Source organism: Lycium ferocissimum, chromosome 1 (genome assembly GCF_029784015.1).
Source record: "Lycium ferocissimum isolate CSIRO_LF1 chromosome 1, AGI_CSIRO_Lferr_CH_V1, whole genome shotgun sequence".
NCBI classification, from domain to species: Eukaryota; Viridiplantae; Streptophyta; class Magnoliopsida; order Solanales; family Solanaceae; genus Lycium; species Lycium ferocissimum.
In genome coordinates, this window is record NC_081342.1 from 47,440,018 (window position 1) to 47,582,845 (window position 142,828).

Here is a 142,828-nt window from a genome sequence, read left to right on the forward strand (position 1 = left end):
TAGATATATGTGTGTATATATATATATATATATATATATATATATATATAGATATATGTGTATATATATATATACAATGAGAAGCCGTAAGACCATACTACCCACACATACGTATCTACGAGCCTCTACTAGAGTACCAGACATATGGACGGGACAGGACCCCGTCATACCCAAAACATATATATACAAAAGAATAATCAATGGCACCTCCGGGACAATGGAGTGCTCTCAAATCAGCTAATAGCTTCTACGAGTCTGGATCACCTCCCTGTCTACCTGTGGGTATGAACACAGCGTCCAAAAAAAACAGACGTTAGTACGAACATTGTACTGAGTATGTAAGGAATTAACAATAATACTAAATCAATGAAATAAGGAAGCATTAAATGAGGAGCAATCTGTAACTGACTATCAATTATAAAAGAAATAATGCATGCTGACTTACTTCATAATCATCATCATATCATGTATGCATATATGTATAAGCTGCCCGACCATATAGGTACGGTGTGATAATCATTAGCCTACATCCAGGCCTCTCGCGTCCGGGGTACCATCTCATGCCGCCACGCGATTAATGGTGTACGCCCATGCCATCTAGACATGGTGTATACGCTGCCCGCCTTAGCGGTGTCTGACCGGCCATATAGGCGCGGTGTAACATCATCATCATATACTCATCATAATGCATGCATAGAAACTCAATGACAACTATATTTTAACGGGGTGACATAAGGTCGGGAACCCCTGATTCCATTATGGAGCATTCATAAACATTCTGCCTCACCTTGAAGGAATTAGCATGTAAGGTGAGTGTATATAATAAACAACATCAATGGATTATAGATAGCATCATTAGCATTACAGGAACATCATATCATGGACTCTAGAATCTTTAGACTTAAGCTCATCATCATTACTATCGTGCTCATAATGTATCTCTTATCTTTGTCTCATATGGCTATTCATTAACATAGACTCTTAGTTTTTCGGAATATAGGAAATTCTTGAAGAAGGAGGAAAATTATGCCATAAGATTCATGCCTTCGAAAGAAAGGACTAGCCTCACATACCTTTTTTGTTTAACTACTCTATCGCTTTCCCGTTCTCTTCAATGCCCGCGTTTCTACCTTCAAGAGAATTCGCATTAACATTAGCTAATCGATTATAAAAACGTGCTTACTAAAGCTAGGGAAAATTGGGCAGCATTTTCTTTGTTTATAAAACTTTTCCCATATTCCATATCAACTCCCAAACATCCATAATAACATTCATAATATTATAAGCAACAATCATCATTTATCTACATTATCCTCATTTCAAAATTTCACTTCAATTTCCCATAATCATGGTCATAATTCACTATTACGTTCTCACACGTATAATGCTCATTCCATGTTCTAAATGTCATTCATAACCTATTTACAATCACAACATATCAATATTCATAACTCAATCCAAGCTATTACTCAACAATGACACTATTCCCTCATTCATGACTCATTTTCTACATTCTTCTACAATCCAAGTGTTTCAACTTTTCAATACCTCAAACATCATGAAAATACCATAAAACTTACCTTAGATAGTGTAGGAACAAGCCTTGAGTGGCAATACTCTTCTTGCACCAAAACCCTAGTTCACTTCTCTTGGAATTTCTTGGCTTGGATGAACTTTAATGTGTTTCACACTCTTGATTTGTTGGTTTGATGAAGTTGATCATCAATTTCCTTTGGGTTCTTGTGGATGAAGAGTAGAGAGAATTCTAGAGGGTTCTTGAAGTGTGGAGTGAAAATGAAATGAATTAAATGAACTTGGGGTCCTTATATCAACGTTAAAATCTGTCCCGACCAGATTCTACGGACCAACATACGGTCCAGTATAATTTATACGGCCAGTATGTTGGGCCGTATAATGCCCAGTTCTTGCAAAATCATTCTCATTGACTCGTTTGATCTCCAATCCTTATGGAATCTTCTTGGAAATTGTTTAACACCTCAATACCAATCTAAGGGTCGTTATCATTCTTCTCCAAAACATCATTAAGCCATCATTAACTTGGCACTCGTAAATCTTGCCCGACACACAACATATACCTTACTTTCCTTAACCACTTTCGTCTCCTACCTTAAATGTCTTTGAAATCTCATTTAGAATCATCAAATGTTATTTCTCACTAATCAAAACATCGTATACGTCGTACCCTTCGTTAGTCTATTCACTGTACGTTAACGAAAAAAATTTCGAGGTGTAACATCGGGTCAGGAAAGGCCACCCGTGCCATGATGTTCCCAGTGTGGGAAGTTACATTGGGGCCATTGTTGACTAGGTTCAGAGGTTTGCTATGCATGTGGTCGGCCGCTGTGCCATATTATGCGTGATTGCCCCTCGGTTGGTGGTAGGGGTAGGACCCAGCCTTCAGGGTCGGTATCCGGATCTTCGTCATCTATATGCCCTATGGGGCCAGGTTCACATGCGCCAGTCAGTCATGGTAGAGACAGAGGAAGAGACCCCAGTTCTAGCGATCCTCAGCACCGAATTTATGCTTTGGTTGGACACCAAGATCTTGAGTCTTCTCCTGATGTTGTCACAGGTATATTATCGGTATTTTCTCATGATGTATATGCTTTGATAGATCCGGGATCCACATTGTCATATGTTACTCCATATATTGCGGGTCGGTTTGGAGTCAAATAGGAGTCAATCAAACCTTTTGAGGTGTCTACACCCGTTGGTGAATCGGTAATAGCTTGCCGAGTGTATAGAAATTGTGTAGTTGTGATTTATGACCATCGTACTATGGTTGACTTACATGAGTTAAAAATGGTGGATTTTGATGTTATTATGGGCATGGATTGGTTGAATTCTTGCTATGCCAATGTTGATTGTAGAATGAAAATGGTTCGCTTCCAATTTCCGGGGGAACCAGTTTTAGAATGGAAAGGAAATACTGCGTCACCAAAAGGTAGGTTTATTTCCTATCTAAAGGCAAGGAAAATGATCACAAAGGGTTGTATTTACCATCTAGTTCGGGTTCAAGATGTAGAAGCTGAACCGCCAACTCTTCATTCTGTTCCCATGGTGAATGAATTTCCGGATGTATTTCCAGATGAACTTCCAGGCCTTCCTCCGGAAGAGAGATTGATTTTCTATTGATGTGTTGCCGGACACCAAGCTTATATCTATCCCTCCTTATAGAATGGCTCTCGCAGAGTTAAAAGAGTTGAAGGAGCAATTGAAGGACTTGCTTGAGAAAGGCTTTATTAGGCCTAGTTCTTCCCCGTGGGGAGCACCCGTGTTGTTTGTCCAAAAGAAAGATGGCTCCTTGCGAATGTGCATTGACTATCGGCAACTGAATAAGGTGACGATTAAGAATAAATATCCTCTTCCGAGGATTGATGACTTATTTGATCAATTACAAGGCGCCAAATGGTTTTCAAAGATAGATTTGAGATCCGGGTATCATCAAGTGAGAGTTAGGGAGAAAGATATCCCTAAGACAGCCTTCAGAACAAGATATGGCCATTTTGAGTTCCGGGTAATGTCATTTGGGCTAACTAATGCACCGGCAGTATTTATGGATTTGATGAACAATGTGTTCAGGCCCTTCCTAGATTTATTTGTGATTGTATTCATCGACGATATCTTGGTGTATTCTAGGTCCGAGGCAGAACATGCGGATCATTTGCGTACTGTCCTTAGAGTTCTTCAAACTCGAGAGTTATTTGCCAAATTTTCTAAGTGTGAGTTTTGGTTGAACTCAGTGACATTTTTGGGGCACATTGTTTCAGCCGATGGTATTCGGGTAGATAGCCAAAAGATTGAGGCCGTGAAGACTTGGCCAAGGCCCACGACTCCTATGGAGGTTTGTAGTTTTCTGGGCTTAGCAGGTTATTACAGGAGATTTGTAGAAGGCTTTTCTTCTATTTCTGCACCACTCACAAAGCTGACCCAGAAATCAGCAAAGTTTCAATGGACGGATGCTTGTGAACGTGGTTTCCAAGAGCTAAAGGACAGATTAACTTCTACCCCGGTCCGACACTTCCGGAGGGATTGGAAGGTTATGTTGTTTATTGCGATGACTTCGGGCATTGGGCTAGAATTTGTGTGTTGATGCAACATGGTAAGGTGATTGCGTATGCTTCAAGGCAATTATGGAAACATGAGAAAAATTATCCAACCCATGACCTTGAATTGGCTGCGGTGATTCATGCATTGAAGATGTGGAGACATTATTTATATGGTGTCCACGTTGATATTTATACCGATCATAAGAGCCTTCAGTATATCTTCAAGCAGAAAGAGTTGAATTTACGGCAACGACGATGGTTGGAATTGCTAAAAGACTATGATGTTGATATCCTGTATCATCCCGGAAAGGCGAATGTTGTGGTTGATGCTCTTAGCCGTAGATCTATGAGAAGTTTGTGTGATGTTCGGCTAGAGAAAAGAGAAATAGCTCGTGAGCTCCAACAGTTAGCTAGCCTAGGAGCTCGAGTAGTGGACTCAGGTAGCACGGGAGCTACCATTCAGAATTTAGCAGTCTCGTCGCTAGTAGTGGAAGTGAAGAAGCGACAATACGAAGATCCCATGCTAATTCATTACAGAGATACACTCCCTCAAAAGGAGAAGTCATCATTTGAGATCTCAGGAGATGGAGTTCTCCGATGCCGAGGCAGATTATGTGTTCCTGATGTGGCAGGATTACGCCACCAAATATTGAGAGAAACCCATTGCTCCCGTTATTCTGTCCACCCCGGAGCAACGAAAATGTATCATGATCTTAAATCTATATATTGGTGGAATGGGATGAAGAAGGATATAGCGGAATTTGTAGCTCAATGTCCCAACTATCAACAAGTGAAAATCGAGCACCAAAAGCCGGGCGGATTGTTGCAAGCTATAGAAATTCCAACTTGGAAGTGGGAAGTAATTAACATGGACTTCATTACGGCTTACCCCGTTCTCGACGTAAGTATGATTCCATATGGGTGATTGTGGATAGACTCACGAAGTGAGCTCATTTCTTACCAGTCAGAACTACATATGTGGCAGAAGATTATGCAAAGCTTTATGTTAAAGAGATAGTGCGACTTCACGGTGTTCCAGTATCTATTATCTCCGATAGAGGGACTCAATTTACAGCCAATTTTTGGAAATCTTTCCAAGAAGGTTTGGGGACTCAGGTGAGTCTTAGCACGACATTTCACCCACAGACAGATGGACAAGCTGAGCGTACCATTCAGACTCTTGAGGATATGCTACGGGCATGTATCTTTGGATTTTGGAGGTAGTTGGGATGATCACTTACCACTTATTGAATTTGCTTATAACAATAGTTATCATTCTAGCATCCAAATGGCACCGTATGAGGCTTTATATGGGCGAAAGTATAGATCCCCAATTGGGTGGTTTGAAGTAGGAGAGACTAAATTGATAGGGCCAGACTTGGTCCAACAAGCTATAGAGAAAGTTAAGCTTATACAGGATCGATTATTAACAGCTCAAAGTCGTCAAAAGTCCTATGCGGATAATCGTCGAAGGGACTTAGAGTTCCAAGTGAAAGATTGGGTATTCTTAAAGGTGTCGCCAATGAAGGGCGTTATGAGATTTGGCAAAAAGGGGAAGCTTAGTCCCCGGTACATTGGGCCTTATGAGATTATACGCAAGGTAGGCGAAGTGGCTTACAAATTAGATCTACCTCCTGATTTGGAGTCAGTCCATCCGGTTTTCCATGTCTCAATGCTCTGTAAGTGTGTCGGAGATCCTACTAGGATCGTGCCAGTAGATGATGTTCAAGTGACAGAAAAGTTGACTTATGAAGAGGTACCCATTGCCATATTAGATAGGCAAGTACGGAGGCTTAGAAACAAAGAAGTGGCCTCAGTTAAGGTTTTGTGGAGAAACAACAACCGAGAAGAAATGACTTGGGAAGCGGAAGAAAATATGAAGTCCAAGTACCCGCACTTATTTCAACCCCCGGAAGAGATCCAAGATGAGACATCAAGATCATGAGGTATGTATGTTTTCCTTTTTATGCATTTGGGTCGTGTGTGGCCAAACTTTATTGCTATGATGTTGTGGCCCTATGAGGCATTGTTATTATGGGCTGTTGTGACAGGATGGTAGTGCCATATTACAGGGGAAACTCTGGCGAAATTTTCATAGAATTCCCGAGCACTTAACATTGGAGGACGAATGTTCTTAAGGGGGGAAGAATGTTACACCTCGGAAAAAATTTTCGTTGATGTACAGTGAATAGACTAATGAAGGTAACAAAGTATACAATATTTCAATAAGTAAGAAACAGCATTTGATGACCCTAATTGAGATTTCAAAGACATTCGAGGTAAGAGAAGAAAGTTTGCCAAGAAAGGCAAGGTATACGTTATGTATCGGATAAGATTTACGAGTAACAAGTTAATGATGACTTAATGATGTCTTGGAGAAGAGTTATAACGTCCCTTAGATTGTTAATGAGGTGTTAAACAAGTGTTAAGAAGGTTCCATAAGGATTGGAGATCAAACGAGTCGACGAGAACGAGTTCGGAAAAGCTGGGCATTATACGGTCCAACATACTGGCCGTATAAAATATACTGGCCGTATGTTAGGCCGTATATTCTGCCCAGAATGGCAGCCTCTCTGGACCAAATCTACGGCCATACATACGGTCCATATAAATTATACGGACCGTATGTTGGTCCGTGAAACCAAAGTCGGGACAGATTGTGACTTATTAAAAAGGGGACCCAAGTTCATTTCATTTCACTTCATCTTCACTCCCCTTCTCTCAAGAACTCTCTAGAATATTTCTCCACACCTTTTTCCACAAGAATTGTGGAGAAATTGATGATCAACTTCATCAAACCAAGAGAATCAAGTGCAAGAAACTCATTAAGGTTCATCCAAGACAAGAAATCCAAGTGGAAGTGGAACTAGGGTTTTGCTCAAGTGAAGTGTTTCCACCCAAAGTCCATTCCTACACCATCTAAGGTAAGTTTTATGGTCATTCCATGTTGTTTAAGGTATTGAGAGGTTGAAAGACTTGGATTGTAGAAGGAGATAGAAAATGGGTCATGAATGTGAGAATAGTGGCATTTTTGAGTAGTAGTTTGGAATGAGTCATGATTCTTGATATGTTGTGATTATAATTATGTTATAAATGACATTAAGAACATGGGATAGACATTGTATATGAGTGAATGTAATAGTGTGCTATGACCATGGATATGGATGATTTGAAGTGAATTGGGAAATATGGATAATGTAGGTGAATAAAGACTATTGCTTATGATGTTGTGAGTGTTATTATAGACGTTTGGGAGTTGATATATGATATGGAGAAAGTTGTATAAACAAAGGAGATGCTGCCCAATTTTCTCTAGCTTTAGTCAAGTATGCTAAGCTATCGATTATCTAATGTTAGTATAAACTCTAATGAAGGTAGAAACGTGAGCATTGAAGGAGAACGTTCAAGTGATAGAATAGCTAAATGAAAAGGTATGTAAGGCTAACCCTTCTTTCAATAAGGCATGGTTCTTCCTTGGCTATATATCTATCCTTTCATGAGTCGATAATGTCCTCCAAATGATTCTATCTTTAAAGCTACTAAAGCTCATGATTTTCGTTATGTTTACGATTCTACTAAATTCCTTATATGATGGGTGATCCTCTAAGGATAGATGTAATGAAACGACGATAGTAATGATGTCAAAGATGCTTATGAGCTCTTATGTATATGTGTCTATGTATGACTATTATGTAACACCGAGCTTATATGGCCGGGTATGATATGTATTGCGCGCACGCCATTGTTGTTGGGTACGGATAACCCTGAGCCTTGGTAGGGCCAGGTATGTATAATCACCGAGCCTTGCCATGGCCGGGTATGTGAAACACCGAACCTTCATGGTCGGGTATGCTATGAATATGAATATGAATACGATTATGAATATGAATATGGATATGAAAATATATATAAATACGGATATGAATACGGATACGGATATGGATGTATGGATATGTACATGTGTATGTACACAAACACGCATTAGAAATGGAAGGTCCCTATGAAAGACAAGTAAGTGTTTATGACGATGGTTCTACTACCTCCCATCTTATGCTATTTCTTATGTTGTCTCTTATGCTTCTATAATGATGTTGATTATGCTTTACATACTCAGTACATTCTTCTATCGACGTCCTTTTGTTTGTGGACGCTGCGTCATGCCCGCAGGTGGCCAGGGAGACGAGCTTGATCCATAGCTTTATTACTCAGGGACTACGTAGTGGAGCTCCATTTCATTCGGAGCTATAGCTTTTGGTATCTATTCTTTTGTGTACATACTTATGGGCATGGCGGGGTCCTGTCCCGCCTATATGATGTGACATACTCTTCTTAGAGGCTCGTAAACATGTGTATATGGTTAGATGTCTTTAGCCTTGTCGGCTTATATTTTGTATATCATTTTGATAGCCTCGTCGGCTTATGTACATTGATATGGGCATAGTTGTTGATGGTGATATAAATGTATTGTTGCCCAATGAGATTAGAATGAATGATGGATAGAAAGTATGATTAAGCTATGTGGCTCACCTAGATGAAAATGTGAATGTACAATAAGAGGTGCCCGGGTGGGTTAGCACCGGGTACCCGTCATGGCCCTCCGGTTGAGTCGTGACAGGTTAATTATAACTTTATGATATTCTCTCGAACTATTCACAAGCCTGTAGTTGTTACTATAACGCCTATATCTCTATGGTCATCAGAGGTAACAAGAACGCATTTAATTCTCCGTATTCAACGAAGTAGGGCTAAAGGATATATCTCTATCCTCAGTAGCGAAACAATTAAATGGAACAAGCCGTATTTATTCTTATTACGTACGTAAATTCTCTTTCTTAAGTCCAATTCACGCACCACAGATTGTGTCTAACTATTGGCCAGATAATCAAACAATTAAGCCCAAGAATAAATAAGCAACCCAAAATATGGAAAATCAATAGATAATAATTGTCGTCAAACCAACTATCATGTATTTCGCCACAATCATAGAATTAAGGTGTTTAGCTACTCATGATTCTCAATGAACAATAAGAATTCATGAAGACACTAGGGTTGAAAAAGATGAAAAAAATCTATAGAGAAAGTAATATGACGGCTTACAAGTCTTGGAATAATCCTAGCACTTCATTAATAACGAACAAAACATCTATTTATAGTTTAGGGTTGTTAACCAAATAAAAGGGTCCTAATCCTAGGTAAAATCGGACAAAATAGGGCATTCCCGCATTGGCCACGCGTCGCAGGTCCCATGCGGGGTCTTCAGTTATTTTGGAACCTCAATTGTATGCGAGCCCGCGACGCGGGCGTAATACCTGAGTGTCACCTCGAGTACATTTGCTCTCAATTCTTCTAGAAATTCTCCTAAGTGTCACAAGCTCCTCTCGTTCACTCGTGCACCTAAGATCACCTCCAGAATCAACTAAAACTGCTCGGTTTCCCATCGCTTATCTTCATCGTACCTAGACACATGAAATATAGCGACATAAGCTCAAATACAATGATTTCATCATAGATTGAGTGATAAAAGTCATAAGAATGGGATGTAAAATGACACGAAACATGATATTTGTGCCAAATATCAACGAGGCACACCATAAAACACCTCTCATCAATGCCCTTCAAGCAATTACTTGGATTTGCTTGGTTACCCTCACTTCACCATAATCATTCAACCACTGGAGCTTGTAGGGACTAGGATATTTCCTTGTAGGGAACTTCATATGCTCAACTAACAATTGACTTACTGCATTTGTGCAACTCCAACTATCAATGATCAAGGAACACACCTAGTCCACTATCTTGCATCAAGCATGAAATAAGTTTTCTCTTGATTCAGCAAGTCATGTGGTTCACTCAGTCAATTACAGTCGGCACCGAGTGTCGTGTTAGGCCTAGGCCATGATTCGGGACGTGACAAAGCATAGTATTAGAGCCTAAGTTTAAGTATCTTAGGGAGTCTATGAAACCGTGTCCAGTAGGGTCACTATTATGTGTGTACGCACGCCACACATGTAATTAGTTGACCACCAAGACATTCAGGATTGTCTCATTTCTTTCATACTCTAGATCGTGTAGTTAGTGCCATGCCTCCATGAATTCTTCTAACTCGTGTGTATTACATATTTCAGAAAAATGCCTGCCAAAAGAAAGTCAGCTACAAGTAAGAGGGTTGTTGCCAATGCTGCTCTAGAGGTGGACTCTCAAGCTCAGAGAGTTGCATCGGGATCAACACCCACGACTACACCCCCACCTACTTAAGGATTGCGGATGTCCGTCCTACAGTTACTCCGCTGCCCAGTGCTTCATATATAGATGGTAGGAGAGCTATCCAGTTACTCACCCAGATTGTGGCTACTCAAGCTCAGCATCAGGGAACGGCTCTAAATGTAGGTGCTAATAGGGGGTCATCCATTTTCAGGACCTAGAAATTCCAGCATATGAAAACTCCAGTGTTCATAGGGTCTAATAAGGTGGAGGATCCGCAAAATTCCATCAATGGGGTTCAGAAGATTTTTCGTGTTATGCATGCTACTGAGATAGAGGCAACAGAGTTGGCAGCTTATCAGTTGAAGGCTGTTGCTAATATTTGGCGTGAGTCGTCGGAACAGTCCCTAGGGGCAGATGCATCTCCTGTGACATGGGATAAATTTGCAGATGCTTTTATTGACCACTTTCTACGGCTAGAGGTCAGGGAGGCAAAGGCCTTCAAATTTGAGAGGCTCGGGAAGAATAAATTGAGTGTGAATGAGTACTACCTCAAATTTGTTTCTTTGGCCAAGTATGATCCGCATATGGTGTCACGACCCAATTCTGCTAATTCGCACGGTCACCTACCTTTTCCACCTCGATAAGTGAACCCTCATCCCAACAATCTTAAAAACATGAAATAATGAATAAATAAGTGGAAGAGATAGAAATACGTAAGTCTTACAATAACGATATAAGGAAATGCGGAAATGAGGAAATACACCCCAGAATATGGTCTAGTCATACAAGAGCATCTAAGTAGAATCCACAAGTCTGGAAGTAATAATAATACATCAATAGTCTCAATATGTCTCAGAATATCAAGTAAGTAAATAAAAGAAGAATCTTCAAGGCGGTGAACATCCTCGTGCTCACTCTGTAAGACTCTAAACAGCAATACTTGAACTACTATCAGCCACGAGGAGTAGAGGTCGATCCTACCTAGAACTCAGCATTCATAAAAGAATGAAACAAGTGCAGGTCAGTAAAAATAACAAGTATTGGTAGGTATCATAGGCCGACTAAGATTAGCTAATATATACCAAGGCAATAAAGTAAGATAAACAGGTAAATCAACATGGTATAAGTCAATCACGAGCCAGTAACCAAGTACACATCAGCACCTATGTTATAGCATCTAAGCCCAAATATGCCAAGTCTCAGTATATCCAATCCGAATCCGTATATCATAATGGTATCACAATAAATCACAGGAATATCACCAGAAGCCAAATGATACAATGTAATGCAATAATGTATGAAGTGTGAATGCAATGCATATGCACCGTACACATGTACTCCGATGATGGAACATCACATCTCGACAGCACAACCCATGGGGGACCCGCGAAGTCCATGTACCCTTGCGATTCCATCAACAACCTCGACAATCGCTACCAGCACTTATACATCGATTTTGGGATAAACATCGGACATCGATCCTCACGTCACTCTCATCCAACTGAGCCCACTTTCATAACAGTGTTTCCTTGTATATCATCAATGTATCAACAGTATATCATGAAGGATGAGAATGCATGCAATGTATGAGTTCAATGTTAATAATCAAATCAATATTGAAAGTACCACACATGGGCACACCAACAGTATTCATAAAACGCTACACAATATGCCATAATAGAATCACTATCCTCGTCTCAAAAGACAACAAGTAAGGTGCTACAATATTATCATCAATATATATCACTAGTCACCAATATCTACTATTTCCACGTGCCATTGAGCCAACAACAATAGAACAATATAAGTCACAACACAACAGGGTGGCTAACCCCAAATCACACAACAGGGCCCAACCTAAGGCAATATCCAACCTAACTTCACACCCAAAGGCTTACATGCATTCTCCGATAATATCGTCTAAATATATGTTTCGCTAATCGAAGTCTCACCATAGGGTAAACCGTAACCTACCTGAAAGGCCGAACAACAAAGTCTCCATAGTCACACCTTAGTCTTTCCTTTCCTTTGAGCCTCGAGATAAAGAAAGTCTAAACACATTCGAATCATGAAATTAGAATCAAGAAAAACATCAATCAAGCCCTACTTCTATTCAAGACCCAAATCCCCAACCTATGGAATGGGATTTATGAACTAGAAAGGGGAAATTAGGAATCTAAAGGTTTCAACATGAAATTAAGCTCTAGGTGATCAATTCCCATCACTTACAATCTAGAAGAACCATCAATTTACTTAAATCCGGATCCTAGGCAAAATCCCCAAATTTAGGTATAAACCCTAACCTCTAATCCTATAAATTAGCCACTAATTTGGAAGAATCATGCAATCATAGGTTCTAGTCATCAATTCCATGCTTAAATAAGCTAACCCAATTAATAAATGAAGGTTTAGAAGTCTAGAAAGAAGAACTCATAGAACCCTCTTTTAATCATCAAACCCTTAAGAAACTATCATGATAATGGAATCTTAAGATCATTAAGGACAATGAAATAGCAAAGGAAATAGAAGGACTTACCACCAAGAATTACCTTGAAAAGCTCTCAATAACTCTAAAGTCAGAATAATAAAGAATGAGGGACTTAGGGCTTTTAATACTCATTTAATTAAATAACCTGCCCGATATCGCTTCCGTGACAATACAGCGGTCCCGCCTCGACGGACACTCAGACCGCTGTGACGGTCAGCCACGAAATACATTTGGTCACTTCTGCGACCTAGCAACCGCTCATAGCAAAGGCTGCCGCTGCGGTTTTTTGCGGTGGCCGCCAAAGCGGGTAGCAGGCACCAGACACCAGAATTTCCAAAATCATAAGCGGCCTGGCAACCGCTATAGAGGTGTCGCTGCTGCGGTTCTGGTGCCGCCATAGCGGGCACCAAACACCAGAATTCCCAAAATCACACAACCCGAAATCCCTACTATCACCCGAAGCCATCTGCTCACATACCATATATGCAGACACACATAAAAATACGCTACGAACACACCTGTGGCCTTGAGATTTCCAACGGAGGTCTCGTTGACCGAGTCAACTCCAGATACCTCAATCCAACTTTCTAACTCAAGTCCTAAAATGCACCTGAGTGCATTGGAAACCGAACCAGATATGCACACAAGTTCTAAATGACCATCCGGACCTCTCAAAATTGATGGATTCTCGAAAAAGGTCCGTTTACCCAAAAGTCAACTTTGAGTCAACTTTTTTTTCGCTTAAAGCCCAAATTTCTCAAAAGTCACCCGAATCATATCTAAATATCTTGGGAGATGTGTGAATGGTCCTCTCGGGTCAAAAGTGAGCTAACAAACTCAGGAAAAGGTCAAAAAGTGTCGAAAGGACTATAACAACCAAGCGGGTCGTTACATATGGTCCCCGATATGAGGGTCAGAGTTAGGTGATTTTTGTTGGGTCTTTTACCTGACTTGTACGATGATGCTAATATCGCTGGTCAGAATAAATACATAACTATTACCAAGATGGTTGCTTTCGTACAAGGTAATGAGGACGGAATGAAGGAAAAAGAGGCATCGCAGAAAGAGAAGGATAGAGAGTTCAACAAGAGTGCTAAGTCTACAAGTAATTTTAGCCATGGGAGATCTCAGGGAGGTGGAGAAAGTCAACTTTTTAAAAATAGGTCATCAGGACCCGCTTCTTCTGAAGCTAGTGCACCAATCCCGAGGTCCGAGTATGATTAGAAGAGAAAGTATTTTAGGGTAGGAGGTTCTCAATATTAGGCCAGTGTGGATCAAAAGACCTATGATAATCCGATTTGCAACATGTGTAGGAAAAGACACGAAAAAGAGTTTCGTATGGGCATGGATGTATATTTGGGGTGTGACCAGGAGGGTCATTTTCAGAGAGATTTCCCATCAGCAAGGCAAGGTACCGGAGGTAATATGGCTCAGTCCACAAATTCAGTAGCTCATAATTTTCAGGCCCAATCAGGGTGTGGTGCAGTTAAGTCTAGTAACACAGGCGGAGGTCAGACTCACTTGTATGCACTAGCAGGTTGTCAAGATACATAGGCTCGTGCATATGTTGTTACAGGTATCTTTTGCAGTTCCCTCTATTGAAGCTTATGCTCTTATGGATCCTGGATCTACCCTATCATATGTAATCCCTTTTATTGCTAAGAAATTTGGAATAAAGCCAGAAAAGTTGCATGAACCCTTTGATATGTCCACTCTAGTTGGAGAGTCAATTAGCTAGACGTGTGTATAGGGGACATCCAGTTAAAATCTATCACCGCAATATTATAGCCGACCTAGTAGAATTAGAAATGGTAGACTTCGATGTAATTATGGGCATAGATTGGTTGGTGTCATGTTATGCCAACGTAGGCTGTAGAACCAAAATTGTCAGGTTAGTGTTTACTAATGAACCAGCCATAAAATGGAAGGGTAATGCAGTAGTACCCATGGGTAGGTTTATTTCCTATCTTAAAGCCAAAAAGATGATCTCTAAGAGGTATATTTATTACTTAGTCCTAGTCAGGAATACAGATACTTAGACCTCAACTCTTCAGTCTGTACCAGTTGTTAATGAGTTTCCAAAAGTTTATCCTGAAGATCTTCCCGGAATTCTTTCCGACAGGGAGATTGACTTTGGAATTGACCTAGTTCCCGGCACTAAGCCGATATCTATTCTGCCATATAGAATGGCTCCAGCAAAGTTGAAAGAGTTAAAAGCTAGTTGAAAGATCTTCTTGACAATGGATTTATTAGACCAAGTGTCTCACCTTGGGGCGCTACGGTCTTGTTTGTCCGATAGAAAGATGGATTCTTACGCATGTGCATTGACTACCATCAGTTAAACAAAGTTGCCATTAAAAACAAGTACCCACTTTCCAGAATTGATGACTTGTTCGACCAACTTCAGGGTGCCCAGTGTTATTCCAAGATCGACCTCAGGTCAGGGTACCATAAGTGGAAGGTTAAGAAAGTTGATATTCCAAAGACCGCTTTCAAAATCCGTTATGACCATTTTGAATTTTTGGATTGACAAATGCACCAGCAGCTTTCATGGATCTTATGAATAGGGTCTTCAAGCCTTATCTCAATTTGTTTATCATTGTTTTTATCGATGACATTTTAGTGTATTGCCGTAGTGAGGCTGACCATGCAGAACACCTCAGAATAGTATTGCAGCGCTTCACACTGCAAGCTTTATGCAAAAATTTTAAAGTGTGAATTCTGGCTGAAATTAGTAGCGATTCTAGGCCATGTTATTTCAGGCAAAGGCGTTAAGGTCTATTTTCAGAAAATAGACTCTCTGAAGAATTGGCCCAACCCCACTCCAGCAACAAAGATAATAAGTTTCTTGGGTCTGGCATGCTACTACAGGCATTTTGTAGAGGGCTTTTCCTCTATCTCACTCCGTTGACTAAGTTGACTCAGAAGAAAGTCAAGTTTCAATGGTCGGATGCATGTGAGCAAAGTTTCGAAGATCTGAAGAAGAGGTTTACTTCTGCCCTAGTCTTACACTGCTAGAGGCAACCGAAGGGTTTGTGGTGTATTGTGACACTTCAGGAGTTGGTCTAGGATGTGTTCTAATGCAGCATGCATGGTAAGGTTCTAGCCAATGCATCCAAACATATTAAGGGTCATAAAAAGAATTATCCAACTCATGACTTGGAGTTAGCAGCTGTGGTTTTTGCACTTAAGATATGCGTCACTATCTGTATGGAGTTCATGTCGATATTTTCATAGATCACAAGAGCCTTCAGTATATTTTCAAGCAACAAGATTATCTTAGACATAGAAGATGACTTGAATTGCTTAAGGATTATGATGGTAGATATCATCTATCATCCAGGAAAGGCGAATATCGTAGCCGATGCTCTTAGTCAGCATTCTATGGGAACTTTACCTCACGTTGAGGCAGACAAGAGGTTTATGGTGAACGAAGTCCACCACTTAGCTAATCTTGGAGTTCGACTTTTGGACTCTAAAGATGGTGGAGTTGTTGTTTAGAACAAGGCTAAATCCTCCTTAGTACCCGAAGTGAAGGAGAAGAAGTATAGTGATCCCTACTTATTGCAGCTAAATGAGGGGATTCACAAGCAGAAGACGACGGCTTTTGAATAAAGAGAGATGATGGTACCTTGAGGTACCAGGGCAGATTATGTGTTCTAGATGTAGATGGGCTCAAAAAGTGAATCATGTCAGAAGCACACAACTCCAGGTACTATATTCACCTAGTTTCCACAAAAATGTATCACGGCCTTAAGAGATTTATTGGTGGAATGACATGAAAAAGAACATAGAAGATTATGTGGCTAAGTTTCTGAACTATCAGCAAGTGAAAGTCGAGCATTAGAGACCTAGTGGCTTGGCTCAGTATATTGATATCCTTGTTTAGAAATAGGATATGATTAACATGGACTTCGTAACGGGTTTACCTCGCTCATCCCAAAGACATGATTCAATTTGGGTGATCGTAGACCGACTTACTAAATCAACACACTTCTTGCCAAGTAAGACCACCGATTCAGCATAAGATTATGCCAATTTGTATATTCAGGAAATTGTTAGGCTGCATGGGACCCAGTGTCTATTATTTCTTATTGTGGTGCTCAATTCACAATGAATTTTTGGAAATCCTTTCAGAAAGGATTGGTTACCAAGGTAAATCTTAGTACAACTTTTCACCCTCAGACAGATGGTCAGGCAGAACGCACTATTCAGACACTTGAGGATATGTTGAGAGCATATGTTCTAGATTTTAAAGGTAATTGGGATGATCATTTTTCTCTCATTGTGTTTGCTTATAATAATAGTTATCATGTCAGCATCAAGATGACACCGTTTGAAGCTTTATATGGGTGAAAGTGTGGATCACCCATTGGTTGGTTTGAAGTTGGTGAAATAGAGTTGTTAGGGCCAGACTTGGTCTATCAGGCTATGAAAAAAGCCAAGTTGATACAAGAGAATTTGAAAACGGCTCAAAGTCGCCAAAAGTCTTACCCATATGTGAGGCGAAGAGATTTAGAGTTTCTGGTTGACCATTGGATGTTCCTAAAAGTTTCACCTATGAAGGGTGTTATGAGATTTGGAAAGAAAGGGAAGCCTAGTCCCAGATATATCAGGCCCTACAAGATCCTATAAAGGATTGGCCAAGTGGCTTATGAGCTTGAGTTGCCGCAAGATTTAATTTTCGTGCACCTAGTGTTTCATGTATCCATGTTGAGGAAGTGTGCGGGAGACTCGTCGTTAGTTGTTCCTGCTAGAACTATAATGATTAAGGATGGCCTAACCTATAAAGATATCTTTGTGGTTATTCTTGATCGTCAGGTTCGCAAGTTGAGGACTAAGAAAGTTACCTCAGTAAAAGTATTATGGAGGAGTCAAAAAGTCGAAGAGGCTACATTGGAAACCGAAGAGGACATGAAATCCAGATACCTACATTTGTTTGAGGAGCAGGTAGAAAGTACCTAAGGTAAAATACCTTTCATATCCATGTCATGTCCCCATATGTATTCATGTCTCATGTCTCATGTTTCACGTTCATGTATCCACTACTCATGTATCATGGCCCAACATTTATGTTTCCCTGTAATCATGTCATTTTAGTCCCCTTGTTCCAAGTCATGTTTCTTCACGCTCATGTACTTAAGCCATGTCCAACCATGTACTTAACTATGACCCATCATTCGAGGATGAATGATCCCGAGAGGGAGATATTGTAACACCTCGTGCCTTTGCCTTCGGGATAAAATCTACTTGTAGGACAGAGATATAATGGAACCACGATGAGAAATATAGGATAGTGTTTTCAAAATACCTTTTCATTCATATAAGGACCAGGCCTATCAGATCAATATATAAGAAGTTATGATCGAGTGACTGAAAGGTCACAGTTAGTTCACAAGACTGATATGCGTCATATAAGGAGTTATGCGTCGCATATCTTGATATGCGCCGCATTTTTGGAAGTCAAATCCCCGTTCCGAATTTCCCAGCTTTTTGTTTTAGGATGCGTATACATATGCGTCCGCATAACGTATTATGCATCGCATATCGTGATATGCAACACACTTTATAGAAAAAATATCTGTCATGGAAGTTCCAGTGCACTATTTTGGAATGCTTTAGAATCTTCAGCCGCATAATGTGTTATGCGCTGCAGACTGCAACGCAGAACGACTTCCAGCTTTCTTTAAAGTCGCGGTTTTTCGACATTTTATTCCATTTTTCAATTCTTCAAGCCCTAGCACAAATTTTCTCTCGTCCCCTCATCCTCCCACATCAAGGTAAGTCTCTCTCATGTATTCCTAAGTAATTCTAATAATTATATATGGATTTTTAACAAGATTCTATGCTACAATCTTAGGGTTTTCAAGAAAACCCTCCCTAAGGCTTCAAGTTCAGATTGTTGGGTTTCTTCTTCAAAAGTTCAGAACTTTACTTCACGTTTTGGAGCGATTAAGGTATGTAGGACTTCTATACACGTGTGGGAACATCTTTATTCTTCCCCACACCACGGTTAATCCATGAAGAACACGTTTTGCCTTCAGGGTTTTACTCTAGTTCATGATAACCCTAGATACATGTTACTATATTTGGTTATGGTTTCGTTAGTTGAATTCATGATGCATCATTATGATTGTCATGAACCTTTCCGTAATCAATGAACACCCATGCTTTGAATTCCATGGGTTCTCAATTACAAGTCATGAACCAATGTTACTCTACTCCATGAAATCTTACATGTTTCTGTGTTTCATACAAGTTATATTATGTATCTATATTCATGTCATATTATACTTACAAATCATGTTATACAAGTCATGGGCTTTTCAGCCAACCATGTTCATACTCATGTTTTTGAGAGTTGCGCAGATTACCGAGAAGGTTTAATACCTTAGACTACGTATGGCAGCATAAGATAAGGATCGCTCTGCCCAGTTAGGACGATTCCTTCATGTTTCCCATTTCAGGATATTTTATAGATCCATTCGTGTCATGTTCATGTCTTGTACCCCAGTAAGGTATGAGATAGCTTAGCTGATCAGGCAGAGATCAGGCGCCACATAGTAGGAGAGCCTTAGTATAACCGACATGTAGCCGCCTGGGAGAGCCTTAGTATAACCGACATCTAACTACCACGTGCTCACGTGGTGGTTACATGTCGGTTATACTAAGGCTTTCCCACTTTAAAATGTTTTACTCATGTTACATTAAATTCATGTCAAGTGTGCTCATGTTCATGCTCAACTTACAGTTTTCAGTTTCAGTTTCCTATTATTTCATGTGCCAGATTTATTCATTCAGTTGCTTTACATACAAGTACAATTCAAATGTACTTACGACCCTTTTTGCTTGGGGCCGGCATTTCACTATGCAGGCGTTGATTTTCAGGAAGATGGATCTGCTCACTAGGATTTCTCGTATCAGCTATTGGTGAGCCCCACTTCATTAGGGATGTTATCTTTATTTTATGTTCATGTCGTGTTATGCAGTAGAGGTATGCCGGGGGCCTTGTCTCGGTAAATAGTTTAGTGATCAGACTCATGGTCAGAGGTTTCATAGACTGGTCTAGCATGTCATGTCAGATGTTCAGTGTCGTATGGCCAGTGATGGCTCAGTATTTATTATGTTTTCAGATTATTTCCGCACTTATGTTTTAAGCAGTGTTTTCAGTATTTTGATGATGTCACATGTTTTATATAGACTTTTCATGTTTTATATTATATTCTGAATCCGTACATATCCCATGTTGATTCAGCAAGCCATGTGGTTCGCTCGGTCACATCTTTGTCAGGCACCGAGTGTCATGTTACGCCCAGGTCATGGTTCGGGGCGTGACAAATGAATGATGCCGGGGTTGAGAATTAATACTAAAGTTCTTAAAAAAAAAAAATGGTTTATCAAATATTTTTTTGGGACTCTAGTTCATTTGTCAATGAGGATGTCAAAAATAGAGCAAATTTAAGCCTCAAACCACATTCCAACTATTTTTTAGCATTGTGCTTGGTTGGTTATATGGAAGTTGAACTAACCGAGCCTATGGAGGATTTTGAATATAAGGAACTAGGTGTCTTCGTTTTGAAGTTCGCCATGCCTAGAAGACAAAATGGCATCCCTCATTTAAAGGCCAAAAAAAGCAAAATATGACACTCTAGAATTGGCCTCTTTGCTTTCCTACTTCGGCCCCATGAACATCATTGAAATCTTGACTCAAAATTGGGTCAACAATTCATATCTTCCAAGTGGAGTGAAAGTAATATAACTGATCCACGTCGTTACTCTTTATGAGAGGCAACTCATATTTCCTTAATTGTGGTTTCAATTACGCAATTTCAATGTTTAGATAAGTTTATTTCATTATTTTTTTTACGAATACCACAAAGTCAAATGATTTTGAGTTGTTTTGGATAGGCTGAGAAGGTGTTGGCGTGCAAAATTGGGCAACTAAGCAATGAAATTGAAATAAGAAAATGAAATAAATTTCTTTAGGGGTCACTGTGACATTCGGCGGTCAACTATGACCTTCTACGGTCAACAGTGACCTTTTTGGGATCTAAAGTTGAGGCAAAGAATCGTGATCGTGAGGTTATCAGCGCTATCGTCATCACGTAACGTGTTGTGCGGTCGCGATTGGTGGATAGTTATTAATCGTATTGCGACCTATGTACTCAATGAATCAGGTTCTTTGAGCAACTACAAAAGAAGGTAAAGTGTCGAATAAGTAAAAAATTTACTTATTCGGCACTCCTTCCTTTGTAGTTCTTCAACCCGACCACTCATTGAGGTGTACATGGACCGAGTTGGTTCGGATTTTTTAAAGACCAAACCAAATTAATTGCATCGGATTTTTAAATCTATAAATCAAACCAAACCAACAAAAGTCGGATTTTTCAACCTCGATTTTTTCGGGTTTTTTCCGGTGTAGTCTTCATACTAAACATATAACTTGCACTTTAAATATTTTTTTAGTCCTAGTAAGATATGACTATCTAATTAAGGTATTTTTTAAAGAAATGACAAAAAATGTGAGATGAGAGATGACATTGTACCAAAATATACAACAACAAAAAAATTAATGAAATTGCATAAAATAAAATGATTATAATCTAAAAGTACTAAGTCATGCTATAATAAGTACGTCTTATCTATAAGGCATATAGAAAATGATCATAATCTAAAAGTACTAAGTCATGCTAAAATAAGTACGGCTAATAAGTATTAATTACATGACTAAATATTAAAGAAAAAAATAAAATTAAGTTATGTATTTTCACTTTCTAAACCAATAAAAAACTAAAGAATAGATATCCAACATTATTGTCATTCCTATTGTTAGAATTGAATTTCTTTTGTTAGCATTAGTATTGATCTGATTTTTGTTGAGTTTTATTTGGGTTACTAATATCTATGGGCTATAAAATTTATTGGACCATTTAAAATTCTAATTCCAAGTGAAATAATATGTTAAAAAACAAAAAACTATGGAAAAGTAAGAAGAAATATTTATTTAAATGTAATGTCGGGTTGGTTTCGGTTTGACTTTTTTTTTTTTTTAGTTAAAACCAAACCAAACCAAACCAATAGTAGTCGGGTTTTTCTTTTTAAAACCAAACCAAGTCAAACCAAATCACTAGTCGAGTTTTTTCCTCGGTTTGGTTCGGATTATCGGTTTGGCGCGGTTTGTCGGTTTCCTTTGTACACCCCTAAGTAAAATCAACAAAAGAATTATAGCGTGGAGAACTCTTTGCTCAAAGGAGAAAAAATCACAACCTACCTCTGTAGGAATTTTTCAAACTTTCCACTAAAACTCGAGTAAATTGTTTAAGGTTACAACGACTTGTAAACTTAAGGAACTATTCCAAACAATCCCTACTCCAACTCTCTCTTCCTCAACAGTTCCAAATTGTTGGCTCTCTCTATTCACTCTTCAATGAATCTACCCAGTCAAAGAAGTTCATTACAACTTGATAAACATGTATTACAACTACTAAGAAAAGTAAATAGATGGAGCCACACAAGAAACTAACTGTTATAACTCAAGAACTAAATGATAAATCTTGATAGGAATAGATTCATTGTTGCTGCTCTAGTTGGCTCCATTGAGACTCTGGTGTTGACTCTGCTCTCACTCTAAATGTCTCTCTTTTGTTGTGGTCAAGCTTCAAGGTGTTGACTCTGCTCTTACTCTGGCTCTCTTTGGTTGTGGTCAAATTACGAAGCTTTTTGACGTGTTGTATTTATAGGAGTGAATTGTTAGTCACCTTCAATTCTCCAAATCCATCCAAGAGTTGGTTTCATAAGTTGTATGACAACCAATCCTTATTTGATATGGATTTCCCTTTTTCCTTGTTCACTCTCATATAGTTTCTCGACTTTCTTCTCCTATTTCTAAGCTAATTTCATATGTTCAATTTATGGTAATATTTTCATCCAGCTCTATCTAATACGAATGTGTCAAATAAAATTTCAAATCTGCAGGGGACCACTTATTCTCGACTTGAGGATTTAAACCTCATCTAATAAGTTTAACCTAGAATAGAAATAAACCTATTATAGCCCAAATTGCAATGCAAATTCAAACGATTGCCCCTATTTTGGGGTGGTATTTAATTTTTACCCCTCAAATCGCTGGTCTTTAATTTTTATCCTTTGTCACTTTGCGTAATAAAAAAGTGACCGAAAATACCCTCGAGATTCTAGGTTCGAACGCCAACAGAGTAAAAAAATAGTAATTCGTGACGCAAGATTTCATACAAAATTATGTCTATTCGGACAAAAGTTATATCTTAAGACATAGTTTCTATGTAAAGTATGCCTTGTCCGGCATAGTTTGTAAAAATCAATCTAGTTTATAAAAATTAAGTTACCCTGAAATTATGCCTTGTCCGACATAGTTTTGTAGAAAGTAAGTTATACAACAAAACTATGCCGTAAAAATAAATTACACAGAAACTATGTATTAAAGGCATAGCTCTGTAGTACAACAGAACAATGCCTTAAGACATAACTTTTGCTCGAATTGACATAATTTGCTATGAAATCTTGTGTTGCGATGTTATATCTATCTATCTATCTATCTATCTATCTATATATATATATATATATATATATATATATATATATATATATATATATATATATATATATATATATATATATATATATTATTTGGGTCCGTACCCATACCTCATTTCATAGACCAATGAATAAGAGTACTTTAATCCACAAATTTTCATTAAACGAGAAATAAGGAGAAAAATGAAAGACCAGTCCATATAAAGGGTAATCCGCGCAATATTTTGATTAGTGCCTACTAGTTCGATTCGAAAAAACTAGCTCAAACCTAATTACTTAACCCGTGATTAACTAGTGGTCATAATTACATTCAGTGGGTTCTTCTTGATGTTAATTGGTTTCCTATTTTTCATATCCCTTGATTCTCCTTGCTTGTGAAGGTCATTGATCGCTTTACCGACCCCTCGAATTAATTTTTATCCATGTTACTAATTAAATAAAAAAATCAATTATTAAAGTGTTTAACTTGGCTTAATTAGTAAAAATTTCTAACTAGCTTAATTTCCCTAGATATAGTTCCCTGTGCCAATAGACCCCGACTCATAATTGGGTTAACTGTATTGTTATGACCGTGTACCCTTTCTCACTTAGAGGAGTGAATTTCGACGTCATCACATACAATGCTAAGTAGGCATTCATTCACTTCAATGTTGGTATCCTACAAAGTTACAACACGTCTACAATATTTCCTGCAGGATAGATGGCAAAATCGGTAAGGCCTTTTCTTTCCGATACATGGCGTGTATCCTGCAGAGAGCAGAACCAGCTACTTTCCAAGCAAAACCACATTTTTCGATGCTGTATGTGATCCTCGCATTATCATATGTTACATGATATATTGCAAGGGCCTCATTAAAAATGTCTTCAGTCTTTCTTTCACTTTGTTCAAACTCCACAGCACCATAGAGCAACTGCATTCCAAGAAATCAATAAAGCTCACTTCATTTGTCAAAGGACAATCTCTCTCTGACTGAAAGTTGACGTGAAGGAAAAACTAACCTTCTTGTACTTCTTTATAACTTCATTGCAAGAGGAGATTCTCAGTTCACAACCAGAGTTCATGGCCCTTGTCATATCCTTTTTGTACTCTTCATATCTTCCTCTCCACAGTGCCATGCATGTTTGAGGGATTTCAACCTCAAAGCAAGGCAGTTTAGAGATCTCTACACACAACAAACAATTAACACAATGATCACTGAACTGCTATAATTTTCAATTGAATCATCAAAGTGTGCTTCACTTGTTATTTCTTATCAAACATATAATAATAAACAAAAGATGTCTGCCTAAACAAGAAAGCACAAAAATCATATAACCTCATCCATCAATTTATAAGTTAGCTTGTGTTTCATGAAGCACAAAGACGAATAAACTATAAAGTTCCTGGAAAACATAAGCCCAAACATTATGCAACAATGGAGCTACTTAAGCTATAAAAAACAGTTGGAAACACAAGTCCAAATATTATGCATGCAGAGGAGCTTTAACCTGTTACACACAAATCTTCGTCTGGATATGAGTCGACATGATCATAAATCTGACCCAGAATAGAAGTTGAATGATAGCTGAAGGGGTTCCCTTTTTCCATATAGTGCGGGAACTTGTTTGCCTTCAGATCACGAGGGATGCTAACCTGTGTTGCCAGAATAACATGCAATGTGTTAGAAACTCTGCATTCAAGCTGAAAGGAAGATTGACGGCCAGTAAAACTTTTTGGTTCAAAAATAAACATTTTGAGTTATCATAATAGAAGAGTTAGAGACATAGATAAATAGATAGTTACCAAATTGAGGGCAGCATTTAAGTTAAGCTAACCTTCTTCCCACTTTTAGGTGCGTCTAATGCATCATAGTAGATGTCAATCAGGTGAAGCATCTTGCCTTTCAAGCTATGCATCTCGTCCACATCATCTCCTCGCAACATCAGAAGACGGTCCATAAATGCCAGCCAGCTATCAGCAGCCACAGACATATTGGCACTAAAACAGCAGAAAGAGACTACATCAGGAACAAGGACGAAGAAAGGCTATAAACAATTCTGAACAAGTAATAAATGAACGTGTTAGTTATGGTTAGAAGTATAACTAAAATTAGATTGTTAAAATATTCAACTTCAATCATGAATTTTGTGTTAAAGGATGAGGAATTCACAATCAGAGTTGCATATTCAGCAGACCATCTAGGAGGTAGTATTACTCGTCTTGTACTTCTTTCAGTTCCCGTTATCGACCACCTAGATTGTCTCTCCAATCCCAAGGAATATAACTAGAAAACATGTCAGCTTGCTGGATGTCAAAAACCATTCCCTTGCCTGTTAAAGCATCCCTCTGAAGCGGATGACATGTCAAAAGCTCTCTGGCAACAACTATGGTGTTTAGATTGCTAAACTTTTTGAATTAAACGCCAGAATAAATTATGTAGACTTGTAAGCATACCCTTTAGCCTTTGCTTCCAGAAATTGCCGAAAAAGCTCATATTCCAATTCATCGGCTGAAAATTCGGTTGGCTTTTTGCTGACTGCCTTAAGAGTTGAATGCATGCGAGTCCATGGTTTACTTGTTGTATAAGAATCTACTAGCTGAAATGTAAAAACCAAACTTTGTACAACCGTATTCCTCTAAGACAAGTAGTCAGAAATAGTTGAATACATGCGAGTTCATGGTTTACTTCTTGTATAAGAATCTACTAGCTGAAATGTAAAAACCAAACTTTGTACAACCGTTTTCCTCCAAGACAAGTAGTCAGAAATTCTACTAAACAACCAATTTACAGCCCAACATAAAATATTGCGCCACGTAGCCATATTTTCAGTTTATACAACATTTTACAAAAAGCATTATACATAATGTATCAACCTTGTATAGAAGTGTATAATAGCATATAAAAGGTGTTTATACACAAATATGAGCTAAACCGGGTAACAAATTGTATAATCTACATCTACATTATTATAAAAGCATGAATATAAATGTTGGTTGACCAAAATATCCTTTAAATATTGAACGACGTTTATGCCCTTAACTATTAACTTTAACTTCTACTAGAAAAGGACAAAATTGTCATTGAAAAGAGGTCATAACGTAGCCAGTTATCGATGTAAACACAAATTCTAAATAATCCAATCCTATTTAGGCCAAGTTATGCCCATTAGCTGACATACGGACTCTTTGAACCTTGAAACCTAATCAATTATGCAGCATATTTTTTAGCATTGATCTTCTTAGTACTGCCTAACGCTATAATCAATTAAATTGAGCACCATATATAGCTTAGAAGTAGAGCTTTGTGTTTAAGAAAACATTAATATAATTACCATCTTCAATAAATAATATAAATGTTGATAACATTCTAATTTCAAATGACCAAACAGTAACTTTTTGCCTGCATTAGTTATACTCCATAAGCTACGGACCATAAGTCCATAACTGTGTCCAACCAATTATGTACTGAGAATACTAAAACCATATCAATTCTACACAGAAAGTATATAAGATTCAAAATTTATATGCTTAACGGTTGAAGGTAATTAAAATTGTAATAATATTTAAGAACCCAATATTTAAGATTTTGAATTCAATTAAAATATTGCTATCATATTAGAATAGAGAGAGACATTGTCGTTACCCTTTCAAACATCAGTAATTCAATTTTTCGAATATTTTAGAATTCTAAAGAAAGCTAATAGGTTCTAATAGCAAGACTTAATACGACTTATGTTACTTCGATTTGGATAGAGCTTGAGTTTTGTTATATTTGAATTTGAGTAAAAAATGATTATATTATTTGCATCAAGATTTTGATAACTCCATCTTGAACTTGAGATATAGATCAACAATATTGGCAATACAGTAAAATTAATCTGCAAAAGGAACTCTTGGTCAATGTACGTAACTCTCAAAACAATTTTATGCGATACAGAAAGGTTTATTATTTATTGCATTCATGATTAACTAACATATTTTTTCCTTCTCTTCATTCTTAGACATTCTCAAATAATAATTTATTTGGCTGTTGGTAATTTCTCGACTTCTATGACAATATTCAACTTGCAAAATGTCAGTAAGATTGAAATGCTCTGATGCATAATGATTTTAAGGACCAAAACTTCTTATAATTGAGTTATTGGTTAATATGCAAATTCACTTTAGATTACTACTAGTATCTATTTATAATTCTGATATTTTACAGAGGGTCTTTTGATCCAAAGCACTTGCTAATAATTGGCATGATATTAACGTGCGAGGCACGTTCATAGAAACTAGTGTTGTATAAATATTGTATAAACTGAAAATATGGCTACGTGGCGTAAATATTTTCTCCCAGTAGACATAGAGCGTAATTTTCCCTTAAATCCCCAACCCATAAAATCTCACCCTCTGCCACATCTAGAGCATGGACATATAACATGGGGACCCAGCACCGGGTAAATCAAAAAAGTGAGATGAACCTTGGTTCTGAGGCCATGTAAGAAAATTGACCTGACGATTGCCTAAGATCATAAAAGGAGACTGAATTGCACCTCCCACACAATGCAGACTCAATCCCCCACCCCCCACCCCCCACCCACCCACCCACACACACAACCCCGTCCCAAACCTCCCATGACGGGACATCTGGAGCGTGACAATACAATATGGGCGCCCAACATCGGGTGAACCAGGAACTAAGATGGGCCTCACTTTGATACCATGATAAGGAATGAACATTGGACCTAACCTAACCCAAAAGCTAGCTCATGATTGTCCAAGACCATATTAGGAGACCGATTTTTAAATAATGTGGGATCTAACAATACATACTCCCTTCTTTACAAAAGTAACTCTTGAGAAAAGCGAACTGAAAACCAACCTTACGGTTTATGGAAACCCAATACATATCACCATCAAAGTCACCATTGGCAATCTCAGTAGCAGCTGACCTTGGACCTTTAGTGGAGAAAAATATACCATATTTGGCATCACCAACAATATCTACAAGCTCTTCCACATATCGAGCTTTCATCACATGTACATCTCCAAAGTGAAGACCAGGATTTCTATAGACCAAAACACGCCCAGATACTTGACCATTATCTCTGCATTTGCGGTGCACAATTGAAAAAGGGATTAGTAGCTGAGATATTCCTCATAAAATGAGAATACTAAAATAAACATATTAGATCAGAATCTAAACCAATTATCATGTTTCAAAGCTTAAATATCTCTTTGGAAGAAAACCTTAGCTCAATGTAAGTTCAACATAGTGGTAAATGTCATTCTCTCCTCAGTTACCACTTATCATAGTTAAACTTCACAAAAACAAAGAATTCAAGTTGCTAAACGTTATGGCTTTAAGATAGTATCTAAAAGATGGAGGCAGAGAGAAAAAAGTTGTGGATGGACGTAACAAAACAAAAAAACATCCGTGAAGTAGGTATTTATTTACTCATAATAATCATTATTTCCTTGGAGCTTAAGATAGTGTCTAAAAGATGGAGGCAGACAGAAAAAAGTTGTGGATGGAAGTAACAAAACAAAAAAACATCCGTGAAGTAGGTATTTATTTACCATAATAATCATAGTTTCCTTAAAGCTCTATTTATTGTCAAGGAAAAACATCCTTACATTGCCATTGGCAGGTATATTTCCTTATCTCTCAAACACAAAATATCAAAAACATATAAAAGCTCCAAAAGCTTGTACAGATAATGATGTTCAGTCTACTTACAGAATAACACAGACTTCATTGCTTTCCAGTACACCAGTGGGGTCAGCTGTTCCCATAAGATAAAAACTGTCATTTATAGGAAGCTTTCCTCCTCGAAGCTTAGTTCTTTCAATCTTTGCAAGCCTAGACAAGCGAGCATGGAGATGAGGTTCATTGGGAGGTATCCCAGACGATATCATCCTTGCTGATAAACAATCATCATCCATTTCTCTGTAGTTGATAGCAACTGTTTGAAGAGTTGAAGAAATGACTCAGCAAAAAAGTTCTGACAGGTTTCACATATTAAATAAGAGATAGTAACAGAAATAGTTGGACACTTATTCCTCCCCGCCTTTCTATGACTGAGAGAGTAACCATCATATGACAAATGAACACTGAAGAATATAAGTTTGCAGCACGGGTGATTCCATGGTTATGTTATACGACTTATCAAAACAAGAAGATAAATGCAATAGGAGTATCTGATTCTGCTATTACCTTTTAGAGCTGCCCGCTTCCTCAAGTACACTTGTTTCGTCTCTTCCAGAGCACTTCCCAAAATCTCCATAAAAAAATCTTTCTGGACTCCTCCATAGCTAAGCAAAGAGATTAAATGCTTGGACAGGTATGCCTTCTTTGGTCTATGACTAAAAAGAGAAAAAACCTAAGAATTAGGGAGTGCAATGCAAGTAGAAATGTCAGCGTTTAGTATTGAGTAAAATACCAAAAGTCCTCTAAGTTTGGCACACATCTCTCCCTGATGCATTAAAAAATAAGCACAAGAGTTTGTCATTTTCCAACTTTGTTCCCGTGAAAGCAATTTATTAAGATGTCTTGTAGCCTGTAGGAGTTAAGTACAGACGTCTCCGTACCGATCCACGAGACTATACTAGTGTTGGTTTTTTAAAAGATGGGGCAGCAATTCCGGCGATAATTTTGCGTCACTTTCTCTCTGGTGGGTTTTATGCAAAACCTGAAACCACCACAAGGTAGAGAACACAAGCAACCAAACCCCTAAAATTTCCAACCGCCGGAACCCTAATCTGGCGCCGTCAGTTTTTTTTTCTTCCGGCAGATTTGTGTTTTCCAGCCACCTTTTCATTTAAAAAAAAAAAAAATCCCAATAAAGTTGCACAACAATTCTAACCCCAACCATATAATTTTCTTTAAGATCCGGTCACTTTTTGTTTTTCAGGCGATTTCGAGCAGCCTCCGGCCACTTCTTTTGAGAACTTTTTTTTTTTTTTCAGTCAAGTCTCCCAGCAATTCCGCACAAACCCCAATATTTTTTTCCTGATTCTGATCACTTTCGTATTTTCCAATGACTATTTTTCTGGCATCTTCTAGATTTGTTTTATTAGCACAATCAGCTAAGTTTCGTCCTTTTTGAAGTTTTGAGCCATGTCTCTCGGATATGATATGTTTGGCTCCAAAAACACGGGAATCGTAACTTCAAGCCCTATGATTACTTCCGAACCGTTAATGGGAAGTTCAAACTATTTAGCTTGGGCTTATTCGGTTGACTTGTGGTGCAAAAGTCAAGGTGTTCAAGATCACTTAACTCAAAAGGCTATTGTGGTTGATGAAAGGGCAAAGGCTAGTGAGGTTGATGAAAAGGCCAAAGCACAGTGGGAGAAGATTGACGCTCAATTATGTAGTCTCTTGTGGCGATCTATTGATCCCAAGTTGATGCCCTTGTTTCGTTGCATCCAGACATGTTATTCAGTTTGGGAAAAGGCTCGCGCTTTATACACTAATGACATATCTCGATTTTATGATGTGGCAGCTTGGATGACCAACTTAAAGAAACAAGAATCAGATATGTCTACCAACTTGGGACAGGTACAGGCAGTCATGGAGGAATTTGAGCAGTTGATGTCAGTCACCACGAACGTTGAAAAACAACATGAGCAAAGACAGATGTTGTTTCTAGTTCTTACACTTACTGGACTTCCTACTGACCTTGATTCGGTGCATGATCAAATTTTGGCTAGTCCTACGGTTCCTACAATTGATGAACTATTCTCTCGTTTGCTTCGTCTTGCTGCGCCTCCTAATCACACAGTGGTTTCATCACCAACCGTTGACTCCTCTATTCTCGCATCTCAAACTGCAGAGAATCGAACATCTCAGTTTATGGATAATCGACGAGAAGGAGGTCGCTTTGAAAAATCTCGAACAAAGTGTAGTTATTGTCATAAGTTTGGACACACTCGTGACGTATGTCGTGCTCTGCATGGTCCACTACCCAATGATGTTCAGTGTAGTTATTGTCATAAGTTTGGACACACTCGTGACATCTGTCGTGCTTTGCATGGTCAACCAACCAACAATGCTCATGTTGCTCAGACTGACACTACAGGAAATCTGAGGCTTTTATTTGAAGTTGAATATAATGAGTACCTTCAGTATCGAGCAAGTAAGCAGATATCTCCACAAGTAGTCACAGATTCTCAGCCTAACACTTCTGTTGCTGGTAATTCCTTCGCTTGTGTTTCACAGTCTAGTATCCCTCTATCGGGGACCGTTGACTCAGGCGCTTCTAATCATATTTCTGGTAACAAGTCACTTTTGTCAAATATTATTTATTCACAGTCTCTTCCTCCGGTTACTCTAGCCAATGGGATCCAAACAAAACCAAAAGGGGTTGGACAAGCTAATTCCCTATCTTCTGTCACTCTAAACTCTGTTCTTTATGTCCCTGGTTGTCCTTTTATCTTGCATCCGGTCGTTTGACACGTGCCCTAAATTGTGCCATAATATTTTGATGATTCTTTTGTTATGTAGAGCCGCAAGAGGGATAGGTGATTGGTGCAGATATGAATCACAAGGCCTATCTTGTCTAACACTTACCTCTCCTAATTCCTCCACAGCATGCTCGTTACGGATTCTCCGTACTTGATCCATAAATGATTGGGACATCCGAGTCTGTTCAAGCTACAAAAGATGGTGCCTAGTTTGTCTAGTCTGTCCAAATTAGATTGAGTCATGTCAACTTGGGAAACACACTCACACTACATTTCCACGTAGTGTTGAGAGTCGTGCAGAGTCTATTTTTGTGGTCCTAGTAGAGTCGGTTCACCTTTAGGATTTCGTTATTTTGTTACTCACTGACGATTTTTTCAAATGTACTTGGCTATTCTTAATGAAAGATCGTTCTGAGTTATTCTCTATATTCAAGAGTTTTTTTGCTGAAATACAAAATCAATTTGGTGTTTCTATTCGTACTTTTGGTAGTGATAATGCCTTTGAATACAAATCCTCTCGATTTCGACGCTTTATGACTCACCAAGGAATTATTCATCAAACATCTTGTCCCTACACCCCTCAGCAGAATGGGGAAGCAGAAAGGAAGAATAGACATCTCATTGAGACTACTCGCACTCTTCTCACTGAATCTCATGTTTCGTTGCGCTTTTGGGGCGATGCAGTCCTCACGTCTTGCAATTTGATTAATCGAATGCCCTCATCTTGTATTCATAATCAGATTCCATATTCCATAGTATATCCTCAGTCATCTCTATACTCTTTTCCTCCTCGTGTTTTTGGGAGCACATATTTTGTGCATAACCTAGCTCCGGGGATAGATAAATTAGCTCCTCGCTCTCTTAAATGTGTCTTTCTTGGTTATTCTCTGGTTCAAAAGGGGTATCGTTGCTTCTCACTTGATATTCGTCGATATCTTATGTCTGCCGATGTCATATTTTTTGAGTCTCAACCTTACTTTAGATATCCTTCTGATCATCCTCATATCTCTGAGGTCTTACCTACACTGACCTTTGAGGAATCTACAATTACTTCTACATCTCCTGTCACAGTGCCACCACTTCTGACTTATCTTCGCCGACTGCGTCCAACATCAGGTCCAGATGATTCATGTCATCCCTCGGACCCTGCACCTCCTGCGGACTTATTTCCTCCTGATCAGCCGATTGCACTTCATAAAGGTAAACGGTCCACTCGTAATACTAATCCACATTATACCCTTTTAAGTTATAACCGTCTATCATCATCCCATTATGCCTTTGTATCATCATTGTCCTCTGTCCCCATTCCTAAGTCTACAAGTGAAGCCCTTTCTCATCCCGGATGGCGACAGGCTATGATCGACGAGATGTCTGCTTTACACAAGAGTGGCACTTGGGAGCTTGTTCCTCTTCCTTCAGGTAAATCTATTGTTGGTTGTCGTTGGGTTTATGCAGTCAAAGTTGGTCCGAACGGCCAAGTTGATCGGCTTAAGGCTCGCCTTGTTGCGAAGGGCGCAGATATTTGGGCTTGATTACAGTGATACTTTCTCTCCCGTGGCTAAAATAGCTTATGTCCGTCTTTTTCTATCCATGGCTGTTATCCGCCATTGGCCTCTTTATCTGTTGGACATTAAGAATGCTTTTCTCCATCGTGATCTTGAAGAGGAAGTTTATATGGAGTAACCACCTGGTTTTATTGCTCATGGGGAGTCTAATCTGGTGTGTCGATTGCGGAGGACACTTTATGGACTAAAGAACTTGGCAGACTGAAGTATTTTCTAGGTATTGAGGTTACCCAACCCACGTCAGGTATTTTTATTTCGCAACGCAAGTATGCCTTAGACATTATTGAAGAAACAGGAATGATGGGATGTAGACCCATTGACACTCCTATGGATCCGAATGCTAAACTCCTGCCAGGACAGGGGGAGCCACTCAGTGATCTGGAAGATATACGCTGGTTGGTAAGTTGAATTATCTCACGGTAACTAGACCGACATTCATTTCCTATGAGTTTGTAAGTCGGTTTATGGATTCTCCCCAGGATAGTCATTGGGATGCAATTGTCCGCATTCTCGCGATATAGTCGGCTCCGGGTAAAAGGATTTTCGAAGATTGAGGCTGCGAGCAGATCGTTGGATATATAGATGTTGATTATGCAAGATCACCTACTCGATAGACATTCTACATCCTGGGATATTTATTGTGTTAATAGGAGATAATTTGGTGTCCTGGAAGAGTAAGAAATAGAGTGTCGTTGCTCGATGCAAGTGCGAATCGAATATCGAGCAATGGCTGTAGCAACTTTTGAGCTAGTTTGGATTAAGCAGTTGCTCAAAAAATTTGGAGAAATCAATCAAATGGAACTTGTGTGTGATAGCAAAGCGACCCTTCATATCGCATCAAATCAAATATTTCATGAGGATTAAGCACATTGAGATTGACCGTCACTTTGTCAGGGAAAAGATACTCTCCGGAGATATTGTTACTAAATTTGTGAAGTCGAGTGATCAGCTTGCGGATATTTTCACCAAGTCACTCAGTCGTCTTCGTATTAGATACATCTGTAACAAGCTCGGTGCATATGACTTGTATGCACCAGCTTGAGGGGGAGTGTTAGAATAAGAATAGGAATAGGATTTATATATAGTATCCTACATGGAAAAGGATTAGGATGTAGTGTCTATAAATAGGGCTCAATGTAATAATGTAGATACACAATTCAATAATATAATTTTTCTCCCATAATTTCTGACAGCTTCAGTTGCTGCAATTTAAAGAAAATTGCTCCTCCTCAATTTCTGCTTCTGTTGTTTGTGCTTGAGGATTGTTTTGAGTATCTCTAGATCTGCACACTTTTGTAAAACGAAACTTTCTTTGGGTTTGTGCATAAAAAGAACCCTCAATAACCTTGTTTTGTTTAACAGCTCTTTTAAAAGTACAGCTTTAATTTGGACAATTGTAGAACATAGCTGTTGTGAGGTTTTTTCTTCCATCACAGCATCCCATAAATCATAGGTTTCAAAGTAACACTTGAATTTCACTGATCAAATTTGGTAGTTTTCGCCAGTGAAAGGTTTTGGGACATTCAAAGAGAGATTGCTACTTGCCATTTTTGAAAATAGGTTAAAACTAATATTGGTTAAAAATCGGTGCTTGTTGAAAATAAGCACGGGTTGAAAATAGTTTTTGAAAATAGTTCTTTAGATGAACTTGTTGAATGAGCTGGCAGATTTAATCACAATCTGCTCTGTGAATGAGCTGGCAGATTTGATTATAATCTGCTCCTATAAATATGTGATATGATGTATTTTAGGAAAAGATACTAGGAGTTATTCTAGGAAAATAGTTAAGAGGAAATCCCTTGATTTAAGGATCTCCTATGAATTAGGGATTCATTAGTTTTTTCTGATCTTTTTGTTCTAGTATAAATACTGCACAGTTCTGTGAATAAAGTAAGCTTTGCATTCTGTGAAAGCTTTCATGGTATCAGAGTGGGAGTTTTATTCTTAATACCATATGGCCAAAACAGATTCTTCTGGAACATCAACAGAATACATTCTTCTCCAACAGAAAATCTGATGGCACAAGGAGGCGATGCTTCTCACATGCCCTTCCAGTTAACTTCTCATCGATTAAACGGGAAGAACTATCTGGAATGGGCACAGTCCGTAAAGCTTGCAATCGATGGCCGTGGAAAGTTGGGACATCTGACCGGAGAGACGAAAAAGCCAGAATGGCCAAATCTAACCAAATAAATCTTTGGATCATAGATTCAGGAGCTAGTGATCACATGACAGGAAGTTCCCATTTTTTCTCTACTTACACTCCTTGTGCAGGGAATAATAAAGTCAAGATAGCTGATGGTTCCTTCTCTGCAATTGCTGGAAAAGGAACTGTTAAATTATCACCATCTCTCGCACTTCATGATATCCTTCATGTTCCAAAACTTTCTTGCAACCTGGTTTCTGTCAGTAAATTAACCCGTTCTCTTAATTGTCGTGCTATTTTTGACTCTGATTTGTGTGAATTTCAGGACAAGGTCTCAGGGAAGACGATTGGCAGTGCTAGAGAATCTGGAGGTCTTTATTTTCTTGAGAATGGGAACAACTCACTACAACTGAATCCAATTTGTTTGAACTCTACTTCTGTTTTGAATAAAGTCATGCTTTGGCACTATAGGCTTGGACATCCTAGTTTTTATTATTTAAGACATTTGTTACCTCAACTATTTAGAAATAAAAATCCGTCTTTGTTCCAATGTGAATTCTGTGAAATGGCTAAGCATCACCGATCCTTTTTTTCCCTCTCAAAAGTATCAGGCTTCAAAGCCTTTTACGATGATTCATAGTGATGTTTGGGGACCATCTAGGATTTCAACAATGTCTGGAAAGCGATGGTTTGTAACTTTTATTGACGATCATACTAGACTGAGTTGGGTTTATTTATTGAAGGACAAACGGAGGTAAAAAATGTGTTTGAAACTTTCTATGTCATGGTAGAAACACAATTTAATGAAAAATCAAGATTTTCCGAAGTGATAATGGTCGTGAATTTTTTAATGAACAATTAGGAAGTTTTTTCAGAAAAAATGGGGTAGTACACCAAAGCTCTTGTCCAGATACACCTCAACAAAATGGCATCGCGTAAAGGAAGAATAGGCACCTTTTAGAGGTAACGAGGGCTTTAATGTTTACTAGTAAAGCTCCACAGTACCTTTGGGGAGAGGCTCTCTTGACTGCTACTTACCTTATTAATAGGATGCCATCCCGGCCTCTCAAATTTAGAACACCTTTTAATGTATTCAGAGAGAGTTTTCCTAGTTCTAGACTAACTGCAGATCTGCCACTGAAGGTTTTTGGGTGTACAACGTTTGTTCATATTCATCCTCATAATCGTAGTAAACTTGAACCGCGAGCTAGGAAGTGTGTTTTTGTAGGATATGCTCCAAGTCAAAAGGGATATAAGTGTTATGATCCACATGCTAGAAGGATAATTGTCACAATGGATCTAACTTTTTTTGAGTCCCAACTCTATTTTACTACTCATCTTCAGGGGGAGTATCATGTAGGTGAAGATTCGTCTTTTTGGGATATTGAGGAAACTAGACATCAGACAAATAAGGAGCTAGACTTTACGATAAATGCTAATGTGAGGGATATAGGAGAAGATATGAATAAGTGTGATCCAAGAGATAATAGGGACCCAAGTGACTTAAATGATAAGAACTCTGATAATGAACCTGTAGAGCCTTCAGATGACAAAATTAAAATGGAAACAGAGAACAAACAAAAGAAATACAGGTGTATTCGAGAAGGAACCGAACTCAAGGCAAAAAGACCGAAAATTCTCAACACTATCAACAGTCAGTTCCGCGGGACCTTACTGGAATCCAAGGTAATCTTCCACCTGATTCTAATTCTAATTCCTTCTCAGATCTGGATCTTCCTATTGCAAAACGCAAAGGTGTTAGAAATCCCTCTAAATATCCTATTTCTATGTTTGTGTCCTATAAAAAGTTGTCTCCTAGTTATTCAGCCTTTACTTCACAACTTTCTAATGTGGAGATTCCAAAAAATGTGCAGGATGCTCTACGAGTTCCCGAGTGGAAGGAGGCTATTTTGGAGGAAATGCGAGCTCTTGAAAAAAATGACACATGGGAGTTGGTGGATCTACCAAAAGGAAAAAAACCAGTGGGCTGCAAATGGGTGTGCACCACCAAATTCAAATCAGACGGGTCCTTGGAGAGGTATAAGGCCCGCCTAGTAGCAAAGGGATTTACGCAAACATATGGCATTGACTATGTCGAGACGTTTGCTCCAGTAGCTAAGCTAAACTCAATTAGAGTTCTCTTGACAATCGCGGTAAATCTTGATTGGTCTCTTGAACAGTTAGATGTGAAGAATGCTTTCTTGAATGGGCAATTAGAGGAAGAAGTCTATATGGAACCCCCGCCAGGTTTTGAAGAGAAGTACAAGTCAAAGATATGTAGACTTAGAAAATCTCTTTATGGCCTCAAACAGTCTCCACGGGCTTGGTTCGAAAGATTTACTCAATTCGTGAAGAAGCAAGGGTATGTGCAAGGACAAGCAGATCACACATTGTTTACTCGACATTCACTAGAAGGAAAAACAACAGTTCTTATAGTGTACGTCGATGATATTATCCTCACAGGAGATGATGTGGTTGAAATAAAAAATTTGAAGGAACGTCTTGCCTCAGAATTTGAGATAAAGGACTTAGGCCCGCTGAAGTATTTTCTTGGAATGGAGGTTGCACGATCAAAGAAAGGAATTATAGTCTCACAAAGGAAGTATGTTCTTGATCTGTTAAAAGAAACAGGAATGAGTGGTTGTAGACCAGCTGAAACTCCAATTGACCCAAATGTAAAGTTTGCAAAGGAAGGAAAATTGATTGATAGGGGCCAATATCAGAGATTGGTAGGCAAGTTGATTTACTTGTCTCATACTAGACCTGATATCGCCTTTGCTGTGAGTCTAGTCAGTCAATTCATGCATTCTCCACGAGAAGAACACCGAGAAGCTGTTTATCGAATCCTAAGGTATCTAAAGAGTTCCCTGGGAAAGGGTTGTTCTTCAGAAAGAATGAGCAAAGAAGTGTTGAGGCTTATACGGATGCGGACTGGGCTGGTTCATCTACGGATAGAAGGTCTACATCTGGATATTGCACATTTGTATGGGGAAATTTAGTGACATGGAGAAGTAAGAAGCAAAACGTGGTGGCTCGAAGTAGCGCTGAGGCTGAGTATCGATCCATGGCACATGGAATTTGTGAAATGTTATGGCTCAAGAGATTATTGCAAGAACTAAGAAGACCAATGAGTCTACCAATGAAGTTGTATTGCGATAATAAGGCTGCCATAAGCATTGCTCATAATCCAGTTCAACATGACAGAACAAAACATGTTGAAGTGGACAGACACTTCATTAAAGAGAAGATTGAAGATGGAAGCGTGTGTATCCCTTTTGTACCAACAAAAGAACAAGTTGCAGATATTTTCACAAAAGGTCTTTTCAGAACTACCTTTGAGACCTTTGTCAGCAAGTTAGGCATGTTCGACATGTACATGACAACTTGAGGGGGAGTGTTGAATGAGCTGGCAAATTTGATTATAATCTGCTCCTATAAATATGTGATATGATGTATTTTAGGAAAAGATACTAGGAGTTATTCTAGGAAAATAGTTAAGAGGAAATCCCTTGATTTAAGGATCTCCTATGAATTAGGGATTCATTAGTTTTTTCTGATCTTTTTGTTCTAGTATAAATACTGTACAGTTCTGTGAATAAAGTAAGCTTTGCATTTTGTGAAAGCTTTCAGAACTCACAGATCCCGGAAGATCAATGAGGTTCTTGATACCACTGTTTGGTTTTTTAATAGATGGGGCAGCAAAAAGGTTAAAAGTATTGATTGAAAAATTTATCTCAATATTTTTATTAAGCATAGGTGGGCTTTAAATAGCCAATTGAACAACAAAATCTGCAGAACAATTTAAAAAGCCTAATAAAACTCAACAACCTAATCTTTTTCTAAAATTTAAATTCAAATAAAGTAGACTCATCCTAGAACTAATCTACTTATTATTCTAACAAGAAAAATAATGCAGTATCTGAAAGCAATTTTCAACAACTAGACGTTGCTGATGACTCATAAGACCGGTGAACTTAGGGCGGTTTCTGATACCACTTACCCTAAGTTGTGCAACCACAGGTAAATACTAACCTCTTATCAATAAGGTATGATGAGGGGACCTTATTAGGCTCCTGACCCCTCGATTCTCGAGAAACTCGATGATCTCGAAGTTTTCCAAAGCCTGGCCAGTATGATTGGTTAGGGGTGCATGAGTTTTGTAGATCTGGAATCAACACTTACGTCTTGGAGAAGAAACCACATATATGGTTCGTGAAAGCCCGTAGGTCCACCTCCCTATCCTAGAAAAGCACCACTAACATGATTAAGGGCTTCTGTTTTCTAGTGATATAATTGAAACTGGAATGTCCACTGTGTAGAGTAGGGGTGTCAACTTGGAGAGTTGGGATGATTGTCAAGATGGGCTAAGCTAATAAATGGGCAAGTAATTAACTCATCCAAAGGTTACTTGGGCTGAAATGGGTTAAACAATGAATCATAATCCAGCCCGTCCAACTCTTACCAAGTTTTTATTTCTTTGTTTGTTTTTTATAATTTGTTTAATTACTTACTAAAACTTTCTTTTACTATGGCTACCAGTGTCATTTGGCCCGGGCTAACTAAGATTAAAATTAAATTTGCAATTACCTTTTTTCCACTCTATATGATATTAAGTTCTTGAAAGATTAGTCGATATTTTCTAACAAATTCCTAAAAATTAAAGGCTCTCCAAAAATTTAAATTGCACAAAAGCATTGAAAAATTGAACAAAGACTTTTTTGTCCTTATTTTATACTTTTTTTAGCATTATTTATTTGTTGGATTTTATTTAGATTTAGACTTTGAAAATTTCTTGAGATCCAACTTAGCGGTAACATCTATGTCATTAGAAACATCCGCTATGAACTATAACATTTTCTTCCAAAAAGAAGAAAAAAAAAATTTGGTTCAAGAAAGAAGAGACATCAATTATATATACTACATTTATTCTTTTGCTGAGATGTTAGTAGATGTTATTTCATTTAAAATATACAAACTACACTGAAAATATGAAGAGAATTAATTACTTTTCTTAATATAATTAAAACCTTTTGCTTTCCCAAAATTCATGTGATGAGGAAATGATATTTCTTCCTTTTGTTAGTTTATAAGAGGAACATTATTTTATAAAATGTACATTCTAATCATTTTTTAAACAGAAATAAAGCTTCAACTCTTCATGTTTAATTTAATCATGTTTCCCTATGCTAAACACACTGCCTAATGGGCGGGTTGGGCTGGTCATGTTTTCCTGGGCTAATTTTGCCACCCCTAATAGAGAGTATTAGGATACCTATTTCATTCATTCGCTTTAATCATTGAAAATGATACACGATTCTTTATCAAGTTCGCAAGACACTATAAAGTTGTTATGACAAATTAGTAAACTTAGACCATCTTAACGGATGTAACGAAATGGATCTTGGGACTAACTCAACCCCAACAAATTATTTTGGGGGACTCTTAACACTCCTCGCATGCTCAGACCTCGTTAATTGGATCATGGACAATAATATGGAGGCCCAATATCAGTGGACTAAGAACTGGGATGGGCCTGGCTCTAATACCATGTAAAGAAATGGATCTTGGGCCTAACTCAATCTCAAAAGCTAGCTCATGAGGGGAGGATTGCCCATGTCCATGTAAGGAGACCACCCATCCCTTTTTCATCCTATGTCAGACTTTTTAACAAAGGACATTTGCGAGTTCAAGACCTCCGGCACGGGGGCAATTTTATCATATAATAAAACACTTGCTACTTTTTAGATATATATATATAATACTAGTATTAATGTGCGCGCTTTGCACGTTTACGTATATCAGTAAGTATAAAAAATTAAAATCACATAGAAACTGTGCCGTGTGATCAATAGTTCGTGAAGGGCTTTCATGCCTTTAGTGGTATGTGTGTTGCGCGTGTACTCCAAATTAATGTGAATTTTTCTAAAACAACATAAGTATTATAGTGGTGCTTGATTGAAAGGTGAGACGATTGTTTAACTTTATATGAGTACTTTTGTAAGGCCCCATAAATTCGAACCGTGAAATTCAGTCAGTAGCGGCTTAAACATGTCAAAAACTGAACTAAGCCTATTAACGTGGTTAAGGTTGCACAAGAGGGTTCAACACTCAAAAGTTGTGTCTGGGAAGTAATATGTGTGTTTAGAAGTGAGGAGGAGTGGATTGGAGCAAGTGAAAACAATTTGAAATTGGAAATAAATTGGATATTTTCGTGAAACAGCAGCGACCGTCGCAGTGGTCAAAAGTTGGCCGCCGCAACGCTCAAAAATATGTTCTAGGCAACCGTGACCGCTGCAGCGACCAAGAGTTGAGCGCTGCGACGGGCACACATGAAGCCTTTAAAACCCCACTTCGAGATTCAATTCCTCATTTCAGACTTTGAAGAGCTCTCAAGGATTTTTCTCCCAAGCCAATCTAGATTTTCCCCATAAATTCTTGGTCATTTCTTCACCTAATACGCGGATTAACTCATGAATTCTCATGTGGATTTTAGAACTCTCAAGTTTTCTTCTCAAGAACTCAAGTGAAAAGTATGGGTTGACACACGGTAACCACAAAAATGAAAATGTTGAGCTTGTAAAGATATTTTAAGTTAAAATTGGATGAAATGGGTTTGATTAATTTGAAGGTCTCCAATGGTTGAACAGGTGTTGTCGGAGGTTGCCAAAGACATGAGGACTTCGTAGTATGCTGCTTGAGGTATGGGTTGGTTTAGAAATCCTTCAAATGAGAGGCATGAATAGTGTCCGCTAAGTGTTCACCGAAATGCACTAGTGATCCAATTCTTTATTTTCTGATCCGATTGTGATGTACATGATTCATATCTTGTTGATTAATGTTCGTTGAGACATTTGGGACTCGTGGGACTATTGTCAGCCCGAAAAGCAATCGAGGTATTGGCTAAACTCTCTTCCATATAATCGTTTATCAAAATTCCATGTCTTCCGAATGTATTCACAAGTGTTCATAGCTTTCTAAATGCTAGGGTATAATACTGGGCGACAAGCGACTATACGCTAGCATTATTCCTATACATCAAAGAGTTGACATTTTTCCCTCTCACTATGATTATGAACATTGTTATGTATCAAATGTTAATGACTTATGCTATTGAGTTTCTCCAAAGGGTCTTCACATGGTTTTATGACCCTTCACATGGTTTTATGACTTTTTAACGACGATGACAAATGATTTCAAATTACAATGTATATTATGGGCTAATGAGCCAAATGACATGATTTAATTTAACTTTGTGAAAGAGGCCAAAGGTACCTAACTTTATGAAAGGCCAATGGTTCCAACTATATGATAAGTGTTTTGGGAGTACTCTTAGGAACTTGGAAAATATTAGTAAAAGGGCCCAATACCTGAAACTACGTGTGCTGATGTAGGTCAAGTATCTTTCTGTTGGTTGGGGTGATTTCTGATGTTTCCCTTAATTGGGATGAATGTATTGCTAGCGTACTAGTCAAAATCGTACGGATTATGGTGAAAGGACCTAGTCGATGCGGGAAAGGTGCTCGACTTTCCCGAAAGCACAAATAGTGACCCAACTCCCCCACCCCCCACCCCCCACCCCCCAAAATCAGAATTATATGCATGTTCAAAACTCAAGCTATGATGTTTTTGTAATAACTCTAATTAAATTACATGTTATTTAAGCAAAAATAAAAGAAAAGACGGATTAAGAATTTCATTTTAGGAAAAAAAAAAAAAAAAACAACAACAACAACAAAAGTGGGCCAAGCCCAAAAGGAATAAGAAAAGAGCTAAAATCTGATGGCTTGCCATCAAACAAGAGAGACGAGAAAGAAACGAGACAGCAATAGAGATGATACCTGATTGCAACTATCTCCAATGAGTTAAAAGTTGGTATGATTGAAATTGTTGGGTCTGTCTCAACCTTCACCATTGAGGGTCTAATTTGAATTTGTTGTGATCCAATCTAAGAGAATGATGAAAAAGTGAGTGAATTATTGAAGACTAAATAGCAACACAAAAACCAACCAATTAAAGGGGTGATAAAGTTTTCACATAACAGTCTGATTTTTTATTAATAGGAAAAACTATCAAAAACTGGGATTTTTAAATTAGCTGGCACGTTGAAGTTCAAACACAAAGAATACGATGAACATTGTAATAACTGGTCAAAGATGGAATTGCAATAGAAGATGTACAAGTCAAATGTGATTATTCATTAAAACAGGGTAAAGTACGTGAACTATTTTGATGAAAAAGCTTCTAGCTAGAGGACAACTGGGTAGCTTCGCTAGAAGTATTATTTCAAGTAGTGCTGTCAAAAGACTATCAAAAGCTTTATGCAAGTACTTTTAACAGTACTATTTTTGAAAGCATTACCTGAAAACTTCTAAATTACAATGCCAAACCTATTTTAAATTAGCCAGCAAAATGGGTTATCCAAAAAATAATAATTAGCCAGCAAAATGCTCCACAAAGGATCAAACTGCATGTATATGCTACAGTAACTTTATCAAAGCATTTCCATTTTACATAATGAACTTTAAACAGAGGTTCTATCAGTTTCTTTTCCTTTTTTTTGGATAACCGAGAAATCTCAAGGACCACTGGTGCATGATTCAAAACTCGAAGGACAATGAGCCCTCCCTCTTCCGGTTTAATTTGATAGTGAACAAATCATCTTTTGAAGTGGTGCCTAAATTTTAAGCCTTAAAGTAAACTTGAATAGCTTCTAATTTGATCGTGGCTCAGTTGGTTGAGCATGAGGCTTTCATAATGGAGTCTCGGGTTCGAACCCCCTGCCTACGACAGCAGGGGATTTGCCTTCTGGGTCGAGCTCGTCGCACGGGGCTTGCCTAGTGGGGGTTATCTCTCCTGTATGGTTTGCGAGCTATTACACAGGAGCTGGGTTTACCCTGTGCGTACCCGAAGGGTAGCGGCTGCGGGTTCCCATGTCATCAAAAAAAAAAAGTGTTTTTCTTAACACAAAGTTTACAACCTAAAATCAATTTAAAACTTTTTTCCCAAGCACTTGAAGAAATATGATTTGCTGCCAAAAGCACTTATATCTTTAGCATAATGCACTCCCAAGAGGGGCATTAGTAATGAAATTAAACGGTGAAAATTTTAAATCATCTATTCTGATAAACGCAGAAAGTGCTGGGATAAACACATGGTCAAAGTATTTGAAAGAAAATAGGGGCATCAAATAAAAAACCACGAACAACTTAATAGAAGTCAAAACATATCATCTAGTTCAACCAGTGATAGGACAGAACATAAGCAGATGCACAGGGCTAATTATCAACTTATCATTTCTTTTTTCAATAATATATTAGTATTCTTCCATAACAAAAAAACATCGAGTTTTTAATCGTTAACCAATGATAAAATACAGAGTTTCTATGCTACCTCTTCGATCAAATACTACTCTTAAGAGATGATGGAAAGTTTAAACCAAGGCAACCTCTCCATAAAACTTTCTTGGACAATTTTTCTTGTATAAAAAAGTCATTTCTTCTTTAAGATTGCTTTTTGGATGTTGGAATTAGTTTAAACTTGATGGGCTGAGGAAATAAGAGTAAAATAGAGAAGAGTTGGAATTAGTTTAAACTTGATGGGCTGAGGAAATAAGAGAAAAATAGAGAAGAGTTTGTTTATCTAACAAATGAAATGCTCAGAGGCATACATGGAACCTCATGTATCAAACATCTTTTTTCTTTAGGCTGCATGATCTAGGACTTATGTGATATGTCAAAGGTAAAAAGAAAAAATGATCAAATACAGGATTAAACATATAGCATATCTTAATTGACAGATGCAGAAATACCTTTCTATTAACCAGAAAAGTTCCCTTGACGGCACATCCGTTGTAGAACAAACGGCACTGCATCAACAAAGGCTTGGAGGAAGAACATTGAGATAATTAATGAAGCCTATTTTGGAAAATCAAGTATAATAAAGTATTCATAGATTAGATACCGGTTCCCTATTCCATGATCCAGCCGCTCTTCTTTCTGCAGTCATGCCATCAAGGTCCACAATATCAACAAAATTCTGGAAAAAGATTATTTGATTAATGGAGAGTTATACCAGTCCAAGAATAAACAAATATCAGCAGAGGCAAATGCCGATGCACAATCCCAAAGAGCTTCAACTAAAATGGTCCCTTAAGTTTAAGGATTGCTCCATTTTTGTCTTCCTCATCTAACACTGAACAAATCTAGCCCTTTAAGTTTACAAGATTGGAATACTTTTGCTCTAACCAACCTGAATTCTAACAGATTTCCTCAAACATCAACTGAATTACTCATGTATAATCCGTTAATTTTGGGTTTGGCCATTTTCATCCTTCTTATGTAAAACAGAACAGATGCAGTCCTTTAAATTTACAAATTAACAATATTTTGGGTCCAATCTAACAACATTCAAATGAATTCACTACAAGTTAACGGAATTGATCATGTGTAAAACCAATTCAAGAATCAACGAAAGTGAAAGGTGGGTTCTTTCAATACCATGATTACCAGGAGCGTGGTGAGGCCTTGTGATGGTAAGATTCCTTCAATATTTTTTTCTAATCTCCTTTTCATTGCAATCAAATAAGTATTGGTATGACCGATCTGCAATCGAGTAATATCTTAGTTTTGGGAAGTTCTTAGGGGTGTCCTTTGAAGGAATGTAGGAGAACTCTTGCAGATCATCGAGCAAGAGGCAAGGAGTGATGTTGATATAGTTAATAACGACAGGATCAATAAGGAAAGGCAACCGGTGGAAGCACAAAAAGAGGAAGGAAAAATGGTGGTGTATGGAAGAAGAAATAGGATTGTAGCTTATGAAAAATCTAGATTGCGCAAACATTTAAACCTCACATTTTGTAATCTTTAATCCTACTCTTGGTCCAAGTAAAAATTTCACTTTCCCTTTTCCTTAGAAGTTCCTCAGGTAAGTTCTTTATACGGCATTGAAACGATAAATCTGTACAAATTCCAATTTCAGGGTTTCTCTTCTATAAAAAATAAAAAAATAAAAAGATTATGCACACCTCATAATTTTCATCCGTTATATATTCTGCTTTGCAGAAATCTTTGGGACAATGCATAGCTAAATCTTCTGATATGAAACCAGTTCCATCAGTATGTATACGAGGTTCGCCATCTTCATCATGAATAGTACAACCATTTTCATCCTACAATTAATTACAATAAAAGGATAAACAAATTTACTCGACATAGTTACCCGAAAAACACAACAGGGAGTAGAAATATATGAAAACAGAAAATCGCTACCCGACAAAGTATATCTTCAATTCTTTCAATGGTGACAGAAGCAAGATTCACTTGAAGCTTAATTGTCTTTGAAAGAATTAATGAAAGCCTGCATGTATGCATGATTTACTACTCGGCTAAGAAAGTTTAATATTATTAAATATAATTATTGAGGAGACCAACCTGGCTGCATATTTTGCCATATTAGAAACCATATGCACATGCATGAAATGACACCTTGCTTGACTGATTCTTTTGGTAGAAAACACATAAGATCCTCCATCATTGCAAGTTTCAGTAGACTCAAACCTAACAAAGTAGCACTTCAAAGAAGCTGCTTTTGTTTTCATCATAGCTGGGTTTTTCTTCCTCTCTTTATCATCTTTATACACTGCACAAGAACCATACCGTCAACAAAGAGTTAGAATGGAGCCAAAGGTTAGGATTATCAGGTGTAACAGCAATTATTTCAATAATAACGGTAACAATAACAACAAGAATAATAATGAAAATGATTGTCATAGTGTGGCGTGATGGGGATTATTGAAAGTTGGGAGACGCATTAAGAGTTTCTTTAGAATCATTAATGATATTCTCTAAGCGTAGTTATTTTTTTTTTTATTTTTTTTTCAAAAAAGAATCAAGAGAACCATTATAATATAGTGTAGAATTTTTAATGATTATGCCACAACAATTTGGAATATAAAAAATTAGGCATCTTCCTTATTTCATAAACTCAAAGGAGTCCTCTTTTATGCCGCGAACAATCATTTTCAACAGCAGCTCTTTTTTCATCTTTTCAAGATTAAAAGCTCAAGTGAAAGTCAAGAGAATCATTTAGAGTATTGTGTAGAATATTCATTCCAACAATCAGAAAAATTTCCTTGTTTCATGTTGCTCCAAAGTCCTACATAAGCAGTCTTTCTTTGCGTTGCTAACAACAAATTTCAAGTTTACAGCTAGTTGTTTTTTTTCTCTTCTTTTGTCATTTTCAAAAGAACCAAAATGAAATTTCAAGAAAACATACCAATAACACGTTGATGTATAATTTACAAAAAGAAAGGGAATTTCATAAATCAAGGAAAAGAATGCAATGTCACCAAAAAACCGGTAGCGTCTCAAGCCAACAAGAATGCCTTCCTCAACAATTATATTGGCACAACATGTATCTTCAACAAATTTGACAATCAGTACATTGTCATCTCCCAGGGCTCTCTGTAAGTGAGTCCTTGTTGTGCTCAAGTATGGACCCTGGATAATTTAAAGCCCAATAATTTGATTAATGTCAAGCCAGGAACTAGGGTATATAAGCTTAACAATACAAGGATAGCACATGATTTAAATACTATCAAATTTTATGCTACGCAAAAATCCTAAAGCCAAAATTGATGGTCACTGAATAAGCTAAAATCTCTTAAAAATTGAAGACAAATAAGATAAAGTCCTTTTTTTCACAAGTAAAAATAAGAAAAATACTCTAACTAGAAAACGATATACAAAGAAACGAACTGGGATACTGCTAGAGATAACAATTTCTCCGTTTCATTTCTATGCTCAGTATGAAAAAGTTCTTCAAACGCTAGCAACACTCCCTCCAACACTTTGATGGAAAAGAGGATTTAGAAAAACCATTAACAAGAGGTAAGGATTGCAATGTAAATGATCTATGAAACGAGTGACCACAGATTGACAATACGAACCTTGAGGGTACAGTATCCATTCTGTTTAATGTGGCAATAGTAGAGATGTGTCTTCCCGCAATTCCAGTCCAAGTACTGCAATGACGAAGAAAATCGGTAAAACAAGTGCCAGCATCACGACATACCTAGGCTAAGGGGTACTCCACAAAATAGATGAAAGAATAAGCCGACACAATTGCATATCTTTCAGCACTACCTTCACCACAGGTACAACTTATGTGTGTTGTCTATGTCCAATTAGCGAGTGGGAAAGCTAAAAAAGAGGAAGACAGGAATCCATGTTTGACTAATTAAGTATTACTTGTGGGACATTTTTAGCTTATAAAGCAATTCAGATTTACAATTTAGATGTGCATCTTTGGCTCTAACTAGATTGGCTTTGAATCTAGGTCATTAAACAACAATCTCCTCCTCCCACTTTTTGACCTACCTTTTAATCTTTTGGGTTGTCCCACAAATTAAGACCTACCTAGAGTATCAAGAAGGTACTGCAAAAATTACATCAAGCGATTACAAATATGCATACACAATTACAATCCCAAAGAATTAAAAAACAAAGATATGTTTTATATCATTTTGTTCCTGCACCAAAACTATAAATTCTGAAAGCATCTGTTTTTCACAAATGATATTTGTAGTTTATGGTCTTCAAAGCATCCCTTATTGCTTTCAAGCCAAATAGTCCACATGATGCAAGAGGGATGGTTCTCCAAATCTGCTTGCTTTAAGCTTCTTTGTGCCTAGTTTCTGATTTCGCAACACTCTTTCGACAGTTTGAGGCATCACCCATTGCACACCACATTTGTTAAGAAAAAGATACCATAGTTGTCTTATTTGTCAGCAATGTAATAGGTACTTCTAACTATCCACAGCTATAATCAAATACGACTGAGGGAACCAAATCATTGCTCTGAAAGGGCCTATTCAAGCACTTATGAAGATTTTCTATTCTGCTTTTGAAAAAGCTCTTATCGATCTTAAACTGGTTCAACTCTATTTTTTCATCTTCCAGGATTTTAGTGTTGTCTTTAGGCCATGCTATAATTTGAGCTACCTGCGCATAACTCCTCAAATTAACAAATGTGACACTGATGATATAGACAACACTAAGACTCTTTGTCCCAAAATACTTCTCCTGTTATTTTTTTCAGTTTGTTCTAAAATATTATCCACTCTCATTAAACTTTAAGTTCTATTACACATTAAATACCACCAAAAGTTTAAAGCTATACTTTTACTCTTCTTTATATAATTATATTACTTATACTCTAAGATTCCTGGGGAATTCTGGAAGAATGCAGGGAGGGTAGGCTTGGAGTGGCTGACTGGGTTGTTAAATGTCATTTTCAAGACAGCAAAGATGCCGGAAGAATGGAGGTGGAGTACAATGATTCCCGTGTACAAGAACAAGGGAGACATTCAAAGCTGCAACAACTATAGAGGTATCAAGCTGCTAAGTCACACTATGAAAGTGTGGGGAAAGGGTGGTGGAAATGAGGGTGAGAGAGGTGTGTCTATTTCGCAGAGAACCGTTTGGATTCATGCCGGGCGCTCGACTACGTGCCATTCATATTGTAAGGAGATTGGTAGAGCAAAGATAGGGAGCGGAAGAGGGACTTGCACATGGTATTCATGACCCAGAAAAGGCCTCACGACAAAGTGCCAGAGAGGTCCCATGGAGATGCTCGGAGGCTACTGTGTGTACCGTGGTGTACATTAGAGCGATAAAGGACATGTATGATGGAGCTAAGACCGGGGTAAGGACGGTAGGAGGAGACTCGGAGCACTTCCCTCGTTACGATGGGGTTGCGTCGGGGATCGACTCTTTCTAGCCCGTTTCTATTCGCCTTGGTGATGGATGAATTGACGCGACAAATACAAGGTGAGGTGCCTTGGTGTATGTTGTTCGCGGATGACATAGTCCGATTGACGAGACTCGCAGTGAGGAGTTAACGATAAGGCGGAAGGTCGTGAGACAAAGGACATTGGAGTCTAAAGGATTTAAATTGAGTAGGACGAAGACGAATACTTGGAGTGCGGGTTCGGTGGCGTACCGCGTGAGGCTGACGAGGAAGTGAGACTAGGTACCCAGGCCATTCAAAAGAAAGGAAGTTTCAAGTATCTTGGGTCTATTATATAGGGAGATGGGGTTATCGACGATGATGTTTCACATCGTGTTGGTGCAGGGTGGATGAAATGGAGGCTAGCCTCCGGAGTGCTGTGTAATAAGAAAGTGCCACCAAAACTTAAAGGCAAGTTCTACAAAGTGGTGGTTAGACCGACTTTATTGTACGGAGCGGAGTGTTGGCCGATCGAAGATGTCACGTTCGGAAGATGAAAGTCGCGGAAATGCGAATGCTTTGCGGTGGATGTGTGCGGGCACGCTACGGGGATAGAATTAGGAATGAAGATATCGAGACAAGGTGGGAGTGGCATCGGTGGAGGACAAGATGCGAAGCGAGGCGAGATGGTTTGGCATGTGAAGAGGAGAGACACGGATGCTCGTGCGGAGGTGTGAGAGGTTGGCTATGGACGGTTTGAGGAGAGGTAAGGGAGGCCGAAGAAGTATTGGGAAGAGGTGATTAGACAGGATATGGCACGGTTTGAGCTCACGAGGACATGACCTTAGATAGGAGGCTGTGGAGGACTCGGTTAGGATAGAAGGCTAGGTGGCTTATCCTTTCACCATAGGAGTTGCGGTTGCTCATTTGTTTATTGCCATTTGATTTACGCATTTATTTCGTCGCTTATATTGGTTGGGCCGTGTACTTTGTTTATCCTATTTATCTATAGTAGTTAATGCTCCTTTCTTTCCGGACTGTTCTTTCATGACTTTCTCGCTTTTGTTATTCCTTGTTTTCATATTGTTTTCGGTATGCTTGGCCCTATCTGACCTTTTGTCTTGTTTTCCTTGTTTTCCTCTCTTGAGCCGAGGGTCTTTCGGAAACAGCCGCCCTACCTTTCAAGGTGGGGGTTAGGTCTACGTACACTCTACCCTCCCCAGACCCCACATGGTGGGATTATACTGGGCTTCTTGTTGTTGTTGTTGTATACTCTAAGAGTCTAAGTTACATGAACCGGTTTACAACTGTGTATCCAGTAAGGTGTTTGCAAGTATACGAGCAGGGGCGGATCTATTAAGACCCGAGGGGATGCCACGCCACCCGCTAGCTTCGGTGAAAACGCTAGGTATATATGTATACATTAGTATAAAATAATATGGAATAATTTGATTGCCACCCGGAGTAACAGATGATGACTCGGTGCCGGTGGCAAAGTGCAAAGGCTGCCTCCCTCGGTGGTGAGGGTTCGAGCTTCACCAGCAACATTTTTAACAAAATTTTTTGCTTGCTGCACTAAATAAACGCACAGCAGCACACATACACGGTAAATTCCCACAAATTTAGGAACCCATTATCAGTTAGTATCAGCTATACATTTTAAAAAATGAATTTATCTTAATGAATGAGATTACTCCACAAATTTACGAACCCCTTTATATCAGTTGCCTCTTTTTTTCTTTTTTCTTTTTTTTTTCCTTCTTTTCATTAATTCCTCGACTTGCTTTTATTTTTTCCTCTCTTATTAATTATTTGCTTAATATAAAAAGTTAAATTATCATAAGTTTTATAATTCAAATATCTTCTCTCTCAGGTCAGAACAAAAATGTCATGCGCCAAGTTGTTATAGTTATTATATTTTTCCGTTCGATCGATTTATCTAATCAAAATTGAAAAGACGAATAACCCGACCTAAAGCCCAACGTCATCAAACCGACCAAATATTTACTCTATTTGGATTTTTTTTTAAATATGGCACCCGGAACATACAAATCCTGGATCTGCCTCTGCATACGAGTACTCTAGTTTTTTGCCAAAGGATCTTCACAATCCCCACACCCATTGGCACGTATATGTCAAGGAAAGTGGTGCACGTATATGTCAAGGAAAGTGGTGAAGGATCCAAGTAACATAGCTTATTCTACACTTCTACAATTAAAGAAAACTAAGAACATGGCGCCACATGTTCCTCAACAAATATTAGTAACAATTTATATCAATTGCATATTAAGGTATGAAATTCAAATTTTTATCCTTTTTTTTTTAAAAAAAAGTTTTGTATTTATTCTTTATTGTAATCTTCAAAACACAAAGGCCGGAGTATGGCTCCCCATTTTCTTCAGCAAGTACTAGACAATTTTTATCTTTAAACTTTCTTTACATAATCATGCCAGATTATAAGAAGGCAACCAAATTAGGATAAAATAAGATGCTAATAGAGTAATTATCAAATATATAAAACCACAAAAAAATCCATACAAAAAAGAAAAGATTGAAGGTGAGAAACAGCATATGCTTGTATTAATTAAAAAAATGAATCACCTTCGACGAGAGGTTATGTACCTTTGATCTATCTGACTCAGCATAACATGCTTTTCCAAAAGTATTCCAAATTTCTGATTCAAAATCAGTCATGGGAAGATTTTTCTTTCTTACAATATCATCAGCAATTTTAGGGGATATAACATCTTCCAACTTTTTGCTGCCAACAGCAGAGATTCAAGTCACATACAGTTACTAAGTGTAAGATTAGGCTATTGGGACTAACCTTCCAATGTAGCTCAATATTAAAAACAATTTTCGGAATTCAAGTTCACTGAGGACCATCAACTGTTGGCTGATATTAGGTGAGGTTCTTCTACAATTAGATTTAGGCTCTTCGTGAAACGATAACCGGCGATTAACTTTCTGAGGGCTTGCACACGTTGAGGAGCCAATCTCAAGCTTTGAGTTAGAAGAACTTTCACCTTGTACACGTTTACCCTCTGAGCATAGAAAGTAGAAACATATAAGTTAGTTTATGACAAAGTATGTGTTCTGTATGGAGGAAATCATTTTTCATTTTTTCTCAACAAAATTTTCTTTAGGAAAACCAGTCCCACAAATGTGATTCCGTATTAATTGTCTCCTCCTCACCCTTGAACTCGACCCACACCCACCCCCCACCACCATCCCACCGTTTAACCCCACCCCCCAAGCAAACCCCACCTTACCACCACCCTTGAATACACCTAGTCTTCACCCACCCCTCAACCACTCCACCACTCGCCCATCCCCTCCACCACCCTCCACCTAAACCCACCCCTCCACCACCCAACCACCCCACCACTCACCTATCTCCCACCACCCCCAACCCACCCGCCACCACGCACCCCGACCCTCCACCACCCCCGACCCCCCACCCCCCAATAATTTTCTATTTTATATACTTATTTTACTTTTATACAAAATTATAAAAAATGGAAAAAAAATTCTTACCCCCTCCCCTCATCACTCCCCTGCTCCACTCCCAATTTTCTACTTCATATATATTTTATTTTACTTTTATAAAAATTCTTTACCCCCAGGTGGTGTAGTGGGGTGGGGTGGGGGCGGCGGTGCATTTTCCGAAAAATATTTTCCACTAACCACTCGTGACAAAACAGGTAGAAATTCACTTAATCTCAGAGAAAAACACAAGAAAACATTTTCCTCCATACCGAACACACCCAAAAGCAACTAAAATTTTAGCAGAAAATGAGTACCTGGGGTTGGAAAGAGAGAAGAAGGGGAAGTGCGCTTAAGTGGACTGTTAAAAGGGCTAGAGGAAAGACAATCCGGATAGCGATCCATCAAGTAAACAAGAAAACCAGAGAGAGTCTTCTTTATGGGACGAGATGATATGATTTTAAGCATTGCTAATGACCCTTGTTCACCTATACAACTCAACCTTCTCCTTATGCTAATGTCTGGTGGTTTTTGACACTGCTCACTGCATATTTTCATGATCATAGACTCTACAGAGCACGGCAAGGGTGCCTCAAGAATACATGCAGGAACATCAAGTTCTTCCTCAAATGGATCACCCATGATGGAAATCCTTCTCTATACAAGTACAAGTTCTGCGGTAGGCGTCTATTTTAGCTAAGAAACTTGGGTAATACAATTTTCCCGCTAAGGGCTTCGGCTACCCCTTGACTGTAAAGGAAAGGGGCTGCTTCTATGCGAAAAAGAAGACTCCTAACCTTTGGGTGATCACTGCTTACTCTTTTTTACACTTTGTCACTTGTTCAAACAAAAGATTATGTTTCCTGCTTTTTGGGTTCAGTTGGAAAGCAGACTACTTTCTTCTTGTTTTTTTCTACTATCTTGTAATTTCATCTTTCTTGAAGCACAAGTACTTTACTCATTGCGGCTTAATACGATCGTGGCCTAAAGCGGCCTTATTTTTTCTGTATAATAACAATAACTACATGTTCAGTGACATCCCACAATATTTTTTTTATATAATATTTTTTTAAAAAATTAACTTATAAATCAATTATAGGTAAAATTAGGCTTCATCCTCCCTTAATTAAAAATTTTAGGTTCGAGCCTCAGAATAAAAAATTAGGCAATTCGCAAGAATGCTCCTATTTTAGGGTGGTCTTTAATTTTTACCCATTAAATTGATGATCTTTAATTTTTGCCCTTCGCTAAAACTTCTTGGTCTCAGTCAAAAATTAAAAAAAATTCAAAGTAGAGTTTAGATTTGCAAGCAAAACTCTGCCTTCAGGCAAAATTTTGCTACTTTCAGATAGAGTTTTGCCTTCAGGCATGTCAAAACACATAAAGGCAAAACTCTGCCTTAAGGCCTAACTTTACTATAAAATTCTATCTTGCAAAATGGTCTTTTTTTTTACTACATCGGGATTCGATCCCAAAACCTTATGGTATTAGGTGAAAGGGGCAAAAATTAAAGACCACCAATTTGAGGGGCAAAAATTAAAGACCAGTGCATTTGAAGGGCACTCCGCATAAAAAATTGAAAAAAATTTGCTAGGAAATGCTTCCCCTCTTTAATGATCTTGCATATCTCGAAATCGAATTTATCAAGAAATTTAAACACCAAATAAAAAGAAATGGCGCCCTAAAATTTTGGGAGTCCGGAACCAAAATAACTCAATAAAAAACCAAGTGAACCAAAATACCCCAAACAAAAAAAAAGTTACAAAACTATCTTTAGCGCAGTAAAATCTTGTCTTTAAAAACGATTCACGGAGACGGAGACGGAGTCCGTTAACTGCTTTAGCATAGTATTTTACTGCGCTAAAGATTTTTTTTTTTTGTATAGTGCAGTATTTTACTGCGCTATAGCGAGCACTAAAAAAAAATTTGGTAAACTTTTTTTTTTTGCAACACTTAGTGTTTTTTTCATAATTTGACTAACGATTAGTCGTGTGTCAAGACTCTGAAATGTCAATATTTTATATAGAACCTCATATTTTTTTCTGCGTACAATAATGTAGGCTCAATACATCAAGGATACGTAGACGTTCGAATCGTCATTTAGGGGTTGAAAAGGTGTCCGAAGTAAGTTTTGCTTGAAAAAACTTAGTGTTTGACTGTAAGGTTATTTTAGTCAACTTTATATGTCGAGAAAATTAATCAGCTTTATTTTCAAAAATTGAAACCACAGAAGTGAAATTGACATTCACAGCTACATTACTCCGGAATTTTTACGTTGAAATCTATTACGTATCATCATATGATAAGTAAATAAAACTGAAAATTTCACGCCAATTTAGGGAAAAATTGAAACTGAATGGGATAAAAGGTGTTTTTTTAAAAATCGGCTAAGCCAAACAGCCTTGTGGCTGTTTGTCCGCATAGATCTCGAAAAAATACTCAAAGTTCAAAAAAAAAAAAAAACGCGTAAAACGGACGTCCGAGCGCAAAGTTATGACCATCTAAAGTTTGACCACTTTACAACTAGTTTTTCTCCCTATATTTTTTAGAATTAGATTTATATTCAAAATAAAGTTATGCCTTGATTAAAAATAACACGCTTAAATCAAAATCTTAAAAAATAAACACTTAAACCTAAAGTTTCCAAACAAAACTTACTTCGGGCACCTTTTCAACCACTAAAATGACGATCCAGACGCTTATGTATTCTTGATGTATTGAGCCTACATTATAATACACAGAAAAAAAATCAGGTTCTAAGTCCTGATACACGACTAATCGTTGGTCAAAGTATGGAAAAAAAAACTCTAAGTGTTGCAAAAAAAAGATTTATTAAAATAAGATGTTGCGATCTTTGTATGGAAAAAAACACTAAGTGTTTTTTAAGTATGTTATTTTTTAATGCGTAACTTTATTTCGAATATGTTGCAAAAAGAAATCGCGTAAATCGAACGTCCGAGCGCAAAAAATTGCGTACGTTCGAAATAAAGTTATGCATTAAAAAATAACACACTTAAATCTAAACCCTAAAAATAAAAAAATTTAAGCTAATGACAACAAGTCTTCAAATAAAAATGGACGTCTATGTATATAAAACATTCAAACCTAAAGTTTTCAAACAAAACTTACTTCGGGTACTTTTTTAACCTCTAAAATGACGATCTGAATGTTTACGTATCCTTGATGTATTGAGCCTATATTATTATACGCAGAAAAATATCAGGTTCTATATAAAATATTGACGTTTCGGAGTCTTGACACATGACTAATCATTGGTCAAAGTATGAAAAAAAAACACTAAATGTTACAAAAAAAAAAGTTGGCCAAAAAACACTAAGTTTTTTCAAACAAAACTTACTTCGAACACCTTTTCAACCCCTAAAATGACTATCTGAACGTCTACGTATCTTTGATGTATTGGGCCTACATTATTCAAAAAAAAAAAAATATCGGAGTTCTATATAAAATATTGACGTTTCGGAGTCTTGACACATGACTAATCATTGGTCAAAGTATGAAAAAAACACTAAGTGTTACAAAAAAAAAAAAAAGTTGGCCAAAAAACACTAAGTTTTTTCAAATAAAACTTACTTCGGGTACCTTTTCAACCCCTAAAATGACGATCCGAACGTCTATGTATCATTGATGTATTGAGCCTACATTATTGTACGTAGAAAAAAAACCAGGTTCTATATAAAATATTGACGTTTCGGAGTCTTGACACACGATTAATCGTTGGTCAAATTATGAAAAAAACACTAAGTGTTGCAAAAAAAAAGTTTACCAAATTTTTTTTTAGTGCTCGCTATAGCAAGCAAAAGATTTTTCTTGTATTTATACAAAAAAAAAATCTTTAGAGCGGTAAAATACTGCGCTAAAGCAGTTAACAGCTCCGTCTCCATAAGGTAGTTTTATAACTTTTTTTTATTGGGGTATTTTAGTTCATTTGATTTTTTATTGAGTCATTTTGATTCCGGACTCAAATTTTGGGACCTAAAGCCCGCTTTAATTGCTTGGCCCTCTTGCCGGCCCGACTTTAGTAGTTTCGGGAGTAAAACAAAAAAGACTACTGTAGCATCTACACTCTTGCAAGTTTAAGTGCCTGACAACACTGAAGTGATATTACTTGACAAAAAGTTACCCAGCTGGTCCCTAAACTCTGGGGCTAGGTTTAAGAGCCCGTTTGGATTGACTTATAAGTTGGGCAAATTAGCTCATAAGTCATTTTTTAATTTATTTGAGTATTTGATAAAATAGAAAACGGCTTAAATTAAGCTAAAAAGTATTTAAAATAAGCTAAAATCAAAAATTTACTCAACCCAACTTATTTTTTGGCTTAAAAGCTATTTTGATTTAACGATCAACTTTACCTTTTTATTCCTTATATTTTCTATTAATTCCAATACTATTCTTACCTCTAAAAATCCTTTAAACACTTCTATCCAAATACGTAACTATTTATTTATAAAATAACTTTCAACACTTATTCTGAAAAGTCACTTTTTTTTAGCTAATCCAAACGGGCTCTAAGTTCATCCCTATGCGTAAGTGTAAACATTAATAGTCCCTTAAGTTTGTCCAAATAAGTAAACTTGTGATGGGAAACCCAACTTCAGTGGAGCAGAGCCATGGGCTGCTGAAGCATAAAGCAATTCAAAGCAAGTGCTTGGGGGCCCCAATTCTTTTAATAAAAATATTTATTATTTCTTAAAGTATTATCAAATTTAAATTTAGAACATCGTGATACGACTATTTCTTGTGTCAATGTTAATTTTTTTAGAGGGGTGCAACGCATACATTAATTGTTTACTTCTTCTAATAAGCTGTGAAAGGTTTTAAAAAATAGTGTACCCAACATATAGCTTTTAAATTATGGTCACAAACACGTTAGGAAAGTCATATATTTCAAGCTACACATATTAGGAAATTAGTGATAATCCAAACTGAAGCTACTTATTTCACAACACACGCACACATATGAGTTTTGATAATTTTGAGTTTTTATTGGGTATGACTATTTGGCATGATATTTTCTTAACCTTGAATGTTCTGAAAAATTATAATGGTCACTCTAATATTGATTGTTTAGACTTATTTTTTGATGAAAAAGTGTTAAGAGAAATAGTACAAGTAGAGATGATACTCTACTCGATATGTTAATCAAATAAAAAACTTGATTCTTTTCCAAATTGATATTGCTTATAGAATAATGTTAACAATTTTTGTGACAGTTCTCTCGACAAAAAGAAACTTGATAAAATTTTACCTAAGATCAACAATGTCTCAAGAGACATTAAATGAATTAATTATGTTATCAATGAAATCGAATTATCAATCACTTTGCATATAAAAAGCTAGAAAAGTAAGACTTTAGATTATCAACAAATTATGAAGATCATTTTTATTTAAAAATAATAACCAGAGCCGCGCAATAACGAGATCCAATTGAAAAACATTTGCTTGCTTCGAAACCATTTTCAGTTATTTGTGACCGAAGTTGCAAAAATTTGAGTCTGAAGTTTGGCAACAAACTTCTAATATTTTTATCTGAAGTTGTAGGATTATTAGCAAGGGAAAGTTGGATGTCTATACTTCAGTCATTTTTGCATAAAGTTCATATTATGATTGAACTTCAGTCATTCTTACGCAAAGTTTAAGTCCTATATGACTGGATGTCAAGTATTTTTGCATGCAATTCAAGTCATGTATGGGTGAATTTCAGCCATTTATTATGTGTAAAAAATTGTTAATTTTAGAATGTGTTTGGAGTTCAATGTAATTAATGAGTTGTTAGTGCTAACTAAATGCAAGTTTAAGATATAAGTATTGTAATTTTATCATCATTATATTTTATCCAAATTATTACTTTCGCAAATGTATGGTTGATAACTTTTGTTTTTTTAAAAAAAAAAAATTAAAAATAAATCTACCAAGTAGGTGGGAATTTATTCAAAATAAAATTTGTACATAGTCTGCAAAATCTGCAGAAAAGAAATTAAAGAAAACTAACAAAAATATCTAAGGAACTATACAAGAGGAAATGAGAAATAGCCAACTACTAAGTCTTAACAACTTAACAAAATTCTAGCTACTAAAACTCCATGTGTCTTGATTTGTATCCATCTTTCACACCAGCAAGTCTCATAGGTGGAATGATTCAAATCTCTTGAAGATTTCTTCAGACTGTCATGGATGTAGTTGAATCATTCTGATGTTGATGTCAATATCAGTAGTAACTAGTTCTACCATTGTTCAGCATTAGCTTGTTTGTTGTTTGCATCAATTTCACCCTGCATGAATACTTATACCAACAAACTAAACTGTAATGAATTCCCAACTAAAAATAGAGAAATCTTCAGTAGAATGAATCCATAGATTACTACCACACACTGAAGATAAATCTATTCTCAGTATAAGCCCTTCCCTGTGTTGTTAATGATGATCTTATTCTGAGATTTGGAACCCCTGCTTTGTCCAGATAAATTATTCTTCTACCTTGAGTTGGAACTTCCTGAAAATGCCTATATTGTATTGAACCTGCACCTGCAAAATCAAAACCAAGTTAGCAAAATAATCTGCCAATCAGTTCCTGTTACATCTTGGAAATTTCATGTCGTTGCATGATGAGTAAACTAACGCAAGCCTAAAAGTGCATATGAAGCCCTTATAAGGTTAAAAATGCTATCCAACAATTCCAAGTATGTACCTTAAGGTTTCAGGGTCATATGAAGCAGCGGAAGTAAGTTTGTTGAAAGATTGGAATTTGAGTCATGGTTTGGGAAGATTTTGTATCATTTGAGTTATACATTGCTTGGCATTACCTTGAGGGGTGAGCTATAGGGCCCCTTATATGGTTAACGAAGTTTTATGCAAGTACCTAGAAGGTTCCATAAGGATTGGAGGTTAAACAAATCAAAAGGAACGCATTTCCGTGAAATCGGGAAAGATAGGGCAATGTCCGGTCGCACACTCAGTGTGCTGAGCCGCATACTGACCGCCAACTTGCCAAATTGGCTGGACTCATTGCCCATTATCCTCCCTTGGGTGTGGAGGGGAGGCGCGGTCGCACACTCCGTGTGCGGAGCCGCATCTCCACCTCACACTCAAGCGGGAGGGCATTTTAAAGCCTCTTTAAGTCCCAAAAGATCCCATTTCTTATATCCACCTCCCACACTCTTCTCTCCACATTATTAGAAGGTTCTTGAGAGTTTTTGAAGGTTCCATAACATTCAAACCTTTCCATATCATCAAGAGAGAAGATCAACATCAAAACCCAAAGAGAATCCATGAAAGGTGATTGTTCTTGCTTCTCTTCAAAGTTGTGATAAACTTGGTCTTGAAAGGAGTTGGGGAAGGTGAAGTTCTTCTATAATAAGGTATGATCTTCCTATTATTTACATGATTGAGTTGATATAAAGGTTTAGTAACTCTTGGAAAGGAAAAGAATTAAAGTGGAGAAGTCATAAATGTTGAAGTGAAGAAGATGACTATGAGATGAACTTTGAAAAAGGGATTTTGGATAAATTTGAGATTGAATTGAATGTAACTTCTTGAATATGGTATTGTGAATGTTATTATTGTTGTTTGGGAGTTGATTTGTAATTTGGTGGAAGTTGACAAAATAGGGAAAATGCTGCCCAAATTTCGTTAGTTCGTTAATTGCATTAGTTTGAACTTAGAAGTGTTTTCAAGACTTAACCTTAGTGTGAATCCTCTTGAATGTAGATTTTGCGGACTTTGGAGGAGAACATTAAATAGTTAAGAAGACATAAAGGTATGTAAGGCTAACCCTTCTTTTGAAAGGCATGACTTCCTCGTCATAATTGCATCTATAATGTTCATAATGTCCTACTTCCTAGAGAATGTTAGAAGCTCATGACTACCAAGAATCGTAAGATATTATTGATAAAAGCTCTTCATAGTGATGATGACTGTAGCAATTCCAAAATAGAAATTGGGGGCTTACCGACTCAATGTCACCCCGATAGAGTTATAATGCTCTTTTTGGATACTCATGTATGTCATATGTGTAATAGTTATTTTACGATACCGAACTTACATGGTCGGGTATGGTATCATTGTATGTATATGTATATGTATATGTATATGTATGGAAAGCATTCCATACATATACATATACATACAATGATACCATGCCCGACCATGTAAGTTCGGTGTCACCCATACCCGGCCATAACAAGGCTTGGTGTTGTCCGTACCCAATCGTGGTGCGCGCGCGATAGATATCATACCCGGCCATATGAGCTCGGTATCATAAGAAAGAAGTAAGAAAAGGTGTCGTATGTAACATGCGCATTAGTTACATTAGAGAATACTTGTATGCTATAATGGGCAATAAAAGTACTTCATCTATGTCATAAAATCCATTTCTAAAAAAGATTTACATATTCAAATGCTGCAATAGAAGTTTACAGGTTGTCACATTCATTATAGTTAAAAAAATTTAACATTTCTCAAATAGTAATGATGTCATAGAAATATGGAAAAAGGCATTATTATTCCTATAGGAAATGAAAATCAAAACTTCAGTTTGATGGAGGTTGTGGAATCCTGTATACACAACACTCAACTCTAGCCTATATGCGAGGGTGTTGGAACATCACAAGGATAAGGATGATAAGTGTGTGAGTTTTATTACTTCCCTCAGTTTTTGGCTACAATTGCACTGCTTCCCTCCTTACTTGACTTTTGTAGTTATTATAGTAATTTTACTTTCCAATTTCTTCTCTCAAATTTAGACAGAAGAATACGAGTGACTAGATATCTGATCATTTGGGCCATGGTGAGAATAATATGAAGCATCAGAAGAGTCTCCTGATGATACTATTTTTCTATTAGGCAGAGTAGAACAGTCAGCAAATATTCCATTTAAGACTGCTCGACGAGCATACAACTATATCATATTTCATAGTTGTACCAACTAACTAGGAGATTAAATCACCATAAAGGCTGCAACATAATATTTTAAAAACAAAAAAAAAAAACACAAACAAACACAGCACAAAATCAACAACAACAATAACCCAATGTAATCCCACAAGTGGGGTCTCGGGAGGATAGTGTATACACAAACCTTACCCCTACCTTCAGAAGGTCGAGAGGTTGTTTCCGATCAATCCTTGGCTCAAAGTAGGATGAAACAGATGCAGTAGTTATAGAATACAAAGTCACTGCCAAACATATGTACAATGGAAATTTTAAGAAAAAATGTCTGTATTGGAAGAAGTTTGCAACAGAATATAAGGAGATCTATCCTTATCAAATAAATAATGGAAATAAATAATGGATTCTACTCAAGAATCACTATGGTGGATGCAAAAAACCTGTTCAGATTGTTCAAGTTCAACTTCATTGATACAGTTTATTTCAACGGGGCATGATAATACTCAGCAGTCAGCTCTTCCTAGACCAGATTCAAAGTTCTGTACAAGACTTTTATCAGGAGATGTGAACCAAAAAGAAATAAATTTCATGAAGATAATCAACAACCCTAAATGAAACTGCATGAACCAATTGTCTCTCGCTAAAATTGGCTCTATATATCAGCTTCGAGGAACCATAGAGAGAGATCTACTTCATGAGAGCCCCTAGAGCAAAGATTTTAAAGTTTTGAAATAAGGAATCTACAAAAAAGGAAATCCTGGATATATAGCGTTACAGAGAAATTGATAATACTCAACTTCAAGGATAAGGAACTAGGGTCATCCAATTTCAGACTGATTCGAGATAAAGCCGACAAGATAGCATTAGGACATCAGCGGACATTACATCACTTTAAGAAAGTGTGTGAGTTATTGAACATAAGGCTTCTTAGAAACAAGACATGGTAAACAGTGAAAACTACCATATTCAGTGTGCAAGACTGATACAAAAAATCTATTTTAAAAATGAAAACTACATTCCTTGTCAATCAATTGTTGTAATACAATGCAAGCCAACTCTGGGTATACAAACAGTTTAGAATTCAAGTGTGAAACCATCAAATTCAACCATCCTCCATCACAAATATTGGTTAAAAGATCATCTTAAGCTGGTCCCAAATTCAACGCTCAACAACAGGACAGGATCTTTTCGTTCATGTTTATTCCTTGTATTATACAAGGGCTGGCAACAATTTATTAACCTCAATAGAGTTCACCTACAGAGTTCGCGATATTAAGGAGGTATCACTCGACATTATATATATTATGACAATACATAAATTGCCAAATGTTCTAGGTCCATTCTCTGCCCGAAACTAATCCCCGTAATAGCTTTTCAAACAGAGAAATCATTTAAGTTAAGAACAAAAATGGACACCCCTGAAACTTCACTTAGCTCCAAAAGTTCCAGGAAGTCAATTACGAGCAGTCTTGGAAACAAATTAAGGATAACGCGATATCTAATTCAATATTATAAACACAAGTACCTGATCATTCAAAATATCTTTTTTTTTATTTCCTAAGAAAATTCAAGGTGCACCAGCACCTAGAAAACACAAATGAAACATAAACAGAGGGGGAACAAAGATAAAACAGTAGGCGAAACACAGATAAAGTAGAGGGAGAAATAGAGGAACCTATTCAGTCAATTTCCAGAGGTCAGAGATCATAGAAACGATTTAGCAAAAATAGATAAACTCTATTTTACAAATCAAAAATCGTATAGATGAACATCACAAATCACAAAATCGACTTAACTCAAGTTTTGGGTACCTGTTAATCAGATTACTTTGATGAGAAAGACCAAAAATTGAACAAGATGAATGATGCCCGAAACAATATTAAAACCTACATGAAAGAGAAGATCAAGAGCGAGAAGATTGATACAGAGACAACAAAAATCATCATCGATAATAAAAATCCTTAATTTCCAATAACATCTCTGTATGTGTAAATCCCCAAAGCCGTAGGTGTAATATTTCTTTTTCATAATATTTACTTATGTACGAAGGGTGAGAGGGAGAGAGATAGAGAGAAAAGAGCTCAATTGAGAAAAAGAATTGAGAAGAGAAAGTGCAAATTCCTATTTAAATGTTAAGAGAATCTCCATCTTCTTTCTTAAAAAAAAAAAAAAAAGATGGAGCCTACAAATCAAACGTCTAGCAACTAAAGACACCTGAAGCATCAAATTTTTCAATACCTGCCACCCTAGTAAAAGAAACTATCACTCCAAGCAGCAAATAAAGCCAAATTTTCTTCACCGACAAGCAGATTTCATTCCTCTCAATTGCAGAACATTCCAAATGATAATTTAACATACATATGAGAATAATTAATGAGTAAAATAGGTCAAGGCAGAAATTGGAGCAAAGCAAAAGTTATATTTTAACAGAATTTTCAATTTGCTTCATGAATCTACTCCACATGTCAACATCTCACCTACCTAAACCCATAGAAATAATAACAGTTAAATAGATCAATTATAAACAAATCTCTTAAAAGTCAAGTAAACACACCACAAAGCAATCAATAGCAAATAAAACAACATTAACATAGAGAATTTCAAGAACAGTTAAAAAGCGTACACTTTTCTAGCCAAGAAAGTTACAAAAGGCATCTTGTAAAGATACCACCTTTGACGAGGTGGTTCCAACTCAATTTCAGAGTAACGGAAGAGAGATGGGTTCACTTACTTGGTTTCCAACGTTGAAATCCCTCAGCAGCGAAAATCTGGCAGCCGTAGGGTCTAGGTCTTGAAGATGTTAAAACCAGAAAAGAAGTGGAGGGAAGGGTTTTATTATGTTATATGTTTTTTGATAATTTGGAGGGAATAGTTAATTATTGGGGAAAATAATTGGAGGGAAGATAAAATAATTAAATTTGCTTTTAATTAGTGATTTTTAGTGGCAAATTATTTCTATTGTCGGTAAAAGTATACTTTTCACCGGCTAATGTTTATTTGTCGCTAATATTTCAAGTTAAAGAATCAATTAGCGGCAATTGTATTATCGCCGTTAAATAATTGCCGCTAAAGGGCCTTTTTCTAGTAGTGAGAAAGGTTAGGCAAGTATGATGAATGTCTCAAGAGGTATAAATGTTCCTTCTATCTTATGTTATTCTTCATGCTTTTATCAAGTTACTATTCATGCCTTACATACTCAGTACATTATTCGTACTGACGTCCTTTTGTTTGTAGACGCTGCGTTCATGCCCGCAGGTAAACAGGGAGTCAGACTCGACCTTTAGGCTGCTTCCTCAGTGATTGCATAGAGGTGCTCCATTTGATCCGGAGCTGCATTAGTTGGTATTATTCTTTTTGTGTACATATATGGGCATGGCGGGGTCCTGTCCCGTCTTTATGATTTTATTTACCCTTCGTAGAAGCTCATAGACAGATGTGTATAGCTAGATATCCCTCAGCTTTGTCGGCTCATATTTTGTATATCATTTTGATAGCCTTGCCGGCTTGTGTATATATGGTCATAGTTAATGATATTTATATAAAAGGGTCTACATCCTATGAAATTCGTGTTATTTGGTGTATAATAATTATGAGTTAGCCATGTGGCTCACCTAGATATGATTGTGAGAGTATGATGAGAGGGGCTCGGTAGGATAACTCCGAGTGCCCGTCATGACCCTCTGGTTGGGTCGTGATAGTTCCCTTCTCTCAACACACGGTCCACTTGAACTGCTTGGTGTTTCCTCTAATGTTTAATTCTCCGCACCACCAGTGAGATAACTTTCGAGCTAACACTCATGCTAAAGAGGGTTTCCACGTTGATATTAAATCCCTGGAGTTTACAAAAAGGTCGTGCAAACCAAGCTCTCAAGTCAAACTAGCCATAGCAAAAAGGCAGTTTGTATATATTTGCTTAAAATTGTATTTGAAGGAATACATATAAAGTAAAGAAAATTTAGTAAAATGTTGCCCTTACTTACTCATTCATGACATTTTTTCTGAAAGAAATATTTAATAACGACTTTGTGAAGTCAGTTTGATTCATGGTGAAATTGGTTGAGTTTGACTCAAATGATCCAAAAATGGTTAAGAAACTTTCATTACTTGCCTAGGCCAAAACAACACTAAAACAATTTCTTTGAGTAGAGTTCCACTTAAATTTGGCTCAAAGTAATATAAATCTACTAACATTTGAATCAACTCATTTAGTGTATCGCATTTATTTATCAAAGTCATGGTTTGTCAAGTAAAGGGCAAAACTTTTACAAAAATCTCCTTTCGTCTTGAATTAGAACTTGGCATTGCCGAACACCATTTTTGAAATCGTTTTTGTACTTAAAGATTTTGAAGATTTGGAAATTGAATAATTTCACCAAATGAGGCATGATCCGTTATATCATTTTTTGAAAACTCGATCAGTCGTCATTTGAAACAAACACAAAATCATATTAGAGTTTATTACCATCGAAAATCCAAAGTTTTTTCCTTTTAAAGAAAATCTCAGAGCTGTTAGACCGTTCAAAAGAGTTGTTTTGGATTAAATTCTGCTAATCAATTTTGAAAGTTGGGTTAACTCGTGAAAACGAGTCATCTACAATTTTAATGATCTTAGAATCGATTGCCTACTTGGAATCTCAACTAATTCCTAAAGGGTTTCAATAATATACAAGTGTTTTACAGTTACAAATATGTGAAGGTGTCAGTGGAGGAAAACAACAATGATAAATATCAAAGGAGAAGGCGAGAAAGAATCGGAAGACGAAGTGTATAAAAAGAGGTATTCAACTAGGCTGAAAATTCCTCAAAATTCGTATAGGTTGGATGAGATTAAGGCAGAGGGAATGGCTGAGCTTTTTAATTTTCCAGAACTGTTATGTTTTGTAATTTTGTTGGTATGTTTTGTAAATAAGGAAAATTATTCTTATATTTTGTAATATAGAGCCTTAAGTAGTATCATTAGGTCATTTTCCCTATAAAGTACAATGTAAAATAGTAGCAACGTGGGCTGATGGGTTTACTAAGCTCATCAGCATAAATGTTGACAATTTTCACCATTTTTTTGCGCGGAGTGCCCTTCTTTTGGGGTGGTCTTTAAATTTTGCCCCTCATATTTGTGGTCTTTAAATTATGCCCCTCATATTGCCGGGTCTTTAATTTTTGCCCTTCGCAGAACTTTGAGCTTTTTCGCGCCGAAATAATGAGGTTCGAGTTCGAACCTCCGCTCAAGCATAAATTAAAAAAAAATCGCAAGACAAGGTTTGAGTCGCGTGTACGCTGGGACCCGCATACTTTTTTGTTATGAATTACACATTTTATCGGACCGCATACCATACCTTATGGGCAAACTTAGCATAAGTATCGGGGTCCGCATAACTTTGATAATTCCTTCACAAAGTTATGCCGGTGGGGGCATACTTTTATCTCGGACCGCATAACTTTGCGAAGGAATTATCAAAAGTTATGCGGACCCGTATACTTATGCCAAGTCCCATTTATAGGCATAAGTATGCGGTCCGCATAACTCGTAATTCCTTCACAAAGTTACGCGCGGGGCATACTTTTAATCGGGCAAACTTTTATGCCGGATCCCAAGATAAACTTTTGAATGAATTATCAAAGTTACGGACCGTAAGATACTTATGCCAATCTGCTCATAAGGCGTATAAGCATGCGGTCCGATAACTTGTAATTCCTTTATGTTGTATGTCGTTGGGGTATAGCGAAATTTAAACTTGCCTTGCGAATTTTTTTAAAATTTTGACCGCAAGCGTGGTTCGAACTCTGGAACCTATGGGTTTTAGCCGAAGGGTAAAATTTAAAGATTTCAAATATGAGGGGCAAAATTTAAAGACCAATTTAAACGAAGGGCATTAATTCGCCCACCCATTATGGGCCTTGATCCGCCGCCCGATAAGGGCAATTCGTTAATTGCCCTTCTTTGGGGTGGTCTTTAAATTTTGCCCTTCATATTTGAAATGTTTAAATTTTGCCCTTCGGCTTAACACCGCGCTATAGGTTCAGGTTCGAACCCGACGCGAATCAAAATTTTAAAAAAATTCGTGCGTTTAAATTTCGCTATGTCGTAACGAATACACACTTGTTGCGAATTACACATTTTACGCACCCGCATACTCATGCCTTACGGGCAGACTTGGCATAAGTATGCCGGTCCCAAGAACACTTCGATAATTCCTTCACAAAGTTATGCGGTGGGGGCATCACACTTTTAACCGTCTTTTATGCGGACCCCGCCTTTTGTGAAAGGCGATTATCAAAGTTATGCGGACCCCGACACGATGCCAAGTCCGCCCATAAGGCATAAGATATATCGGTCCGGCATAACTTTGATAATTCCTTCACAAAGTTATGCCGGTGGGGCATACTTTTAACGGGCAAACTTTATGCGCCCGACCGGCACAACTTTATGAAGGAATTATCGGGTATGCGGACCCCGCATACTTATCCAAGTCCCGCACAAGGCATAAGTATGCGGTCCAGACAATCTTTGGTAATTCCTTAACAAAAGTATCTGCGGTCCCGCATAGCGAAATTTAAACTTGCCTTGCGAATTTTTTTTTAAAATTTTGACCGCGCGTGGGTTCGAACACGGAACCTATGGGTGTTAGGCGAAGTGGCAAATTTTAAAGATTTCAAATATGAGGGGCAAAATTTAAAGACCACCCCAAACGAAGGGCACTCCGCGCAAAAAAATGACTCGATAATAACAGGGTGTTGGGCCTCAGACCCAACGAGATAGTGCAAGGAGTAGGGATAAAGTCCAATTGGACTCTCAGATGAATCGTTCATGCGCAAAAGAAGCAAAAAATAAAAAAAAAATAAAAAAAATGATATTTTTTGTGCGGATTGTCCTTCAAAGGCACTGGTCTTTAATTTTTGTCCCTCAAATTGGTGGTTTTTAATTTTTACCCTTCGCCTAATACCCTGAGGTTCTGGGTCGAACCCCAGCTCAGTAAAAAAAAAGGAATTCGCAAGGCCGAGGCCAGGCAAAGTTTGAATGCAAAACTTCGCTTGAGGCCTAACTTTGCTACGAAACTCTGCCTTGTGATTTTTTTTTACTGAGTTGAGGTTCAAACCCCAAACCTCATGGTATTAGGCGAAGGGCAAAAATTAAATACCACCAATTTGAGGGGCAAAAATTAAAGACCAATGTCGTTGAAGGGTAATCGTGCAAATGACCCTAAAATGATTAGAATGCATTCATTCAATTCTATAAACATGCTCAAGAGATGCACTAAAAATGTAATGCCACTTAGTGCTGTCTAAACAGCCTCATATGCCTTTGATATTCATGAATACAAAGTGCATGTACACTTGTATACAGAGTATACAAGGTGTATGCACCTTGTGAAATAACATATACCAAGTATATAAGATGACATATTATCTCTGAATTTAAAAAAATAAAAATAAAAAAAGAAGAGCAGGAAAGGAGAGAAGAAGCAATTACTTAATAACATCCAATACAGCCTGATATACTCTAGTATACAAATGATATACAGGATATATACACATGTATACTCGGTGACATACATAGCAATATAGTATACAAGATGTATATCAGTGTTCTATCCCACAATGGTCACAACAGTGACGCACTTACATATTTTAAACAACTGCTTCAAGCAGGGTATCGACCAAATAGTGCAAGTATTATTGCTGCTCTCTCAGCTTCTACAGATATGGCTATACTGCACGACGGAAGATCCATTCATGGGTACATTTAAGGCAAAAGATTATGTTATCTCTTCCAGTGGCAACTTCATTAGTTGATATATATGCTAAATGTGGAAGTCTAAATTGTGCAAAAATGCATTTTGATTTTGATTCCTTTTAAGGAGTTGGCCTTGTATAATGCTATGATATCTAGTTATGCTTTACATGGTTGTGCTGTAGAAGCACTTGCAATGTTCAAACGTCTGCGCAAGGGAGGCGTGTAACCAGACAGCATAACCTTCACCAGTGTGCTATCCTCTTGTTGTCATACTGGACTGGGAAAAGAAGGCTTAGATGTTCTTTATGACATGCTCTCTGTGTAACAAATGAAGCTAAGTGTGGGACATTATGGTTGTATGATCACTCTAGGTGTGGTGATCTCGATGAAGCCATGCAGCCCATTCAGTGTATGCCTTTCAAACTTGATGCAAATGTTTTTGAATCACTACTTGTGGCTTGTAGAGAACTCAGGGAGACAGAGCTCGAGGAGCATCCATATAGCTAATTGCTTAATTAAGATGGAACCAGATAATTCTGGACACTATGTGTCACTTTCAAATGCATATGCAACAACTGGAAGATGGGATGAAGTCTCAAAACTGAGGGATTTGATGAAGAAAAAGGGTCTTAGGAAAAGACCTGGATGCAGTTGATTCAGGTTGGAACAGAACGTCATACGTTTGTTTCAGGAGACAGGTGGCATCCACACACAGAGGAAATAAGTACAGTATTGGCTTCGCTTGATAGGGAAATGCAGCTTACTAGATTCTGAGAATATCAAGTTCTCATTCCTCGCACACATTGTCATCTTTCATGTTAATCAGATACTATCAAGATGGAAATCTTTAGAGGTTAAAAATCACTTAAAGATCAGAAAAGCCCCCAACACAAGAGAATGTCAAGCATGTCATTACTTGTGAAAAAAATATCTCTATTCGTCTTCAGGAGACAACATTGGAGCGTGAACGCTGGACTAGTTCGTATAAATTTCCTGATGGATCAGAGAATTAGATGAGACAACAGTATGCTTTGTGAGCAAAATGATTTCTTGTGCGTTAACCGCTACTTTATGGTCAAGTGAAGTCTATCCTCGACAAGCAGTCGGCATTTCCTGCAAGCCCTTGTACTTGCATCATTTCATTCACAACAAAGACAGATGGATCATATATGGATTTGATAGATGACAGAGATGGTCCTACATAAGTAGTTCCATTGTTCTAGGTGTGGTACTAAAGACCAAGTTGAAATTTTTAAAACTATTGGAGCTGCTGTAGATGTACACATTTTGGCATCTATTTGTTGCAAATTTCTCTAAACTGGTTAGAATTCATCATGTTTTCTTATGACTAGCAATTCACCTCCAAAATCTAAAGCTCAATGTGTTAAACCACAAATGTTCAGTGTACAAATCATTCTCTTCCTTTTCATTCTTTTACTGATGCTGAGTCTTCCTTGGAAGTTGGGCATTAGCATCTATCTATTGTTTGCAAGAAAATGGAGAAAAACAATTGGATAAACTTTTCTAGGATAAGCAGTAAGTGACGCATTATCATAGATCAAGTTGGTGAAAGCTCTTTTATGCATCGATCCACAAGGTAATTGATCCTGCTATCTGTTAAATTTGCGAAGTTTGCTATTTTGTCATTTCCAGGAGAATTAAATGCAACAATGGCATTCAAATCTTGATGCTTACTGGGCTAGCATTCAGTATCAGAGCAGATGGTTTGATGAGATGAGTATGGAGATGCCGGAGTGACAGTGTGGAGCTCAAATTACTAACTTTACCATGTCAAAGGTAGATTTGGAGACACACGCGCACAAGAAGCTAGTTCAGGCTTCGCTAGCCATAAATGATCAGTCATGTAGGTAGCACAAAATGAATCAAAATTGACCCATTTATCATGGTAATGGGCTACGTCAACTTAGTTTGAGGGGGGGAACTTTGGATTGTAGTAATGGGCCACGTGGAACGTAGTTCGTTGGGAGATTGTTGGGCATACGAATAAAGTCTTATATTGGTAGTTGAAAAGATTGAGAAGCTACATGGAAGGTATATGTACACTCTTCATAGTATATATGAGGCATTCTGGAGAAAACTGGCCGCACTGGGCTATATATGCAAGCACACACGGTCGACAAGTAATATAGAATGAAGTAGAATATCATTACCAACGAGAATTTAATCGTTAACTTTCAAAGTAGATTAAACAGTAAAGAAATCAAGAGTTTTATATCAAGTATTGAAGACAGAAAGTAAACAGAAGATGATATTGAGAATTCAGAGGAGAGATATTGTGATGACCCAAAAATCTAACTAGTTGCGATGGCACCTACACCTAACCCGGTAGGCGAACCATAAACCGAATTTAATCATTTATTCAATTAATAGGCGGAAAAGTAAAGTGAGAATAATATCAAAGTCATAAACATAGGCCAACCTTGGCAGTTAACCAAAAGTAAAGGAAAACCTCTTCTAACACTTTCCCTTGTATCCTTTACTAGCATTCAACCAAAAACACAAAAAAAAAATGATCCATTGTTTCCTCCTTATCAATTAGCCAGGAAAATGAAGCTGGCTGTGTTCCTAGAAAACCTAGATGATGATGATTTGGAAGATTCCTAAGAGATATATGAAGACAAGGACTTGAATGTAGATTACAGTAAATAATGTTTTGAATAAAGGATTTAGATAAGAAAGGATCCTTATTCAGGTTCAATTTTATCTACAGCTTCTAGAATATGGTATTGTAACTGATAAAACAAAACAAGACAAAGCAGATAACTCAACTTCATAATTCTCTAATCCAAGCCAATGGATGGCACCGTCCAATGGAGCAACAATTGGAGGTGGCAGTATATCTAAGGACTACAGTGACTTGATGTAAAAGAAATACCTAACTGCTAGGCATGACATACTGGAGCCCTAGAGGGTCCTCTCACACTTTTCTTTTCTTGGCAAAAAGTACCTAACGCATTCGAATAGTCAACGATTTTTGAGTGTAAAATTCGGGAGCCATTTAGTTATTGTGTCTTAGAAATTACACCTGTTTTAGGTTGTATGCAGCATACCACAAGCTATATCAAACAGATCATCACGAAAATAATGATATGTCGGAAGGCATCAACCAAATGCATTAATCAAGGGACAAGATGAGAGGATATATATCCCAATAATACAATTCAATTGCAGCTGGACTGTGAATGAAATTTGGAAAAAAACATTTCTTTTTTCCTAACCTCAAATAAACAATTGACACAGACAAAAGACTCATGCCAATGCCAGCAGATTCCAAGTTATTTTCCCATTAACCTCAAGTGGTTCTTTCAGTATCTAGTTCAATACAAATATAAGTGAATAATCTTACAGATCGTAGACATATAATACCTGCCACAAAGCCGGACCCGCCTCCTATGATGCTGGTTAGCAGTTGGGAAAAGAAGGCGGATGTGTTCACTTATTCTATGTCAATAATGAACTTGCCGAACTTTTCTATGAGAAAATCTACCCCTATTGTCTGCCCTGAGAAAAGCAATAGCATCAAACTCTTACTGGTTTCTGTAGAACAGCAGACAAATAAACCTCAGATTTTCCAGATCCATTGATCTTCTCACCCACAACCCATTTGAGCTTTTTGTACCCGAAACGTTCAATTAACCTAGTTAATGCAGTTTTCTTGTCTTCACTAGAGCAAAGGAAATTATCCAACCAAAACAATCCTCCAGCCCTCAGAATTCGATCAATATCAAACATTAAGAACTCCAATTTCTCAGGGCGGCCGCTGACATCCAATACATTGCCCGCATGAACCAAATCGAACACATTATCATGAAAGGGGAAGCGATGATCTAAACTTAAATATAAAGGGAAAAGACCCCTTGCAGCAATGAATTCATTGAACGGTGCATCGACATTCAAAGTGGCAGTAACTAGAGTGACATTCCTATCAGCCATTCTAGCAGCAAAAGTACCAGATCCCCCACCAATATCAAATCCAATTCTTATTCCACCATTTCCCATTGCTAACACATCATCAATGAGGAAATCATTCTTCCCCCTAGCCTTAACATACCTCTGAGTCTCATAACCACTAATTATATCAAAACAACCAGCACAATCTCTATTCAGTTTCTTAGCATTCAAACAAGCTAAATTCTTGCAATCAAGACCACTCCAGCTATAAATCTTTTCACTATAATTTTTCCAAAGTGAATCAGGAAAAGACAGTAAACCAACCTTTGGAATGGTCTTGGCAAAACACCTTCTTCTTGGCAAAGGCTCACAACCACTTAGAATCAACTTCTGTCCAAGACTCCAATCATCAGGGCAAGGGGCATTAACCTTGTAATTCATAAACTGAGACAGCAAATCCAGAGATTTCACACAAGAATGTCCAACAGAAGTCACCATTTCAGTGATCCCAGTTCTTGAATCTTTACCCAAAGGAAGCAAATGATGCTGCAAGAAAGCTCTCAATTCACTTGTAAACTTTGAACTAGAAAGATCAATGCTTTCATAGCCTAAGAGCTCTTTCTCCATCTGGGCAAGCTTTTTCTGAGAAGAATCAATCTCTCTGAGGATTAAAGACACTTGTTCTGAGATCAAAGATATGTTCTTGTGGGTATGTGGAAGCAGTAGATGCTGAGCATGATGGTTCTTGGGTGAAGATGTAAAAGCATATAAAGCAAAAAGGTTAGTTGTAACTACAGAGAAGAGCATAAGCAGATTCAAAGCAGAAGAACAAAATGAAGCCCTCTTGAATCTTGCAGTTCCATCACCTATTTTCAAAGAAACAGATCCCATCTCTGCTTCTCCTTGAGAGCAAATGCTTTTGTCTTATAGTTGGAGTAAGCAACTAAGCATTGAAAATAAGCAAGAGGGAGAAGATTTGGGATAAATTGTTATTAGGACAGTGACTTTGGTGATCTATGTTTGTCGGTTGTTACTTGTTTGGGAGTCCGCGACTTAAGTAGCACAAAAAATAAAAAGTTGTACCAAACTAGTGTGAAAAAAAAAAAATTCCATTAGTAGTATTCACGCACGAAATTCGTGCGTGAAAGGACCAAACTGCAAAAATGCAGTTTGAGCCTTTCACGCATGAAATTTCGTGCGTGGAAAGCTGGCTTGTTTTTTTTTTTTTTTTTTTTTTGCGTTACCTTTCCAAACACGCGTTTTTTTCCATACTTTGGGCAAAGATTAGTCATATTTCAAAATTCTAAAATATCAATATTTTATATAAAATTTAATATCTTTTTTTGCGTACAATAATGTCGGCTCATTACATCAAGTCCACTTTAAACGTTTGGATCGTCGTTTTAGGGGTTCTAAAGTGCCCGAAGCAAGTTTTGAAACTTGTAATATTTATAGGGTTTTGATTTAAGTGTTTTAATAATAATTCATCCAATACGAGAGGTTTATACTAATTAAAAAATAATTCATTCCATTTAATTACAATACTAATTCAAAGCAATACAATAATAAATTACAATTACAATAACAATACAATCTTCAAGTTCTAGAGGCTCTATTACTTCGAGACGTGCTTGTACTACCACGGCCTTGTTGCCCGCACGAACGCTTGTCATGGCCATATGCTTACGTATAGAGCACTTTGCGAGAGTAAGTTCTTTCACTAACATCCATTTGATTGGGTCTACGACTCGTGAGTTAATGCCCAATTTTCTAATGTAATCCTTGTTAGCAACCATCGAAAACGGCTCGTTTGGCCAATAAGCTTCATTACCAAGTGGGTGGAATTGGCGGAATATGCTCTAAGGTAACTTTGGACCTTGTATTCCCCCGCCACATAATTTGTTACCGTTTTTCTCATTCTCTCGAAGCACTTCGACATGAGAACACGGCATGTGGTACGTTTGTCACTTACCACAAGTGCATATTCTTGTTGCCTCATAAACGGTATGCACGTTTCCACCCTTACCGTTATAATAACCGTCCTAACTTCATACACGTGTTGAATTGGGTCATACTCGGTCATTTGGTGACGCCGACATTTTTGTCTATAATGCTCCATAGTTTTGAAGGGCTTTGGCATCCGTGTCCCGCCGTCGGCTAATATCGCTCGGCACGCCTTGTCTAACAACAAATCGCTCCACCACTTGCTTGAAAGTCATTCTCGCCCATTGCGGTGACGGGTAGTCCTCGAGCGATTTGGCAATCCGTTGAAAGACTACGAGCGTTTGTTGTGAGCATGCCCCATCTTTTTCCTCCGTCGGCATGAAGCGTCCATTTTTGAACATCGAGCTTCATCAACCAAACGTATGCGGGTTCGCTCGCGCTCGATCGGATCCGTTTTTACGACCCATTTTCGTTGTTGATGCTCCATCGCATTTACCCCCCCACTTTCAATTTGTTTAGAGTGCCGTTTGCCATTGTGAAACGTTGATTGCAAATTCGCCTTCAAGTGCCTTAAACAATATCGATGGTAAACAAAGGAGGAATTTCGCCACCCCGTAAATTATCCATATTGTGCAATATGCCTTTATGACGATCGAACATAATAATACGCGTATCCGGACGATCCTTAATAACATGAGTTTTCAAATGGGTCAAAAAGATCCCCCGTGTGTCGTTGCTCTCGTTAGCGGCAATTGCGAAAGCAAGAGGAAATATTGACCCGTTGGCATCCATTCCTATTGCAATTAGGAGCTTGATGTCGTAGGCACCATATACGTACGTGTTTTTATCTATGGATATCTTTGGTTGTCGGAAGGTGAGCAAAACCATCAATGCATGGTTTGAATGTCCAAAATACGAAGTTGAAGATTTTACCCTCTATAAGTCGCCACTCTACAATGTAAAGGATTAAAATGTTGTGTAAGTGTGGCCATATACTATGTGTGACGATCGAAAAGAAGTATGCCAATTTCAAAGACCATCTCAAAAAGCGCGTCTACGCTTGGAAATCCTTTTTGTTGCTTATAGTTTTACTATATACGGCTTGAACGTTTCGAATACAATCTTTAATGGGGAACTGCACAAATTTAAACAAACAACTTTTAGTAATAATCTTTCAATTGATATAAGACATATAATGTACTAGGTAGGATAAGTTACCTTGGCGTTTCGGCAATGTCTTTAAGTAACACTTGAGCAATCATGTTTGTATCTAAATTATAATGATCTGCTCGATTTTCTTCCATATCACAAGTGTGTCTTTCGCGAAATTTTGTGATAGCCCACATACCATCAGGCTTAACAATTCCCCGAAGCAACCACTCACAGACCTTGATACGTCGTCTACAAATTAGCCTCCATATCTTTGAGGTTGGCAAGCACAAGATCAACCTTAAACTCTCTCATGTCCTTAAAACAATAAATTTTTGACGGCCGTTGCAAAGCTTTTTTGGATGCGAACAACATTCCCTTTGCAAGGTAGCATCGATCTTTGTTGAGATCCTTGGGTTGATCCGGGTTTTAAGCGACTATCATAATCTTCTCTTGTGAAGACAAATGCGTCATCACGACCTGTGAGCTATCAAGATAAGGGATATTGTTAGAATGCCTTTGAATTGGGCTTTCGAGAAGTTGGGTTTTCGGCCATCGGTGGTGGTACGTCTTGGTGCGTTGGTTGTTGTTGGTTTTGGCTTTGAGGAATATTGTTGGTCATACCAACTTGAACATCATCATCGTCTTCATCATCGGTTACCTCTGCATTATTAGGTATTTCATCGTCATCACTTGATGATGACTCATAATAATTAGGAAAATCTTCATTATTAAGTGCATTCATCCTCCTACATGAAAAGTAACATATTTTAAATACCAACATCATACATATATATAGATAATTTAATATCAAGGTGATGAACTTCTTGTTGTTCATAAGCCTTGTCATGGTGTGGAGAATGATCAACTCCACCGGCGAGAGGATTGACCAACATCCATATTTGGTACCACTGGTGAGTTTTGAGAATAGTTCCTATAAAGATTTGAAAACTGGTTATTTACCAATTCATACAACAAACACATGCTACTACATATAATAATAATAATATAACAAAACCATATTTACCAATTTTCATTGTGAGCTTGATTAAATTCTTTGGCTTAGATTTTCCGGCGCCACTTGACCACACTCAAAATGTCTCCATAAGAACTAAAGTCCCATAAGTGTTACCATGAATAATTTGGACTTGAGGGACTTGTTCCGAGGGTATCTTTTCAACATACATCTCAAGAACATTAATGAATACTAAATCACGATATTCTTCGGCGATCCCAAATAATCACTCAAAGATTCATCATCGTTGATATTGTGCATGCCATAACGCACTACACCGTTTGATATTGTTTGTGGATATCGCGGTTATTGAGATTCCAAACTCGGTGGGTGTAGTTTTCATTCTTTCGTGCAAGTAACCGACTAGTGTTTCATAACTTAAAGTTGTTGGAAATTTAACATGGGCTTTTGGTTTGACACTATAACGAATGGAGTAATTGTCCTCGACGATATCTCCATCCCAAAATAGTGAAACCTTAACACGCGAAGCATTTTGAGACATTTTTTGAATGAAGTTTGATTTTTTTTATGACTTGTAAGACTTAGGCCTATGCAATTGATGAGTTTTTCACTCGTCAAGCCTTGAGTTAAATAAATTTCTGAAATTGTCATGGGTTGTCAATTCAATGCTTATAGTGTGCATTAAAATGGTGCGCAATACAAAACGCGCAAATAATGCAGCAACGTATTGTCAAATCAAGCCTTTATGTGTCATAGATTCCTGAAATTGTCATGCGTGGTGTGTTGTCAAATCAATACTTATAGTGCGCATTAAATTGGTGCGCAATACAAAACGGTCAAAAATACGGCAACGTATTGTCAAATCAATCCTTTATGTGTCATAGATTCCTGAAATTGTCATGCGTGGTGTGTTGTCAAATCAATACTTATAGTGCGCATTAAATTGGTGCGCAATATAAAAGGTAGGCGGTAGTTGCACTTCCACGCACAGATTTTGTGCGTGAAAGTGCAAAAATCTTATTATACACTTTCACGCACAAAATATGTGCGTGAAAGTGGACTCTTCAGCCTAAACCCTAAAATCTGTGCGTGAAAGTGGGGAAAAAAATTTTTACACTTTTACGCACAGAATTTGTGCGTGAAAGTGGCAAAACTGTTTTACCCTTTCACGCACGGAATTTGTGCGTGAAAGGGTAAAACGGTTTTTGCCACTTTCACGCACACAATCAATGCGTGAAAGTGTAAAAACTTACGCTTTCCCACTTTCACGCACGGTTAGGGTTTAAGGAAATTTGGATTCCACTTTGGCGCACTAAAATATTAACGTGCGTGAAAGTTCTAGAACTTACGCCCAAAAGTGAAAAAATATGCAAAAAAATTTATGATAAATTTAAAGACTAAATATGCAAAAAATATATATTATTTACGATAAATTTTACAACACTAATGTATATACACTATCGAGGATGGGTCCCACATGTAGTATGCACGAGACTATCCTAGGCCTAAGGCTCATACCATCCCCGCCGGGCTCGTCGTCGTCTCCATCGCCCTTTTTCCTCTCCTAATAACCGGGCGCTCCAACTCGCATGATCATCATCTCTTACCTGACGACCCGTGATCCCTTAACTAGAACGTGCTTCTTCTTGGGATCGATCCCGTGGCACACTCGGAACCTCGGGCGAGTTAGGTGCGGTGTCTCGACCTCTACCTCGTCGGGCGTCGCCACCTCGGCGAATAGAAGGATGAACTGAAAAGTATATAATAATTAGTACCATTCATTATTTATATTGAATACATTAACGTTATTTATTTAATAGAATTTTGTGTGTCAACGGGCGCCTGAGTAGGCTCCTGAGATGGGTCTGTAGGCTCCTGAGATGGGTGGGGTGGTGCATATGAGGTAGTCTCCTGGATGGGTCGCTCCTGTGGACCCACAGGCGTAGAACAATGAATCTGAAATAATATATAAATAATTTAGATTTGATTGATTGTAAAATGAACCTTAAATAAACAAATAATTAATAAATTACTTTACTTTGTTGTAAAAGTCAAACCTGTGTGTCGACGGCCTCTACGAGATGCAATGGTGAGAGGGCTCTGAGCGGCCCTGCGGCGGGTGATGCGGATGGTGCCATATCAAACACGAAGTCCTCGAACATGGTGTCGTCGAGCTGCAAATGTAGGCCACCACTGTAGATCACGGGCGGCCGCTCACCTGTGGATCACGAGCTGGTGGATGTGAAAGTGAAGGCCGGGGCACATAACACTGCGAAAAAAGGTCCGGCGTATATAGAGGTGTGGCGAAGTCGACGGCGGGAATGAGAAGTCGATGGGATATACGTAGTCGATGGAGCCTCGTCGCCTCTGCCGGCCCTACCACCCTGCGACGGCCACCGGTTCCTCGGCGACCACGGCCGCTGCGCCCCCGGGTGGGGCACGGAACACGCTCATGGAGACGCTCAAAGTCATGTGCTGTCTCATACCGGTCTCGGCAAGCTCAATCATCCGTGCGCTGCCTACTCGCCGTCTCGGGGGACTCGTACGGCGGTGCTCTCATAGCGCATCGTGCGAACGGTCCGTGAAAAAACATGCATATGTTTGCAAATATTAACAATTTAATAAATTTGTAAAGTAGTACATAAGACGATGGTTTAAGTTTAAGACTAATAAAACTTACCCGGCGCCTCGTGCGCTCTGCGAGCTACATATCGATCCGTACGGACGACGCCTAGAGGGGTTGCCAATAATGATGCGAGTGATCCGTGTGCACACTCCGTGTACACATGGATGGGAGTGTCATGTCAGGCCACCGCTAGGCTCGCCGTCCTCACATCCCAACTATGGACACATTAACGTTATTTATTTAATAGCTTTGTGTATGGGTCGCCACGCGTCATCGACGCCCGCACGCTCGTCCCTCGTATAGTGGTCATGCTCCCAACCGTAGCCGCGGGTATATATAAATACATTTAGATTTGATTTATTGTAAAATGTAACACGCGATCGGGCGCGTGATACTCAACGATATCCATATGTATCAATGGACACCGCGACATCCACGTGTGCCGACCGGCCCTACAAAACGCCGGCGGCTCATCAAAATATGATCATACGGCGTCCGTATAAAAGCTTTGTAAAAAGAATTGAACTAGTTAACAACATAAGACTAAAATAGTAGTTATGTGGTCTAGCGTGTGAATCCAAAATATGAACATACCGTCGCGCCGTCATGCGGTCTGGCCCCGATCCCTAAACGGGAGAAGGGCGTGGTGCGTCTCCACGCGTCGGCGTACGCCTCGCGACCATCTCCGCGCGTATGGCATCGGGACGGTAAGATAGTCGGCGGGAGGGTCGGTGGTATGGGTGAAAAGGTCTCAACCTAGTCCACACCCCATATACGATATAGTCAATTAAAAAAAGGTCTCGGTCGTCGTTTTAAAAAAAAATATTTTGTGTATAATAACACGCACTTAAATATATAACTTTGAAGGAGCGAGCAAAATGCGGGGACCTCACCCTCGTGCCCATAGAACATCGGCGAGAATCCTCGATACATGTAGCCCGGCACGGCGGCGCCAACTATAACATCCTATCTCGGCGAGATCGTCGATATACCGAAGATACCTCAAGCTCGTATGCGAACCCGAAGTGTTCGGGAATAGGATGGCCCCGAATATGATGAGTAGGTATAGACGCGCACGTCGATCAACATCGGCTTTGAGGCGTGTCCTCTCCAATCGGATCTTTGCGTATCCGCGTGAGGCGCAAGTGAGCATAAAGGGCCGACAACAAAAGCCGACTACGGCCGGATATATGACCATCCGGAAGAAATAAACCGGTGAGCCTAATCAACTCGTCTCGGTAAGGCGGCGGCACGGGGAGGCTCCTCGATATACAATGGGCGTCCATCGGCACAGCCCATAAATGACCTCCACATCACGAAGGGTAATGGTAGCCTCACCGGTGCGGAGATGAAATGTGTGCGTCTCCGGTCGCCACCTCTCAATCAATCTTGTCACTAGCGACCTATCGTCTTTGTGCAGGCCAACTTCGACGCACCGGTAGATACCGCCCCGACGTAGTATATCCGGGACACGAGGATGTGGGGGGCGGCGACTAAGATCTCCATCTTGAGTCCCCTGCCGGGTACGGACTGTGACTCGGACTGCGGGTCGGATGTCCATATATGTTGCGACTATGCTCGGGCTGAAGATACAGTAACTCTCGGTCGAAGGGCCCCGGATCAAGAGGGTGGTGATCCATCTATTTTACGCATTTTATATAAATCATTAACAAGTAGTATTAGTATTAGTATTAGCTATGTAATCTTTTATCGAAAATTTTATTAAAGATTGTGGTGACCCATCATTTTACGTATTTTAAATAAATCATTAACAAGTAATATTAGTTACGTAATCTTTTATAGAAAATTATATTAAGGGTTTTCAATCCTAAGCTACGGGTTATGAATCCTAAACTAAGGGTTTTCATTCCTAAAATATAAAGATGAGTTAAATAATTAACAATTAGTTAGGATACAATTAGTATAAATAATTAATAAATAAACAAATAACTAACAAATCAAATAATTAACAAGTTATTATCATATATTTAATAAATAAACAATTAAGTAACTAATCAAAAAATTAATAAATTATTATCGTATATTTAACAAATAAACAATTAATTAACTAATGAAACAAAACAATTAAGAAATTATTAACAAATAAACAATTGGCTTAGCAAAAACAAAATAAATAATTAGCCAGTCTAACAATTGAAATAGCTAGTCTAACAATTAATAAATACTTAAGTCGCTAATCCAATAATTAACAAATACTAAATAAACAAGCAATAAATAATTAACTAATTAACAATAGAAAAACAAAAAAAAAAAAAAAAAAAAAACCAAAAAATGGGCGGTCCACGATTGCACGGATTTGCCCAAAAAAAAAAAAAAAAAAAAAGGAAAACGAGTAATCCACCATTTGTTATACAATGACCATGCTTAGATAATAATATATTTAACAATGTAATAGAAAATTTGTAGTGAAATACCTAGATTGAAGCTTTTTTGAGTTTTTGAAATGTGTTATACGCGCGCTCTATTCCGAAATCCAACCTTAGAAACTTGTTCCTACACTTCAATATACCAAGAATATTGAGTTTTGGATTGAAAAATAACACGAAATTATAGTTTTAAGGGGTTGGGACCCTTTGAAAAAAAGGGGTTAATGGCGGGTGGGAGAGAGACGTCGCGATCGTGGGGAAGATGAGGGGCCGATTTATGGTCCTCATTCACTAATTTCGTGCGTGAAAGGCCAAAAGTGAAATTTTGCACTTTGGTCCTTTCACGCACGAAATTCGTGCGAAATCTATTAATGGAATTTTTTTTTTTTTTTTGCACTAGTTTGGTACAACTTTTTATTTTTAGTGCTACTTAAGTCGCGGACTCCTTGTTTGGAGTAATCCTAGTGCATAAATATTGGGCTGCTCACGTGCAGCTAAGAAGACTCAACAAAAGGGGTTATTCCGGTCCTTTGGTAAGCCCGTCTCATGTTTTTATCTTTGTATTTTATTTTATTTTAAAATAAGTGATGATCCACAAAATCAAGACGGCATTAATTTTTTCTTCCAAATTTTACCCTTATTTAAATAAGTATAGTTATATATAATCAAGAAATTATTAAAGAGCTACTTTTTTTTCAAGGTATTTGATTTAGTGTAAGTTAATAAAAACACATTCTTAGAAATTTTACTTTCTAAGAGTAAATAATTTTTTTAAGGGGTGCGTCCAAGCTAAAAACATCAATTATTATGGAACAGATGGAGTAAGGTGTATTAGGTTGAGTAACGTCGGTTGTAAATTTTAGTGTGATGTTTAGTTGAAATTTTAAATCAGGTACAATTAATATCAATATTACTACTATATAAAAGGGAGAATATCCATTTTTTGTAGTCCTCACATGAATTTTTTTGTTTTTTTTTTATCCCTAATTAAAGTTTTAATGACTTACAAAGTCTTCATATATTTTGGTAAAATTTTAGGAACTTTAGGACTTTTTTCATACCATTAGAAGTGATGATTTCATTAAAAAGGTGATAATGGGCCCCACGAAGCACACTAATCATACATATTATGATTTTTTATATTATGATTTTTTTTATGTGAAAATATTATTTAAGCTTGTTTTTAAATTAGATTTTTTCTTAATAATTTATTATAGACACGTAAAAAAATCATCCATTTATATCTTATATAGGCTTAATTATTGAATTAAAATATTGTTCTTATGATTTTTTTTTTATTGATGCTATTTACCATTTGTCATATGATATGTTAAATTTTATTCGTCCGATTAAACGTAAAAAAAGTTTGTTTGATTTTTTCCTGTAATTTTTTATTATACATGCTTGCTGTCACGACTCAACCCCGTAGGCCGTGACTAGTGCCCGAGCTGGACACTCGTATACATACCTGTTAGATGTAATCAAACTGAAACTAAACATAATATGGAAGCTTGCAAACATAAGATGTCATCTTCGAACGTCATATATATATATATATCAAGATAACTTGTCTCCTGAGGAGTCACAGTGAATCAAAAGATAACATAATACACAAGCCGACAAGGCTGCCACAACGTACGGGAACATCCTAAAATATATATGCGCTAGCCGACAAGGCTGCCACTACGTACGGGAACGTCCCAACATAAGTCATATTGACACAGCTGAACAACATATACAACCCACACATATGTGTACAGACCTCTAAGAGTATCAACAGTGACATATGACGGGACAGGGCCCCGCCGTACCCCTGGATAAACATATATATATACATCAAAAGATCTGTACCAAAAGTCTAGGCTCGGAACAATGGAGCACTCCAAGAAACTGTTGAGTAGAAGTCCTAAGTCGGAGGATCACCAAATCGAGTATCATGCACTGGGCATGAAACGGCCCCGAAGAAAGAGGGTCGGTACGAGATATGTACTAAGTATGTAAGGCATGAAATACAATAAGGAAGATCATGCGAAGTAGAGATTCCGGAGACAAGTATGATAATCAAGAAATCACTGTACCTGTGCCTTATGAAATAAAATCATGCATAGCTATATCATATACTATACCCGGCCCATTATGGACTCGGTGAGTAAGTCGTATACATGTATACCATGCCCGGCCCATCATGGGACTCGGTGCCATCATCACATCATCATATCATCATATATGTATATACCGTACCCGGCCCTCTAGTGAGGGACTCGGTGAACAATGCAATGAAACTGTGCACGATAACATACCCGGCCCGGGACACGGTGAAAGATGTAATAATAGTATGCACGAGCAGAGTAGTGAGCAACCATATGCAAATTAAATCATCATCTGAGACTCAATAGAATAAGTAGAATGAACTTGCACTTGAGTATCAAAGGCGATAGTCATATTAAGTACCCTCTGAACGTTACTATGGACTATATCAAATAGAGCCTTAGGAATCATAGACATGTATCAAGATAATGTGAAATAGCTTATGGAAGTCAAGAACATTAATCATCGTAGAGTCTCTAAGGATAGAAGCTTATACATACCGACTACTATCCAATATATAGAAGACTTGAGAGGCAATAACTCAATTACCTTAAGAGTTCTAACATCAAGAAGTGAATAAGGATTATGAATCACACTCGAAACTTATGAATAGAATTACCCCAAAGCTTATATCATACATCACTTATATCTAAGACATGTCAAAAGAAAGAAGGGATAGCTTCACATACCTTAAGTTGCCAATATAAACCCAAAATGAACCCGTCGTAATGCTGATGCTAATCCTATAATAAGGAAATACATGTATGACTTTAGATGGCTTTCGTATATCGTGTATATCAATTGATAACTTGATCCTAAAACAAAACAGGTAGCATCTCCCCAATATCACTAGTATCTCCCAATTCCATATATCACAACAACAGCCAAAATAACAAAAATAAACCTCAAAACACAACATATATATCCATAATGACTTCATAATACTTTATAATGATCGTCAAGCTCGAAGTAGGATCTGTACAACCCATATCACCTTTTGTATGCTCCTTTCTTAACTTAATAACATTCTCAACAAGATAAGGAAGTCATTTGCTACAAATTCTATCCTTGTATCATATGATTATAACAAGAAAACAACCCATAAACTCAACTATTTCCAAATGACAATTTTATTCTCAAGTTCGTGTTTATTTCATCAATTCCCACAATTTAGACAAAATATCAATCACAATACCAATAACAATATCAACAAATACATATCCAAATAGAATCAAATCCATCCTTAAATCACCTCCAAAACAGCCCAATATACATTCCTATACCGATGCTTGTATACTCTTCTTTATTTTCGTATATATATATAGTATAACAACAAACACAACAACAACAACTACAGCCAATCCCACGATATTCCAGCCCACAAACAATTCATAACAACCACAAAACAGCCCACATGATAACAACAACAATTTATCCGATTTTCGATATAGTTTTCGTAATTCTTTCATCTAGCAACGTAGATATGATTCGGATAACTCAAATACATCTAGGAGAGAGGATTTCTTACCTTATATGCCAAGAACTACTCTTTTTCCATCTTACTTTACTTTGAAGAAAAATCGGATTCGACAACACAACAAACGGAACAACGCGATCGAAGTACCGGGCAAAACTCATATGTTGCTCTTGAGATAAAATTTGCACCTTGCTCCTTTTAAAATTGCAAGTTATGTTGCTGCTACATCTGTATAGCTCACGTTGTAGCATATTCATACCAACTAATGTCACAACTCTTTCTTAATCCAAAAGCCAAGAATGTCACGTAATTTTTTTTTTAAGTGGACCTTTCTCTCTTTCCACGTGTCATATTTGCACTTAATGTGCACTTGACTCATCAAGATTATTCAAGAATAATTCAGCCACCTATGGACCTAATTAACTCCATGTGGCAGCCCAACAAGGATATTTATCCATTTGTCTCTAATTAGCACCATAATTAATTCTGTACTCTCCCACTTTATTCCAACGTTTAACCAATTAATCACTAATCCCCATTTAATAATCTAATCATGATTAATTAATCCCTAATCTCTACTAATATTTCTATACTAATTAAAATTTATAAGCAATTCATGCACTAATTAAAATCGGGGATTAAAAGTCCTTGTCTCATACCCCAAAATAATCCGATCCTTGGATTTATGTTGATTAGCTTACGAATAATCCGTCGTATAAAAATACGGGATATAACACTTGCAAGCAAACCTTCCCCAGACCCCACTTTGTGAGATTTCACTGGGTATGTTGTGGTTGTTGTTACGTGCTTGCAAACATACATAATTAACAAAGATTTCACTTAAGGTAGGATTAAGTTTTAAAGTAAAAGAATAAACACTAACAACTTATATCATTGTTAAATATTTTTAAAATGTATCAGAAATGTAAATTATAGTCCTTCTGTCTCAATCGAAAAATGAATTTCGAAGTACGATAGCTAATTAATCTAACTTTACGTGCATAATTAATCTAAATTTACCTGCATACACTTTTAACATAAAATTTATCTAATAAATGACTATATTAAAAGAGGAACTATAAAACATTATTTTCATATATATTATGAAACTCTTTGAAGAAAAATGTAGTTAAAGGAAATACAATTTGATCTCTAAGCAGTAATGATATTGAAAAATTGCAAAAGTATATTTTCACCTTTTTAATATTAAAATATTTTGGGAAATACATGATAGTCAATATTTTATATGATTTCGGATAAAATATTTAAGTTCAACATGAAAAAATTATTATAATGTACATTCCATAAATAAGTTCATAAAATCAAGAAAAAGGAAAAAAGATTTTTTTAACATGCACTTTTTGGAAGGAAAAAGAAAGCTTAAAGTAACAACAATTTAATTTCATTGTTTTTGCAGTACTTTTTCTATTGTTTAATTTGAAAGAACATATACAAAAGTATCTTGCAATACCAAAACTTTTAATTATTATATTGATCTATAAGTCAACTTTATTGATTTCATCATACAACAATATTATAGCATTAATTTTTTTTGACAATTAGTAGGATCTTTTTGTAAAAAATGGATTAGCTAATATAGGTTCAATTCAGAGAAACAAATGAAATTAATGTAACATATGAAAAGCTTATTGGATCATTGGAGACAATTATCTCAAAAAGTCAGTAAAATAGAAATTAGAAATTTTTTGTTTGTTAGTCTAATATATAAACTAAGAAAAATGTTTTCCTTTAACTTTCAGATAATTTTTTTTTACTTTAATATTTTAGAATTCTTTAGAAAGTGTCAAACTAATATTAAAAAAACAAAGAAGCAAGAACAAAAAAAAAATTAAAAATATCTGCAAATTTAATTTTAACATCGGTAAGCACGGGCCAAATGACACTAGTAATTACTATTATATATAAGGGGCATCCAATGATTTTTGTAGTCCTTAGTTGCATCTCAACTATTTAGTTGAGCATCTTGCTAATCGAAAGAAGAGCTCTTTCAAATTTGCCCTTGTACTTGCTATTTATTGCATGATATATCAAAGTATGTTCCAAATAATTTAAGACACTTTCAAACCTTTTTGGTAATTACATGGCATGTTAGTTCAACTTTTTGCAAGTGAAGTATGTACCATGACTTTTTTTTGTGTCATATATTTAGCCCCATTTTATTTCTTTATTACTTAGGTTGTCACTTTCAATGTGATAAATATAAAGAAGTTTAAGACACTTTAAAATGCTTAAAAAGCTGTGAATGGTAATTTTGTCATCTAAAAGAAACAACCATCCACAAAGACAAAAACTATATTACTATATTATATAAGGGCCAACTTTTATCCAACTTTTTTGTAGTACTTAGTTGGGGACTTTAGTTACTGTCACGACCCAACCAGAGGGCCATGACGGGCACCCGGAGCTAACCTACCGAGTACCTCTGAGCATACATCTCCTAATCATTTCTGGGTGGACCCCAAAGGTAGCTCATGGTTCTCATAACCTGTAAGGACATATACCACAACATAACGGTGCATCTCAATATAATCATCAACAATTATGCCCATCGTCACCAGCCTACAAGGCTACCAATATAGTATACAATAATATGAACCGATGGAGCTATAAAACGTTTAACTATACACACACGTCTATGAGCCTCTACATAGAATACATATGATCATAAGGACCAATACTAAATAGACCGCAGCTCCGAAGCAAGTGGAGTGCTCCTGAGAATCCGCTGATAAAACACCTGCGGGTCTGATCCGTCTCCCTACCTACCTGCGGGCATGAGCGCAGCGTCCACAAGAAGGGACGTCAGTACGAATAATGTACTGAGTATGTAAGACATGAAAATAACATAAGAAGAAACGTGGAACATAACATGAGACCAAGATAACCTGTCATCTGTGAAAGTACAATATGTAATGCTTGAATCTTAGACATCATATGTAAGTAAGCGCGCGCGCGCGCACACACACACACACACACACACATATATATATATATAATATAAATGTTACTGTTGCGGAACGTACGGCCCGATCCATAAATGTTAGCGCTATGGAATGTACAGCCAGATCCATAAATATAGTACTGCGGAACGTGCAGCCCGATCCATAAATATAATATGTTAGTGCCGAGGAACGTACGACCCGATCCATGAATATCACATGTTAGTACCGAGGAACGTACGGCCCGATCCATAAATATAATATGTTAGTGTTGAGTAACGTACGGCTCAATCCATAAATATATATATATATATATATATATATATATATATATATATATATATATATACATACATAATGTAAATAGTATGCATGAAAGTTCATATGAAAGCTACAACTTTATCGGAGTGACGTAAGGTCGGTAACCTCCGATTTATATTATGGAACAATCATTATCGCTATATCTCACCTTGAAGGAACAAGTAACATAAGGTGAGATCAACAACAATGAATAGAATCAAGTAAATCATGAAATAAACTCAATAATCTCATAATAGCATTAAAATCATAAGCTTTTGGAATTTCTAGAATTAGAATCATCATCATCATGTTCATTATAGAAAACATCTCATCTTTAGTATCATAAGAAGCTTTTAAGAATCATGAACTTCTAACTTTTGGATGTAAAATGTTATGGCAAAATATCCGGAATCATAACTTAGGAATCATGCCTTCGAAAGAAAGGGACTAGCCTTAACATACCTGGAAGATACTTTCTCGACTTTCAACTTACTTCTTATCTTGAAATTCACTTAAGATCACTCGTAGTCTCGTAATATACATATAAAACCATTCATACTATTATTAGACTCATCATCATACGCTCGTCTTAAGCCCTTAATTTAAATCTATTTTGAATCTGTCGAAATTCGGGCAGCATCTCCCCTGTTTATATGCCTAGCCCGAAATCACAATACCAACAACAAACAACAAAAATACCAATACCAACATTAACAACAACATTATCAACACCAATAGGCTCCACAAAACATCCCACACGATGTTTTCCAAGTGTCTCAACTAACCAACTTGTTATACGACTATTTAATAACTTTATCTCCGTAAATAAACTGAAATTAATATTAATAAGGACATATTCATACCTTATTCTCACTAGATCCACAAGATCTTCAATATTTGCTTTGAATCCAAGCTAACTCTATCGCAAAACAATACTATAACCACAACTACACGTTACTTGAGCCTCCATTAATGTGCCATCACTTGAAATCACTCAAAATCCTCAATTTTGTGATATAAATATACTCTCATATGTTGGCTGAGCTTTGGGGAAATGTTTTAGGTGAAAATGAGGGGTTTTTCCCCTTTTATAGAGTGTTTAAGTCGGTTTGCACCGACTTAAAATTTGCCCTTCGCGTTCGCGGCCTTGGGTCGCATGCGCGAAGGGTTATTCAGAACTCCTCTTCGCGTTCGCGACCCTTTGGTCTCGTTCGCGAAGGGTTAATTTCTGCTCAGGCGGCCTAACTTGTAACGTCTATAACTCTCCACTCCGATGTCCTATCGACAAACGGTTTATTGCGTTGGAAACTAGACTTCATGAACTTCAATTTAGGCTTTTGCTTTGCTCCAAAATTCCTCATATACTAAAAGATATCCTTTCCTCAAGTAGGGCCAAAATTGCCCCTCATACTTTCTCTAAAATCCAACAAACTCAATTTCCTTGGTTCACTTGCCCTCCAATCCTTCCATAACTTATTATATGAACTTAAACCCTCATAAACATAAGATAAGCGCATCTAATCTCATGTATCCTTGGAGGTAACTCCAATGTCCATACTTAAAATAGCCAACACCTATGAATTTCAACGTACAAAACTACGGGGTGTAACATTCTCCCCCCCTTCGAAAACATTCGTCCTCGAATGTTGAAGTAGAGTTCGCTCTAAGGTAGATGTCAATGTTCTTACCTGTATTTGCCTTACTTACGTGCAGTCTAACTTGCTCATTAAGACTGAACTTATTTGAATTGCGCCACTTATCCTTCTTCTTTTGTGGCAAAAAATTATGCTCATGCTCAAGGTCGCCCCTTTTTCTTACTAACTCTTCGTGCATAGTCATTCTCGTTATCTCTTCACCTCCTTTGTATACACTCTTATATGCTCTTTCTGATCCCATCTTCATTTTATTCAGGAATTCTTGTTCTCTCCGATCTCTACGTATCCTTCTTATACTTCACAACTATCCCCGGCCTTTGTTTTGTTGGGGTTGACGCACTTTCCACTTGAGATAATTTCAAAACTGGTCATATTATAGCCTTCTTTGCTTTCTTACAGCAGCCGAATCAATTCCTGCGTTATTTTATCTCTCAGCTAGTGCAACACAAAATCCCTTGCTTAATCCTTTCTTCCTTTGATTTGACTTATTACGTTCGAGCTGGCTATTCGTATCAAGAATATCTTGAATTTTTTCTTTTACGGTTCCTCTCCTTTAATCACTCTTAAAATTTTCTAATCCTTAGTCCGATTAATAAATTGGGGGGGGGGGGGGGGTGAATTTAGAGGTTTGTTGAAGATTAACCAAGGTTCCCTGTTATGCGGTGAATTCTAATCATTCCACTCCTTTTCTTTGTCTGTAGCCTCATTCATACCCTTCCAACAAGGGCCATTATTTTGCTCGTTCCATGAGGTTCCATTGTCACCAGCTTATCCTAATCAAACGCGATATCCTTTGATCATTTGCTTTAGGGTCCTCCTCTTACTTTGGACCTTCACCCGATTTTCATTTAATAAGTCTTTCTCATAGTCTGATGCACCTATCTGTCATTTCGGTTTATCAATCAAGTTGGTCATAAATGCCCATCTTTTCTGTTTCGACGGCAAAAATAGCAACTTTTGAATGCCTTTATCTTTGAACTAGAGGAGAAAGGAGGGGATTAGAAATTGTTCAGGCTAGCCAAGGCGAGGGAGAGAAAGGCGCATGATGTGGATCAAGTGAAGTGCATCAAGGACGAGCATGGCAAAGTATTGGTAGAGGAGACTCTCATTAGACGGAGATGGCAGTCATACTTCTACAAACTCTTGAATGAAGAAGGGGACAGAGACATTGTGTTGGGAGATTTAGAGCATACAGGAAGGTGTCACGATTTTGGGTATTGTAGGAGTATTAAGGTTGAGGAGGTTAAGGGTGCTGTTCGTAGGATGCGCAGGGGGAGAGCGACCGGACCTGACGAGATTGCTGGGGAATTTTGGAAGAGCGCAGGCCCGGCAGGTTTGGAGTGGCTGACTAGGTTGTTTAATGTCATCTTTAAGACGGCAATGATGCCCGAAGAATGGAGGTCGAGTGTAATGATCCCTCTATACAAGAACAAGGGAGATATCCAGAGTTGCAATAACTATAGAGGTATCAAGCTGCTAAGCAATAGTATGAAAGTGTGGGAAAGGGTGGTGGAGATGAGGGTGAGGAGAGGCGTGTCTATTTTAGAGAACCGGTTCGGATTCATGCCGGGACGCTCAACTACAGAAGCCATTCATCTTGTGAGGAGACTGGTGGAGAAGTATAGGGAGAGGAAGAGGGACTTACATATGGTATTCATCGACCTAGAAAAGGCTTACGACAAAGTTCCAAGAGAGATCCTATGGAGATGCTTGGAGGCTAAAGGTGTACCTGTGGCGTACATTAGGGTGATCAAGGACATGTATGAGGGAGCCAAAACCAGGGTAAGGACAGTAGGAGGAGACTCAGAGCACTTTCCAGTTGTGATGGGGTTGCATCAAGGATCAGCTCTTAGTCCATTTTTATTTGCCTTGGTGATGGATGGATTGACGCGGCAAATTCAAGGTGAGGTGCCATGGTGTATGCTTTTCGCGGATGACATAGTCCTGATCGACGAGACTCGTAGCGGAGTTAACGCTAAGCTGGAGGGTTGGAGACATACTCTGGAGTCTAAAGGGTTTAAGCTGAGTAGGACCAAGACAGAGTACTTAGAGTGCAAGTTCAGTGAAGCACCTCAGGAGGATGGCTTGGTACCCAGGCCATCCAGAAGAAAAGTAGTTTCAAGTATTTTGGGTCTATTATGCAAGGCAACGGGGAGATTGACGATGATGTCACACATCGTATTGGGGCAGGGTGGATGAAATGGAGGCTTGCTTCCGAAGTGTTATGTGACAAGAAGGTGCCACCACAACTTAAAGGCAAGTTCTACAAAGTGGTGGTTAGACCGACTATGCTGTATGGGGCGGAGTGTTGGCCAGTTAAGATCTCTCACATTCAAAAGATGAAAGTTGCCGAGATGAGAATGTTGAGATGGATGTGTGGCCACATCAGGAGTGACAGGATTAGGAATGAGGATATTCGGGACAAGGTGGGAGTGGCCTCAGTGGAAGATAGATGCGAGAAGCGAGATTGAGATGGTTTGGGCATGTGAAGAGGAGAGACACAGATGCCCCGGTGCGGAGGTGTGAGAGGTTGGCCATGTATGGTTTCAGACGAGGAAGGGGTAGGCCGAAGAAGTATTGGGGAGAGGTAATTAGACACGACATGGCACGATTCTGACTTACCGAGGACATGACCTTAGATAGAAGGGTTTGGAGGACCCAGATTAGGGTAGAAGGCTAGTAGATAGTCTCGTTATCCTTCTTTATTAGTAGTCGCATTATCGCAATATAATTTCTTGTGCTCCGATTTCTGTTTTTTCTGTTATTTCCTATGCTTTGATTATCCTATGTTGTCTGTGTCGCTTGCGTTATTTCATTTTCATATCGCTTTGAATCTCTTAGCCTTATCTGACCTCTTTTTATGCTTTTTATTGAGCCGAGGGTCTTTCGGAAACAGCCGTCCTACCTTGGTAGGAGTAAGGTCTGCGTACACTCTACCCTCCCCAGACCCCACGTTGTGGGATTTCACTGGGTTGTTGTTGTTGTTGTTGTTGTTGTTGTTGTTGTATCCTTATATACTTTTCTCGTGATCTTATCTCCAACTATTTCCATGACTTCCCCTTCTGTTGGCTTAACCCAACCAATTTGTGACTCTTTATTTCTCCACCAATGAACAACTTTTCTTATTCAGCTGTAGCACTTTTCCTTACTCGCTTCTCTGGTGCTATCGGCTATAGCACTTTTCCTTACTCGCTTCTCTGGTGCTATCTTAGATTATCCCTCTTAGTACTGGTCGACTTTGTGTGTGTGTGTGTGTATATATATCATGTCCTTTTGGCTTCTTGGCCGAATCCCCTTAATTCCTTACAATCTCATCATAGTTCCATCTGTGGTAACGCTCAGGTGATTGGTATTAACTTTTCCCTACTAACGTCTTCTTATTCTCGATGATGATTTGTCCTCAGATTGTTCATCCACTGTATATCGAGTAGCCGAGAGGTTTATATTCAAATTGGACTCAATCAACCATACTTCTTTTCACAATCCGACCCTGACAACAATCGTAACACAATACCTTATACACTTGTATACGACACTTCCTCATTATTATTATTATCTCTCATACAAAAGTTACATTATAACATATTAACAATCGCAATGTAAGCTGACTTACGACTTAAGATGTCTTTAAATCCATATTTGGAACTTTCCTCCAATTTCCTCTCCTCAAATCTTAACATAATTAACAAAATCTCACTTAATCGCAACCTTCTGTAGTTATTCCCCTTTTGTTAAAATCTTCATTTCCTCTTATACTAAAATCTCCTTTTTACTTCTTTCATTATCTTGTCTTGCATTCTTGTTCTACCTTTGTTTCATATACACCTGCATTTAGTCCATTCCCACTTTCCGTCAGTAAACCGGTACATCTCAACTTTGGCTTCTTCAAGCCAGTACATTTCCTTCTTCTGTACTTGGGAATATTGTAATTCATCTAAGAATGTTCTCATATACCAGTAACATTCGAGTATTAACCATCTTTGGTAGTCATCTGGCCGACCCTAGCGATCGTTCAACTCCTCTATTCCATATAATGCGGAGTTACTTTCATCGCATGGTTTGACTTATTTCTCTTTTGCTAACTGACTTCTTGTATCAAGTCAAATGTTCACACATATTGGACACAATTCAAGCCAATTACTTCCTTCATGCCTAATAGTCCCCTAGCTTAATGAATCAATGGTAACATTGGAATTCGTTAGGCTCCTTATAGACTAGGGGTGGGCGTTCGATTTTTTGGTTCGGTTTTATCAAACTTCGGTTTGGCTATTTCGGGTTTGATTTTTTGAAGGTGGACACCAAACACCGAACCCAACTAGTTCGGTTCGGTTCTTTCGGTTTCAGTTTTTTAAAGTTCGATTCGGTTCGGTTTCGGTTTTTTCAATTCGATTTTTTTTAATATAATATTAGAAGCGATTCCATTGACACTAATTCATATTCTCAAAAGCAATAAAACATAAAACTGATAAATTGAAATCAAAATCAAACAAACGAGATACACAAGAACAAAGAAAACTATAATCATGACATAGGATTACTAGGTGTTGTATACATATCGTAAGAATAATTAAGAAAACACATAAAGGACATACATTAATCCTAAAGAGACATCTTAGTTACCTTTCTTTGTTAAGGATATTTGATTTTGTCAATTGAAGTGAAAAATTAGGGATACAAATGTAAAATAGGACTTATTACAATTGGGTTTTTTTTGCTTTAAACTTAATGAGCCTGGACTATTTTAATTTTTTTGGGTAATGTATTAAATTTCGGTGCGCGTTCGATTTTTCGGTTCGGTTTTATCAAACTTCGGTTCGGCTATTTCGATTTTCGATTTTTTGACGATGGACACCAAATACCGAACCAAACTAGTTTGGTTCAGTTCGGTTCGGTTTGATTTTTCGGTATTTATGCCCAGCCCTATTATAGACTGCCCGACTATACCATGCTTCTTCAGCCGTAATTTTCCTTCATAGCTATCCTTTCACCAGTACCCTTGAGATTCCTCTTACTCTTGGTTCCCGATTCTGAGTTAGGTTTATACCATACCAGTAAAAGTCGATACTCTATCTCATTCATTCTCATGATTCGTCCTTTCCTTAATTTAGTTCATAGTGTCCTATAGTTTCTCTTAACTAATTGTTTGTATCATAATCATGCGTCATAATCCTTCTAATGTCCCGCCGATTCTTGTTCTCATCATGAAATTTTAGTAAAATACACCCTTTTCTTTCTTCCTTCGTTCATTTCTTATTTCCCTTTACGATACCATAGCTTGCTCGCATGTGTGTCTATTCCTCATATATTCGTCTTGTTTCCTTTGTAATCGTATCTCTATTCCAAGTCCACTGTCTTATACCATCACTGTCTACCTTTGGCCAACCTTACTAATTTATTAAACTTCCTCTTATCGTCGACGGTCACATAACTTCCTTTAATCAATTCATAACCGCACTTCCTCGTACTTCTGTCCTCAAGGTCCTCCTTGATTTCCTTTGCTCTTAAAGTGCTCTTTCCCGTTTGCCACTTAATAATATCTACCTGGAAGTCTGCAGAACATTCCACTATGAGTACAAACCCATCTTGATCTCGTATATATATATATATATATATATATATATATACTTCTAGGGTGAAACTTTTCCGTACTCGTTAACTTCCTTTTCCATATCAATATCTCTTTGTTATCTCTTACCAACCAACCTAATCTATAAATCGTAATACCGTATTTGAGTTACTAATGTCAACTTTCTTTATGTTTCCAATAGGTCTCAATCCTCCGAAATCTCGGATGCAACTCATTTCAGTTTCTTTAACTACTAATCATTTTTCCCTCCAGGGTTCCTTTTTTAAATTAAATTAAAATCATTTTAAAACTTCTCTTTGAAAGCGTCTCATAGTTGTTCCTTCAATCATGACTTACCAAACGGATGATGGCCACATTTTCCCTTTACTCTTTCTCTATAGACATGCAAACAATTCAATTTGTAAAAATTTCGGCAGAGTTTCCTCTATAATTCTTACTACCTCAATCATGCACACAGCTCAGAAAACACATCCAATGCCCCGCAGGGCAATCACAAATACCCATAATATCTTGCTCAAGTTCTTATAGCAACGTCTATCCATATTAATAAAACAGGAAATATACCTTTCGAATGAAAAACTTCAATTCTCAGCAATTACCACGTAGCGGCATAATCAACTTCTTATCCATGATCAAAACATTTAGGGCTAGAATCAGGGACATCATATCGTATGATTTAGCTGTATGGCATGATCTAAGATAAGAAAGAAAGGTCAATGGTTCCTAAATGCCTGTGACCTCTTGTTTATAAGTATGGCGCGCTTCACACCCATAAACAAGACTCTACTGGACACGGCTCGTAGACATTCCCTAGGACGAACTGCTCTGATACCACTTTATCACGACCTAACCAGAGGGCCATGACGGGCACTCGGAGCGAACCTACCGAGTACCTCTAAGTATACATCTCATAATCATTTCTGGGTGGGCCCCAAAGTTAGCTCATGGTTGTCATAACCGGTAAGGACATATACCACAACATAACGGTGCATCTCTATATAATCATCAACAATTATGCCCATCATCACCAGCCGACAAGGCTACCAATATAGTATACAATAATATGAACCGATGGAGCTATAAAACGTCTAACTGTACACACACGTCAACGAGCCTCTACATAAAATACAAATGATCATAAGGACCAATACCAAATAGACCGCAGCTTCGAAGCAAGTGGAGTGCTCCTGAGAATTCGCTGATAAAACACCTACGGGTCTGATCCGTCTCCCCTACTGCGGGCATGAGCGCGGCGTCCACGAAGGGACGTCGACATTTAATAATATGCGAGTATGTAAGGCATGAAAATAACCTATGAAGAAACGTGGAACATTACATGAGACCAAGATAACCTGTTATCTGGGAACGTACAATATGTAATACTTGAATCTTAGACATCATATGGAAGTAAGCACACACACACACACACACACATATATATAAATATAAAATATAAATGGTAGTGTTGCGGAACGTGCAACCTGATCCATAAATGTTAGCGCTGTGGAACGTACAGCCCGATCCATAAATATAGTACTGAGGAACGTGCAGCCCGATCCATAAATGTTAGTGCCGAGGAACGTACGACCCGATCCATAAATATAATATGTTAGTGCAGAGGAACGTATGGCCTGATCCATAAATATAACATGTTAGTGCCGAGGAACATACGACCCGATCCATAAATATAATATGTTAGTGCCGAGGAACGTACGATCCGATACATGAATATCACATGTTAGTGCCGAGGAATGTACGTGCCGATCCATAAATATAATATATTAGTGCCGAGGAACGTACGGCCCGATCCATAAATATAATATATATATGTGTGCGTGTGTATATATATACGCATAATGTAAATAGTATGCATAGAAGTTCATATGAAAGCTACAACTTTATCGGAGTGACGTAAGGTCGGTAACCTCCGATTTATATTATGGAACAATCATTATCGCTATATCTCACCTTGAAAGAATAAGTAACATAAGGTGAGATCAACAACATGAGTAGAATCAAGGAAATCATGAAATAAACTCAATAATCTCATAATAGCATTAAAATCATAAGCTTTGGAATTTCTAGAATTAGAATCATCATCATCATGTTCATTATAGAAAACATCTCATCTTTAGTATCATTAGAAGCTTTTAAGAATCATGAACTTCTAACTTTTGGATGTAAAAATGTTATGGCAAAATATCTGGATCATAACTTAGGAATCATACCTTCGAAAGAAAGGGACTACCCTTAACATACCTGGAAGATAATTTCTCGACTTCCAACTTACTTCCTATCTTACAATTCACTTAAGATCACTCATAGTGTCGTAATCTACATATACAACCATACATATACAACCATTCATGCTATTGTTAGGCTCATCATCATACGCTCGTCGTAAGCCCTTAATTTAAATCTATTTTGAATCTGTCGAAATTCGGGCAAATCACAATACCAACAACAAACAACAACAATACCAATACCAACATCAACAACAACATTATCAACACCAATAGGCTCCATAAAACATCCCACACGATGTTTTCCAAGTTTCTCAACTAACCAACTTGTTATACGACTATTTAATAACTTTATCTCCGTAAATAAACTAAAATTAATATTAATAAGGAGAGATTCATACCTTATTATCGCGAGATCCGTAAGATTTTCAATATTTGCTTTGAATCCAAGCCAACTCTATCGCAAAACAATACTATAACCACAACTACACATTACCCGAGCCTCGATTAATAATCTGTCACTTGAAATCACTCAAAATCCTCAATTTTTTGATATAAATATACTCTCATATGTTGGCTGAGCTTTGGGGAAATGTTTTAGGTGAAAATGAGGGGTTTTGCCCCTTTTATAGAGTGTTTAAGTCGGTTTGCACCGACTCAGAATTTGCCCTTCGCGTTCGCGGCCTTGGGTCGCATTCGCGAAGGGTTATTCAGAACTCCTCTTCGCGTTCGCGGCCCTTTGGTCGCGTTCGCGAAGGGTTAATTTCTGCTCTGGCGGCCTAACTTGTAACGTCCATAACTCTCTACTCCGATGTCTTATTGACGAACGGTTTGTTGCGTTGGAAGCTAGACTTCATGAAATTTAATTTAGGCTTTTGCTTTGCTCCAAAACTCCTCAAATACTAAAAGATATCCGTTCCTCAAGTAGGGCCAAAATTGCCCCTCATACTTTCTCTAAAATCCAACAAACTTAATTTCTCTGGTTCACTTTCCCTCCAATCCTTCCATAACTTATTATATGAACTTAAACCCTCATAAACATAAGATAAGTGCATCTAATCTCATGTATCCTTGTAGGTAACTCCAATGTCCATACTTAAAACAGCCAACACCTACGAATTTCAACGTACAAAACTACGGGGTGTAACAGTTACATTACAACTAAGCCTTACCAACTAAGAGGTTCCTTCTTCCAAATTTGCCCCCATATTTGTCTTTTATTACTTCATCTACAATAAGGTGTTATATAAAGATTAAACACTTTCAAGTCTTTTTTGTAATACAAAGTCCTTAGACTAACTTTTTTGAAGATGATGTAACATGCACTTTAACTTTTTCATATGCCACATTTTTACTCCTACTATATTTCTTGATTACTTAGGGTGCCACACTCAATTTTGATAAATTTAGAAAATTTCAAGCTCCTCTTGAAACACTTATAAGAAATTGTGAACTGTGATGATGCAAATTAAAAATTCAATACGTGTAACTTGAATGGGAAAATGCACCACATTTGCAGTTACCTTAATTTAAACATGTATTGCACACAAGAATTGAATTTAATTGTTCAATGCAAAACTTTAAAAATTTAATAGATAAAATTGATCTTAATTAGATATTGTTACCTAATTTGTTTATTTTTATCTAAATTATTTGTTAACAATATTGAAATTTGAATCTTTTCATCACCGTGTTGTGTTGGTTTGTACGTTGATTAGCTATATCGTTCATGTTTAACAAAATTAACTTTTTTCTGATATTATTTGGTATATTCTAATATTTTATTTTTTAAAATACATGCCTACTTAAATATTACATATTTCTAAAATGATAACACAATGAATAATGTATGTTGTAACTTATACTCTATTCATCTACAAAAAAATAGTGTCAGGCGTACTACGCGTAGTGGCGAAGAAAGGATTTTCACTAAGGAGGTTCGAATATGAAAAAGCAAACACACAAAGATAGCAAATAGTTTTCAATGTCTAATATGTACATAAAAAATAATTTTAATCATATATAAACAATGTAATTTTTCGCCGAAAGAGGTTCGAATGAGCCCCCTTGACCCTTCCTCCCTCCGCCTCTGACTACACGGTATGAATTCGTAAATCTATTTCTTAATATAAATTTACACTTTAAAAATTACATTAAAAACAACTACAATCCAAATTTGATGGAGTAGTTAAAAATGTTGAGAACATCTTTGAAAATATGTAGTTAATGAAATAATTTTTTAGTTTTTTAAGCAGTACTAATGTCAAACAACTTGTAATAAAAGGGAGTAAGTTTTTTTGTGATTTTGGACTATCTTTTTTTTTTTTTTTTTGGGGGGGGGGGGGGGGGGGGGGTTGATGGGGTAAAAAAATGTTAGGCAGTGTTTGTAGCATAGTGAAAGATGGTTAAATGAATCATGCAGCATTGAAGCTTCATTTGTGTTTGAGAAAATAATCAAAATATACATTTTATAAAATAATGTTCCACTTAAACTGTCACGACCCAACCGGAGGGCCACGACGAGCACCCGGTGCTATCCCACCCGGGCACCCCTTAACATACTTTTACATCACATCTAGGTGAGCCACATAGCTACATCATGCTTTTTATTCATCATCATTCTAATATCGTTAGACAACAACACATCTATATCATCATTAACAACTATGCCCATATAAATGTATATAAGCCGACAAGGCTATCAAAATAATATCCCAAAATATAGGCCGACAAGGCCAACCATATCTAACCATATACACATGTCTACGAGCCTCTAAGAAGAATACGTCATATCATAACATATGGGCGGGACAGGACCCCGCCGTGCCCATGAATATGTACACAAAAGAATCTATACCAAAGTTGTAGCTCCAAATGAAGTAGAGCTCCGCTATGTAGTCCCTGAGAAATGTAGCTATGGATCAGGTCTGTCTCCCTGGCCACCTGCGGGCATGACGCAGCGTCCACAAACAAAAGGACGTCAGTACGAAGAATGTACTGAGTATGTAAAACATGATCAATATCAATATGAAAGCATAATAGGCAACATATGAGGTAGCATAAGATGGGAGATAATAGCATCATCGTCATAGCACTTACTTGCTTTCCATAGGGACATTCCATTTCTATTGCGTATCCGCGTACATACATCCATATCCGAACTCATTTACTTTTCGTATCCATTTCCGAATTCATATTCATATTTCCATTCATACTCATGTTCATATCATATACATTGCATATACATAGCCTTTACTTGGCATTTACATATACTTAGCATATTCGTACTCATATTGATGTCATATACTTAGCATATTCGTACTCATATTGATGTCATATACTTAGCATATTCGTACTCATATTGATGTCATATACTTAGCATTTATATAGCATACCCGACCACGAAGGTTCGGTGTTTCACATACCTGACCCTATCAAGGCTCAGTGTCATACATACCTGGCCCTACCAAGGCTCAGGGTTATCCGTACCCAACTGCAGTGGTGAGCGCGCGTTACATATATACATATCTACTATATTCTACCCGGCCATTTAAGCTCGGGGTTCATAATAGCCACACATGGGCACATAATACATATAAGCTCATAAGCATCTTTAGCCTTTTTACTATCGTCATTCATTACATCTATCCTTAAGGGATTTCTCGTCGTATAAGGAACTTAGTACAGTCGTATCATACCTAGAATCATAAACTTAGTAGCTTTTCGAGATAGTATCATTGGAGAATATCGTAGGCTCATAGAAGGATAAATGTTTGGCCAAGGAACCATTCCTTATGAAAGAAGGGTTAGCCTTACATACCTTTCCGTTCAACTATTCTATCACTTGCACGTGCTTCTTCAATGCTCACGCTTCTACCTTCATTAGAGTGCATACTAACATTAGAGAATTGATAGCTTAGCATTCATGACTAAAGTTAGAGAAAATTGGACAGCGTCTCCTTTATTTATACAACTTCCCTCATATCACATATCAACCCCCAAACATCATTAATATCATTCACAACATCATAACGATAGCCTTCAATCACTTACATTATCCTTTCTTCTCAATTCATTCCCAATCATCCATATTCATGATCATATCACATGATTACGTTCATTCATATACAATGTCTATTCCATGTTCTCAACATCATTTATAACATGATTATAATCATAATGTATCAAGAATCGCAACTCAATCCAAACACTCAAAAGTGACACTACTTCCACATTCATGACCCATTTCCTATTTCCTTATGTAATCCAAGTGTCTCAACTTTCAAATACCTTAAACAATATGGAAATTTCATAAAACTTACCTTAGATGGTATAGGATTGAACCTTGGGTGCAAACACTTCACTTGAGAAAAACCCTAGTTTCACCTTCGCTTGGATTCTTGTCTTGGATGAACTTTTATGGATTTCTTATACTTGATTCACTTGGTTTGATGAAGTTGAACACTAATTTCTCTTGAAATCTTGTGGGAGAAATGTAGAGAGATGTTTTAGAGAGAAGGGGAGTGAAAGGTGAAATGAAATAAATGAAACTTGGATCCTTATTAAATAACACATTTCAGTCCCGACCAGAACATACGGTCTGTATATTTTTCACTGGCCGTATGTGTGGACCGTATGTTTGGTCCAGTGAGGTGTTCCATTCTGGGCTGAACCTACGGCTGGACACACGGTCCGTGTATTTTATACGGCCAGTATGTTTGGCCGTATAATGTCCAGTGATTCCGAACTTGTTCTCGTCGACTCGTTTGATCTCCAATCCTTATGGAACCTTCTTAACACTTGTTTAACACCTCAATACCAATATAAGGGACGTCATAATTCTTCTCCAAAGCCTCATTAACTTATTGTTAACTCGCTACTCGTAGATTCTTTCCGATACTTATCGTATGCATTGCCTTCTCTTGGCAACTTTCTCGTCTAACATCGAATGTCTTTGAAGTCTCACTTAAGGTCGTCAAATGTCATTCTTTACTTATTGAAACACCGGATACTTCGTACTCTTCGTTAATCTATTCACTATGCATCAACGGAAAATTTTTCGAGGTGTAACATTTAACAAACGAAAAAAAATGTCATTTTCTCATTACAAAACTTTAGAAAGTAAAAGGAAAGTTTAATTATATTGACAAAAAGAATTAATTTTCTTCATATTCAACATACTTTGTATAATTTAAATGAATTGACATCTACAAATATTGTAAAGTATAAATTTTTTTTAAAAAGTTATCTTTGTTTTATAAGCCACCTTATCAAAATCTCAGTAAAGAATAAATGTAGCATATAACTGATGTCTCTATAACCAAATTATTTTTCTTCTTTTTGGAAGAAAATGTTATAGTTCATAATGGATGTTGTTAATCACACATATGCTATAACTAAGTTGGATTTCAATGAAATTATCAAAATCTAAAATTTAAATAAAATTCAACAAATAACAAAAAATAAGTGACTTTATGTCATGTAAATGTTTGAAGGTAAAAGGAAAGTCTCAAGTAAGGACAAAAGAAATCTATGTTCAATTTTTAAATACTTTTCTTCAATTTAAATATTAAGTCTTTTGTTTTTAAAAGTTTGCAAAGACTGTTGAACTAATTTTTCAATAACTTAAAGTGAAAAAAGTAATTATAAGTAATTACAAATGTAACTTTTAATCTTAGTTTTGGGCCCGGGCTTAGCACGGGCCAAATGCCACTAGTAATACTAATAACTTTGAAGACCTCATTTGGTATTGAGAGAAGTCTTTAAATGATATTTTCACTTAATAAATTCTAAGTTTATAATTAAATTTCTCTTGATCGTATCTCTTATTAGTAATCTTTTATTTTGAATATATAAATTTTTGTATGATGTTTTAACATAATTTTGTATAGTAGGAAAAAAATTCAAAATCAATCCTTTAGAAAAATAAAAGCGAGAGCAAATAAATTTTTTAGGTACGTTGTTGTATTGAGACATGATTTAATTATTTAAATTTAGTAGATCCCAAATTTCTTGGTACTGATAGCAGAGTTATAATATTACTATTGACGTAAAATTTACAAATTAATAATCCACTTAGACTTCAAAAAAAAAAAAAAGGGAAAATGTTATTTCCTCACTTGTATTTTTTGAAAGAATAAAGAAAGTTTAAATGAAGAAAAGTAGCTACTTTTTCGTATTTTAGATGTATATGATTTAATTAGAATGAGGATATACTAATATCAGTATAAAGTGTCAATTTCTTAAATTTTAAGTCTTGTCTTATGTATAAGTAAGTTCACACTAATCAGTCGACACATGAGATGAGAGAGAAACTTCAACTTCTCTCTTAACTTCACCTAACCTGCCTAACTTCCATGGCCAATAATTCCACCACCCTATCGAATGAGATCCCATCGGAGCCTCCAGATTTCCAGAGAGATAATATGGAGGAGGACGCCCACACAAGACTATCCTTCAAAGAAATTTCTCAGACTCTAAATATGCTACTACTATCTCCTATCACGATGATTCGCATCCATTTTTGGTCATCGCATCTACAAACCTAGATCTTGAACCAATTGTACTATGTGAAGAGGACAAACAGAGGATCTACGCTCCCCGGTGGTACTCTGTGATTATCAAAGTATTTGGGAAAAGTGTACCCCATCAATTACTAAAACCAAAGCTTTGAGAGTTATGGATGATTGAAGAACCTCTAGTCCTCATAGATCTAGGCTGGGATTTTTTCACAGTCAAATTCACTTTGGAATCTAGTCTCCGAGTTGCCCTCCATGATGGTCCCTGGTTTATATCAGGTCATTTCCTCTCTGTTCGAAAGTGGGAACCCAACTTTGTACCTGTCGATACCAATCTATCATATACAGCGGCGTGGGTTCGTTTACCACAATTACCTTGCCGAATTCTACGATCGAGGAATCTTGGAAAAAAAATGGAATGAGAATCGGTAAACTCCTTAAGATTGATATCTGTACATCGGAAGCAATCAGGGGACATTATGCTAGAATCTGTGTGCAAATACCATTAGAGACTCCGGTGAAGACTTGCGTCACCATTGGCTCACACTCACAGACCTTGGTGTACGAAGGAGAGGGTATCCTTTGTAAGGGTTGTGGATGGATTGGACATGTTCTGAAGGACTGCTCCTTCAACCCCAAAACCAATACACCCACAACACAAAATCCGACCTCCCCTAAAACAGGAAAGAATCCGGCGGATGGTGGATGGCAAACCGTAGAATTGGAGAGGAAAAAAAGGGGATCAACCATGACCAATCGGAATTCCGACCAGATAAAAGGTAAGCAAGTTGCCTCTGATCAAGTAAAATCGTTCGATGCCAGCACAGGTAAATTTTTTCATGCTCAAATTTCCATTACACGAAGAAATTGCCTGCTCAATTAGGTCAACGGGATTCTGCTCCGGCGAATATTCCGACTAACCAGATGGTGAGTAAAGGGAAAGGAACCGCAGCGGCGAAGGGCCAGGGTTCAAAATTGTGTAACCCTAGTGTACACCTACGGGACATCTGGGGCCTTTGGGCCCAAAAGATGCCAAGCCCAATTTTCTTAACCCATCTGGTGCTCATGACCTATCTAAGTTGGGCCCAATAGCACCAGGCCCAGTAGCTTTTATTAACAAGGCCTCGCTCCTTTGCCAAAACCTTAATCCCAGCCCAACTCAGATTAGTAAAGATTCCATTGAAGTGTCCAATAAAAAAAATCACACTTCAGTCATTAATTCCTTTAATTTTAATGGGACCCAAGGTTTTTCCTCTACTTCTATGGACCCTAACCCCTCCTCAATTCAATTAATTACCCCCCCCCCCCCCTTTTTTTCCAAGTACCAAAATACTCTTAACAATAGAAATACTTTAAGTATGGGAATAAAAATAAATGAGGGCACAATATCTGAGCACAATAAGTCCTCAGTGAGCCATCCAATGCCTGCTTTTGCTCCTCTGAACTCACCAATCAAAGTAATGGAAAGGAGATCAAGAGACGCCACTCCTAATTTAAAAAGCCAACAATACTCTTTAAAAGCGGAATCCATTGAGCTCCTCCATCATCTTCAAACTTCTCACTCTTGTATTACTTCTCATGGACAACAAACCTCCACCAACCACCGCACCACCTCAAACTCTGGTGACAGATTTTCTTCCGGCGAGTCACATACCAGAGTCCTGGCTAGAGATGGCGATAATGGGGTACTCGTTTCCTCTTCAAGTACCGACGGAGGTGGCAATGGTGGATCTTCACATCCAAAACCCATCATTCATAGCCAAGATCATCACCCAGGGCCTGAACCATGGCCTGATGAACTTCGGAGCTCAAATATGGATGTTGACTCTCATGAAAGCCCAATAGAGCTAAGCTCAGGAGAGTCTAGATGTCACGACCCATTGTCACTAAGTCATGCCGGGACCTACCTTTCTCACCTCGGTAGGCGAACCCTTATCCCAACGATCATAAAACATAAGTAAAGCTAAAGAAAATAGAATAACGTAAGTCTCACGATAATGATATAAAGAAATGCGGAGGTAATGAGAATCCAACTCAGTATCTGGTCTGGTCATACAAGAGCTCTACCAATACTACAAGTCTGAATAATACATAAAATCTCAAATGATGTCTCGAAATAGAAATAAGACATAAATAGTAAGAAAAATCTTCGGGTAGCGAACGTCCTCATGCTCACCCTGAATAGACTCAGCAACAACCTTGACAATCAGTCACACGGGGTAGAAGCAGATCCAACCTGGTACTCTGCATTTATAAAAGAATGCAACAAGTGTAGGTCAGTACAAACAACAAGTATTGGTAGGTATCATAGGCCGACTAAGACTAGCTGACGTATATAAAGACAATAAAGTAAGATAGACACGAAAATGATGAGGTACAAGTCATCACCTACGTCTTAGCATCTAAACCAAACTGTGCCAAGTCTCAGTATATCAATTTCGAATCCATCGATCACAACTATATCACAGAAAAGCCAAGAGATACAATCCGATGCAATAATGTATAAAGTATGAATGCAATGCATATGCTCGTACACATGTACTCCGAAGACGGAACATCACATCTTGGCAGTACAACCCATGGGAGACCCGAGAAGTCTATGCACCAGTCACTCCGCACACAGCCTAGAGATGACTGAATATCCAACATGTCTCAGAAGATAAGTGTTCTATATCAGTCACTCCGCACACAGCCCAAATGTTACACCTCAAAATTTCGGGTTGTTGTGCGGTGAATAGACTAACACAAATTAAGGTGTATATGATGGCCCTACAAGTAAGAAGGGATACCTAATGATTCTAATTAAGATTCCAAAGACATTTGAGGCAGGAGAAGAAAGGTCGTTGGAGAAAGTTAAGGTAGAGAGTGTCTTACTCCGTACACAAATGTACCAGCAGGTATTCCTGGTAATTTAAAGGATTATAAGTTGAACGGATCAAATTAACGCAATCTGAGCTGAATCAGGAAATTCTGCAGATAGCAGTCAGTGTCGACGTGCCGTCGACATGTCGACGGATCGTCGCTGCGCACCGTCCATATGTTTCTACAATCAGAGAGCTGCAGGTGAAAGTCAACTGAGCAAGTCGACGGACCGTCGACACGCCGACGGGTCGTCGACCCGCTCGTCGAGCTGCCTCGCTGGAACTTTCCAGTTCCAGTTATAAATAGACGACCCATGCTCTTATTTTTCAGTTTCCACTTTCTCTACAAGTCTTGAAGACTCTAGAATATTCTCCATATCATATTAGCACAAATACAAGAGGAATCAAGGACTAATTACCAAGAATCAAGAGAATTAAGGGAAAAAGAGGCTCTCTAGGGTTGATAGAAATCAAGAATTCTAATTGTATTGAAGTTAGGGCTTCTCTCAAGCAAAGTATATTCATCCAAAGTTCATCCTTACATGATCAAAGATGAGTTTTACATCTATTTCACATTATTAAAAGTATTGAGTGGTTGAAAGATTTGGATTAGAGAAGAAAGTAGAATATGAGCTCAAAAATGGAAATAATGGTATTTTGAGTAGTAAATTAATTTGGGTTATGATTCTTAGTATGAGATGAGTGTAATCTTGTTATGAATGATACTAGTGTCATTGAGGAAGTATTATATGAAGGATGAGTGTGATATTGTGTTGTAGTTAGGGTTGTGGATGATTTTGGAAAGAGAGTTGTGAGGATTGAATAATGTTTAACTTAAGGAAGTTTATTGATTATGATGTGTAGGAGTTGTTTATTATATGGAGGAAGTTATTGAAACAAAGGAAATGATGCCCAATTGTCGTTAGCTTTTAGTCGCCTTAGCTTAGTCTTAAGCATGTTTCTAATGGTCTAACGTGATACGAATTCTCTTGAATGTAGAGTTGTGAGCTTGGAAGGAGAACACTTAGTCGTTAAGGAGACATAAAGGTATGTAAGGCTAGTCCCTTTCTTTCGTTAAGGCATGAATCTTATATTACTACCTTCCATATATTCCATGACCTTCTTACATTCCAAATTAAAAGTTCATAATTCTTTAGAGCTAGAGATAAGATATGATCTATGATAAGCATGATGATGATGATTCTATTTCCAAAGATTCCGAAGCTTATGAAATGATGTTGTCAAGAACTTGACAATCTTATTTTATGATTTTATTAATGTTACCCTTTGCTGTAGTCTCACATTATGATATTAGTCCCTTAAAGGTGAGACGTAGCAATGATGATTATTCTATAATGCAATTGGAGGTTCCTGACCTTACGACACTCCGATAGGGTTGTAGCTTTCACTTGGGCTCTCATGCATGCTATGTATAGTATATGATGTACATGGAGATATGAGTATGTATACATGGGATATGGGAATAAGGGCCAGGCGTTATATACGCAATACCACCTGATCAGTTGGTATATTATGATATCGTCCCGGACGCGGGATATATGGATAAATGGATCGGGTCATTCGTTCCATGGCAATATATAGATGTATAATGAATATATGGATAAATGGATCGGGCTGCACGTTCCGTAGCAATAGATGATATATGATACGATGGATTGAGATGTACGTTCCGCAGCATTAACGACGATATATATATATATATATATATATATATATATAATGTTAAAGAAAGATAACATGCATGATATCCGCCTTCAGAGGCTAGCAGTATAGGTTATCTCCTTATCTCATGTTTCCTTACTTCTTTATGATGTTATTATTCATGCCTTACATACTCAGTACATTGTTCGTACTGACGTCCTCTTTCTTTTATGGATGTTGTGTTCAAGCCCACAGGTAGACAGGGAGATGACCCAGATGCCTATGAGCTTTATCAGCAGCTATATAGGAGCACTCCACTACTCCGGAGTTGCCGCTTATTGGTATATTCTTTTGTGTACATATTGGGGCATGGTGGCGTCCTGTCCCGAATTTCAGTACTCCAGTTAAAGGCTCGTAGATACTTATGTGTGGGTAGCACATGTTATGAGATTTCTTCAGTATATATTTTGTACATCATTTTGTAGCCTCGTGGGCTTATGCACATATACATGTTTTGGGAGATTTGGAGGTTGGATCATGATAAGTCTTACGTTGAGAATGATGTATGTCCAGGATAAGTATGATAGCTAGCATGATGAGTGGTGCTCGGTAGTCAGCTTCGGGTACCCGTCATGCCCCCCTAGTTGGGTCGTGACACCAAAGATGACTCAATATCCAATATGTCTTAGAGGAATACCAGTCACTCCTCACACACCCCGGAGATGACTCGTATCAATATGTCTTAAGCATCTGTATTTCCTCCTCATTTCCCATCATCAGTACCATATCAAGGCAATATAAATATATCATGGAAATGAGTATGAATACAACGCAAATGTAATATCAATAAACCAAGTCAATCCCCAACAGTACCACACACGAGCACACAAGTAATATCATCAATACGGCTACACAATAAGCCACAACAAATTCACTATCCTCATCTCAATAACAACAAATTATGGTACCATAATATCATAATCAGGATATATAACTTATCACCAATATCCAATATCTCAACGTGGTGACAAGCCAACAAGTACATAGAATAAATGGGACAACAAAGCAACGGCATGGCTAGCCCCCAAATCATACAACAGGGCCCAACCTAAGGCAATATCCATCCCAACTTCATACCCGAAGGCTTACATGTATTCTTCGATAATATCATCTAAACATACGCTTCGCTAATCGAAGTCTCACCATAAGGTAAACCGTAATATACCTGGAAGGTTGAACAACAAACTAGAATGTCAATCGGGAGCCTTGCCCTTTTGTTGCGCCTCAAAGTAATGACAGTCTAGTCATATCCGAATATGGAATTAGAATCGAGAAGAAAGTATCCAAAAACCCAAACTCTTATTTAACTCCCAAATCTCAACCCATGGAATAGGGTTTATGAACTAACAAGATGAAATTCGGAATCTATATGTCTCAACATGAAATTAGTAATCTAGGTGATCAATTCCCATCAACAGTTAGCCAATTAAACTCATAGAATAGGGAAATTCGGATTCTAGAAGAAACCCCCAAATTTGGGTATAAATCCTAACTTCCAATTTATAAATTAGCCAGTAATAATGAAGGAAACATGTTACAATAGCTTCTAATCATCATTTCCATGCTAAATGAAGCTAACCCAATCCATAATCCAAGGTGGTATAGCCTAGAAAACATTTAGGAAAGAACCCATTAAACCCTCTTTTAATCCTCAAGTTCATTGGGCTTCTAGCATGAATTAGGGGATTTCTATGGTGATTAAAGGATAATTGAATAGTAATGAAAATGGAATGACTTAACACAATGATATTCAGCCAAGAAATACCTTAAAATGCTCCCAAATGACTCTAGTTTCGAAATAGAAAATGAATGAAGGACTTGGGGTATTAAGACTTATTTAATGCCAGCTATTGCCCGTCACCCACTATAGAGATCGACAGACCGCTACAGCGGTCCCGCTTCAGCAATCCCTTGACTGTTTCTGTGGTCCACCAGAAAATACACAGGGCCGCTATAGCGGCAGGGCCACCATTTCTGCGATACCGCTGCCGCGGCCTTGGTGTCGGAGAAGCGGACACCAGAAACCAGAAACCAGAAACCAGAAAAGTAACTTAACTTTCATGAACTCAACCCGAAATTTCGCCTATCACCCGAGACCATCTGCTCACAAATTAGATATGCATCTATACATAAAAATGCGCTACGAACGCACTCACGGCCTCGTAATTCATAACGGAGGTCTCGTTGATTGAGTCAACCCCCGATACCTCTAAACTAACTTCCCAACCCAAGTCCTAAAATGCACCCGAGTGCATTGGAAACCAAATCGAATATACACACCAGTTCTAAAAGACCATCCGGACCTCTCAGAATTGACGAATTCCAAAAAAAGGTCCGTTTATCAAAAAGTCAACTTTGAGTCAACTCTTTTTCTCTTTAAGCCCAAATTTCCCACAAAGTCACCCAAATTATATCCAAAGATCTCGAAAAGCGTGTCAACGGTCCCCTCGGGTCAAATATGAGCTAACAAAGCTCCTTAAAAGGTCAAAAGCATCCAAAAAGCAATAACGACCAAATGGGTCGTTACACTAGACACCCAAGAGATGAACCAAATAGTGTCCCAGGTCTGTCAATCACTCCCATTCTGTCCACTAGTGAATCCAGATGTCCCGATTCCATCACCAGCTTTCAGGAATTGGACTCCATTATGGGAGACTCCCTCGAACTCTCAGACCCCACCATCACCACATGCACAGACCTCACTTCCCCTAACTCTTCTTCCAGACCACCCTATCTCAATCCTGGAAAAGGAGGTAAGCAAAAATCTCGAAAAGCTTCAGAACCAAACAAAGAATTGGAAAAGGTTCTAGTCAAGTTGGGGGCACCTACAGGAAAGGTAATTCTGATGTAATGCATGTAGCGGGTAGAGTTCAAAGTGATTTACAGCGAAGTGTTTATTGCTCTGTGTCCAGAAACCTAATCAAGCTAAGTCTAAGTCTAGAGTCAGCATCACTACAAAGCTCAAGCACCTCAGCTTTAACCATCAATCCAGTGTTGAGCACTCTAGGGAACCTCCAAAGTCAGGAGGAGAACCCCTAAGCCCAAAAAAGGAAGGGGAAGAAGGGGGGACATGCCTAGAAGTTGCTAATGAATGTCATGATCTGGAATGATAGGGGGGCTAATAGCCCTGAATTCAAAAGACATTATGTCAACATAGTGGGCCTTCATAATCCTGTCATGCTAGTCTTGTTAGAAATTAAGATGGCTGACCATAGATTTTTGGTCAAAGAACTTAAGTACAATGTGCATGCCTAGTCCCCTGCTAGAGATCTCTCTAGTGGTATTGTGGTTATGTGGAAAAAGGATATCCTTCAGCTCCAAGAAATTTCTATTAATGATCAAAGTGTCCATGTGACTGTTAAGGTGCTTTCTAACTAAATCTCTTGGTTATTTTCTGCTATTTATCTTTGGTAGCATGTATGCTGATAGAATTAGGGTTTGGGATAGTTTAATAGACATAGCTAGGCATTTTCAAGGGCCTTGGCTAGTTGCCGGGAGGAGGGGGGAAGGGGGGATTTTAATGAAGTTCTGAAGTCTAGTGAGCAATTTGGTGGCAATCCTATTAGTTTCAATAGAGCCAATAAGTTTTGGAAGTGTATTAACCAATGTGAGTTGATTGACCTGGGTTACAATGGTAGTAAATACACTTGGACTAATAAAAGATACACTAATAGGCAGGACATCATATTGGAATGAATTGATAGATTCCAAGCTTCTGATGAGTGGATTAAGTTGTACCCTGACACCACTGTCACTCACCTGCCCAGGACCCACTCTGACCATTGTTCCCTCTTATTGTCCACTAGCATGCCCTCTGGTTCTGTGTCTGACAGACCTTTTAGGTTTGAAACCATGTGGTGCTCACATCCCACCTTTCACTCCATTGTCCATGACTGCTTCACTGTTAATGAGAATCTCAATGATACTATCACAAGTTTCCAATCCCACTATAAAATTTGGAACAAAGAGGCTTTTGGAAACATTTTCCATAAGAAGCAGCAGTTGCTAGCTAGACTAGCTGGTATCCAGAGGTCACCCCATTTCCCCTATAGCTTTTTCCTATAAAACCTTGAAGCACTTATTGAGCAGTTCACCAATATCCTAAAAAAGGAGGAGCATTTTTGAAATTAAAATCTAGGATTGATTGGCTCAATAATGGTGATAGCAATACTAGTTTATTTCATACTTCCACCCTCACTAGAAGAAGAAAGAAAAGAATTTTCAGCCTTCAAAATGATGATGGGAACTGGATCACTTACCCCTCAGAGATCAAGAGCACCATTATGTCCTTCTATAGGCGACTTTTCAGTACTGAGCATGACATCTCTAGGGCCCATACTTGTATCCCTCTCAGTGAGGGAAACACTCTGACCATAGTTGTCAAACTCTCTCTTAGCTCTCCCCTCAAGCAAGTGGAGATCACAAAAGTTGTTAAGTCTTTCAAGTCCTTGAAAGCACCTGGGCCTGATGGTCTCTAACCTGTTTTCTATTAGAAGTTTTGGCATGTGATTGAACCTAAAGTCTCCACCTTCATTCACTCTATCTTCTGTTCCAATAAGATGGAGCCTGAGGTCAACAAGACTTTCTTATGCCTCATCCCTAAATGTGCCAATGCCACTATCTTAAAGAATTACTGGCCCATTGTGCTATGTAATACTCTTTACAAGATAGTGACAAAAATCATTGTAAATGGAATTAAGCCTCACCTACCCTCCATCTGTTACACCCCGTAGTTTTGTACGTTGAGATTTATAAGTGTTGATTATTTTAAGTATGGACCCTGGAGTTACCTTCAAGGATGTATACTATTGTATGCGTTTATCTTATGGTTATGAAGGTTTTAGTTCATATAATAAGCTATGGGAGGATTGGAGAGCAAGTGAATTAAGGAAATGAGGTTTGTTGGAACTTTGGAGAAAAATATGAAGGGCAATTTTGGCCCAATTTGGAGAAAGAATATCTTTTAGTATATGAGGAGTTTTGAGGCAAAGAAAAAGCCTAAAGTGAAGTTCATGAAGTCTAATTTCTAACGCAACAAATCGCTCATCGATAAGACATCGGAGTAAAGAGATATGGACGTTACAAGTCTGGCTGGCAGGCCAGGAAATCAGTCTACGCGAACGCACCAGGAGGTGGCACGAACGCACAGAAGGGTGACAAGGCAACCCGACGCGAACGTGGCGCTGAGTACTTTCTAAGTCGGTGCAAACCGACTCTGGACAAGTATCAAAGGGGGATTATCCCCCTTATTTTCAGATAAAACCCCCTCAAAAGTTCCCAAAAACTCTGGAATATTCCCCCTCACCTCCGTCAACTAAATTTTAGCACAAAACACGTGAAATTCCGGAATTCAGGTTCGGGAAGTGTATAGTTGTGGTTAAAGTATCGCATTGCGGTGAATCTTGGCTTGAGACCAAAGCGAATATTGAAGTTATTGCTGCTCTAGCGAAGAATAAGGTATGAATCTCTCCTTATTAATATTAATTTCGGTTTGTTTACGGAGGTAAAGTTATTAAATAGTCATATAACAAGTTGGTTAGTTGAGAAATTTGGAAAACATCGTGTGGGATGTTTTATGGAGCTTATTGGTGTCGATAATGTTGGTATTGTTGTTGTTGTGTTGGTTGTGGGATTGTGATTTCGGGCTAGGCATATAAACAGGGGAGATGCTGCCCGAATTTCGACAGATTCTAAACAGAATTAAATTGAAGGCTTAAGATGAGTGTATGACATTAAGCCTAAAAATAGTATGAATGATTTATATGTAGATTTACGAGCTTGGAAGGATAAACGTTGAGTGGCTAAGAAGACCGAAAGGTATGTTAAGGCTAGTCCCTTTCTTTCAAAGGCATGATTCCTAAGTTATGATTCCATATATATTTCCATAACATTCTTAACTCCAAAAGTTAGAAGTTCATGATTCTTAAGAGCTTAGTATGATGTTAACGATAAGATGTGTTCTATAATGATAATGATGATGATGATGATGATCCTATTTCCAGAAATTCCAAAGTTTATGGTTTTAATGCTATCATGAGATTGTTGAGTATATTTCATGATTTCCTTGATTCTACTCATTGTTGTTGATCTCACCTCATGATAATTGTTCCTTCGAGATGAGATATAGCGATGATGATTGATCCATAATATAAATCGGAGGTTGCCGACCTTATGTCACTCCGATAAAGTTGTAGCTTTTATTTGAGATCTCATGCATGCTATTTACATTATGTATATGTATATAAAATATTTATGGATCGGGCCGTACGTTCCTCGGCATTAACATGTGATATTTATGGATCGGGCCGTACGTTCCTCGGCGCTAACATAAGATGTTTATGGATCGGGTCGTACGTTCCTCGGCGCTAACATATATGGATCGGGCTGCACGTTCCGCAGCACTATATTTATGGATCGGGCTGCACGTTCCGCAAAACTATTATATATATATATATATATATATATATAAGGAATTTTTTTAAAAAAAATAGTAAAGCTAAGCATGCATGCTATTCATCTTACGAGGCATATCTGGCTATCAGATATGCAGGTTATCTTTATCTCATGTTATGTTTCACGTTTCTTCTTATGTTATTTTCATGCCTTATATACTCAGTACATTATTCGTACTGACGTCCCTTCTTGTGGACGCTGCGCTCATGCCCGTAGGTTCAGGTAGTCCGTCTGACGATTCGGCTCGGTAGGATTCCCCTCAGCCGCAGTCAGTGCACTCCAGTTGACTCGAAGCTGCAGCCCCTTGGTATGGTATTTTGATATGTTCAAAGATGGGTATGATGGGGCATTGTCCTATCCTTTCTATAGTTTGTATATTCCATAGAGGTCTGTAGACAGTGGTATCTAGGTTGGATGTTATGCAGCCTTATCGGCTTTTATTTTTGTTGTACAGTATATGTTGCGGCCTAGTCGACTCGCACTACTATCCTCAGCACCTAGGTTTATATGTATGCGTTAGTCGTGACTTTGATGCAGAATTTATTATGTTAATTGCCCAGGAGACCGCATGGTTCAGTTGTAAGTCATTTATAGGCCACCAGGTTATCCGGTAATATGCGAATGCGAGTCTAAGGGGTGCTTAGCCAGTAGTGGTCGGGCAGTCGTCATGGCTCATCCGTTTGGGTCGTGACACCATAATTGGCCCAACCCAGGCTAACTTCTTGGCTAACAGGAGGACTGCTGACAATGCCATCATAGTTTAGGAATTCATTAGCCATTTTAAGAAAATGAAAGGTAAGAAAGGGATTATTATCCTTAAGATTTATCTTGAAAAAGCTTTTGATAGACTTGAATGGTCTTTCATCAGACTTACTCTAGTCTATTTTAAGTTTCCACAAGACCTAATCAACCTGATCCTTTCTTGTGTCTCAACCTCTAGCATCTCTTTACTAGTTAATGGCAGCAAAACTGACTTCTCTCAGCCCAGCAGGGGCATTAGACAAGCGGATTCTATGTCCCTTATCTCTTCATCCTTTGTATGGAGATGCTTTCTAGGAGAATTGACCAGTAAGTGAGTTCCAAGCTTTGGACCCCAATCCGCATTAGTCATAATGGTCTTAAAATCTCCCATTTATTCTTTGCTGATGATCTTACCTTCACTAGAGCTGATCCCCAGAGCGGTCACACTATTAGGTCTACTCTTAATGAATTCAGCATCCTCTCAGGTCAGAAGATCGGTACTCTCAAAAGTAAAGCCATCTATAGCTCAAACTGCTATGACATTATTACCCAGGAGTGTACCAACATTTTGTCCATCACCAGTAGCACCCAATTTGGGAAATACCTTGGCTTCCCAATTTTCCACTCTAGGCCCACCTACAATGACTTCCAATGCATCATTGACAATATGAATAATAGGTTAGAAGGTTGGAAAACAAAGTTCCTCAACATGGCAGGCAGGACCACACTTGCAAAAGCTAGTTTAGGTTTTGTGCCAAGACATGTTATACAATACATCCAACTTCCTAGGCACACTACTAATATTGTCAATAGGCTGCAAATGAACTTCATTTGGGGTTCCACTTATGATTGGAAGAAACTCCATCTCCTTAGTGGGGACACCATTACCACTCCTAAAAGGGAAAGGGGGGGGGGGGGTTAGGATTACAAAAAGCCGAACACAAGAACTCTTCCATCCTAGCTAGCCTCTCTTGGAGATTGTATTGCAACCCTTCCACTCTTTGGGCTAGAACTCTTATTGCTAAGCACTGCAACCCTCACTCCATAAGGAAATCCCCTGTTACTAGGACTTGGAAAGGCATCCTGAGTGGGTGAAAAATTTGCAGTAAGAGTAATAGATGGGTGGTTTATAAGGGAAATAGGATCAATTTTCTCTCAGACAATTGGATTGATGGTTATCTGCCTCTAGCTAAGATCCTGCATGGGCCCTGGCCTGACGATACTATTCAATAAGCTGCACAAGTACCACTAAAATGGCAGTTAGGATTTTGATAGTTTTCCCTATATCATTCCTGACAGCATTTAACGAGCCATTAGAGGAACCTTCTTTGCTCCCAATACTGACAAAAAGGATCAAATGGTCTGGGGACTGACCAGTACTGGACTATTTAGCACTAGGTCAGCCTATTACCACATTGCTCATTCATCTGGCAGGCAAGCCACTAGGGCTCTAGATTTTAAATGGATTTGGTCCCTAGATACCCCAACAAGATGAAGTTTTTCCTTAGGCTTCTCCACCATAAAAGACTGCCAACTGGTAACTATCTGAGCTTCACATGCATCAACATCAACCCCATCTGTCACTTTTGTTCCCACCCCAATGAGGATATTGAGCATATTTTCTTCAAATGCCCAGGTGCTCTTGTTTTTCGGAACAAAATGTTGAACCAATCCTCCACCCCTAATCTTAATTTTCTCCAAAGTAATGCCACCCCTGATCCATGGCACAAGGTTTGGGATTTTGTTAAGAATAACGATTTTAACAATGTTATCACTTGGAATCAAATTTTGCCTTTCTGTTTTTGGCACATTTGGCTCACTAGGAACAATAACCTCTTTGATAATAGAGAGGATTATGTCAATTCTGAAAACACCATTGCTAAATTGGCTCGGCTGAGGTAACCTCTATGCTTTATAATGGTCACACTTTGTATAATCCTCTTATTCATAAATGCGGTATGGCTAATCCAGAGATTGGGGAACCCAGTAATTAAGCACACCTTCAGAGAACTAAACAAAGTAGCATATCTGATAGTGAAGGAAGGGGCTAAGGGACTTTTTTGGGCAGAACTCACTTTTTGGAAATTCCTCTGGTGTAGAGCAGTTTGGGTAGACATTGAAGGAACTTATGTTGTTAGGCGAATCAAGCCTTGTAATTTAAACTCTTTTGTGCGCTCTTATGATCACAAGAAGAACCGAATTGGGAAAAAGTTTCCCCGCTATATAATTTTTTTATATATATATATATATATATATATATATATATATATATATATATATATATATATATATATATATCTATTTCACCAAAATTTTTTAATATATATATATATATATATATATATATATATATATATATATCTATTTCACCAAAAAAAAAAAAAAAAAAAAGAAGTTCACACTAATTCCTCAATAAAAGAATAAATGTAGAATGTATAGTTTGATACTCTTTTCTTGAACCATATAGTTCATAAAACATGGTTGTTACAAATCACACATATGTAAACCACAAGTCCTTCTAGCAATTTTTTTTTTTAGATTTGCAATGAAGTATATTACGGTATCAAAACTTTTCAAGAATTATTATATTAAGATCTCTGAAAATAAAAGAAAAAGGACTTTACATTTTATTCAATTTGCTTAATTAAGTTAGGGGTGAAGGAGAATAAAAGGGAAAGGGATGTAACTGTGCCTACCAAGTGGGCAGCTCCTTAATCCCATCTTTGATTTATTTTTAATAACTTTTAACATTGTAACAATTTTGTATCTTTGAAGTTTAATTTTGTTATTTATCTTTTCTAACTCTTAAACCATTTTTAGTTTAGCTAAACATCAGCTTTTACGATGATATGATATCTTTTTAAGAAAAGAAAGCAAGAATATGTGATGAAGAAATAAAAGGATCATTATGTATATCGAAATCTTAGCTGAAATATAATATACTCTTCGTCCTAATTTAAGTGTTTTACTTTCCTTTTTGGTCTGTCCCAAAAAGAATGCATCTTTCTATATTTAATAAGTTTTTCAATTCAAAAATTCTACATGTCAAGTTTAAGACCAAAAAATTCAAAAGTTTCATTATATTTTTTAAACATCGTGCACAGTTAAACTAATACACTTAAATAGGAAGCGAGGGAGTAAATTTTTCTGAACCATTGTGAAGAGAAACAAAACTAAATGGACGACTATTCTTATAGTCAGTTTTTTTTTAATATATTAAATACATCCAACTATATTTTTTTACAATGTATCAAAATATCTCTTTTCTAATTTAAACTATTATGGAATTTTCTGCCTTGATCTTGGGCCCGGGCTCAGCACGGCTTCCCAAGACTAGTTACTATATATAAGGGAGGGTCTATGATTCTTGTAGTCCTCACAACCTCAAAACCTTCATTTTTACCCCTATTTTGGCCTTTATTTACATAGTTACCTATATGTAATTTAGTAACTTTTGAAAAGTTTGATAGCAATTATACCCCAAAAAGCAACAAATGTGGAGGACACTTGCAACTATCACCAATTTTTTCCAAAATTTAATGGCCCCATGTATCCTTACTTAGATAAGTTAATTTTTATATTCTATCAAGAAACCATATAAAATTGATAATATTTAATTAAGGATAATTTAGTGAAAAGACTTTAATTTCTAGTATGAGTGATTATTAGAGCCAAATTCTTTTCCACCTAAAGCATTTATTTAAACATGTCCTAGGTCGTATGTTCCTTTCCATATGCTTCTCTCTATTAAACATCCAACATTTTACTTCTTTAGTGATATCATATGTACTTACAAATACAGAAAGTAAAAAAATTATTGAATGACATTGTTTAATGTTGAAAATGAAGGTAGAGTTATCAGTCAAGATTAGATTATCTTTAAGATCTCTTGTTTGATTAACCAAGAATTAATTTTTTTGAAGCATAAAGCATATATGAATAACTAAATTGATTCTTTAGGTTCACTATGAATTTAGTTATTTATTGAATTTCGTCTAAAACTAAGGTTAAAAAAATACATTTGACTAGCACAAAGCGTTGACACATAAAATAATGAGTGAAAAATTAATAAATATCAAAAGAAATATATTTATATCTATAAATAACAATCGCATGCTCACAAATTTCATAAAAATACAAAAATAATTTCCAATTTATGATCATCGACTAGTAGTAATTATCATCATCTTTGTATCATGTTCGTTTATATAATATCGAACTACTTGTGCCCTTGTGGTATTTGGTAATTTTCCTAACAAACTTATTTTCTCATAAATATTTTATCTTTAAAAACACTATCCAATTATATGATGAACAAACTTTAATAATTATGAAAATTTATAAACAAAATATGATTAACCTGTAATTACATTAAATTTATTATGTACTAAAAAAAGTGACACAATTTATATTTATTTGATAAAACTTACGCTTTGTTTTTATATTTTGAGTTTGGGTCGGGGCTTAGCACGGACCTCTGGAAACTAGTTACTTATATATACTAGTCACTACTATTCTTATTGTATACGGTAAAAATCGAAGCAATTTGTATATGGTAAAAACTGGAGTAAATATCGCGGCTGTCCGGTGCGAGGTTGAAGAAGAACGAGTTCATTAGCCTCGGTTAAGATCGAAGGAACGAGGGCAAAGGAGGTGTGAGTCTTTCCAACTAAGTGTCAGAAATCGAAGGTATGTTGATAAGCACAGAAAACCCGAACCTGAGGGGAAGATACTCTACATAGGCTCGAAGTATCTATTACGGGCTAGGCTACACGTCACCTAGCTGTTCCGCCATTTGTGCTGACATCCGTACGGATGTCAAAACATCTGTACGGATGTCGTCTTATCCATTTTAGGGTTTTCTTAAAAGGCCTCTTTTTAGGATGTACTAAGGCCCATCTATTTGTAGCTATAAATAGGGGTGTAACCCTTCATTTTAGAGCTAGCTTTTACTATTCATCATACTTGTAATTAGAAAAAGAGAGAGAGGAGTTTTATTACTGATTGGCTCGGGTTATAGAAGCGATTTGGAAAATCGGACCAATTCTCAGAGTCTACAATTTGGTTTCTTAAGCTTTACTTTCTCTTATTCGTCAATATACATTTATCATTTGCATATTATTATTATATATAACTTATTAATCTGGCCATGTATCCTATAAAACCACTTACAAATTTAATTATTACCGTTTTAAGGGTAAACAGTTTGGCGCCCACCGTGGGGTATAGGATAATAGTGGTGATTAATTTACAACTCCATCTTTCACTTGTTCTTTGAAAGCTTATGACTCAGGTAATTTCGAGATGGCAAGCAGTGATCAATCTAGGCAAGTGAACAACAACAAGCTGATCGATGAAAACGACAACAACAACGGGTTGCCAAACCCAAACGTACCCCCTGCTGATCCGGCCAATCCAGATGCGGTCAACTCAATCGAGAATACCGTCAACCAGAACAATGCCGGCATTCCGGCCATAGATCTTTTAAACAACAAGAACTCCATGACTTTGGCTCGGGCGCAAGCTCAAAAAACACCGGATGCGGTAGAGGAAATTAACTTACGTTTGATATTTGAAATGTTGCAGGAACAACAGGTGGTTATAGCTCAGCTCCAAAAGAAAGACAACAAAACAGCATCGACGGGGCCAAGTCGGGCTACCGAGGCAAGTCGCGAAGAAGATTGGGTCATTGATAGTTACAATGGATCGGGGTCCGGTACATCTGTTGAGGTCCTGAAAATGCTCGAACCATTGGCTAAACGGATCGAATCAACTTAGAAAAGGGTAGAGACGTACAACTCTCGAGTGGACCAGATCCTGGGGTCACTTCAAATTTTGAAAGGACCGGACTCAAAAAGATACATTCAAAGGCCTTTTTCTCCGAGTGCGGCCCCAAAGCTGATCCCAAAGAAGTTCAAAATGCCCGATATCCCAAAGTATGATGGGATGACGGACCCGCAGGAGCATGTGACTACATATACTTGTGCCATAAAAGGCAACGACATTGAAGAAGATGAAATCGAATCAGTGTTACTAAAAAAGTTCGGTGAAATGCTATCTAAAGGGGCACTGACCAGGTACGACCATTTGGCCGAGCATTCCATCACCCCTTTTGAGATGCTCGCGAATGCATTTATCAAAGCCCATACCGGAGCCAAGAAGGTGCAGGCACGAAAAGCGGACATCTTCAGAATCACCCAAAGGGATAACGAATTACTCCGAGAATTCGTGAATAGGTTCCAAAAGGAACGAATAGAACTCCCTCCGGTCCAGGAAGAATGGGCCGCCCAAGCCTTTACTAAGGGTCTCAACCCCCGAAGCTCTACTGCCTTATTTAAATTGAAGGAAACTTGTTAGAATACGAGGCGGTGACTTGGGACGATGTTCATAACAGGTACGAATCTAAGATTCGGCTAGCGGATGATCAACTTGAACTTCCCCCTGGTCCGATAAGCAGAAGTAAGAATTCTGAAAGGTCGTGAAAGACTTTTGAACCTGAGATGAGTCCACCGAAGGATAGATACCGACCTTATACCCAACCGGAGAAATCTAGCTTTAGGTCGGACAGGGGAAAAAAGGGTCCCAGTCATAATTCGAGTAGGAGTGACCGGCGAGCTGATCGCTGACCAAGCAGTCGAGGTTTGCTATTTAGAGGTGATACCAGTGGTTCTGCCAACAATGGAGACATTCCGAGGTTATCGGAGTACAAATTCAACATCAACACCACAGATCTTGTCTCAACCATTGGCCATATCAAAGATGTGAGGTAGCCGAGACCACTAAGATCTGATCCAGCTTAAAGCGATCCGAACATGATGTGTGAATATCACGGTACTCATGGTCATAGGACCGAGGACTGTCGCCAGTTGAGAGAAGAGGTGGCTCGATTGTTAAAAAATGGTCACCTTCGTGAATTCCTAAGTGACCGAGCCAAAGGACATTACAAACGCAGAGAAAATCACAAATAGGTTGAGCCCATGGAGCCTCAACACGTGATCAATATAATAATCGGAGGAACAGAAATGCCACGAGATCCGATGTTGAAAAGGACCAAAGTTTCGGTTGTTCGAGAGAAACGAACCAGGGATTATGTGCCCGAAGGGTCTATTTCCTTCAACGATGAGGATGCAGAAGGCATCATTCAGCCCTACAACGGTGCTGTAGTAATTTCTATTCTTATTTTTAAATCTCAAGTTAAATGTATTTTGATTGATCCAGGTAGTTCGACTAATATTATTCGATGGAGAGTTGTAGAACAACTTGGTCTATTGGATCAGATCATACCGGCGGCTCGGGTTCTCAGTGGATTCAACATGGCAAGTGAAACTACTAAGGGGGAAATCTCTTTGTCGGTAAACATCGTCGGGACTATTCAACAAACGGTGTTCTATGTCATCGAAGGTGAGATGAAATGCAACACATTGCTCGGCAGACCATGGATTCATAGCTTAAGGGTGGTAGCCTCAACATTACATCAAATGTTGAGATTCCCGACCTCGGAAGGGCTAAAAATGGTGTGTGGCGAGCAACTCGCAGCAAGGGAGATGTTCGCAGTCGAAAAAGAAGCCCCCACTCAAAAGGAACCGTTCCTGAAAACTGCTAAATCAACCAAAGGCAAAGATGCTAAATAGTAATTATAGAATGGAGGCGTCAGTTCGAATGAAGAAAAGAAAGAGATGAGCTTGAACTTCAAAGAAGACGACTTCGGTGTACCCAGATCGTTCATGCTACCGGACGATTCGGACGCGACCAAATCAACCGTAGAAGAGCTGGAACAGATGGTCTTATTTGTGAACTTGCCGGACATAAAGGTATACCTGGGCACGGGGTTAACCTCGGAGCTCAGGCATAAATTAATTAAATTTCTTCAAGCTAACATCGATTGTTTTGCATGGTCCCATTTAGACATGACAGGTGTTCCACCGGAGGTAACAACGCAAAAGTTAAGCATTGATAAAAAAAATTCCCCGATGAAACAGAAAAGGAGATCGATGGCCAAAGTAAAACATGCCTTCATCAAAGAAGAGGTAACAAAGTTTTCAAAAATAGGTTCCATTCGGGAGGTTAAATACCCGGACTGGTTAGCTAATGTCGTTGTCATACCAAAGAAAGGTAATAAATTCAGAATGTGCGTTGATTAGAAGGATTTGAACAAAGCATGCCCAAAGGATTCATTCCCTATGCCTCACATCGATCGAATGATCGATGCAACGGCCGGGCATGAGATGTTAAGTTTTCTCGATGCCTACTCCGGGTACAACCAGATATGGATGAACCCAGAGGATCAAGAGAAAACTTCTTTTATAACCAGATATGGGACTTATTACTATAATGTGATGCCATTCGGATTAAAAAACGTTGGTGCAACTTACCAACGCCTAGTTAACCAAATGTTCGAAGAACAAATAGGTAAAATAATGGAAGTTTATATTGATGACATGCTAGTTAAATCCCTGGAAATAGAGGACCATTTAAAACATTTGCAGGTGACCTTCGACATAAATAGAGGACCATTTAAAGCATTTAGAGGAGACCTTCGACATATTTCGCAAATACAACAAAGCTGGACCCGGAGAAGTGTGCCTTCGGAGTTAGATCGAGTAAGTTCTTGGGTTTAATGGTATCGAATCGAGGGATCGAAATCAACCCGTACAAAATTAAGGTCATCGAAGACATCAAAGTGATTAACAGCGTGAAGGCAGTGCAAAGGTTAACCGAAAGGATAGCGGCTCTGAGCCGATTCATTTCAAGGTCTTCGGATAAAAGTCACCTGTTCTTTTCGCTATTAAGAAAGAAAAATGACTTTGTATGGGCACCGGAATGTCAGAAAGCTTTGGAAGGCCTAAAGTGGTACTTATCGAGTCCACCCTTGCTGCACACACCGAAGGCAGATGAGCAACTGTTCTTATACCTGGCAGTATCCGAGGTCGCGGTAAGCAGTGTTTTAGTCCAGAAAGAAGAAGATACGCAATTCCCTATCTATTATGTGAGTAGAATATTAGGGGATGCGGAGACACATTATCCCCACCTCGAAAAATTGGCTTTAGCTTTGGTAAGGGCTTCTAGAAAACTGAAACCTTATTTTCAATGCCACCCCATACGTGCAGTGACTACTTACTCGTTAAAAAATGTCATGCATAAATCGGAGCTGTCAGGTAGGTTACCGAAATGGGCCGTAGAGATAAGAAGTTATGACATCGAGTATAAACCTAGAACGGCTATTAAATCCCATATTTTGTCCAACTTCGTAGCGGACTTTACACCTACAATGGTTCCCGCGGTAGAAAATGAGCTTTTGCTAACCTTGGGGAAAACCTCGGGGATCTGGACCCTATACACGGATGGAGCATCGAACGTGAAAGGGTCCGGACTGGGAATTGTTCTTAAGGCCCCCGCAGGCGATACTATTCGACAATCAATCAGAACTTTAAAATTGACTAACAATAAAGCCGAGTATGAGGCTATGATTGCAGGTTTGGAATTGGCTCAAAGTTTAGGGGCTGAAGTCATTGAAACAAGGTGTAACTTCCTTCTGGTTATGAATCAAGTCAACGGTGTTTTCGAAGTCAAAGATGAACGAATGCAGAGATACCTGGAAAAAATTCAAGTAATCCTATGCCGGTTCAAAGAATGGACTATGCAGCATGTACCGAGGGAACAAAACAATAAAGTAAATGCATTCATTAACTTAGGTTCATCGATCGGAGCGGAGGAATTTAATTCTGGCACGGTCGTTCAGTTGATGAACTCGATAGTGGAAAATGGCCACGCCGAGATAAATACAATGAGCTTGACATGGGATTGGCGCAATAAATACATAAATTACTTGCGAGATGGAAAGCTCCCAGCAGACTCTAAGGAGTCGAGGTCCCTTCGAACCAAAGCTGCGAGATTCTGCTTGGTCGATGACCAGTTGTATCGCCGATCTTTCTACGGACCTTTGGCTAAATGCTTGGGGCCCGGTGAAATGGATTACATGATGTAGGAGGTCCACGAAGGAACATGCGGTAACTATTTGGGAGCCGAAGCTTTGGTTTGAAAGATAATCAGAGCAGGATACTACTGGAACCGAATAGAGGAGGTTGCGAAATTTTTTGTCCGAAAATGTGATGGATCCCAAAAGCACGCACCAATGATACACCAACCGGGGGAGTTGTTGCATCCGGTCCTATCTCCTTGGCTATTCATGAAATGGAGAATGGACATTGTCGGTCCTTTGCCATGAGCTCCGGGTAAGGTTCGATTCATTCTGTTTATGACTGATTATTTTTCTAAATGGGTTGAAGCACAGGCCTTCAAAAAAGTCAGAGAGAAGGAAGTCATTAACTTCATTTGGGACCACATCGTTTGTCGGTTCGGCATCCCAGCCGAGATAACTTGCGATAACGGTCGACAGTTCATAGGCAATAAGGTCAATGACTTCCTCGAAGGATTAAAGATCAAGAAGATTTTGTCAACTTCGTATCACCCGAGTGCAAACGGATAGGCAGAATCGACGAACTAAACCATAATTCAAAATCTAAGAAAATGACTAGAGTCGTCAAAGCATAAGTGGAAGGAAGTTTTTCCCGAGGTACTGTGGGCCTACAGAACGACATCAAAGTCAAGTACTGGAGAAACACCATTTTCTCTGGTGTACAGTGCAGAAGCCTTGATTCCTGTGGAAGTTGGAAAACCAAGCCCAAGATTCTGTTATTCGATGAACGAGTCAAATGAAGAGGCTATGGCCATGAAGCTTGACTTTGCGGACAAACTTTGCGAGAATGCGCTGGTCCGTTTAGCAGCTCAAAAACAATGAATGGGGAGATATTACAATCGGAGAACGAACCTTCGACATTTCCAAGTTGGGAACTTAGTGCTTCAGAAAATTACCCTGCACACTAAGAATTCCGATAATGGGAAATTGGGCCCGAACTAGGAAGGACCGTATAAGATAACAGGAATAACTGACAAAGGGTCGTATCAACTAGAAACTAGAGACGACTAATAGCTGCACAACAACTGGAACGTGGCACACTTGGAAAAAATATTATTTCTAAGGTACGAGCTACTAACCCTTTGTGAATTTCAATAATTCTCACCTTTTCCTTGCAGGTTCAAACCAGAGCAAAATTTGAAGAAAGTAGAATTAGGTCTGAAAACACATGTTGCACTCTTTTTTCCTTAGCTCGGTTTATCCCGAGGTGGGGTTGCCGGCAAGGTTTTTAATGAGGCAACAGTGTACAAAGTGTTACTTTAGAATTCAAAAATTGGGCTAAGTGTCGTGAACTCGAAGACCAGCTAAGTACTGGGGACTGGGTATCTAACAACATCATTTTTATAGTGCGTCTCCGCTCATACTTCACACAAAAACACTAGGGGACTAATGATACCCTCGCCAGAAACGACATGATCGAAGAAAGCTCAAAGAAGCGAAGTAAGAAGTGAAGACAAAGTCAAATCACTTTTTGTTTTTTGTATTGACCAAACCTTCTGCATTAGGATTCGTTGTAAGGGTCAAACGATTGAATGAATCGTGCCCAGTTAGTTTTGCTACGGCAAAAGGAAGAAGGGGTCGGATGAAGTCCTTAGTTTCTTGTACGAGACAATTATTTGAAATATGAAGAAAAATACTTTGGTAAAAATACGCATCAAATGTGCTCTCTTATGAAAGTACCCGAGAGTAACTATTTGCTAAGGCCCATAGGCTACCCTCGACTGGGGACTGCCATCACAAAATGGACAAAGGCACCAAGGTAATAATTAATCGAGCCCAACTTACAAAGACTTCAAACAGTCAAAAGAAGGTTGAGTAATTAAAAACCTCGGCTCATATGCCCGAAGTGGTTCGAAGACGTCCAAATTCACAAAGCATAAAAAGGCTCCCGCGGACAAGCCCTCAATAAGATATCGGATGAAAAGGAACCGGTATAAGTAAAGCCCAAACTCTGAAATTAAGTTGGCTCGTTTCTTTTTCGTTATAAAGCGAAATTATTAACTATTCGTCTGATAAAGCGAAAATTATTAAAAGCTCAAGATCGAACCTCGGCCGTTTACAAACGAAATAGTATGTCAAATTCTATCTGACTCAAGGATTTGTCCGTTTAAATCAAAGTCTCACGTGACTAAGTACCAAAAATGATCAAAAGAAGTACTGGCAAAAGAAAAGCCCATACAAATTTTATATATCATAAAGGGCCGAAGCCTATCCCTGTAAAAAAAAAAAAATCAAAACAAAATACAAAGGTCTTTTGATCCTATTTTAATCTGCCAAAGAAGAACCTTCGTCACAAGAACCGGACTCTTCAGGCCCTTCATCGGAACTATCTTCGAGTGCTCTCTTGGCCCTGTCCTCAAGATCCTTTGCCTCGGCAATTCAAGCAGAAATATTTGGAATACCCCGTTGAGCCGCTTCAAGCGTAGACCTTCGAGACTTTCACTTCTTGTGTTCTACTAGAAGGATAGACCGAGCCTTGGTAGCCTCAACTTCATCAAGAGCTTCCTTCATGTCATCCTGAGCCTTTTGTAATTTGACCTCCGGCTCGGACCTCATTTCGCTCAAAGTATTGTGAATATGGTTAGAATCTACCAGCTCGGCCTGAAGCCCATCATTGTCTTGAATAGCAGCCTCAAGGTCACTCTTGAGTTTCTCATTGGCCCGGGCTCGACTCTCGACTTTTTCTCGGGCAACCTTCAATTCTTCCTTCTCAGCGGCCTTTTCGGTCTCGAGCTGCCTAAACTTCTCCTCCATCTTTGCAGCTTTGCCTTTAATGGAATCTAGTCCCTGCCGCAATTGGGTAATAGTAGCCTCTAACTCATCGAGCTTTGAGATATACTCGGAGTTCCCCCGGTTGAGCTTCTTATTGTCCTCTTCTAGGACTTTATTTTTCTGGACCGAATCATCGAGCTCATTTTTTAACCAAAGATTCTCCTTCTTAGCTTATTCGAGTACGGCTCGGAGGGTTGGAGGAACGACTATTTGGCTCAATTGATCTTCTTTTTGTTGAAGGAGAAGTTTAAACTTCTCAGTTTCTCGACTCTAGGCATCCAACTAGACCCGTAAATCATCTATCTCATGCTGACCTCGAAGAAAACCTTCGTTCACGAGCACGACAGCCTGCAAAAAAAAATAAGGTTAGAGATCAGCAGACAGTGAAGGTTACACCAAATGAATTGAAACTTGTTGGAAGGAGGGAGAAAACTTGAGAAGACACTGCCACGAGAGTCCGGTCATCTTCTCTTTGTCGGACTCCGACACAAGAGGTCGGAGATAACTGGCCACCCCCATGGGGCGGGACAAAAAGCTGCAGTCTTCAGGAACAGTGACCATGGTCGACCTGGTCCTCCCCGGCTCTATGCTTGGAGCCGGACAAATATCTACAAGCAGGGACCTGGAGCCAGATTCGGTAGACCAGTTAGCTCTCCTTGACACTTGTGGAATAGGGAGGTGCCCGAACCCGGAGGCCTCCGCTGTTGCAGGTGGATTATTGATGGATCCATCCTTGGGAAACATATGATCAAAACTCTCCTTCTCAGAGGATTGAGCAGGAGGAGGTGGTGAAGTTGTTTCGGCCCGTCTGGCCCTTTTTACCAAAGGCTCCGCCTCAGGGAAAGTATCACCCGTAACATCGATCATCTCGACAGCCTTTAAAGAAAGCGAGGCTTGGTGAAATTTGGTTATCGGGCATAAAAGGGACTTAACTTCCCCACTTGTGGAAGAGCCGAGTAGATTAACTGCGACACTCTCTTCTGGGACCTCCACCGGAGTTGTCTCGGCCCCAGAAACAGCAGCAGTAGAAGGGTCCGACCTAATTCTCGCGACCCAGACATCATTATCGAGGTCATCCCTCAGACCTCGAACTTCGGAGGTACCTGCTTCATCCTTCGAACTCTTCTTTCTTTTATGACCCCTAGAAGACTTGTGTTTCTTTTTCTTCTTCTTAGCCTCGGAAGTAAGTCGTGCAACCCCTGAAATATCAAAATTTGAACTCGGTGTGGAGGGTTCATCCGCTGGTGCGGGCCGAGGGGTCAAAGAGCCTTTTTCCAAACCTGAATATTGAAAGGGTTAATTCAGAAAAAAGTCAAACCGAAGAAAATAACGCGAAAGGAGAGAGAAAAATATCGTGATTTTTTGCTGCCTACCTATCGCTGGATAGATCTTTCCATGTCCGCTCTTGGTGCGGATGTTGGCTAATAATATTCTCGATCTACCTAGTAAATCGAGGGATCGCCTCCGGAAGTCACCCAGCAGCTGAAACATCAGAAGTATTTAAGAGAAATATTCAAAAGCACATAAAAATAGGATAAACCTTATAAACTTACGTTTGTCATTCCACCTTTCAAGAAAGGGCATGTACTCCGCCGGTATAATGTTCATTGTTCTAACTCGAACAAAACACTCGTACCGACCCCACGATCTCTATTCTCATCGATGCAAGAAAGAATGGGGTTCCTCCCTCGTTTGGCGAGCTTTATAACTCCACCACAAAAGACCCTCGGACAGTATTGCCATGACCCGACGAGGGGCCATGACGGGTACCCGGAGCTAACTTCCGAGCACCACTCATTCTAATACTCATCAAACTTATCCTGCATGCATTTATTGTCCTCACACATCTAATCATAAGGAAAATCGTTTTTCGATTTCAAGCATATCTACATTTATATACATAAGCCCTTCGGCTATCAAAAAAAATAATGTATACACAATGAGGAAAATCGTGAGACCATAATACCCACACATACGTATCTACGAGCCTCTACTAGAGTACTAGACATATGGACGGGACAGGAACCCGTCGTGCCCAAAATATATGTACACAAAATAATAATCAATGGCACCTCCGGAACAATGGAGTGCTCTCAAAGTCTGCCGATAACTCCTACGAATCTGGATCACCTCCCTGTCTACCTGTGGGCATGAACACAACGTCCAAAGAAAAGGACGTCAGTACGAGCATTGTACTGAGTATGTAAGGCATGGATAAAATAACATAGTAAAGAAATCATAAGATATGAGATGAAGATATAACCTGCTTAACCTTTTAGAATAAAATACGTTTTATACATATCACATATATCAACATAGCATATGTACCATCGTCGTTAACCCACGCTCGGGTAACCATCATACGCCGCCCATTAGTGGTATCATGCCCGGCCATCTAGGCTCGGTGTAATCATAAGCAGCCCGCCTTAGCGGTGACATGCCCAGCCATTTAGGCACGGTGGAATCGTATGCAGCCCGCCTTAGCAGTGACATGCCCGGCCATCTAGGCACGGTGGAATCTTATGCAGCCCGCCTTAGTGGTGACATGCCCGGCCCTATAGGCTCGGTGTAATCATTTGCAGCCCGCCTTAGCGGTGACATGCCCGGCCCTAGAGGCTCTGTGTAATCATATCATCATATACTCGTCTTAACTTATCTTTATCAAACGTTCGTCATAAATCATGCATTAAAACTTTAAGATAATCTATCACTATATTGGGGTGACATAAGGTCGAGCACCCCCGATTACATTATGGAGTGATCCTATTCACCATACCTCACCTTGAAGGGACTAGCATTATAAGGTGAGTGTAACACAATGAACAACATCAATGGATCGTAGTTAGGGTCATTAGCTTTGTAGGAACATCATGTCGTGGACTTTAGAATTCTCTAGACTCAAACTCATCATCATCATTATCATACTCGTAACATATCTTTTGCCTTTATCTCATATGAATCCCCTTATGAACATAGACTCATAATTTTTCCGGAATGTAAGAAAGTCATGGAAAAGTCGGAGAATTCATGCCAGGGAGTCATGCCTTAGAAAGAAGGGACTAGCCTTGCATACCTTTTCGTTTATCTACTCTATCGCTTGAACGTTCTCCTTCAATGCTCACGTTTCTACCTTCAATAGAGTTTGTACTAACATTAGATAATCGATAGCTTAGCATACTTGACTGAAGCTAGAGAAAATTGGACAGCATTTCCTTTGTTTATACAATTTTCTCCATATCATATGTCAACTCCCAAACGTCTATAATAACATTCACAACATTATAAGCAATAATCTTTATTCACCTACATTATCCATATTTCTCAATTTCACTTCAAATCATCCTTAACCATGGTCATAGTACACTATTACCTTTACTCATATGTAATGTCTACCCCATGTTCTTAATGTTATTTATAACATAATTAAAATCACAAAATATCAAAAATCATGACTCATTCCAAGCTACTACTCAAAATGCCACTATTCTTGTATTCATGACCCATTTTCTACTTCTTTCATAATCCAAGTCTTTCAACCTCTCAATACTTTAAACAACATGGAATGATCATAAAACTTACCTTTGATAGTGTGGGAATGAGCTTTGAGTAGAAATACTTCACTTGAGCAAAACCCCAGTTTCACTCCCAAAGGGATTTCTTATCTTGAATGAACTCTAGTGAACTTCTTGCACTTAATTCCCTTGGTTTGATGAAGTTGATTTTTTATTTTCCTTGAATTGGTGTTGATGAAATACGTAGAACACTCTAGAATCCTTGAGAGAGATGGAGAAGTGGAAAGAATGAGAAAAATGAAAGTGGGAACACATATTTATACTTGCACTTAATCAGCCCGTCGGGTATTATACGGACCACTTATACGGTCCGTATAAGTGTCCGTGGTTCACCATCAGAGAAAACATTTCTTCTGTTGGGTTATACGGCCCCTTATACGGACCGTATAATGTTATACGGACCGTATAAGTTGGTCGTATAACTCCATTTCCCTAAAACGATTTCCGTCGTTCGTTTGATCTCCAATCCTTATGGAACCTTCTTGACACTTGTTTAACACTTCATTACCAATCTAAGGAGCGTTATAACTCTTCTTTAAGACACCGTTAAGTCAACATTAGCTCGGTACTTTACGGAACTCTTCCAAAACACGACATAGGCTTTGCCTTCCTTAAGGAACTTTCTCCTCTTACTTCCAACGTCTTTGGAATCTTAATTAGAATCATTAAATAACCTTTCTTACTTATAGAAACATCGCATTCTTCTTACCCTGCGTTAGTCTATTTACTATGCAACGACATGGAATTTTTCGAGGTGTAACAAGTATAGCCAGATCAGATGGTGCAAGGTGAAGTCGACATTAGCATTGTCGGCCAGAAGGCGGAGGCAAGCCACGATCCTCCAAACGTTCGGACCAATTTGAGCTAGACACGCTTTATATGTCTGAAACATCTCAAGGATAACCGGATCTATTAGGGGTTGAGCTTGAAAGAAAAAGGGTATGTGTAGATATACAAAAACCCCTCCTTAAAGTCGATGATTGCTTTATCACCGGGAGCAATGATCTCTATAGGGCGGTTATACCAACCGCACTCAGTTCAGACTCGGGGAAGGTGAGCCTCTTTGATCGATGAGGGGTAATGCCTGACGTCGTAACCCCGATCGGACTTTTTTACAGTTGTCTCGACGGTGAACTCGTGATTAAAATTTTACCTCGAGGGGATTATGTCCTTGGCCTGAGGTTCAAAGGAGTTGTCTTGTGCTTTGCCTCCGGGGCTAGTGACAGCTTCGATATTCAGGGAGGAAACCGGAAGAACGTCCTTGGGAGCAAAATCGGTGTTTGTTTCCATTTTGAAGATTCAAAGAGGAAAATATGAAGATTTGAAGAAGAAAATATGAAGATTTGAAGAAGAGAATATGAAGATTTGAAGAAGAAAATATGAAGATATGAAGATTTGAAGAAGAAAAGGATGAAGTTGTGTAGACTTGAAGAAAATTTTCCAGAAAATGGATAAGATTCTGGGACCTCAAATGAATTTTCTAGAAAATATCGAAGACTCAAAATTTCGAAACAAGATTCAAGGAGAAGCAAGAGCAGAACAAAGCAAGTGAAATAATCGAAAGGTGAAAAGTGAAAACGATCGACCTTTTATAGAAGGGAGTGATGGGCTCTGAGGCGGTTACCGAAGGGTCGACTAACCAAGGGAAGACACGTGTCCGAAGTCAGAGAGACGCGACATGAAGAGATGTATCGTTTCCCACCTGTTTTCAAAGTGAAGCTTTCTAAGGAAGTCACCGAGGTTATCAATCCATTTCCCGTCACTTCGATGAAATTTCGATCCGAGAAGTGTGGGGACTATCTGTATACGGTAAAAATCGAAGCAATTTGTGTATAGTAAAAACCGGAGTAAATATCGCAGTTGTCCGGTGCGAGGTCGAAGAAGAACGAGTTCATTAGCCTCGGTTAAGATCGAAGGGAACGAGGGCCGAGAAAGAGTGAGTCTTTCCAACTAAGTGTCAGAAACCGAGGGTATGTTGATAAGCACAGAAAACCCGAACCTGAAGGGAAGACACTCTACATAGGCTCGAAGTATCCGTTACGGGCTAGGCTACACGTCACCTAGCTGTTCCGCCATTTGCGCTGACATTCGTACGGATGTCAGAACATCCGTACGGACGTCGTCTTATCTATTTTAGGGTTTTCTTAAAAGGCCTCTTTTTAGGGTGAACTAAAGCCCATCTATTTGTAGCTATAAATAGGTGTGTACCCCCTTCATTTTAGAGCTAGCTTTTTTTTTTTTTTTTTTACTATTCATCATACTTGTAATCAGAAAAAAAGAGAGAGGAGTTTTATTACTGATTGACTCGGGTTATAGAAGCAATTTCCAAAATCGGACCAATTCTCAGAGTCTACAATTTGGTTTCTTAAGGTTTACTTTCTCTTATTCATCAATATACGTTTATCATTTGCATATTATTATTATACATAACTTATTAATCTAGCCTTGTATCCTATAAAACCACTTACAAATTCAATTGTTACCGTTTTAAGGGTAAACACTTATACATAATAAAACCATGACATTAGCGATACCACTGTTATTCCTATTTTAATACACCATATGCAGTATTCTTTATAAATTACGCAATACATGTTATTTAATACAAAAAGTCAAACAGTCGATAAAAAATAATATCAACATAACTAATCTCAGCATTATTACCCTATCCAATACTATTCTTATACACCCTACCAAATGACGGGTATCTGTCGTGTCCGAAATTGGAAACCCCGTACATTTAGTGTCTTACGACTTGTTATAATTTAAATAATTTAATTAACATTTTATATATCCAACTGTTTTATGATATTTTATTAATTTTCTGTAAAAAAAAAATCATATAATTTAAAGAATAACTAACTATAAAGTCGATCTTCTCCATTCATCAATATTTGTTTTTTAATCGGATAGTTAGCATAAAACAATGTCGGGATGTATTCATTGTCTATCAAAAGTCTAGCAATTATTGCTAACTGCGTGCATAAAATTATGGAATAACAAGTCGTGTCCCTCTTCTAATGCAGCTAAAGTTATTGAATTCACCAAAAAAATTTGTCTCAAGTCCAGTTTTGATCTCTTAAAGTTTAATCCACATTTTAGCTACCTTTGGCTTCGTACGCCTATCTACGAAGGAGAACCGCAAAAGTCCCTCTCTATAGAAGAAGGAGAATACATTATGTTTACGTTGGATAAGGGAGGAATAATTTTTTTTTTTTTATCTTATCATCTTTTATGTTTTTTTACTGAACCGCTACCTATAGTGATTATACTACGTGTTGACACCCAATTTTGGCCCTCTATATTTTAAATTAACTAGTCAAGCTTCTTAAATTTCAAACAAAGTGAAATATGTATTCATAAAAGTCATAAAATATTTTGTTAACTAGTTTTGATATTATTTCGCCATTTTTGTTAGGCAAAATATCCTAATATATATCATATATATGTTACGTATTTTAAGTATTAATTATGTTAAAAAAATAAGTGTTTAATTGATATTTATTTCAAATTGTCCAAATTAAGTCATTTACGACTTAATTACTTAGTCCGCATTTGCTAAATAGATATTTTACTTTGTTAAGTCTAGAAGGTTAATTAATTAATTGAATATTTAATTTATGTCAATTTACATGAAAATGGTCATGTATTAAAGAAAAATGTCCATATCCTAAAGCCTTTTAAAAGGATTCCCGGACCAGCCATATTCTCCAATTAGGCCCATATAATTAAAAAAAATCCATCAGCCCAACTTCACTAAACCCGGCCCAAATCCCTTTATTTTCCCCAGAACCTTTTTCTCCTCATTTGCACTTAGGGCTTGTTTGGAAAGCCACCCAGGTAATTGGGTGTAATTACACAGTTTGACATGTTTGTTTGACCACGTAATTACACAGTTAGGTGAGAATTGAGTGTAATTCAGAGGGTGTAATTACACTCTCCAATTCTCAAGGGGGGAGTATAATTACACCCTGTAATTACAGGGTTACTTTTTAGTTTATTTCTTTTTAATTTAATTTTCTTTTCTTTTCTTTTTTAATTTATTTCTTATTTATATTATTTAAGTTCTTTTTTATTTTATTTTAATTTCTTTTCTCTTCTAATTTATTTTTATTTCTATTATTTAATTTATTTTTTATTTTTTAAAATATATTTTTCTTTTTATAGTATTTATATTTCATTTTCTTTCTTCTCATTCCCAACCTTTACTTCTTGTGGTTCCATGTAATTGCTCGTATTTTTTTTAGTTTTTTATTTTATTCATTTAACATAATCGTGTTAATATTCTAATTTTTGAAACTCCATCTCTTAATATTAGAAAGAATGAGTCATTAACAAACTTGACATGTAATGGGTGACGTTATTAAAGTAGAATTTCATTGTGAACGAGGTTATCGACTTATATTTTCCTTTTCTTTTGAATTATAGGAGTATTTAATTATGTTACGTTGAAACTTACTTATGTAACGTTGTAATTTGACATAAGAGTATTATGTTAAATTTTTTCTTTTGGATTTTAAATTTAGATTATATTTTCAATTTTAAAAATATTTGTTTTAGTACTATTGACTTGTTATTTCACATTGCATCTTTGTTTATTTTCACTTACGGTTGATAGAATTATTCTTAAACACTTGAATAATGTTATGGCATTATTATTATAAATATTATTTTTTGGTCAAACATTCAATCCCATGATGTTCTCACAAAAAAGGTATGTTTTTAAGTTTTGTAATCAATTAAAATTAAAGTATTATCAGTTTGAAATTATATATCAATTATTTTTTACTATGTTGGTTACAAATATATGATTATTGATTAACATATTTTCAAGAAACAATGTATTATTAAATAACTAATTTAATATCATTTATAAAGGCACATATTTTTTAAATATTAATTTTAATTTTTTTTATAATTAAATTTTATTTTTAAATTAAACTAAGCTGTAATTACACATGTGCAACCAAACAGCACGCTTGTAATTATACTGTAATTACATTATGATAAACAAACATATCGTTGTAATTACAATACTGTATAATTACTAGATTGTGTAATTACTAAGGTAGTAATTACACCAATTCCAATTACCAAGTGGCTTTCCAAACAGGCTCTTAGAGAATCCCTAATCTCCCTAATCTTCTACTCAACAAAACGACCCCAATCTCCAACGTATACCCAGCTCACGAAATGGCCATTTTCGGCTAATTCCAAACACAGCTTTTCGCTTTTCCAGCCCTGTCCGCCCATTTTTGGCATGAAATTTGTTGCCTTTGTCTTCTTCCGTCCAGTAAAGATGAAACAATGGTAATCTGCTCTTTCTTTTTTCCTTTTTTCGATTTTTCTTTTGTATTGCTTTTCCCTTCCAGTACAAGATTCAAATTTGAACCGGACTTCAAAGGAACTATTTCAAATCCGATTTTAGCAGAAGTTCCACATGTTATAGAACCCCATATTCATTCAACAGACAATGGAGGACACCCCATATTCTGAGATTTTCAGTTGATTCAACTTAAAACAAAATTTCTTGTGAGTGGAGTTTCTTCGAGTCGTCGGAACAAGTTTAGCATTTTTCTTTTGATTCGTTTCGAGTGTTCAAATCTTTGATGAAATTCAAGGTCCCATCTCGACTCTCGTCGTCCCAGTCGCTGCTTCGGCAACAGGTAATTTTCTCTCTTCCCTTGATTTTTTGCTTTCCAGTTCTGTTTTTCTCAATATAGGTTATTTTGGCATGCCTGTTTTGGTTCAGTTTATTTGCATTTATTTTTGATTAGTTGAGTTCTTTACATGGCTATTTCTTTGCTTGCTTGTATTGATTACGTATTTAAGTCCTTCAGCAAATTCAATACTAAAGCCACTACGAAAACCATATTTATAAGTTGATATGCATGAATTAGGTGTTTAACAGTTTCCGGACTTACTTGTCGAATGAATCAGTTTCTCTTTTCTTCTTAATATGTTTGAAAGCATGAATTAGTTTTCTTTTGTGCAAAAATGTGAGTTGAATGTTACTACTGTATTCCCCTCCTCTATTTTAGTTTTTTTTACTGATTTTCTAACAACAAGACCTCTAAAGATACTTTGTGTGAGTAAAAAATGGAAGTACACTTATTTTGAACTTAGTAAAGTTTAACAGTTAAGCTTGACAGTATGCTCTCCCTACGTGTTGGGAAATCATGATTTTAAGAATTATGTATGTTTGTCTTTGAAATGATAGAAACCTAAATACATGAATTCATCTTGGAATAGCGTTATCCGAACCTTTGAGCTTTAAAGAGAAAATTGTCGATATTTTGCATTAAAGCACTATATGCAAAGCTGTGTATCAAGTTTCAACTTGTTGAGGTTTCAATGAACTTATGTGTAGTTTAATTTGATATCTAGTCATTCAGTGAGTACTAATTTACTGTACCTTGGCTTTATACATGATTATCCTTGCTCAATTCCTTTCCGAAGTTCTCTTAGGGCTCGTTTCGTATGATGGATAGAGAAAAATAGTCCTGGGATAAAAATTAGTACCGCCTTATCCAACGTTTGGTTGGGAAAAAAAGTCGGGATAACTAATCCCGGGATTAGATTGTTTTTTTATCCCACCTTGAGGGTGGGATAACTAATCTCGGGATTAGAGTGTTTTTTTATCCCACATTGAGGGTGGAATAACTAATCCCGGGATTAGTTATCCCGGGATAAGTTGTTTCCAACCAAACGAGCCCTTGTAGATTAGTTAGTGCTAGTTTGAGCCAATATGAGGGACAACCTGCTTTCTTAAGTGTTGAACATAAGGTAGAACAAATCTGGACAGCTTTGCCTTAGTTTATGTTGGTTTGTCATTATAGCCGGAACAATAGACTTACTGCACTATACATATATATTCAGCCAGAATCTCCACTTGCTTAATGTTATTTCCTTTGGGATTAGCAACCTCTGTTTACTTTGGATGCATTAAGTGATGTGTTTCTTTTTTTTGCATGTTTATATGTCACGACCCAACCAGAAGGCTATGACGGGCACCCGGAGCTAACACCCCGAGCACCTCTAAACATACATCTCATAATCATCTCTGGCGAACCATAAAGGAAGCTCATGGATATCATAATCTGTAAGGATATATATCACAATATAACGGCACATCTCTATATAATCTTCAACAACTATGCTCATCGTCACCAGTCGACAAGGCTACTAAAATGTTATACAACGATATGAAACGTCTAGCTATGTACATCTGTCTACGAGCCTCTATATAGAATACAGAAATTCATAAGGATGGGACAGGACTCCGCCATATCCGAGTATATACACAAAAGAGTAATACCAATAGACTGCAGCTCCGAAGCAAATGGAGCGCTTCTGAGACTCCGCTGATGAAGCTCCTAAGGATCAGATCCGTCTACCTGTCTACCTACGGGCATGAACAAAGCGTCCACAAGAAGGGACGTCAATACGAACAGTGTACTGAGTATGTAAGGCATGAATAACAACATAACAAGAAATATGGAACATCTGATTGCCTCTTAAGGCGGATACCATGCATGCTAACTTTAAATTTTTAAAGCAACATTAGAAATATATATAGAAGTACACTGCCCGTCCATATAGGTATGGTATTATCTTGCCCGGCCATAGAGGCGCGGTGTTATCTTGCCCGGCCATGTAGGCACGGTGTTATCTTGCCCGACCATGTAGGCGCGGTGTTATCTTGCCCGGTCACGTAGGCGCGGTGTTATCTTGCCCGGCCATATAAGCACGGTATTATCTTGCCCGGCCATGTAGGCCGATGTTATATATATAGTATCTTGCCTGGCTGTTAAGGCGCGGTAATATATGTATAGTATCTTGCCCGGCCGTTAAGGCGCTGTATGTAAAAGTTACATATATATAAATACATATAGCATACGAGAGCCCAATTAAAAGCTACCACTGCTATCGGAGTGACGTAAGGCCTCGTGTAACATCCAATTATATTATAGAATAATCATCATCGCTATATCTCACCTTGAAGTAACAATTATCATAAGGTGAGATCAACAATAATGAATAAAACCAAGGAAATCATGAAATAATCTCATAATAGCATTAAAATCATAAGCTTTTGAATTTCGAGAAATGGAATCATGATCATCATGTTCATCATAGAAAACATCTCATCTTTAGTATCATAAGAAGCTTTTAAGAATCATGAACTCTAACTTTTAAGTAAGAAGGTATGGAAACATATATGAAATCATAACATAGGAATCATGCCTTTTGAAAGAAAGGGATTACCCTTAACATACATTTTCGATCGTCTTAACTTTAACTATTTAACGCTTATCCTTTCAAGCTCGTAAATCTACATTCAAGAGAATTCATATTATTGTTAGGCTTATCGTCATATGCTTGTCTTAAGCCCTCAAATTAATTCCTTTTAAAATCTGCCGAAATTCGGGCAGCATCTCCCCTGTTTATATCCCTAGCCCGAAATCACAATACCAACAAAACAACAACAATAGCAATACTCATATCAACAACATCATCATCAATACCAAAATATTCCATAAAACATCTCACATGATGTTTAACAACATACAACAACAATATA

The 142,828-nt window shown here is 37.8% G+C and overlaps 4 protein-coding genes across 8 annotated transcripts; 2 read left to right on the forward strand and 2 right to left on the reverse strand.

The window, feature by feature from the left end:
* The first annotated feature begins 13,767 nt into the window (after window positions 1-13,767).
* Window positions 13,768-14,316, forward strand: LOC132064781 (uncharacterized). The gene is made up of 2 exons (XM_059457890.1): window positions 13,768-13,970; window positions 14,076-14,316. Exons 1-2 carry the CDS (start codon window positions 13,768-13,770, stop codon window positions 14,314-14,316), a joined length of 444 nt encoding a protein of 147 aa, XP_059313873.1.
* Window positions 14,317-23,945: 9,629 nt separating this feature from the next.
* LOC132054861 (probable RNA-dependent RNA polymerase 3) lies at window positions 23,946-54,626 on the reverse strand. 5 transcript variants are annotated; one of them, XM_059446830.1, is made up of 19 exons: window positions 54,007-54,615; window positions 53,031-53,247; window positions 52,805-52,964; window positions 48,423-48,497; window positions 47,823-47,973; window positions 46,906-47,113; window positions 46,744-46,831; window positions 46,500-46,643; window positions 45,437-45,511; window positions 45,285-45,341; window positions 43,315-43,421; window positions 29,517-29,665; window positions 29,040-29,265; window positions 28,182-28,407; window positions 25,769-25,911; window positions 25,150-25,312; window positions 24,823-24,967; window positions 24,334-24,497; window positions 23,946-24,245 (listed from the first exon to the last, which is right to left on the reverse strand). In XM_059446830.1, the coding sequence occupies exons 1-19, from the start codon at window positions 54,329-54,331 to the stop codon at window positions 24,012-24,014; spliced, it is 3,057 nt and encodes a 1,018-aa protein (XP_059302813.1). In that variant the 5' UTR covers window positions 54,332-54,615; the 3' UTR covers window positions 23,946-24,011. The 5 variants fall into 5 exon arrangements, with proteins under 5 accessions (XP_059302813.1, XP_059302808.1, XP_059302821.1 ...); XM_059446825.1 differs by having other exon boundaries at window positions 45,285-45,356; window positions 54,007-54,614; XM_059446838.1 differs by having other exon boundaries at window positions 45,285-45,356; window positions 52,826-52,964; window positions 54,007-54,613.
* Window positions 54,627-73,436: 18,810 nt separating this feature from the next.
* On the reverse strand, window positions 73,437-75,272 carry LOC132054897 (probable methyltransferase At1g29790). Its single transcript, XM_059446854.1, has one exon. It carries the CDS (start codon window positions 75,126-75,128, stop codon window positions 73,866-73,868), a length of 1,263 nt encoding a protein of 420 aa, XP_059302837.1. The 5' UTR covers window positions 75,129-75,272; the 3' UTR covers window positions 73,437-73,865.
* A 49,674-nt stretch (window positions 75,273-124,946) lies between these two features.
* On the forward strand, window positions 124,947-125,555 carry LOC132064789 (uncharacterized). The gene is made up of 2 exons (XM_059457901.1): window positions 124,947-125,079; window positions 125,143-125,555. The coding sequence occupies exons 1-2, from the start codon at window positions 124,947-124,949 to the stop codon at window positions 125,553-125,555; spliced, it is 546 nt and encodes a 181-aa protein (XP_059313884.1).
* The last annotated feature ends 17,273 nt before the right edge of the window (window positions 125,556-142,828 follow it).

Bases quoted from the DNA above. Each gene is read 5' to 3' on its own strand.
- LOC132064781 (XM_059457890.1), top strand. From the start codon at position 13,768: ATGGTTGCTTTCGTACAAGGTAATGAGGACGGAATGAAGGAAAAAGAG. The intron at 13,971-14,075 runs GTCCGAGTATGA...CAACATGTGTAG, and splicing joins GCTAGTGCACCAATCCCGAG to GAAAAGACACGAAAAAGAGT.
- LOC132054861 (XM_059446825.1), bottom strand. From the start codon at position 54,331: ATGGGTGATCCATTTGAGGAAGAACTTGATGTTCCTGCATGTATTCTT. The intron at 52,965-53,030 runs GTTAGTCCCAAT...TGCTGTTGGCAG, and splicing joins ATATTGAGCTACATTGGAAG to CAAAAAGTTGGAAGATGTTA. The intron at 25,313-25,768 runs GTATGCTTACAA...CTGCTGTTTTAG, and splicing joins CTGGAAGCAAAGGCTAAAGG to TGCCAATATGTCTGTGGCTG.
- LOC132054897 (XM_059446854.1), bottom strand. From the start codon at position 75,128: ATGGGATCTGTTTCTTTGAAAATAGGTGATGGAACTGCAAGATTCAAG.
- LOC132064789 (XM_059457901.1), top strand. From the start codon at position 124,947: ATGCCACGAGATCCGATGTTGAAAAGGACCAAAGTTTCGGTTGTTCGA. The intron at 125,080-125,142 runs GTGCTGTAGTAA...TGATTGATCCAG, and splicing joins CATCATTCAGCCCTACAACG to GTAGTTCGACTAATATTATT.